The sequence below is a fragment of the Styela clava genome, chromosome 7 (assembly GCF_964204865.1).
Source record: "Styela clava chromosome 7, kaStyClav1.hap1.2, whole genome shotgun sequence".
NCBI classification, from domain to species: domain Eukaryota; kingdom Metazoa; phylum Chordata; class Ascidiacea; order Stolidobranchia; family Styelidae; genus Styela; species Styela clava.
The window spans coordinates 9,009,411-9,152,693 of NC_135256.1; the positions used below are offsets into that span (position 1 = coordinate 9,009,411).

General features: G+C 34.8%; 14 protein-coding genes and 1 long non-coding RNA gene across 16 annotated transcripts in view; 7 read left to right on the plus strand and 8 right to left on the minus strand.

Annotated features, from left to right (window-relative positions):
- Window positions 1-3,822: 3,822 nt before the first annotated feature.
- Window positions 3,823-8,039, minus strand: LOC144425118 (acrosin-like). Its single transcript, XM_078114466.1, has 6 exons — window positions 7,909-8,039; window positions 7,015-7,207; window positions 6,362-6,471; window positions 5,487-5,651; window positions 5,021-5,138; window positions 3,823-4,357 (listed from the first exon to the last, which is right to left on the minus strand). The coding sequence occupies exons 1-6, from the start codon at window positions 7,994-7,996 to the stop codon at window positions 4,024-4,026; spliced, it is 1,008 nt and encodes a 335-aa protein (XP_077970592.1). The 5' UTR covers window positions 7,997-8,039; the 3' UTR covers window positions 3,823-4,023.
- A 1,847-nt stretch (window positions 8,040-9,886) lies between these two features.
- LOC120327918 (serine protease 33-like) lies at window positions 9,887-14,827 on the minus strand. The gene is made up of 9 exons (XM_039394288.2): window positions 14,472-14,827; window positions 13,626-13,803; window positions 13,139-13,239; window positions 12,852-13,010; window positions 12,205-12,322; window positions 11,914-12,122; window positions 11,219-11,331; window positions 10,704-10,830; window positions 9,887-10,197 (listed from the first exon to the last, which is right to left on the minus strand). Exons 1-9 carry the CDS (start codon window positions 14,545-14,547, stop codon window positions 9,887-9,889), a joined length of 1,392 nt encoding a protein of 463 aa, XP_039250222.2. The 5' UTR covers window positions 14,548-14,827.
- Window positions 14,828-16,030: 1,203 nt separating this feature from the next.
- Window positions 16,031-19,900, minus strand: LOC120329097 (uncharacterized). Its single transcript, XM_039395718.2, has 3 exons — window positions 19,792-19,900; window positions 18,932-19,164; window positions 16,031-18,310 (listed from the first exon to the last, which is right to left on the minus strand). Exons 1-3 carry the CDS (start codon window positions 19,865-19,867, stop codon window positions 18,119-18,121), a joined length of 501 nt encoding a protein of 166 aa, XP_039251652.2. The 5' UTR covers window positions 19,868-19,900; the 3' UTR covers window positions 16,031-18,118.
- A 5,441-nt stretch (window positions 19,901-25,341) lies between these two features.
- Window positions 25,342-29,133, minus strand: LOC120329053 (nocturnin-like). Its single transcript, XM_039395666.2, has 6 exons — window positions 28,906-29,133; window positions 28,036-28,193; window positions 27,399-27,565; window positions 26,828-26,922; window positions 26,321-26,515; window positions 25,342-25,900 (listed from the first exon to the last, which is right to left on the minus strand). The coding sequence occupies exons 1-6, from the start codon at window positions 29,016-29,018 to the stop codon at window positions 25,495-25,497; spliced, it is 1,134 nt and encodes a 377-aa protein (XP_039251600.2). The 5' UTR covers window positions 29,019-29,133; the 3' UTR covers window positions 25,342-25,494.
- Window positions 29,134-29,256: 123 nt separating this feature from the next.
- On the plus strand, window positions 29,257-36,230 carry LOC120329036 (uncharacterized). The gene is made up of 8 exons (XM_039395645.2): window positions 29,257-29,585; window positions 30,470-30,669; window positions 31,002-31,235; window positions 31,854-32,006; window positions 32,769-32,946; window positions 33,607-33,871; window positions 34,577-34,728; window positions 34,970-36,230. The coding sequence occupies exons 1-8, from the start codon at window positions 29,409-29,411 to the stop codon at window positions 35,387-35,389; spliced, it is 1,779 nt and encodes a 592-aa protein (XP_039251579.2). The 5' UTR covers window positions 29,257-29,408; the 3' UTR covers window positions 35,390-36,230.
- A 438-nt stretch (window positions 36,231-36,668) lies between these two features.
- Window positions 36,669-77,623, minus strand: LOC120329023 (WD repeat-containing protein 11-like). The gene is made up of 26 exons (XM_078114656.1): window positions 77,399-77,623; window positions 76,345-76,456; window positions 75,758-75,911; window positions 74,894-75,073; window positions 73,472-73,544; window positions 72,688-72,807; window positions 51,357-51,522; window positions 50,677-50,782; window positions 49,738-49,945; window positions 49,315-49,450; window positions 48,891-49,046; window positions 48,621-48,682; window positions 47,797-47,976; window positions 47,204-47,312; window positions 46,649-46,700; window positions 44,993-45,086; window positions 43,452-43,586; window positions 42,857-43,007; window positions 42,185-42,402; window positions 41,657-41,788; window positions 40,803-41,034; window positions 40,303-40,471; window positions 39,311-39,477; window positions 38,656-38,732; window positions 38,196-38,276; window positions 36,669-37,656 (listed from the first exon to the last, which is right to left on the minus strand). The coding sequence occupies exons 1-26, from the start codon at window positions 77,479-77,481 to the stop codon at window positions 37,440-37,442; spliced, it is 3,570 nt and encodes a 1,189-aa protein (XP_077970782.1). The 5' UTR covers window positions 77,482-77,623; the 3' UTR covers window positions 36,669-37,439.
- Window positions 39,519-40,140, plus strand: LOC144425040 (uncharacterized). The gene is made up of 2 exons (XR_013477211.1): window positions 39,519-39,724; window positions 39,795-40,140. It is a non-coding gene; the product is annotated as an uncharacterized LOC144425040 (long non-coding RNA).
- LOC120329055 (uncharacterized) lies at window positions 52,394-58,755 on the plus strand. Its single transcript, XM_039395668.2, has 6 exons — window positions 52,394-53,126; window positions 54,813-54,944; window positions 56,280-56,400; window positions 56,539-56,674; window positions 57,168-57,376; window positions 58,038-58,755. Exons 1-6 carry the CDS (start codon window positions 52,920-52,922, stop codon window positions 58,355-58,357), a joined length of 1,125 nt encoding a protein of 374 aa, XP_039251602.2. The 5' UTR covers window positions 52,394-52,919; the 3' UTR covers window positions 58,358-58,755.
- Window positions 53,579-54,667, minus strand: LOC144425187 (uncharacterized). Its single transcript, XM_078114657.1, has 2 exons — window positions 54,078-54,667; window positions 53,579-53,812 (listed from the first exon to the last, which is right to left on the minus strand). Exons 1-2 carry the CDS (start codon window positions 54,258-54,260, stop codon window positions 53,663-53,665), a joined length of 333 nt encoding a protein of 110 aa, XP_077970783.1. The 5' UTR covers window positions 54,261-54,667; the 3' UTR covers window positions 53,579-53,662.
- On the plus strand, window positions 59,120-64,128 carry LOC120329029 (uncharacterized). 2 transcript variants are annotated; one of them, XM_039395638.2, is made up of 6 exons: window positions 59,120-59,701; window positions 60,057-60,194; window positions 60,347-60,790; window positions 60,937-61,077; window positions 61,185-61,422; window positions 61,772-64,128. In XM_039395638.2, exons 1-6 carry the CDS (start codon window positions 59,381-59,383, stop codon window positions 62,485-62,487), a joined length of 1,998 nt encoding a protein of 665 aa, XP_039251572.2. In that variant the 5' UTR covers window positions 59,120-59,380; the 3' UTR covers window positions 62,488-64,128. The 2 variants fall into 2 exon arrangements, with proteins under 2 accessions (XP_039251572.2, XP_039251573.2); XM_039395639.2 differs by having other exon boundaries at window positions 60,350-60,790.
- Window positions 66,445-71,852, plus strand: LOC120329028 (uncharacterized). Its single transcript, XM_039395635.2, has 5 exons — window positions 66,445-66,944; window positions 67,146-67,222; window positions 67,932-68,039; window positions 69,880-70,083; window positions 70,388-71,852. The coding sequence occupies exons 1-5, from the start codon at window positions 66,578-66,580 to the stop codon at window positions 71,687-71,689; spliced, it is 2,058 nt and encodes a 685-aa protein (XP_039251569.2). The 5' UTR covers window positions 66,445-66,577; the 3' UTR covers window positions 71,690-71,852.
- A 26,612-nt stretch (window positions 77,624-104,235) lies between the features above and the next one.
- On the minus strand, window positions 104,236-107,050 carry LOC120329073 (uncharacterized). The gene is made up of 4 exons (XM_039395689.2): window positions 106,683-107,050; window positions 106,438-106,551; window positions 106,097-106,344; window positions 104,236-105,738 (listed from the first exon to the last, which is right to left on the minus strand). Exons 1-4 carry the CDS (start codon window positions 106,948-106,950, stop codon window positions 105,538-105,540), a joined length of 831 nt encoding a protein of 276 aa, XP_039251623.2. The 5' UTR covers window positions 106,951-107,050; the 3' UTR covers window positions 104,236-105,537.
- Window positions 107,051-109,207: 2,157 nt separating this feature from the next.
- On the minus strand, window positions 109,208-111,426 carry LOC120329080 (GLIPR1-like protein 1). The gene is made up of 6 exons (XM_039395697.2): window positions 111,327-111,426; window positions 110,700-110,886; window positions 110,352-110,525; window positions 109,762-109,891; window positions 109,530-109,622; window positions 109,208-109,386 (listed from the first exon to the last, which is right to left on the minus strand). The coding sequence occupies exons 1-6, from the start codon at window positions 111,383-111,385 to the stop codon at window positions 109,241-109,243; spliced, it is 789 nt and encodes a 262-aa protein (XP_039251631.2). The 5' UTR covers window positions 111,386-111,426; the 3' UTR covers window positions 109,208-109,240.
- A 483-nt stretch (window positions 111,427-111,909) lies between these two features.
- Window positions 111,910-119,412, plus strand: LOC120329044 (uncharacterized). Its single transcript, XM_039395654.2, has 9 exons — window positions 111,910-112,085; window positions 115,032-115,221; window positions 115,685-115,864; window positions 116,546-116,678; window positions 117,052-117,144; window positions 117,452-117,505; window positions 117,766-117,881; window positions 118,739-118,859; window positions 118,940-119,412. Exons 1-9 carry the CDS (start codon window positions 112,003-112,005, stop codon window positions 119,371-119,373), a joined length of 1,404 nt encoding a protein of 467 aa, XP_039251588.2. The 5' UTR covers window positions 111,910-112,002; the 3' UTR covers window positions 119,374-119,412.
- Window positions 119,413-141,278: 21,866 nt separating this feature from the next.
- The window catches only part of LOC120329078 (transmembrane protein 127-like), a 3,210-nt gene continuing 1,205 nt past the window's right edge, over window positions 141,279-143,283 (plus strand). Inside the window, exons 1-2 of the mRNA XM_039395693.2 lie at window positions 141,279-141,659; window positions 142,930-143,115. Of these exons, the coding sequence (XP_039251627.2) occupies window positions 141,365-141,659; window positions 142,930-143,115 (481 nt within the window). The 5' untranslated portion in view covers window positions 141,279-141,364. The remainder of the gene's footprint in view (window positions 141,660-142,929; window positions 143,116-143,283) is intronic.

The window sequence follows — 143,283 nt, forward strand, 5'->3', positions numbered from 1 at the left end:
CGCCTCGCTCGGTGATCAAATGTTAGATACGTGTAAGAACACATCATTTTGGATATTATCATATTTTAAATAATTTTATTTGTCACGTCCGATTGCCGTTTGGGTCCGGACGTGTTTTCGTGGCACTGTATTACGGATGTTCAATCGGTTCGCTGCAGTATCTTCACTTCGTGCACTTTGGGCAAAAATACTGATGTTAATTGGATCAAGTGACTATTCTCTCCAACGATAACGCAATTGTCACCGCGCAATAGAATAGTTGACTGTAGGGATTGACATCAAATTTTACGGATGCAGATTCGGAATTGACAACGAAATGAATGGGCATCAAAAGTATAGATTGGTCTTGATCTTGCTCGTCTTCCAGGTCCTCTGCATTTTGTTTGTACGTCTAATGTTGTTTTGTTTTATACAAGAGGGACCAAAATAAAATTGACTGATTGATTGAATGATTACCTAGGTAATTAATAAATAATATTAACCTTACCGTTGTAATCTCCACCCTCACCTTGTCCATAAACATTTGGGTGTATACACATACATATCAATATTAAGAATAGTTTGCCAAGTTTCATAGTACATTTAATGACTTGTAAACTTAGAAATATGATTAGCCTAGTGCAGGGTGGTCCCAGGTTGTCGGCTCCGCCGACCACAAAATTATTTTCGCATTGTTCGCGGACCACAATAGTGCCAAGAATAGGTAAACAGTGCAATACAAAACAAATACTTTCCTTGTGCAAACACATTGATCAGTTTATGTCATTTATTAATCTAACCCATGCAAAAGCCACCAAAAAACTTACTAAAACATGCAAAACATTTCTCTACATATAATGTAAGATTTCAAACTCTTGATAACGAAAAAAGTGCTTCCGCAAATGAATTTTTTTTTTGTGAAATGCTCATTGCTCACAAGATGCTAAAATGCCGTTTACAATTCAATTCTTTTGTCATAGACACGAATTGTGACATTTTAAGCAAGCATTGTGGTATTTTTCATCTCACATACAGTTAAAATATGTTTGAATTCTTCAGCTTTCTCTTTAAACTCATGTTTACAAAATGGCTGCAGATTGATTGATTACCATAATATGTGAGGTACAGAATGGTAATTACTAAATTTTCTGACATATAGGCAGCATTTTGTGTAATACTGTTTAGGCTGGTTGCAAAAACACCCGGCATGAATCACATTGTTAGGCCACAACTTTTAATTATCAGGCATAGCCAACCTAGGCTCATAGAATCAACATTCGATTTTTAGTTTTCTATGACGGCAAAATTGTTAGCATATATTCCCGACCAAAACGACAGAAAGCCATATAACAATTTATACTGCCAAGCACATCATTCAATTCTGCTAGTTACCTCAGCGAGCCATAACACTAGTTACTTCAGTGAGATTAGTGATGTAACAATAAGTCAAGAAAATTTTCTGGTTAATTTTATGACAGAACAGCACGGAATGCGATTTTTTTATTACTCTTCGAATGCGAGGGGGTCATAGATAATGAAGCGGCGAGCCACATGTGGCCCGCGGGCCTGGGTTTGGACCACCTGGCCTAGTGTATTATTACAGAATAATGTACGAAAAAAATATGAATTTATACTTGAAAAAAAACGGCTAAGAAATGATTGACTATAACGTGACATATCGCGAATTGTTGTCCGGGTGCCATTCACTTCAGATTAGAACACACGTTTTTTGTATAATAATTCGGAAGTTATATGACAATAACAAGCTTTCGAGAACTGCAATTTAATCTCTAGGTTCATTTACATTGTGTCGGTAATCTATCAAGATCTGTATGGAAAATTTAAAGACATATCTATGCTACTACTACTACTGTATACTGACGTATCTACAATTAGACATAAACCTGCCGTTGATCTACCATTCTATCAAATTTATGATACGAACAAAATAATTTTTGGAGTATTTTTGGAGTAGACACCACTTGTGACACTACGCCACTATTATTTGAAATGAAGCGGCCTTTTCCCCCGAGTTCTATTGGAATTATACCATACCATGATTACAAAATTTCTTATAGCCCTAATAAACGAACTTGTATATCAGTTGGCACAATACTTCTGTAAAGTATGTTCATTCTCCATAAAAATCAGGAATAGTTTTACTGTGTCAATAATGATTTATTGGGGTATTCGTGGTGAAAGCATTATTGTAAATATTTGGAAACAAAAGAGCACATCCCGTGAAAGCATATTGTGCCACATGCTCCGTTTCAATAATTGTGAACCCTATATATGTTCAAGGTGGATGAATTACTTCAAAGAGACGTCAAATTTCTCCTTCATATGATTTTACATCTCGCATTCTTATTCCTGGGATATAAACATATTCAAATGTCGCCACTTTAAAATGGGGGTCGGGCGGATAAGGACAAACGTATAACACTGGCTTGAACCCGTTCATACTCGCCAATAAAACTAGTTACTCAATCAGTTCTCGAAAATACTAATCATAAACTTTTAATGTTTCACTGAATATAAAAGAGTGACCTCTAGGACACGAAGTAAATCAATAGATTGTTTTCAAAATTGTTGTTTGCAAATCTCCCAAAACTGAACCAATTTCAAATTTTAAGCATTTAAAATATACGAGTTTTCTCATGAAATACTGTATTGGAATTTATTTTGTAGTTCCCAATTTCTAATTAGTAATATAGTGCTCATACATAAATTTGATTTGGTGATATTTTGTGAGTTATTATAAATATAAAATGTTGTATAAACAGTGTAAGTAAGTATCAACAATTCGATTATCGATACGGTGGTTTGTGTGTTTTATATCTTCGTTCGTTCTGTTCCATTTTGCTTAGTTTGGATTGTGAGAAAATAAAAATCATTTAAATCAGGATTTATTAAGTCAAATACACAGCATTTAAAATAAGAAACAATAAAACATTTATACGAAATAGAATATGTAGAATATTCGATCCTATTTTGGGTTTGTTCAACACAATTCTGTTAATTTTCGCGTCGCAGTTAGCAACTCGCAGCGGCGCACCTTTTGGGAACCACCGTTGTATTAGGAAAAAAATAAGGAAAACAAATATTTTCAATTTTTAAACTCCTTCAATCTCTTATTCAAATACCATGGTAAAATTGGCTTCGAACTTCAGTTAGAAAACCGGTTTATCGCAACACGATTTGAATAGGTTCGATTCTGACTTATCGCTTCAACAGTTCTACAATCACAATATGGAAGAATCAGTTCTGCCCTGGCGATGCATTATATACTCGTACAATACGATCAAATTAAAAAATTTCTGTGATTCTTATAAGTTCAATCGCGATTTGCCGAGTTCAACTACAAATCATTCCTAGCCATAGAAAATAAGCTGTCAACTCAACTGCAGTGATTTCACATCCACCGTCGACGTCACTTATTTGATGTAGAGATTCCTTGTTATTCAGGTCGGGGAAGTAAATATTTTTGAATGGTTATGACAATGTAGCAGGATTCTAAAATGACTTCTCTATAGATTGTTACTCTCCGGCCGGCTTCAAAATTGATCGAACTATATCGTAACCCAATTTTAGCGGTAATCTCTTTTCTTTTATAGACGGTGATCACCAAAAATATTTTTTTTTTTTAATTTACAAAATGATTCGTCCTCATTTAAGAGGACCGTTTTGAAGTAAAGTCCTGTATATAAATATAAAAGATTTGCTGAAAATACTTTTCATATTAACGCTATTGGTTTGGTGGCCAAACGATCGTAAGTATCATAGATCACACGTATGTTTGTCTATTGTATTGAGTATTTGCGATCTAGCTCAATGGTCAAGAAATTCTTTTCAATTGTTTTCCTTTCGTTAATGTGATGTCTATTTCACACGTGTTCATAACGTAAAGTAACAACGATATCTGAGCAGACAAAGTCACAATAATACTTTTCGGCTTTTACTTGACATTGCTGGATGTAAAAATATATTATTGCATTTTTAGCACAAATATACAATGAACTTTTTCTACTAAATCAATGAAATAAATTAAACTAGACTTGGTATAAAAGTAAAAAACAATATGCATATAAATACGCCATTCGATTTCAATTTTACACCAGGAGACGTAGTTGATTCGGAAGTAGCAATACGAGTACTAGCATATTCAGTGGATGCTCCAGTTATTTCTTCTTCTTCGCCAATTTTTTCAATAATCCAATTCATATACGTTGCTACGTCAGTGTAAGCCCCTGGTCGTCGTTCCTTTGCACATTCTTCTCCGAAACTTGTTATCCCTCGTGCAACATAAACTGAAGATTCCATGCAAACTAAAGGCCCGCCACTATCTCCTTGGCAAGTGTCAATACCACCTTCTTCAAACCTAGACATTAAACTTCATTCAAGTCGAGATATAATTGATAATAATAGTTCACAATATCTTACAGCAACTAGAATCTAGATTCATCCATCGCGAAAAATTGAAACCGATGGGTTTTGAAGCTGATAAACCGAACAAAAAGGAATGGTTAGTATAGGAGGAAAATCAATACTTAATTTTACTAATATATTCAGGGCAGTACACAAACACATTTATAACATTCCCAATGTTATGGAAATAGGATAGAAATATCGAGATTTGTATTCGAGCACACACACATACGCTCCATATGTACGACATTACACATTTTGAAGCTTCTTTATTGTACGTTTTCCTAAGCGAAGTCATGATCCGTCATCGAAAAGTAATGAGATTATTGATAGACGGCAATTGATTGCAAGCGACAGACAAGTTCAATTTACGTCGTATATTCATTTTTTTATGTAAATGACAGTAGATACCTATTTATACAAGACTTCAAGCGCATCGAGTAATCACTGTCCAGTCCAGTGGTTTGATTCGATGTAGTTGCTACGGAGATGGGCTTGATTTTCAATTTGGATTTTAATGATGATATAACGAATTTTTGTGTGAGTCACGTATGCTTTCGTGCTTATATATCTCAGCAATGCTTTCCTGTTAATTGAGTAGAAGGCCTAAACTTACCCAGCGCAAAAGTGACCGTTGGGAATGGAGAGGGGCGATGTACGGTACCATTCATTGCATGTTTCTCGTGATATAATATCAACACCGGCATATTGAAGAATATTTTGATTACCAGTATCTGTTAGGTGTTGATGAGAAATTTATAGTATTGATCAATAACACCATAGACTCAAAAGAATCAAGATTCTAAGGGCCAAGATTCTGAATTACTTTGTGACTTTTATTCAGTCAAATAGTAACACATTGGTTGAGTTCCTAATGTGTTGGACTCATCTATGTTGCAATCGAGAAAAAATACTCGTTTTGAAAACCAATGAGAACCGTTGTGTTGTGCAGAGACGTGTAAAACTCCGCGCAAAAACTTCAATATTGAGTATATCCTGTTGTCAATTTAGATTTGATTGGTATATCCAGGTAACTTAGTTAGATAAACCAAAGTATACAGCCCAATATTAACTTAGCTTACTCTGAGTTTCACCAAATCCGGATATGAAACAGGTCTGTCCTACAGTAGCTTCAGAACCAAATGTAGGTAAACAAGCTGGGCGGACGTAATAATCATAAGTAACTTCAGTTGTTAGCCTTAAAAGAGCTATGTCAGCAAAGTAGCTTCCAATTGCATCATCGTAATCTAAAAATACAGCACAAAATAGCAGTTGCTGATACACCTGTAGATTAAACATGTACATAGTTTGGGTCACATCTGAAAATACAATAGGACCGTTTGTGACTATGGGGAATTATATATGAGAACGCCCCATGATTGGTATTTTATTAGGGTGCTTCATTAAATCAGACTTAGATAATTGTATTCAGACTGGTGAAGTGTCCTGTGGCGAAACGTGTGATTGTAAAACACTTGTGGTAACCTCACACTAGTAGCCAGTTCTCAACAGCAAGTTCTAAGAGATTAGTTTCGTTGTTTGAATGTTTGTATAACTGCTGATTTACAGGATAAACCATCGTGAAAACTTCATTAAATAATATGAAGTTTTCATGCAAGGTTTTTGTCGGCATTCAGTAACAGCATTTCCGTTTCGGTGAATTGTTTATGCTGGGTTTAGTTATTAAATATTTTATATCAAGATCTGTTATAGCCTTCAGGTTGGCGGAAGGAAGCAATTTGACAGTTGTAACGTTGGTACTTGGTATAACGTACCTTGAGGTGACCGTACATTTGAACCCATACATTTGCATCCGTATATCCGCGGGTTCAATCTATTTGAGGATGCTAAAATCCATGGGTTAGTATGGATTCAGATATCCGTAAATAAAAAAATTTCCATATGTGCAATAGTATGCAGGTTCAACTGTCGTGGGTTCAAATGTAATGGAACCTACCTTGATGCACAACATATTCTCCAACGTAATGATACTGCCTGCCTATTTCGTCCAAATTAGTTTGGTTTTGGGCTCCAAGAAGTATGATTATACTTTCAATTCGAAATGACCTAAAATGAGAAAAAATATTGTGCAGCGTAATCAGGAACGGATTTAGACATTTGTGAGGCCTCCATTTTTACAATGACGCCATACAGAACTCGTTATAGCGTCATGCTGGGACTTTCACCTCATCTAAAATGTATTGTGACGCTCTAAATAAATTTTAAACTGCTTGAAATACGGAATGTTACTGGCAAGATATCAATCAAATAGATTGGACAGAGAGTTGAATTAAAAAACATATATATAAAAACTCAAGGCTGTATGTAACTCAGAATTAAAGTGGTTCAGGATAAGAAATCGGCAAAATTTTTAGTATTTGATCTCTAAGAACAAGTCTTAGTCAAGATGAACAATATTAAATTAATTCGCCCTTCTCGGGTTGTTTAGCCTGCTTTCAATCTTTGAAAAAAGTATATTTTTTGAGCTTTGATGTATTTTAAAGTAGCTAATACAGTACAATACAAAATATAATATTCATATAGCACGAGACTAAGCTGTCTCCAACTACTTATCTCCAGCTTGCGTGAAAACTATATGAAGTCACTCACGTCTGCAAACAATGAGCCGCAGTCAGTATCCAGGTTGGCCTTATGAGAATCCCTCCGCAGTAAAATGCATGTAAAGACTGAATTATTGTTTTTACGTACATTGATGCTTGCCACGGCCATTGACCTGCTGTTGCGTCATTACCGTTTACCACTCTTCCGTTATTTCTGGTGATCCCCGCAACACCGCATTCTCCTATAAAACCGATACATGTAAATCTTATGAAATTTCCAGACTTCTTGTGTCATTTGGCAACAATGTAATCGCGTTTAATTTAGTGCAAAGTACTATGAGTTTTTAAAATTGAATGAATGAATTTAGACAAAAGCAAAGAGCGTACAATGATATCCATTATAAAGTATTTGTTTACATACACACGGCCTTGAATGTAGACAATTACGGCTGGGCATTGTCGAATACCTGATGATTTCAGAATCAAATCGAATATTTTTTTTATTCAAATTTTCGAATACTTGTAACCCACATAAATTACTTTGAACATAGAATCCATCACTCAGTCAGTCCGGTGGAACAAGCCACCTGGTCGCGAACATTTTTATCTGAAACAGGCTCCCAGTATTGGAATGCAATCAGTTACTTAACGTTTATCATTTCAACAATAATCCACGTTGTTGCTATAAACCATTATCAATAGAATTATCCGGTTCATCGAGAAATACTCGCCAAAGTATATAATTCTCATATGACTCATAGTAAGCAAATATAATTTTTTTGACAAAGTAATGATTCAATCATACAAGAAAAAATATTTGATGAACGCCTCGCCTGGTGATCAGGATTTTAGATATGTGTAAGAACACGTCATGTAGAATACTATCACATTTTAGATAGATATATAGATTAGTTAGGAAATAAATATATGATATTAATCTTACCGTTGTAATCTCCATCACCACTTTGTCCATAAACATTTGAGTGTATACACATACATATCAATATTAGGAATAGTTTGCCTAGTTTCATAATATATTTTTTGATTTGTAAACTTAAGAAATATGACTAGCCTGGAGTATTATTATAGACAAAAAGTATGAATTTAAACACGAGAGAATACAGTGGAAGAAATGGTTGATCAACGTGACAAACGCGAATTGTTGTCCGGGTGCCATTAACTTTAGGGTTAATAGTTAGTTTGAATGCACTGAATAATTGTTGATAAAACAGGACTTCGGTACAACCACAGCACAATGAGCGTCTCTCCAAACGTGTTACACCTATATAGTATTGTTAGATTAGAACACACGTTTTTCATATAATGTTTCGGAAATAATGTGGCAATAACAAGCTTTTGAGAACTGCGATTTAATCCTTAGGTTCGTTCACCTTGTGTCGGAAATCTGTTAAGATCTGTATAAAAAGACATATCTATGCACTACTACTGTATACTGACGCATCTACAATTAGACATAAACCTGGCGTTGATACATCAAATATATAATACGAACAAAATAATTTTCTGAGTAGGCACTACTCGTGACACTAAGTCACAATTATGTGAAATGAAAGCAGCCCTTTCTATTGTCTTCTATTTGTCTTATACCATACCGTGATTAGATTTCTTATAGCCCTTTATAAACGAACTTGTATAGCAGTTGTCATAATATGTCAGTTGAGTATGTTTACTCTCTATTGAAATCAGAAGTAGTTTTACTGTGTCAATAATGATTTATCGGGGAATTATATAAATGAAGGAGTGCCGGTTGTATAATAATTCCTATGTTTCGACGAATAGAATTCGCGGTAACAGCGTTATTACAAATATTTAGAAACATAGGATTACGGCACGTGAAAGCACATTGTGCCATATTATGCTCTTTCTCATAAATTGACTTCGCCTATTTTTCCTTATATATATATATTTTAGGTGGATGAATGACTTGATGATGAAAAAGGTCAAATTTTAACGAGGAACCGGGTAAAGAATTTTACAAATCTTTCACATGATTTTACATCTCGCATTCTTATTTTTGGGATATAAATATTTTCAAATGTCGCCTAATGCTACTTCATAATGGTGGTTGGGCGGATAAGGACAAACTTATAACAATGGCTTGAACCCGTCCATACTCGCCATCAATACTAGTTACTCGAACAATTCTCGAAAAAACTCGCCATAAATTTTTATTATTTCACTAAATATACAACAGTGACCTCTTGGACTCGAAGTGAATCAATAGATCGTTTTCTAAATTGTTAATTTATACGAATTCCTTAAAAACTTTACCAATTCCTTACATTTTTAGTAGTCAAGATAGATGAGTTTTCTAGGGGAATACTTGTATGTAAATTCGATTTGGTGATGTGTTGTGGGTTAGGATAAACATAAAACATTATGTAAACGGTTTGAGTAAGTATTAACCATGATAAGTTTATCGATACGGTGGTTTGTGTCCTCGTTCGTTCTGTTTAATTTTATTTAGTTTGGGTTTTGAGAAAATATAATTAAAATTAAATCTGGATTAGGTAGTTGGAGGTTTGGGAAACACTGGTTCGGTAATTATTTGTATAGCTACCTACCTACGTTTAAACGTTACTTTTTTCAGTAATATCAATACAAGGACGGCGAGTGCGTAACTTGAAAAATGTAATTAAAACTGTATTGAGAAAATATGTAGAGCAAATATTTTTCCTTTTCAAACTACTGTAACCTTTTATTTAAATACCATGATGAAAATCGCTTCAAACTTTAATTAGAAAACCGGTTTGAAAAACATTTATTTTTTTTTTCGTCATTTTTTTCCAATGAATATTTTTCAAAATTTAAACATTCTTCATTTTGTCTTAAAACCCTCGATATATAAGTGATGTGGTTCTCGATAATGTTCAACACAAATCCACAGAAAAAGGTTTCATTTATTTCACAACGACATAAATAACAATGAGGCAATAAATAAATATAGTAATATTTGAGTACGGAATTTTTATTGAAATGGAATCAGAGGTAGTCGCTCTGATAGTTTGTGATGCTTTCATAGTAGTAGTAACATCATAAGTTGTGTCGTGAATAGTGGAAATAGCAGTACTAGTTGACACCACAAATCGAATCTCCACAACAAATCCTGGGTATTCGTATGATTCGTCAGATTTGAACTGGAAAACCGCGGTGTTGTTCTCAACCATATGATCGTCGGGAAGTTTATTTCCACATAACATGATATCGTTACCTGTTGTGAGTAAAATATTCATAGCAGTTGTTACTTTAATATTAATCGCTACCAAGACTGTTCTCTCGCAAAGATGACTGGAGCATCGGGATAACATTTTTAACAAAACAAAGGCTATTGATTTTTCCCTAATATTTATTTGACACTCCATGTCGCAGATATCTCTAATCAGTAATGGGATTCAAAATTCTAAGATCAGGTTATCTTTTTAATCGAACACGTTTCTGCCATTTCAAACACCATGCCGAACTTATGGCCCTTCAACAATACAAAAACGTAACACGATAAGAACAACTTTAAGGTCATAAATGTCATCACCTAACCTAAATATGAACCATTACTTTAATAATATTTACGCTTTACATAAACGTCGAAAGAAAATTTGCTGAGGTCGCCTAACGTCCAAAACATAAAGACAAAACCGATTATCACGGCATTCCCTGAATCCAGCCACTGTTTATAACCAAGATAATTAGAATTAACCACTAAGATATACTGAACCTTACCGCCTGTTAAGTCTGATATGAGTATGTAGTCATTGCAACCTCTTCGGTAATGCGGCATCAAAAAATAACATTGGAATATAAATTGAATATGAAAACCTTCTGGTGCAACGATTCTCCACAAACAATTCTGAGATAAAAAAAAAATATACAGTTTACATGGCATTGATTGCGCAGCAGTTCGCTGACCAGATGTCCAGCGAAACATAATTCATAAAATATCTGGTTCTCAAGGACTTATTTTTAAAGTGTAATAGATTGAAGATAAACCGTGGGCCGAACTTTTGCTGTTTTATGGCAGGACTCATACTCCAGAATGAGATTGACTTGACGCCATAAAGCAATAGTTCTTGGACAGCAAATCTAACATGGCTGTAAAATTTCGGTTGAATGTAGCCTTTTGTCCTTATGTGCACTTGTTCCATTAACTCAGCCACAACAGTTCATGATGTTTAAATATGACTGATACTGATAACTGATTTAAATCATACATTGTGCAGTGGCATAACTTCACTTACGTAATTCGGTGGATATGTATAACTTTGAAGATCTGTTGGATTTCGGATGATTGTGCCACTGTTGTTCACGATTCCACCACAAATATTGCTTTGTATAGGCATGCATGAGTTACCTTCAGAATATTTATCAGAATAAATAGAAATGATATAATCTAAACTGCGGATGAACATTATCGCAGAGCTCACATGGGGGAATTAATGACGTTTTATTATTCATAATGATTGTTTGAATTTGCGTGTGCCCATGTTTCTGCATGTAAATGATTTCAAACTTTCAGTACTTAACGATGGAAGTCGCCAGAAGGGAGGTATTACATTTATTTTTTCTTCCTGGCCCTATCTTCGAGATCCAATATTTCACCCAAAATATTTCTATTTTAATTCATGAGAACACTCTACTTATTCCGTCAAGTGTGGCGCCTAATACTTCGCGACCGTCCTTCGTCTCGTTTTGCGAAGTCGGTGCTCAGCCATGTTTCAGTGTAACTGAAGTGGGCTACTGTTACTGAGGATAGTTATTAGATCTTTGTGTTCATATATTTAAGCATTGTATTTAGAATCTTTATCTCTTGCATTTCTCAGCCAAATAGACACCAAATTTTGCAGTCTACAGCAAGCCTCATCTAACAATATGATAATACCGGTATTAAGTGGGGTCAATAGTTATGTAAATCAAAATAGGTAAAATGGGATACCTGAATTTGCTCTTATATTTTCTTCAATCCATTCTAGATAATCCACCACCTTCACATAAACTCCTGGTCTTTCTTTTTCTGCGCAACCTTTTCCAAAGCTTGTCATTCCGCGCAGTACATAAGCAAATTGTCCTGACTGTGTAGATTCTTTGTAGAGCAAAGGCCCTCCACTGTCGCCTTGGCACGTGTCGGTACCCCCTTGTTTGTGTCTGTCAAAACATATATATTCCGGTAAATGTGTACTCTAAGAGATGGATAATAGGTACAGAAAAAAAATTAATAGTGTCTCACCCAGCGCATAAATGACTCTTTGGTATAACGGTGTTGATTTCACCATACCATGACCGACATTGCTCAGTGTCGAGTACAAACACTTCGGCTTGTCTTAGCAAATAATTACTTCCTGTTCCTAAAGAAGAATATTTCACATAGGATTTTATTGTAATAATGAATTTTATATGATCCGAGAATCAACATAAATATGTTTCGAGATCGATGCAATCTTATTAATTCAAAAATGCATATAATTGTGGATGGAATACCACGTCTTCCTACGATTCTTGGTTCCATGTAGTTATGTATACAGATGGCCTATTTGGGCGCAAAGATGCTTTATTACAACTTCAAAAGAACGAGACGACAGTTTTAGTGCGACAGCATCTAGCATCCTTAATAGATACAATACAAAAATGAAATCTGATATTTGAAAAAAAAAATCATTCTAAATCCGGCAAATATACGATATAGTTCTTTAAAAAATTTTATATTGAAAAACGGAAAAGAAAAAACGATGGGGTTCTACGTTCCCAGTTGTCGCGCCATCAGCCTGATCCTTCAAATATATAACACTTTGTTTCGTTAATCATCATCTTCAATATTTTTGTATGATAATCATGTTACCACAGATAAGTCGTTTACCAATTTGAGTCAAATATTACCTAAAGTTTCTCCCCATCCGGTAACAATGCAAGAACTTCCCACTTGCATGCTACTTCCACTGGTTGGCAAACACGCAGGAATAATATATTTACTGAAGGGCACAGACTCGGCCAATTTGATCAAACATATATCATCTTTGAAAGTTGATGAATCATAATCTAGAAAACACAAAATCAGAAATACATGCATTTCAAATCTTTTTTTCAATAGTTTTTTTTTTAATAGCACGACTATTTCCAGTTGTTTTCTAATATTTTAAGTAACAGAAATGTGTATTTACTGATACCTTGATGGCATATTAATGTATGAATTATGACTTCCATGGCGTTGGAATCAGATGCGTCTTTCCGCTGAGTGCCAACAAATATTCTTAGTGACTTCATGTCTCTAAAATATATTTGCATTAATAGATATATAATGGAAAAAGAAAGAGAAATTGAGAGACACCATTGTATCATTATATTTGGCATCATTGGAAATGACGCACATGTGAATGGACGATCAAGGGTAAATAATTATAACTCGGTAATAGGCAGAGACATAGCCAAGTCAAATTTTTTGACGTTTAAAAATACTCATTTGAATAATTTTATTGGAAAAATCTTCGAAGAACCTTGTTTACACAATAAAGAAAATGTTCGTCGTCTAAATGAGTAGTCGGAATAAATAACTGTTTAAATTTTGAATGAAGTTTTTAGGTTGTTCAAAGTTACACATTCAAAGTAATAATATCTCCATTAATTAATTTTTCAATAATGTTATTGTTGACTTACCCCACCATACAATGCGCTACTGTTAGAATCCATTCTTTGCTAATAAGCGTTCCTCCGCATACTTGATTACCATTTTCCAGTATAAGAACCATCCAAGGCCAATTTCCCTCATCTGCTACGCTTCCATTCACTATTCTTGCAGAGATTGATGGATTGACTTCAGGAATTCCACAAACCCCTGCCGTTCAGATATTGATCGTTGAAGTGATTTTGAATAAAATTTTGATTGTGGTGAAACGGCGTATTGCAAAATTGTACGTGTTTGGAAAGATGTACAGTATAATCAAAAGACTAGACCTTACTTGGGAATAGAAGATTCAATGATACGTCTCGATCTAGGTCTTGAATTTTATAATTTGAGGAGATTATGACCCGAGACTACGATGGAACTTGATGAGCAGGCGAATTATGATTTAGAGACTTGTACCAACACAAATAAATAATAGTACGCTTTAAGGATTATAAAAGCTATTATAAAAAGAGTTTGTTATTTCGATTTCGATGGGGATGGATTGGGGCCGTGTGAATTATATATACAAATGACCTTACTGTGAAACGTGTAATAATCAAATATCAAAAACTGTCAATCAACAACCAATTGACCTCGTCCTCACGAACAGCACATACTTTTTGCTAATATAAATAAAAATTAGCTTAAAATGCACGTGAATATATAGTAATTTAAAATAATTAATACGGTACTTAGGGGTAAGTTCCATTACAAAAATGCCAAAGCCAGCGTTTTAGCGATTGTACGTAAATTTCACATAGAGAGAACGAAAGCCAAACCGCAATATTTAGTAAATGAAAATTGACCATATCTAACCGTACACAAAAGTAACTTACCCGAATTAATATCAAACCCTGTTGTTGCCTTCATCAAAAATAAAAGTAGTTGAATATAAGTCCGCCATTCGACCATCGTCACATATCGCTCGTAAAAACTATTCCTAGTCTTACAAAAGTCGGTATAAAGCCATATTGAACTAGGTGTTGGTCTATATTCTTTGTGGTAACAAACCACAGCGTTACGGTTGGTAAAATCTTCATGGTACAACGAATATCGGACAATAAGATATTATTGACGTCATTCGAGGCTACCGTGCGATATTTTTCATTGGGTATATAATCAGTCCCAACTGACCTGAGTATAAATTTACCAAAAAAGAGGGAAACGAGTTCATTTCTAATTTTAACTGCTATTTTCATTTGTGATTCAGCCATTCTACTCTACGTCTTCCCAATAACGTTTATAACACCTAGTCACGATGGCGCCCTATTCTTGTTCTTTCGCTTTTTATTTTGTTTCACTTGTCGAATGGCACAAAGTAATAAATAGTTCATCGCGATGGGGATCGCTTGTATTTCTTCTGCTTTACTTTAAGTTTATTAATAGACAATTTGTTATAAAGTGAATTATGCGAAAGGTCCTAAGTGATTATTACACTGGCACTAAGCGTCGTTGTAGCGTGGCATAATTAATTGAAACAGCATTCAAATTAATCCTAGGATTATATTCGATTGACACACCTTGAAATTAATCACTTTCCAGTCTATTCGGGTTTACCTCTGCGTCAGTGAGTCTGAATCAAAACTTCTAAACCAGTGGTTCTCAACCTGTGATACGCGGAAGATGATCAAGTGGTACGCGAGCAGCTTTAACTTATTGCAACAATTAACTTTTGAGTTGGCCAATATATGCCAGTTGCGTTTCAAAAAAAATTTGTGGAATAAATATCTTAATTGTCATTATGTCTTCAAAGGAGCAATAATTTAATTGCTGTAATCAAAAATGAGTCTCGCAAATGATGCGATAGACTAATCTAAACTAAGCTACCTGTAAGCGGCACATGGTTGATTAATTTTAATAAAAATTCGGGTTTTCAAACACGTAAACCAGCTTATAAGCGCCAACACATCAAAACAATCTCGGATATAATAATTTTGCAATAGTAAAGTATAGGAAGAATTTCTCTGGGGTCAAGGGTCGGAGAAACGTCTTAACGCGCCAGTCCAGTCTTTAGAGATCGCCCTCGCCTGCTATTGTCCACAAAGGAATCGCGATGGGCATGTTTTCGTCCGTCTTGCGAATTATGTCACGGAGAATGTAGTGCCACATTATAAAATACTCCCATAGCGCGTGTCTTGTGCCATTGTTCCCCGCGCCAAAAAAGGGGGGCTTTTTTAGTGATACGCGGCCAGAGTAAAAAACAGTAAAGTGATACGCGGTTAGTAAAAGGTTGAGAACCACTGTTCTAAACGAAGCGGTTTGAAATTTTTGCATCGCAGTTTCACAGATAATCACCTGGTTAACACTAACTGCATTTTCATTCCATCCAGCATATACTATATATTAAGATTATAGTCATGAATAACAATACGATTAGTATATCAGAATACTCGAGAAATATGCATTTTATTTTTATTTTTCATGGATAACTGTATATTATCTAGCAAATTATTGGCTTGTATCTGGATATAATATCTTTTACATGTTCTGAAAAAAATATACATATATATACAGTAAATATATACGAAACACTGCTATAAAATGAGCGGGATTCGTTTTCATTTCTTAGGGGTTAAATGGATCATGCAAATAGAAATATGGCAATAACTGTTTCATTTCAAACAAACCTGAATGTGTAAATCTGATTATATAATTCTTCCATCTTTCTGGGAAAACCAAACTATGTTTACGACGCACTGCAAAAAAGGGTAAAATTGACGTGGAAGCAACCAACTTCCTTGACGCAAAAATGTGAAATAAGTTGTAACACAAACGCTAATCAGCACTCTTCATATGAATGATAAATGAAATTACACTGATGTTGCTAAAATGTACGCTGCAGATACATTTTACTCTTCTTTAACGAGTGTGACTACAAGAACAATTGCAAATCGTCATAACCACCACGTGACTTCACGTACGTTTAGGAGAATACATTCCAGGTGAATCATCCCAAATATAACTTCGCAGAAATATTTTAGGTCAAAAAAAAGAAGAAGATACGAAACATGGATATATTTAGTGTAGTCCAGATACGCCTGAATTGGCAGTCGCTCTCAGACGGCTCGTATGGTAAAATATTGCCCGAGTGTAAACGCCACAATTCAAATTTCACCCATGTCATTGGATAAAAAAATTTCAATAATACCGATGATTGAACATCTTTCGATGAGAGGTGAACAAACGGGGATTGGAAATGTATTCTCTTAAACATACGTAAAGTTACGTTCAGGGAAGTATAAGTCAATCATATTAGAAATACAAAAAGACTCATATACATAAAATCCTATTGATAAAAAATACAAACATTAAAAACGAATGAAGAAGTTCTGTGTAGGCCTACTGTTCTGGTACTGTAAGGAAATATGAACAAAGAAATATTGATTAATATAAAAATGTATATTCTATAGCACACTAAAATGGTTTTGGATTTATTTGTATGTAATAAATAGCCAAATATATTTATTGGGATCGGAAAAAAATTCCCAGTTGCTAATTATTTTTGAACGGGTGTTCAAAGGGTATATTTAAGAATTGTTGAAGCCCCTCGAGAAATTCTGCTGACAATATTCATATTTTTTTGGTTCAAATATTACCTTGTGTTGCGACCACATATTCAGTGCAATCACTTCTGTGTGAAGGGCTTATATAAAACAGACGTAATAGACGGTGTAAGGAAATGCTCGATTGACTCACTGTGTATTTCACTTTTTAACTTGTTTCCAAAACCACTTGTCATTCCTCAATCTCCATTAAGTTTTTAGAGCTAATGTTTCACAATAGACAAATTACATGAGTCATCGATGGAGACGCCGCATTGCTATCACAAATATGATTACTATGAATGATAGTATGTTGCTAATTCGTAAATATTCAGTTCAAAATCTGGTTTGAGTAGAATTTACGAAATTTAAGGGTATTAAGGCACTACAATAACTAGGGCTGGGCATTTTCGAATACCTGAAGATCTCAGAATCGAATCGAATATTTTTTCGAATCGAATCTCGAATACTTGGGGAGATATAAAATTGTATGTAACTTTTTATTGTATTAGGTCCTCAAGACGCATAAATTACTGAAAACATAAAATAAATTACTCAGGCAGATTGCTGAGCGTTCACACCCAATAAAAAACGTTTTCATCAATAACTCACTACAAAAAAGAGATATATGTCAGAATTCCGTTGAAAAAATATGACTTCCATAAAAAAAAATTGAGAAATTTACCTCGACCAGTGGCGGAAAGGGGAAAAAAAAAATTTGGCGGCGATTCGAAATTTTGCTCAAAACCGATTCGAAGAACTTACTATTCTATTCGAATATTCTATTCGAAAGGCCCAGCCCTAACAATAACCCATATCAGTTATATATATATATATATATATACATTCAAACTTGTTAAACGTTCAATGATTCAAATAATAGATTGATCTAGTGTCAATGTATGTGTGAAAGTATGACCACAAAAAAATAATAATGAAATCTAATTTTTCCTGCAAACGACTCCTCGAAGAGCAGTTCTTCCTTCTCTGTACAGCATCCCTTGATATTTGGAATTCTCCATACGTTTCACCTCTAAATAGATATGTGTAAACTTTGTGATCGCCCCCTTGTGGTCCCATGGAAGTCCGGGAAACCAGCTTATGTAGACATCAGGAGTTAGAACGTGGTTGAACTGAAAAATAAAGCATGTGAAACATGACAATTCATTGAGAGTATAAAACGTGGACGATTCTGGTGATTATTTCAATTACGCTTGCACGTACAGACAAAAATAATATACAAAAGGGGCCTTTAAAGCCACGTGGTTGAGCCTCTTTAACCTGGACTTTTTCTACAGTTTATTTACATATATATATATATTATATTTATAATTTGTTTTAAATCTTAGTGCCTTACAAGGTAATGTCTTTCTCTATGGATTTGTGTAAATTTATTGCATCCAGGTTAGTATTATGTAGAATCGCAACGTCGCAAAATTCAACTACCGGCATTCAAACTTATATAGGAGACAGAATCCACATGGACAAAAATTTCGACTTCGACGCTGACTTCTAACTCCGGTTCAAAATATTCACTCGGGATCATGCAGCTCCCGCGTCGAGGTAACTGAATCAGTGACAACAAAAGTTTGGAGTTATAACGTTTTATTACGACGTCGTTGGCACAGAGTCCCAGATTCTGAATTCAGCATTCGACTTCCAAAAGTTCAAAATTACGACTCCTAAGCCAATCAATAAAACGTCAAAATTCAAGCGTACAGCACTGATATTAGTGATGAAAGAAAACAACCTACAATTGAATTGATTTTCATTCCGGTCCAAACTACGGTCCAACTGCGATTAGGTGGAATTTTGCTTCTTATATTTGCCATTGTCTGATTGTAAGCCTCTTCAGTATGTATTGCAGCAACGACAGAACGATGGGTTTTGCATATGGTGGAAGCAACTGTATAATTTACGTCTCTAATTTCATGAACTTCTGTCCAATAACATTCATCGTCCACAAGTATTTCACATAGATTCCGCTCTGAGGAAGGAAAATATTTGACAATTTCAACTATTTAAAAATTAAACGAGGTATGATATACGACTATGTAAAATGAAAAGCTTCTAACATTAAACTGTCTGGAGAACTTTTTTATCGTCTTGTCACACCCATATGCTTTTTATACAGCAACATAGAGTATATCGTGTAAAGTATATATAGCCACAGTATCACTAAATTAGACACATTATAAGGTTAGATCTGCATAGACAAACCTAAAATTGATATAAGACATTACCTAGAATCGAAACTAAAACAGATACATCTTCGCCACACAGCCCAAAATATGGCCCTGTTCCACAATGGCAGAAGCTCAAAAAATTTCCATTCTTGAAAAATGTGACAAAGCTAAATTGGGTTTTACTGTGACGAAATATATCTTTTGAATCTTTTGACTTTTCTTTGGTTTATTTAATTTTAATTTTTTTAATTTATTTTTTATTTTTTTTTATATTTTTTAATATTATTTTATTTTATTTTTTTATCAGAAAAACGAGAAATTCAACAATGTGATAAAATATATTTAATATTTGAATCAGGAACTGAAAGATATTTTTAATGTAACGGATTAAAATTGGCGATTACCGTAGACTTACACAATGAACTCACCTTCTGCTGACCCAACCCCTCCTGCGGCTACCAGTCCCAGAAGTGCTAGTCCGATAAAGCATGTAAGATTATTCATATTTCAATGGATCCTTTTACATCCACTAATCCTATTTTAAATGAAATATAATAGAAGTGAATAATTATATTCTTATTCTAATTTAGAAATAAAATAAAAAACTTCTGCGATACAATGAGACGTCATTTTTCATTAAAAACCCGTCATGGAAATCAAATAACCTGTAGTTGTATTCAAGTAAACATTCATGTATTTGGTTTCTAGGGAATCTCGTCGCACTCAGTAATTATATTCGAAGTTGTTTGTAGTTGTATTCAAATGACTTTACGATTTAAATAGTAAACCACTTCATAGGATAAAATGTAATAACGTCTTTTCTCTAATCATAGTGTGTTCAGGATGTGTCGTATATGGATGTATGTAATATGTCACCACGGAACTTGCAGATGCGCAAATGTACAGATGCGACTTATAAAAGAGGTAAACATTCTATATTAATTTGTTAACTTTACGAAAGCATTAGTAGAGCACTCAACCAATGCAAAAATGTTATAAATCGCAGATTACAGAAGCCGGCTTTGCAAGCTGCTACGAACATGAAAGAAGTTGCAATGGGTAATTGACTTTCATTTTGACATATATGCATTCAAGCATTGTCAAGTATTCTTTTCAATTTTGGTTCCACTAGCTGCGCTCTAACCGTAAAAAAGTCTGAAAGTATAATATAACTAAGACTAACTAAAAATGTATCTTTTGACCTTGCTTTATAAAATAGATGTTCTAATACACTAAATACTGCACACAGCCTGTCATTGCTTGACTAGATGTATCTAGTATGTATTAATTAGTTTCTCATTCATTCATGAGTCGCTTCGATTTCGCAATTAATATACCTCACTGTGGGTGGATGAACTTAATTAATGATATATTGCGGGCTGATCGTAAATTAACCGATATTAATCACGTGAAATGATCGGGTAACTATTGAATTTGAGTATATTTAGCATATTTTATTTCGTAGGTTAACGAATGATTGCCGGCATATTTCAACTTACTCGTATAACGTTGTCGAGTGATATAAAATACCATACTAAGCAACCTTCTTGGAAAGCGATGAAAGGTGCCATACTCTCAAAGCATCGGTAGCGCGGAATAAATAAATCATACTATGCCCCTGAGAATTAACTCGATCAAAGATATATTGCGATTCCCTTTCCGTCCACAGGTATTTCACCATTCGACGACCCCTCCGTCGATATGCGAAATGAATATCACTTGACGTATGCAGCGACTCGAACTTGACAGATCATTTAGTTAGATTTAAAACATACATGTTTTATCTAATATCCACAATTCACAGCAATCACTCGGCTGCATGCTGACAATCGCTAAATTTCATATGTAAACTATAGACTGTGGACTTCATACTGATCTACACCACAAAATCAAGCATATCATATTTCCTAAGCTTCTTAGTCATGAACGAAAATCCAAGGATTACGATATTTCATCTCCTCAAATTAGCATGAACCGCATGTAGTGTATATAGCGCATAACGAACATCCATGAAATTAATGATAAAAGCATCTCCATTTATCTATGCATTGTGCTTGATTTGGAACGAAATTACAAGAAGCAGATAGCTCATGCATAGTTACTATATTTCACTGTTCTGGGAGTTAAACCCGGTTGCCGACTCAAGAAAACAATATATAGTTTGTGCTTCGTCTTATTCGCTGCCAATTAACTGATTATATTCAAGGAATTTAGCCTAAAAACAAGATCCATCGATTCGTTAGAATGATTACGTGGGCTTAGCTTCCAACCGCGGAACGCCACAGTAAATAGTCTATAATCGTTTTAGAAACAGTCCCAAAATCCATTTTCTAAAATGTAATCGGTTTGAAAATTTTATAAATTGTAAGTTACCGGTTGTTTATATAAAAATACGATGGAAAAAGATGTCTGGACTTTTTCAACATTTCAGGTTAGAATGTAATTAAAACCGCAAAAACGGTTTTGCCCGTCTTGCCCTGGAAATTTTAAACGCGAGTTTTTGCATTTCGTCCCGTCACTTAAAGCAATATTTAGATGTTCGCTTAGGAAGTAAAGTATTGCAGGTAACGCCGAAAAGGAAGCTTGAGTTCGTTAACCCAAGATCAAATTACCGTTTTTTTATCTATTAAAAGGTTAACGTTACTTTGCGACTTATCGAAAATGCATTTGTGGTGAACTGACGACCGAGTTCATAGAATAATGTTTTTTGTACGTCATTTGTTTCCCAGAGTCAAGTATCCGAAACGTTTTCAGTGATTATGAGTTCTTACTTGGATATTTCGGCAAAAATCAGTACAAAATATGGCGGCTCAAGCCAAGTTTTAAAACATATTTTCCAGTTCATTTTCAAATTTCAAATTACGATTAGAGATATGATATATGATTGATAAAATAGAGAAACACAAAAAACAAAATTGTGGGTTACGTTATGTGCGTAAGCAGTCAATGAAGTGGTAGGACTATATACCCATTCATATTATATGTTTATGCAACATTCTATGATGTAAACGAATAAATTTGGAAACTGCTGTTTGGGGACGGAATAAATTTCGGTTTCGATATTTCTGATATATAAGGATGATAAATATAGGAAAAGGATTTCTGCAAAACAATATATACCCGAAGTAAAATTTGTGAGGCAAATATTACTGTTTTTCATGCCTGTACAGGTTGCTTAATGCGAGAGATTAAATTTTTAAAATCCTACACATAGATGTGCGTCGAACATAGCATTATCCAGGCACCTAAAACTGTATAAATCATTCAAAATTTGATCTAATTGTTATTTAACTTCACCTTTCTTACCTTATGCAGTCTGAGAAAACTTTACACTAACACTATGCATATATAGATCGCGTTGAAATTCATATATCCCAAACAAATTAAAAAATACCCCTAAAATGTTGATAGATATAATATATCAAATATTTGTATCGATATGAAATCTTCAAGAAGCCAGAGAAACTACAGGCGTCAACTTTTTTCGTTACCAATGATATTCCTATTTCTTCTTTTAATAAAATTAACATTCTTCATTGAAAGGTCACGCGCACTGAATAAAAAGTAAAGAAAACTCATTGAGAAAATTCACTGGTGGCCTAAAGTATTCAAATAAATCACCCAACTAAAAGTGTCACTCACGAGTAATACTCATTCATTAACTTATTATATATATTATAAATTCAAAGTTCAATATAATTTCTCCGGTTAAGGTGAAAGATGCTATGTTCACACAGCAACAGTGCCGAAAGAACGAATCCGCGTTTTCTGGCGTTCGTATTACCCATGCTACGTTGCTAAAGCCAACTTCGTGACCTCGACGGCGTATTATATATTGTAAAAAGAACAGACCAATTTAGCCGACATCGTGACAAATATTTGAAGAAATGGAGTGTCTCAATTTTTAAAAGCAATGTGAATTACAGGAATATTTGTGCCCTTTAATAATACAATTCATCACACTGTTAAAAGTCGGAGAATGATATATGGCATTTTCGGTATTTGTTTCGTCGGTAATTTCTCAATGAGGAACATGCAGCATATTTAGTGTTTTACCACGCATGGTTAAATGATGGAACTGTTTTTAGAAGCATACAACTCGACTACAACAAACAATTTAAATCTTTGTTTCACGGTTTGAAAGAGTTCGCTGGTACAGCGCCGGATGTAATGTCTGTCTGAAACGTATTCATTGCAACAGGAAGCAGAGTACTTAAGTCAGACATTAGCTAGCTTTCAAATGGTACGAATACAAATTGGAAACGATATCAATTGTGATATTTCGGAGAACTCGCGCAAGTCATGTAAGTTGTGCCATTGTGAATGCCTAAAGTTGAGCAACAATGAATAAATTGCTGTCGCGTTTGGAAATCATGAAGATTTCGTATGCGTTGAGTCAAAATCATACCCAATTTGTTACTCCCGTAGTATGTGAACCAAGATGACGGACACCGGAACGTAGTGTATATGTGTACCAGGTTAGGGTCAGGCCATAATTTTAGTCCAATTTTCTTTATATTAGTTCTATTACGAGTTCGGGGACTAGCCAAGTGACTCCCGGAATATTTGTACCTGAAATTATGGCCTACCCTAACCTGGTTCACATACTACGTTTTGGTGTCCGCCATCTTGGTTCACATACTACGACAGTACCCCTAATTTATTCCAATGATAATATAATATTAATAAAGTACGTCGTTTGCAGTTTTCTTCAAATTTGTAGGTCTGCGCGGAATTGGACTAATGGGTGTCTGCAGACAATTTATTTAAATATGTGGATTCCATACTGTCCCATTGCCGCAAAGCTGTTTTATATCAATAACCACAGAAGTATTTATCTGCGGAACTTGAACTTCACATTTCATAGGTCGCGCACTTTGGTTTTTATCTTTTCCAGCTCAAAGAGATTTACTAATAATTTGAAAGATTGAATGATGGTGTTTTTATAGTGCGTCCTGAGTTTTCAAACAGAAAGCAAATATATAAACTTCAAAATAGTATATATCGGGAACGAATACGCATTCATCGGAAATACAGGCACTAATTTTGATTCTGTTATAGCGAACGTGCGTAAAGTGGGTATCCATTACATGCCATGCTGTTATGCTCTTTACCAGAGTAAATTTTCGATAATGTACGTTTCATTAAATCGGTGTAGGGGTCTTTTTGTTAATAAAGGAGTTTTATATTATACACGGGAGTTTTTGTTGCTTAGTTTGGTGATTTAATTATTAATACAAACATTCCACTCTTACTTGGTCTTCATTTATTCATTCTCGTGTATAACAACATCTATATATATATAATTTGTTGATCCCCAGAATTATTTATGAAGTTGTATAAGGGTAATTCTTATCTGAAACTCGCCCCGGGAAGCAGAAGTTTGGTACGCCCCTACATCAAAGAGATCCCACACGCTTTCACGACTGCGTCATCATGAGCACAAAGTAAGTTTATTTACCAGCGTCATCTTCTGGTATGATCTTTTTGCGATGTATCGAAGTCCGCATTAGACACAGAGGGATAGAGGAATTTTTGTCAACCATAAATACAGCCATCAATACATTAAATAGGTAACAGTAATAAAATTGTCTTGGTGGGGCCAGGAGGAAGCGATACGGCCCTGTGTATGTTCCCAAGGTCGAAATTTAACGACTTTTGATTCAAAACACCGTCGTGCTCTCAATTTGTTCTGTATTGAACTTCTTCTATTTACCAGACGTATTATTCTATGAAGGAAACTATCGAGCATCGGCCCACGGCTTTGGTCACGGCGTAATACGGCCTGAAGAAGATTCCGATTTGCCCGAACCACCCTATCGTTTTCATTTTCTATCGATTCAACTTCTAATACAAGGATGGCCAAAAAGCAGATACGTGAACCACTATTTATTGTTCTTTTCTATAGTGCTGCAAATGAACAGACGACCAAGTAAGTACCTCAACAATTCACAATAGATCCTTAAAGATCAAGGAGCTGCCACGTTACTTGTTTTGAAACCTTAAACAAATGTATTTGTGAGGAGCAGTATTGACCTTGAATATTGCATAGGTTGCATAGAGTTGAGCACAAAATACAAAACATCAGAATGAATAAATAAAATATTATATTCTCGGATCGGGTGCTGAGTTTACAGTGTTGTACACTTCTTTATAACATAGCGCAATGTCATATCACAAACTAAGGATAAATGATCAGAAGGATAGTTTAACGAAGGGAGTCTATTTGGACCAATCAATTCATCAGATGGTAATTCTAAAATACTGTTTATATTAAAATAGCATTTTGAATAAAATACATAATCTACAGTTTTGGGGTTTTCTCCACTAGGCCTGATGCACCAAGTTGTATAAGGTGGTTCACTATCATTGTAACCATTATTGGTAGTTTGAGGATTACTGAGTGAAGTATATGCACTGTTAAATGAGTTGTCATTATATTCTCTCATAACTTTGTAGACAGGCTCGTTTGGTGTTGCATTGAAGTCACCACACAGCACTATGGGAATATCAGACTTCAAATAAGGTTGGAGATATCTGTAAGTAATAATAGAAACTGAGTTGTAAATAAAAAAAATAGCGACTTTGAAAATCAAAATACGAACAACACAATAAATCAAGTCAAAATTGTAAATAATAATTTCAAAAAATCATTAAGTGTAAAATAAATCCAGATCAAGTTGAATCCAAAGAATAAAAAGCTATAAATTTCAGATACTAGACATCATTTGGATAAGGCAATGGATTATAAATGAATCAACAACATCTAACTTGGCTTAATTTGATAATGAGAGAGGGTAAAATTCAGACCTTTCACTGTATGATTCTAGTTGTAAAGGCATTATTCCCAAAAAAACTTACACTTATTAATAGAATAACCTGTTGGTTTAAAATTCTCAATTTGAACAAAGAAAATTAGTCTCAGTTAGTCAACAATACTAAAACAATAAAAGATACCTTAAAATATCATTTCCTTGAGATAAACGAAGATTTTCATATCCAGCTTTTGCTTTTAAATGAGTTGTGCCAACTAGAATTTGGTTTCCAGTTCGTTTGAACTTTAGCAGCTGGAACAAGGCAACATGATTCGTCCAAAATGTTAATGTTTTTAATGTTACTCCCTTGAAGTCTACCAGTTCAAATTTTTCAGGGCTGCAAAAAATATGTCAATATATAATACTCCATTAGGGATTTGTATACTTCAATATTATTTAATAAGTTCAGCAGTTCGTCAATAATAGTGATTTCAAAATCATAATCAGCCAAGGGATAGAGTAAAAAAATGTATTTACTGGGTAAAAAAAGTAAAAAGTTTTCAAGTAAATCTGCCCCAAGGCAAGATCACATACACTCACTCAGAAATAAAGAAGACTGATCTGCAAGCAAAGTTATGGGTGGCCACTGAAATGGCAAGAGCTGCTGAGACTATAAAAAATTAAAATGATGAATTACGCAATCACTTACTTGAAGAACATTGCACATCCATCAGGTCCACTATTATTCTGAACATCAAGACATGGTGACCAGGGTTTGGGTAAAAAAGCACCTTTGTATCCCGCCTGTAAATATATTGATAACCTGTAAACTATCAATAGCCATTAATCTGAGTATGAATTCTCAACATTCTTTTGAATGACTACCTTGGGCAATTAACATTTTGAAAGAGATGCTTAAGTTTTATTTTGAATAAATTTATCTCCGAAAATTGATGCCATGCATTGAAATTTGCATTAAAAAACTTTATGCTAATATTTTCCTTAAAACCAAGGATAATGACACAAATTGACAAAATTTCGGTTATTCTGAAACCCAGGGTGTCATCAAAGTAGGTCACAAATCGCTAGAATCTTCGAAAAAGACCAGAATATTTCCAGTCCTAAGTTGATCCACTCTGGGTGAGGTTGGTGGCAATTGGGTTCAAATCTTAAATTTTCTAACTTATTAAACCAGCCTAGATCTGACAATGCACTAGCCTCCAGAAATGACACCAGAAGTTTGTTCACACTATTTAAATGTGGATCATTATTTTAATTACCTTGCTCAATTGGATGTTGAAAAAATCATTGAAATGATCAACTTCTTGTAGACATATAATATCTGGTGAATATTTTAATATTTCTTCTAAAATTTTCATTTTTCGAAAATTCCAACATTTTGCATCTTGTGGACATTTAATAAAATTATCTTTGCCTTTGCAGAGAGCTGGTGAAGAAAACACAAAATGATTGAAAATATCTAGAAATAAGCAATATGTCCAAGATTGAAAGAGTTGGGAAAATTAGATAGTTGATCGAAAACTGGTAAATTAAACAATCATTTAATTTGGATTATAATGACTGTGTGAAAAATGCCATTAGAAACAGGCAAAACAAATTGAATAGGTATTCAAATACGTTCAAAATTTAATATACCAAGAGGTATTCGAAAAGTGAATTCTTGTTTAAAAAATATTTTTATTTGAAATATTTTGTATTGAACATTAACCTCCTACAGTCAAATTAAAGATAGAATTATTCATCTATTAAAAAAACTGGAAAATGGAATATTAGACAAAACTTAAACTGAAAATAGGATAGATACAATATTCCATATTCAAATACATTTTGAAGAATGCACTGTATACATAATAGTGAAATTCGTCATCTCCAATTATTTTTGAAAACTCCACATACCATCTGCAAGGATATTCCATTGCATAATTCTAAAAGATTGTCTTGTATCATTCTTTATCACTCTATCATCAATTTGCACAACATCAATAAACTTTCTTCCCAGAAGTTTGTGAGAGTCTACTATTGATTCATTGAACGAATCTATAAACTTCTTGATTCTAATGCATGGATAACAAGAATAACTAGTGAAACAGACAAACTCAATTATATGCTTTCCTTTAATCAATTTTTTTCCATGTATTGTTCTTCTTGCACAAATATTTATATTTTAACCCCTTAAAATAGTGTTTTTAAACATTAAATATTAATTAAGGTATGTCTATTAATAAGGTGAAAACGGTGTCTGGTGACTTCCTATGAAAAATAGTTTGTTTCATTGTGATCAATTAGTACGGAATACTGATATAGAAGAGTCGGCTCAGTTCAATCTTAATGGGTGATATCAAGTCAAGTAAGTTTATTTTTTCCAACCAGTAAAAAATAATCAGTTTTATACAAAGTACAAAAAAAAAAAAGGTAATCACACATTTTAACTGGGTAAGGGAAGCCGCGAGGAACCAAGGCTGGTTATCGAACACCGACGCCCAGGGATCTCATATCTAATTAAAAAAAAACAAAAAACTTAGATTCGGAACTACTGTTTTTGTCATGAGTATAATTCTTATACTGTACCGGTATAGAAAATTAACCAACTACTATATTTAGAGATAGATAAATATTTGCTTAACATAATCAAAAATCCCATAATGGAGTTAGGAGATTATGTCTGAATTACCAGATTCTGAGATTACCATAATACTATTACTATATTATTACAATAATAATAGATAAGTACAACAGATGGACATAGAATGAACTGTAAAATCATACTCATTTTTATGATTGCCATCTACGTTTGAACCATGGTCTTCCATTCCAACCACTCGATGATTTTCTTCTACTGGCGATTGCGGCAATACAAATCTTCCTATTATAGAGCCCATTACTAATATCCATACGAGTAATACTGTAATAGGAGGAAGTCAGCAAGCATTTATGATTTACAACCAGGCGGAGGTGGGGAAATCCCTGTCTCAAGTGAACATCAGTTCGTTCGTGACTGTATCAAACGAGCATTGGGGGCATAACAAATATATTGTCAAGTAAGCAATTTGCTACATTAAAAGATGAATTACTACAAAATAGTATTAAATGGATAAAATACAAATCAATTTACGGACATGGACATAAATATACGCAAATGATAAATCGACTCCGGATCTCTCAGGCGGACGTGTATCCATGACAACGTATGCGCGTCAATAAGGCTGGGCTCAAGAGTTGAGCCTGCTTCGCATTTCCGTGCAGTCCGAGCGGGATTATACTCAATAATCATGTCTTCTCGACAAGCTGGAGGAAGGCGAGATGGCGCACCACGTAGGAGAAGGCAATTAGTCATTAAAGAAAGAAATATTTCGGCTGATGAGTTTATGGCTGCCAGTATCGGTGATGTTGAATGGCTTGATCAAAGTTTAAGAGATGGAAGAAATCATTCAAGTTTCGACAAAAATGTAAGGCAATAATGCAATGTAACTGTGTTTCATAATCTTTTTTTACCATTTGGATAAGGGTTTTTTATCGTCTGATTGTTATATGTTCAAATAGAAAAGCGTGAGAAGCGAAGCATCAAAAATCTAATAAATATAATACCATATTCGAGATATGCAAGGGTTAAAGAATTCTGAATTTCTGTGTTTTAGTACCGTACTCACTTCAGTAAGGAACTTTTTAATATTGAATTAATTTGTTGTTTTGTTTCTAAACAGGTATGTGATCTGCCATCATTTTGTCTGGTTCCCCTGGATATCATGCTAGCGGCGGTGTGGCTCAACGGGCTAAGCGTTAGGAATACGCTCGCCACCGCACCTCTAATTACTCTGCGTGGGTTCGCAGGTTCGAATCCCATGCAGGGATGGTTATGTGCGAGAGGATTGCTGGACTCCTCGCCGTCGTTGGGTGGTTCACGTAACCGCTGGTCGGTTACGGCTTCCTCCACCACCAAGTCCATGCTTCCGAAAAACAAACAATACAGTAAAAACTAATCCCATACCCGACTTGGAATGGTAACCGGACGAGAGGCCGTGGTTCGCCATATGGATAAGCCGTCTTATCGGCTTTCCTCTCCCCCGGGGTAAATATGTAAATCCTATCCCTATCCCTGGTTCATATAGTGATTTTGAAAAATAGACAAAAAATTCACTCTTAACATTTGGTCTGGATATCTTATCCATAAATATTCAATAAGCAAATTTTTATATTCGAGTGATGTTTTATAAAATCAGCAAAAAAGAAAAAACAAAGTTAATGCTAAAATAATCAAGAATATATTTTTGATTTTAGGAGATTTTTAATATTTTCCTAATCGTATTAAACTCCTATTAATTTCCAATTTCAGGGTTTGGCACCAATTCACTTGGCAGCTTTACATGGTCGATTAAATTGCATTCAATTACTTGTGGAGAAGTATGAAGTTGATGTTAACCTTATTTCATCGACTGGATGGACTCCACTCCATCTCTGCATTAATCATGAAACAGGATCGAGGGCACTCAAATGTATGAATTACTTGATTGAAAACAACGCTGATGTAAATTGGTGAGATTGTTTGTTCAAATACTGTTGAAAAAGATCAATATGAAGGATTCTTGTGGTACATTTTGAATAAGGCTGTATACAGAAAGCCATTGATATGTAACAGGTTCCAATACATGTAAGTCCAACGCTATCACAAATTGAAGAATGTCCGGACAATTTTTCTATGAAATTAGATCATTTAACAAAACTGCTATTTAATGAAGATATGATAAATATTTAAAGAAATTAATAACCTTTATAAATTTCACTGATGTAGAATTTTCATTCAAATAATATTTAATCCAATATTTTTCTGATGAGATAAATTATAAGCAATCTTTAATTTCTTGTAGTCAAAATGATGATTGCGTAACACCTTCACATCAAGCTGCAAGTGAAGGACTGGTTGAATGTATGAAGTTATTGATTGAAAGAGAAGCTGAATTAAATGTTGCTGATGTCAGAGGGCATTTACCTCTTGATCTCGCAAGATTGTGGAGTCATAAAAATTGTGCAAGAATAATTAGAACTGAAATGTGGAAACGAGAAAAACAAGAAAAAGCAGAAGAAATGAAACAATTGAATATGTAAGGAAACCAGAAAAGTTGCTGTAATTGTAATAGTTGTAAATTGTACTTTCAAACCATGATATCGAATATGTAACAATAATAGTAAAATTACCTGAAATTATCAGACGAAACGCAAAGTATTCTTAAAAATCAGTGTTCTAAAATTTAGGTATTATAATATCATTTCGAAAAGCTCAGAAAGACAAATTAGTTATAATGATAACTTCCATACAGACAAAGTGCTTTAGAAGTGAAATGGACTGATTTAATATTAAGATGATTAATATGGAATTAAGTATTTTTAAAATACAGAAATGTTTTGTTGGATAATATAGAATCATAGCATCTGTGGCTTGTTATACTTTGCCAATTAACCCTTAATGAAGAATGTGTATGGATTAGTTTAGAAAATCTTCTTCTGTGATCAAAAAAAAAATTGGTCCAAATTATTTTTCTTAAAATTTAGTAATCAATCAAGTGTTCTTTTTAAGTTCCAAAATGAAAAGTGCAAGTTAATCAAGAATTCATATTAGGGCTTTAGAAACATTAAAAATTATTTTGCTACAATAAAACTGATGAAAAAAATTAGTGTTTAGGGAATCATTTTATGTAATAATTTATAATCTTGTGTTGCAGTGTGAAAACATACTATAAGGAATTGCAAAAGGAAGCTGTTCTTCAATTAAAAAATGAGCAAGAATTCTATGGAGGAGTTGCTTTTGGAAATTGGCTTGATGATAAAGGACTTCCAGAAAATTTAAAAAATAATTCCATTTTTCAACGAGAAAGGTAATGTAATTATAAACATGTTTTAAATAGTATTATGTTATGTTGATTGAAGTCGAAAAGTTGAATTCCATGGAATCGGAAATCAGATTTTCAGACCTTTAAATAGTAACAATCAAGTCAAAAATTTCTCCTGTAATCAAAATAATTAAGGCTTTGCAAAAGTCCTACATATGTTAGAGTTTTTATCATTGGAATGTGATTTCTATGAGAGTTCGGAGCTGAGTCGAATGTTCCATCAAACTGAAGTAGAATAATACAGATAAAACTAATCAGTGAGTATCATATGAATTAAATATAGTAGGATAGGATTTACATATTTATACTGGGGGAGAGGAAAGCCACTAAAAAGACCTAATCATAGGACGAACCCCGGTATCTCGTCCGGTTACCAGTCCATGTCGGGTATGGCATTAATTAGCCAGTTATTTTGTTTCAGATGCATGGACTTGGCTAGTACTTTGAATATTTCTGACAGATTTTTCTTTCGTTGAGGGGAAAAGGATTTATAGTGGAAGAATTCAAATCATACTTAACTACCATGTTTTAAAAATAACATAATTTGTTTTTAAACACTCATATTCAACAAGGCTTTATGCAAATTGTCACTAAGATTGGGAAAAACAGAATTTTCACTTATCTGATTACAACGGCTAATTTTATTCCTCATGGGAGTGACCAATGCTTAGGCATAGATTTAACCAACGGACACTTATGTTTGCACCTATGGTTGTAGTCAATCTCATTCCTTTTCATTCTGAACAGATACCCTGACACACCAACGGAAGGTCTATCAAAACGATTAAGAACGAGTGGTGGTTTGGATGATTGTGCTGAGAGAATGGAGAATTCAAATATAAGAAAAAAAGAAAAGAAACAAGTTGTTCAGTTTGCAAAATCAAGTCAACCTTCAGTTGAAAAAACGAGTAAAACAACCTCTAAAGTGAGTATGGTAGATATTGTGTATTTTGTGTTTGTTCCAAAACCCATTGCAATTATTTACTTCGGTAAAGCAATGACCTCATTTCACCTTTTTGGTGGTAGTGAGGAAACCAATTGGATAAAAATTTTGCATTTTTAATAAACAAACCAGAATTATATTATGAATAAACCTAATTTTAACAATCACTGTCACTCAAAACAATGCTATGTAGGTCTGGTATATTATTATTACTGCTATAAATAAGCCATTGCTAGACATCTGAATTTTTATATCCTTTTTCATCTTGACTTGCATTTTCTGTGACAGTTTTTAACTAATTATACTTATACTACATGCATATTGATGATATAGTGACTTTGTTTTATTGATATGTCTGTGTACTTAAAAATGAATACGAGTTGGATACAGATTCTTCTATTATCAAATCCATGCATCTGTAAAGAACAACTGGTTAACTACTTTATACCTAACATGGGTTGATAATCAAACGAGAAACCATATATGCTCCCATATTCCCTATGCTTGAGCTATCTTATTGGATTTCCTCTCCTCCAGAATAAATTAAAAAATTGTATTTTATATGATTATTTCATCTCGTCAACATACCTCTAGTGAGTATGAAGTACGAAAAATCCTGTCCTAATTTTTTTTTTTATTCAGGCCCCAAAAGTTGAAAGAGTGGAGCGCAAAACTACTGTAAAGCCTGGAAAAACTGTTCAACTACCAAATAAAATTAATCAAGTAAAACAGGTTGTCCGGGTAGAACAAGTCGATACAAGAGAAAGATATCCTGAACGCAAACAACAACAACATTATCCTGACAGAAAACAGCAATATTATCAAGATAGTCATCAACAACAACAAGAAAACATCTGGGAAGGAACAAAAACATTCACACCATATTCAGAGATAACTGCTGTGTCAGGTAAGCGTGCTTGGCTTTGAACTTGTTTCAGGTTGGGATGATGATGTTCGAACATAAACTTCATGATAGCTCATTAAACTGGCATGGCCAAAATAGTAATACAGGGTGACCCTAAAAAACAAAACCCATAAATTTTTTGATTACATTTACGGAAATTTATATAACGATGTAACATCTGTTTGAATGTGGTTGTATCCAGGTATCACTTATATTATATAGGCATCCGGAGCAATGGGTTAAAAAAGGTAATAAAACTCACTTTACCACAGTGATGCATACTTTTCTGGATTACAGATTTCTACATCAATAGAGTTTTGCATGTTAAAGACTTGATATTTATCTACAGCTTGGTAACAAACTAATTTTTATGTCGCAGAATCTGACTTCATAGGAATTACTACATCAAAAACTTGAAAGTTTAATTAGCAAAATTTTGAATTGATAGTATCAAATTCTGTTTTTCATGAGAATTTTCTCAAAGTAAAGTTATTGTCACTCACTCGAAAGTAAACGAGACTGATCTCTGGGTAAGGGAACGGGTAGCATTTAAAATCCAATGCTACTGAAAATATATACATTGGTGTTGGTGCATTGCGCACTTTTAAATGTTGATTCCGAGATAATCAACATTTCATTCATTGAAATAGTCGTATAGCTAAATATAGTTACCGTGGGAGGTTGTAAAATGTTTATATTTATCTTCAGAGCGACCAGGAAGAGGAACACCATGGAATTACAGCACAAATCTTGAAAGTGATCCAATAACTAATATCAAATGTAAAGATACCATAGCACTCAGTATTCATCCAGATGAAATGGAAAAACTTCTACCCCAACATGCAAATTTAACTGTAATGGTAGGTTGAAAGTTTTCCAATACTATATCTATATCTAAATGATTGGGAAGATATGAACTTGAAATTTAGGAAAATAATATGGGAATATCCCTATGGAAATAAATTTTTAATTAATTGAATATTTTTTGATATCCAACAGTCTGATTTTCAGTTCAGTAATGTTCCCACTTATCAACAAAATCTATGCATGTTCAAGGTTATGAAATGTGCAAATAAATGTTTTGCGTTCAAACAATTTCAGCTGGATATTGCCCGAAAACCAAAGATAAAGATGACTATGCCAGGTGGACGAATAAAGAGTGCTGAAATCAGGATGCCCCACCTTCCTTCTAATGTTATCAGTGATGAATTATCAGGAATTGCTTCGGACAGAATTCGGATCCCACAAGAATTCAAAGCTGTACATGTTTACGATCTCAAAAAGAAAAGACAGCCTGATAAACAACTACGACCGAAAAATGAAATTGGAATGCATTTAAGCGTTTTTGGAGATCCTCGAATTTTAAGAAAATCTATGTCGTCAAACGTTTATGATACCAGATCACCATCGTCAACAATATCTCTAAGGAATGATAATTTGCCAACTATTTCAATGAAGAATTACAATAGAACACTCGATGCCTTGCACAGGATGAATCCACCTCATGCATTTTTAGCTTAATATCGTCTTTCTGCTATGCACAATTCTTATTTCAAACAAAATTAAATATATTTTTTCACCAAAGTTTCCAGTTTCACCAAAGCTTCTCATCTTGCCTAAACGTGTTATCTAATAATTTAAATCAAGAAAAATATTTATTTGTGTTTTCATTGCCAATTTCGAGTTTGTTACAAAATTGTTTTAATTTGTTTCCAATCCACTTTAGTAAATTTCTCGGTCAGTTACTGTATTTGTGATGCATGCTTCCTAAAAATTCATCCACTCGTGTATTGCATGAAATGCCATAATCAGTGGTATTTTAATGTCCTGTAGCATATGAACTTGCTAGGCACAAGAAATTTGATTGCAGGCCTCGATTATCTGTCTGCTTTTTCTTACAGTATGAGGAAAAGCTTGATTTGCTAGTCTGTTAGATAAAAATACTTGAATGGTTCTTAGGCTACCAAGTAACAGCTTGAGGTAGATTTAAATAAGTCTTTCCAAATTTTGAATACCTACTGTTTAGTGTATTAGTAGTTATTCTGCAACATATAGAAAAAAAAAATAAAGACCAGACTGCTCCAAACTGTTCTGATATTACTAAAAGGCCAGCCCTAGCCTTAAATCTTCATTTTTTTACTAGCCTCCCATGACCATATTTTTATTGTGCTTTAGCAATTGCATGTTTTGCTTCAAATGTTTTATTATTGATAAATCTAACTTTTGTAAAAAATTATGAAGCTACTGTAGACCTTTGTTGTGTTTCCACTGTCAAAAAGTATTTTTGTTCTGTATTATATATATGGTGTGAAAGCTTTTGTGCTCTATTCAGATCTCGAAGATAAGGATATATGATGGAGATCTTTCAAATATTAGAGCCTTTCATACATTTGAAAAATTCAGTCCTAAAGGATGACAAAGGTCTGCCAAGATTGCAAAAGGATCGTCATCAATATCATAAAGGCATGGTATTCAGGTACATGGTTCGGCATTTAATATAGCCTTAGTTTCCTTTCTTCTTGCTGGGATAAATATGAGAATCTTGTTGAATTTTCTATGGCAGGTAGTCACACACAAAGAGCAGACATATACAAACAAATCCAAAACTGAAAACCAAAGTTTTTTAATGTGGCAAAATTTAGAACGTTGAATAGTACATTATACTTGTTTAGTCTGCAATTGCTGGTCAACCTGTATGACAGCCCACACAACAAGTCAACTTATCTTTAACTAAAATCCAAATTTCATATACTTGACAGTTGACAGATTAGATTTTGTAGAATTATATAAATCAAAAAAATTCAAAGTACCTTAATTTATTGAGAAAAGATTAACATTGCACAATAATAAGCAAAAATAATATTTACATAATTTGAAAGATGAGTCAGATGTAAAATGAATTATCATATGAGGCTAAATTTTTATGTTTGTTTTACACATTCTCAGCATATTATTATATAGTGTGGCCAATATTGATATCCTAACAAAAAAGCAATCATGGCAAATGATTCGAATAAAACTTAGTTAATGAATGATTAGTAGTGACTAGCGAGTATATTACATGGCCCCTTTTTCAAATATATTCTATAACAATAGTTTTTTTAACAAAAAATCGGCATCATCCACATTTCATAACAATAGGGTGTAGTGTTCAAATACATACTAGGGACTCAATGTCAGAAAATTTCCAGCTAAATCATACTGAATGTCATATGAAATTGTGCTCATAAATTACAAAAACACGCAAAATTTTGGCAGCAAAAAAAGTTATTATATCTTATCGAAAGTCTATATTCTATGCAACTCTATACAACTTATATTCAACATTAATCACACCCTATGTGTAACATGAGTAGGGCAAATTGAAAAGACTATCGATTCAATTATGTGATACCATTAACTATTTTCCTCTATACGTTTGCGCTTAGGAATCTGTATGCAAGAGTACTGTAACAAGAATAAAGATGACTATTTTATGTTGCAAGAGTTTTGATCCACACTACACAGATGCATTGCAGTCTGACAACTTTCATAGAACTTGAAAATACGTATTATCCCATCTTACACATGATCAACCAACTTTCTCATAGTCATCTGAATTACTACTTGGTGACGATATCATTACTCCACTTGAAGTGCTAGAGTTTGTGTCATCACTTGCTGCTTCATTCATTTCATTTTTATCAGTCTCTCCTGCTTGTGCAGAATGTATTGTAACCAACTCCCCTTCGCATCCAAGCTGTTGAAGGAATCGTGCATACTCAGAATGAATTGACTCAATTAGGGGTTGTGATGGTATTGTTAAGGACAATATTATTTCGCTAATTACATTCTTCAAGTGTAAATATTACGATTCCTGGTTAAAAAAAAAATTTACTATATTGATTATGAAAGACTTTACATAGTATGTTCAATTCCTCAGTTGCAGCCAATCGAAACCTGATCTCATTTTCAAGATCATTGAAGCAAAAATTCTAATTCTTTTGGCATAACAGGTCGTAAGACATTTTTGTACACATTCAGCAAAACACATCAGCAAAAAGACGCTTAATGATATATCGGCACACAACGTCAAAGGCAAGACCCCATAACCTAGCTTGTACTGAGCCTTACCATGAGTTAAAGGCATATAAATCGTCTCGTAATAAAAATAAAAAAAGAAAGAGGATCATGTGAACCCTCATGGTCATGATATGGTCATTGCTGCTTGATGCCATCTCGCATCATTTAAAGCTATGTATGGCATCAAATACTGCTATCAGTTACAGGAGATTGTAAACCATGTTTAATAATTTAAAAAAACAAAGCATTTAATTGAAAAAGGATATTGAGTTTCTCATCATCTTCGATTACATTGAGTTCATGACAAATTTGTGCAAACATTGCCGCTCTATCAAAATATCGCATTCTGTAAAACATAAAATCATTGATAAATTCAGGGCTGTAGAATTAGGGTCTGTGTTTGGCATGCTTTCATTGATATTGGAGTCGGGGTGGTTTCTTCAAGATTCCTAGGTTCATGAGTTGAATATTCTGTCTTCGAATTTTAGACAAAAAATGAAAAAGAATTAGGTTGACGGAGCATTATTACCGAATAATTAAAGATGGCTGGCATTTATGATCAAAATTTGGTTTTCTCAGAGTTGGGAGCCCGAGTTCTGTGTTGTTTTAGGAGTGGTTAGGTATTTTAATTCGGGTTTAGATGTTTCTACGACTCCACAGCCGCAGAGAGAATCATATAAATATGAGTGAAATTTATTGGTCTTGAATAAAACACATAAACTTACTGATAAAATGTTTCCAAAACCCTCGAAAACTTTCTCAGAGATAAATATACAAGGATTGCCTTTGACTTGTTGTTGACCTGAAACATAGTTAAAAATATAATATTTAGTGAACTACAAGCTATTTTACTCTCTCCACTTTATGTCCCTCTCTGAATTCATATTTATTCATTACTATTTATTAATTTATATATGGTCAATCATAACTCTGAAAAATGAATATAAAATCATATATTGATAGATGTTTACCAGGATGGGGTAATTGGCAACACCGTTAACTCTAATTTGGGTTTGATTTTACAAAAGCGTTCCTAGATATTCTAAGACTTGTCAAGTTGGGAAAATTTACACAAACCATCCTACATGGAGATTTGTACTCCACTCTTGCAAGTAATGACCCCCCACAGATTTCAGGGTACAACCTCTACATAGCATAATCAGAGGTTCACACATGCCTAATTAGCTAGGTAATGAAACTCTTGAGCCATAGGGCAGAGGTAATTCAAATTTCTACAACGGTAAAAACAACAAATTTCTGTGAATTGTTTTTATAAAAGAGTTATATAATAATAAAGATGTGTGTTATTCAATTCACAATACATCTACACAAAGAAGTTTGGTGCATCTTAAATATCTCATAAAAAAACACACAACTCACTCTGGGTGAACATAAATGATTTGCCCATCTGATCATAATTTCTTCGTATTCAGTTCCAGTCAATCGAATCTTTGCCAACCATACAGCTAGTTCCCATTGTCCATGACTAGCCAGATATCGACAAGCATCAAGCGATTTGTTTATCATGCATAGAAGCTCAACTCCCTCTAGAAATAAATGTTTATAATATCTTATATCTCCTGATTATTATCCAGGAGAAGACAAAAACTGATAAGAAAATTTAATTATATGATGAATCACATCTTCCCATCAAGTTGACAGCCTAGGAGTCAATGGTTAAAACAAATGAAATTTGAAAGATTTGGAACCAGTGCTGAGACCTACGATCACTGAAATAGAGCCATGATTGGATCGTTTGTGTGAGAATATGCAAGCACATCGGTCTCTTTAAAGGTATTGTCAATTCTAGTATTTTTTTTTCAAATTTTCTGTATTATTACATTTTACTTAATTTTTATTTTAGTTCCTGAGGGTCTCGAAAAAACTTGGCCGGAAGTTTGAATAATCTATAGTGTAATAATTAGACAGGCTATTCTAATTCACAAAGACTGCTGCCTTCACAATAACACAGTGACCACATGCTTATCTGAAAATATTAGCACGAAGACTACAGCTAACCAGATTCAAAAAATGATGAAGAAGGTCTGTCAGATGACTAGTTGTTAGATGAATTGCATTCAATTTTTTCCCAAAATCACTAGCGGTCAGAACTAGCCAAATTTTTTCAAAATTAATGCTAATATATAAGTGCGACTGATTCGAATATTCGATCGTGTTACTAGGTAAACATTAGGTAAATGTACACACATTATAAAATATTCTGTCATGATTTACCAACATGCTGTGATTTGTATTGAAGAAAGTATATGTGTTGAGAGTTTAAAAAATGCATGGAAGCTTTGATATATTCCGAACATAAAACCCTGAAAATAAATTGTTTTACTTCATTCAAAATGATGAAGTAAACTAACCTTGTAGCCTTCCGTTAGCAATCAGATTAGTAGAAACAAGCTTGACACTACTCTGTGATGACTCCGGATTACATTTTAATGAAGCAAGAAGACATGACTTCAAACAATCCTCATAATAACTACTGCTTGTAGGTTCCGTCTCCAAACTAAGATTAATCGCTTTGTCAACCTAATAGAGAATTTAATAGGTAGCAGGGAAACGTGAAAATTGATCACAATATTATCTTCAGATATTTGATATTCTCTAGTAAGCACTGTAAGTTGGCTAATTTGTACGGTGCTATCTGTCAATACCAGTAGTTTAAAAACTCTAAAATTACAAACTTTTTTAATTAGATGTTGCATGTCGCTGTTCCATAACCGGATTTGGTTCCCACCAACTTCCCTTCCCCCAGTAAAACTGTGTAAATATCATTTTCTCATAATTTGTGTTCAAGTGAATTTTTTACTGGTTGGAAAAAATGAACTTGACTTGGACCTGGACAAACATTGGTTCTTACCTGGCCAAACAGAACGAGATTCTCAATACATTTCTTTGTATGTCCTGGTGAATTTCTCAAAAGTCCATGTCTGTATGAACGTTGAAGTTCATTCAATCGAAATATTTCACAATCACATAAAGTGTCCAGATTTGTGTCAGTGACCATTGGTTTGTCAGGTTCAATGTTTTTGTTTGTTGCATAATATGAAAACGTTTCCCATAAATGTATCTCAGATTCATCTCCAAATATTCTTCAAAAAAAGACATGAAAAATTAAACAAGAGTACAATGCTCAAATATATGTGCATGAAAGTGGTCCTAAAAAAATTTTCCTGTTAATTTAAGAAAAGCAATATTTTTAAGTACTTAATATTCAAATAAATCTGTACATGAGCTGTGAGGATTTGGAAGAAATCTTTGTCTAATTATTGACTTGATAAGTGGGAGTTAAAAATAATCTCTTTGGCAAATACTCAGGAACAATCTATGAGCATAGCATCTATATATCAATTACAATGACAAGTTTTTGCCTTTTCAAAAATGTTCATCGAGCAAAATCGACATTTTATATATCACTACGTTTATTTAGAGAATAATTATTAAGTTAGAGCAATTGGAGTGTCAGTTATCTAATATCAGTGCTTGAACTATACCTAATTCACAAAAAACGTTTTGTTTCAGTTGAAAATATGGAAGACATTAGACATCAAATAATATTTGTCTAATTTGCAGTATCACTATATAAAAAGTACAATACTGCACATGGATATATCTTTATTTCAACTTTTTGTCAGAGAATATTGAACTGGTTTGTGGAGTTTTAAGATTAAAAGACAAATCTCCCAAAGTGATGCAGCTGGGTTTTGTATTCACCTGGCGACAGCTGTACATCTTGCTAGTGTGTTTTTGTTTTTCAAAATAAACTCTTTCATATTGGCAGGTAGAGCATTTATTGCATTTTGTATGACAGCTTTGTATCCAAAGTCATCACCCAATGATTCAACACTGAAAATGAATATAAAATCAAGAATAATTCAATTTTTTTTTATCAGAAAAAATTGACTTCTATGTGAACTTCACTGAACATGAACCCATTTTTGATATATTTCATATTCAAAAATTATATTTTGGTGTATTCAGAAGTTTATTCAGTTTTGAACATGACAAACACGTCATGCTTTTCAATTTAACCCACAATACCATAGGAATAGTCTGTATATACATGAAAACACCAGAAATGCAAATGAATACACTTGATTGCCCGATGTCTGAGTGGTTGAGAACAGTTAATTTAACTATGGTGACACTCCTTACTTAACAGTAGCTGCTAATAAAAAGCCAAGTTCGGAATGAAAATCCTGAAAAAATATGCAAAAAAAATCTTGTTTTGTTGCTACATACCTCAACTTTCCATGTTGTAATAAGGCTTTCATAATCAGCGCTGGCTTTGTTGGTAAAAGATAAGGACATGATAATGATTTCCAGTAATAAAGTTCTGCTGTTGGTAGGTTAGGTGGTGGTAGAGTCAGAGCAGAATCCATAATTAATATTTGTCCATTTTCACATGATAAAACTAGTTTATCCGATGCACACCAATCCACGTCTATGATTTTCGGCAACTAGAAATTTAGGAAAAATAAAAAAGAATAAAAAGACTGGATAAGAGATTTTTTTAAGGGAATACGATGAAAGCAAGGTCTTGCCCACTAACTCAAGACTCATTTCTGAGTAAAGTTATGGACAACCACTAAAATATCACATTCAGTTTACACTTTTTTTCCAATTTTGATCAAAAAGGGTGGAAGTTCTTCGTAGCATAACAACGAACCACCCCTAAAACTTAATTCTTTCTTTATTGATTGATTTCAGGCTAGGGCTAATGGCTGATGCATTGTACTATGAGTTTTGGGCATACTCACTAATGCAATGCCTTGTCATCTGCATAACAGATAGCTCAGATATGTGATGAGCTATTATTTTTGGAAAAAACATAGAATCTTTCTAGTTCAGCAACAATTACACTGTAATCAACACTATTACATTATATTATAGAACAGAATCATAAAGCAAAACCTGTTTTGGTGTCTTGACAGCACTGACTGCGATCCCATCATCAGCATCCCAGATTTCTAATCCATCTTCAAACAAAACAAGTGAATTTAAATTTCCTTTTCCTGGTCCAAACCTTACTTTTTTCACCCAACCCCTGTGTGTAGGTATTCCTCTGTGAGAAAAAGAATTTAAAGTCAATGATCCTTATCTACAAAGAAGTGTTTACCTTAAGCATGCGTTCACCTAAAATGTTCCACTATCTTTTTCGAGCAAGAATACGTTCGCTACCGCATCTCTGAGAACTATGTTGCATTGTGTGGGGGTTATTATGTGCGAGCGAATTGCTGGAATGCTCACCACCATAGGGTGGTTCACGTGCCACTGGTAGGTTACGGCTTCCTCCACCATCAAGTCCATGTATCTGAAACGAATAATCCCATGCCCGATGTGGACTGGTAATGGGAATAGAGGCTGTGGCCATTTATCCCCAGGAATGAATATGTGAATCCTATCCTAAAGTCTAATATTTATTTTTTAACAGGACATATTGTGATGACATGCCCTAATAGCTTGTCTTAAAATTAAATGATATATTTAGAAATAAATCTTTGCATACTTTGATAATTTAGTCTTCAGATTCCAAATACTAACTGTTCCATCTGTGTCTCCCATAAAAATATGATCATGCTTCCAAGATATACAAGTAGTTGTCGAATTTCTTTCACTTATATGTGGAATTCTGGATCCTTGCCTAAAAATAAAATTAAAGTTTAGTTCAAAAATACTAAATACGATTTACAAACAGAAAAGTTAATCAATTGCAATCACAAAGCTCATATTTAGAGATTAGAATACTCGGCTATCAAGTTTATTTTTTGATAATACTGAAAATACACACGGTACATACAGAACAAATTAAAAAAAAATGCATTACAAAGTGAAAGGAGACTGAATAAACGAGAATTCAAAAAGAAATCTTATTTATAGTATTTTATGTGGCATTCTTCAAACATTCACTCTGAACAAGGCTTAGTAGAAACAGTCACTAGAATGTGGTGTACTAGTAATTTTGGAAATATTGGAATCACTACCGTTCATAACTGCCCAATTTATCACACCCTGGATGAGGTTGTTTGTGGGGATAGGATTTGAACCGGAGAACTTCAGCTTGGGAACCTACCATACCTAGATCTAACGCTCTAACCAATAAACTATTGTTCTCTTAAGTTTTTTCATCACTACCCACTTAGCATGTCAAATTTTTTCCCAGGCCCCAGCATGAGGTAAATACACAAGAATAATACAGATAAGAACAGAAGAAAAAAAAATGTAATGTCACATACACCTTCTAAGAACTATATAAAAAATAAAAAAATTGCGACACAAATTATCACATACATACATGCCCAATCAAAAATTATGTTTCACCGAGCATGATATACACAAAATTCACAAAAATAAACATATATTGTTGACAAAATAACCTCGCAGGCCGCAGCAGAGATGATCGAAACTTAAATCAAAGTGATTGTTGCCTCTCAACAAACATATGAAGTAAAATTTAGTGAAAGGACTTCATTTGAATGTAAAAGGTCTAGAATGCTTCGCAATCTTTTCATACTTAGAGACGTGGAAAGTGGAGAAAATGGCTTTGAAACATGGTGTTTATGCATAAAATGGCATGTGAATGACGATATATTTACCCCCTTTCTTTGGGCAATGGTTGCAAAAGTATTTCATGTGAGAATTCAATGAAACCAGTTGCATACGAAGTTAGGGATAATTTTTGGTCACCATCTCTTGTGTCATCAAATGATTCAACACAATTGAAGTGTCCTCTATAAAGTATTGTTCGACAATTTTTGTTTAGCAGAACGCTTGCATTAGTATAAACTAAGAATTTTACACATACAGACATAATAATTTGTGTTGCAATCTTTGCTAATGCCTTATTTAGGGCTGTGCATTGGAATTTTAAGGTTAATTCGTTAACCAGGATTGTTTTATTATAATTCGTGCTTTATTTTTCATTTATTACATCTGTAGGGGCCAACAAACTTGCAATTTAAAATTTTTTTAGGACTTCTAAACACCCTGTATGAAAATAAATATGTTTTGAAAACATATAATGTATGTATAACCAACCGAACAACTTACTTGAAGGATGAACCTTCAGCAATACAATGATATAGTGTGGCAGCTGAATCAGTTAACACGAGATGTTCTTTTGTATGAATCATTTCTGACTCTCCTAAAAATTCAAGAAAATAAAAATATATTGAGTTGAAAAATATAAAATTTTATCTTTTTGTTATTTTACACCTGTTTATACAAACTGTGCTGCCTAAGTACAATAGCATATGATGCATTATTACATTTTAAACTCACATTACACTATATAAACTTTAAGCTTCGTCAAAGAAAAGTTTTATAACATACATTATACATACATTTAATTTTTGCTTTAGATGCGCTTGTTTATATGCACACAAAGGACTACAATATGCTAATGCTTATTGTAACAAGTTGTATTTTCTCTCAATGTTACCTTTGATAGATTTGCTCATTCTATGTCTAAATACTGATAGATTAGAAGTCATTTTTTGGTCTTAGGCAGGGGTGGCCAAAACGCAGATCGCGATCGATCGCCACGTCTCGAGTAGCAGATCGTGTCTGAGGTTGAATGAATTTGATAACATACCTCAAACAATTGCCTTTGACCAGTTTCATTCAGGGCATGTTGTGTGTTTTAAAACATGAGTAACAAACTATTGTGCATGCGCAAAATACGATATACCGAAATAGTATTAGAGTAAGGGCAAGACTGAAAGAGCATATTACTATGTAACAAATGCAGTTTTGCTGCCAAGGTTTAGAAATGAACTTGCCGAATAACATGTGTCTTGACTGACAAACGATCCTACAATAACTTTTGCAGTATGCAAAAATTATTATCTCAATCAAAGAGTAAATATGATAAATTTTTATTCGCAACGGTAGCAGTGGTATCGAAATGCCCATTTTTTTAATTCCAAGCGAACGAAGAATTGGACTAAGAGAAAATTGTAAATTAGATACTGAAGTTTGAGCAGTAATGTAACATTTATAGTTTGGGAATATTTATTATCAAATATTATTATCAAACGCCTGGATTGCACAATAATTTTGCGAACACCAGATGCACGCAAAGACCATGGACTCAACTTTTATGCAAAATGCACATACTTTGGCGTAAAAAATCAAAAGAAAAAAAAAATAAAGTCAGCAATTTTTTTCTTCAACTAGTGCGAATCTTGCTTTCGAATGTCATTGCTCAACTGTTTAATATCAAAGGGTAGTTTTGATACCGCACATGTAACTACCGTAACTGGCTTGTCAAATTTTCTTTCGTTAGCGTACATCTATGCTTTTCCAATATAAGACTTCATAAGGCATATTACGCATACATCGTTGTCTCACAACTCTTCCCAATCCTTTTGATTACTATTAAATAATCAAATTAACAAATTAAATGAAACATAAAAAATACATATTTTGTGGTTGAGAATGTGTCCAAGCCGAGCATATTGGCAGTGGCGAAATTTTTTAAATTAATGTGTGCGGCCGATTATCTGCATAATCAGTACTCATTCGTTTCTATGTATGACCTTATTATCGAACAGTCGATCGCGAGCTATTTTGACGATTTTAGTCAATCGCTGTCAAAATCAGGTTGGTCACCCCTGCAAGTTATCTTATTTAAGGTGGAACTATTGCTAAATAGCATTTTTCATAGAATATTTAAAAATGAGAGTTATTATAAAAAATGTCAACCTGCTTGTCCATCTTCTTGTTTTTTCTTCACAGTGTGAGCTGGTGCCCATTCCTAAAATCGGAATAACCACTGATTATTAAAATATAATGAATTTAAGTACATTTCCTGGGTCATAGGTCAGGGAAAGATCCATAAGACATGTACCTTTAATATTAAAAAGAAAAATAGAAAAAATTACCACTGTTAAAAAGTATCACTGATTTTTGCGATAAGGTCCTACTGATTTTGGACCATAATCTTTACAATTCAGTGCTGCCTATCCAATTTATCCAATTTACCCCAGATGAGGTGGTGCCATTGATATTTAAACCAGAGACCTATAACCTGTGAAACCGACATAGTTACTAGTTAGGTCTACCATATAACCATTGTGACCGCAATACACAATAAAACAGATTCAAAATTTGAATAATAGATTCAATTCGAACATCCCAGGTTCAATCGTTCGGCGACTTGCTAACCAATGGCCTACCTGATGTTTTATTTTTAAAAAGTTATCCACTGATATCTAATTGTGGTAAAGTACAGTTGAAATAATAATAAATTTGACTTACCACTGCATGAATTGTTGGAAAAGACTTTGGCAATTCTTTCAAAATACACAGTGTTCTGATATCCCACAATTCAATTGGTTTGTCATGAAAAACGATCATCAAATATTGTCTTTAAAAAAAGTTATGATATACTATCAATAAGTTTTCAGCCATAGGAAGAAGGCTTGGACATAATTAGGATGTAACTTGGTGATCAAAGGAGTCTACAGAACCACAAAGGTTAGGCATTCTGAAATCTCAAATCTTGCGAGGTGATAATTATGTGTGAGAGGATTGTCATTCATTACCCAATATTACCATTAACAATTCCGAACTATCTATCCACTATTATCACAAAATTTAGATTAGATATTTTTATAATAGGACTTTTCATATTTATCTTGAAAAGATAGCCACTGATAATCTGAGATGGCTTAATCATGTGGCTAACCGCGACTTCTCTTCTGGCTACCATTTTTGGTTAGAAATGGGGAAAGCTAACCAGTGGACTATGTAGACAAGTGGACTTGAGATTGGGAGGACTACCGTATATAAAATTTGTAAAGATTCATATCATCATTGGACTATTGATGAAAAAAAATAAAATCACTAACTTTTTGCTTGAGATCTTTATGAAGTTTATAGGAGATTCGTTGACTTTATCAGTACGGAATGGAACAGTCCTTCCACTTTGAAGATTAGTCGTTGATATTTCATTAATAACAGTTGAATTATTGCCTTGTGTTGGATAAGCAAATGATATTATGCTTCTTAATCCGCTCCACTCTATGCCCCTGGCAAAAGAAATTAGTCAGATAGGGGACTAGAATATCCAAAATCAGATGATTCTATCTTCAGGATATCCTAAAACATAATCCCAATTGATTATATGAGGAAATTTACACAGAGCTTATGATATAAAGCTGGCATGGGCAAAGTACGGCCCGCGGGCCAAATCCGGCCCATTGGGTAATTCAATCTGGCCCGCCTGATGCTGCCACAACCAAACTGAAATCAAATTTTGATGTTTTAGCAAAAACTAGCTCAAGGAATTTGTTGAGATCGCAGTTAAATTTAGTTTTGGCATGATGCATATTGCTTTCCACCTTTGCTTTGTAATACTATAAAATGTAACTTTTTACGTCACTTTCATGACCCGCCAGTCTAAGTGAGCAAAATTTTTTACCCCTGGTTTAAAAACCGTGCCCACCCCTGATATATAGGCAAAATTACTATTCTGAATGGTGATCATTTAATAACCAAAAAATCAATCACAACACAAAAAGAAATATTCATGATTCATCAATAACCAATTCCTCTTTTATTTCTATTCTGTGTTAATAAATACATTAAGACAACACTCAATGATTGAGAGTTGGTATTTGAGCAGTTTGAGTCAATATTAGGCTGGTACTGTCAAAAAATTAGAAAAACTTACTTTACTTCACATGTATGAACACCAAATTCATATGTTAGTTTTCCAGTGCCAAGGTCAAATACCTAAAAAATCGAAGAGAAATATTCGGAATTCAAAAACGATTTCCAATCTTACAGTTTATTTTTTTTTCAAAAATCAGGGCTAAACTAACAATTCCCTTACGCAACAAGAATTTGTAACCGAAAGAGAGACCATGGTTTAAATTTTTTGTAATTGTAAGAAAATTTCACAAAAAAAGTAACATAAAACTTGAAAGAAATATAAACAAACCAAAATGTTTCCGTTGACCAGTCCAACAGCCAATAAAGGACGATAATGTGGCCAATTTTTATGTGTGAGTGGTGGACACATTTTAATGCAGCTGACTTGTGATGATAATGAACTAAACAATCCAACCATTGTGAATTTTAAACTGATCTGATCTCCCTGAAATTGAAAATAAAAACACAACAGTCATGAGTCATTGCTGCATATTAAATTGATTTGAATGAAAGGGAATTTTTGAGTTTCTGTATATTTCGAATATTGCTGATATATGCATGAAATTCTGACACAGACATTCAAAATTGCAACTCTTACTCCGATAGTGAACTATTATTTGTTGGCATCCTTGATGATTACTGGTATTTATTTTTAGCTATCCGTGTCTATCCCCTACCTTAGAGTACATTGATGAAATCACATATAAACTTACCCAAACAAGATCATCCTTTTCCGAATTGAGTGGCAAAATATTTTGTGTGGGAGCTATAATACCAGATAACGTATGATTCCTCGGAATTGCAGGCGAAAAAAATCTTGGGGAATATATTGAAGAACTGTTTGTTGGTCTGAAAAAATGATATAAATTTATGAAAATTCATATAACAATAGAGCAATGCTCAAATATATGAATATGAAAGTCATGCATTAGAACTGGTAAAATGAGGCGTTGGAGCATTGAGTTTGTAAAAATAATCAGTAAAAAAGCAACAAGGAGGCAATCAAACAATGTGAAATGAAAAACTTCGCTTTAATTAAAATAAAACAACGAATATTCTAGCTTTCTGTAGCAAAATCTTTAAAAAAAAAAGTCATTCAAAAATATCATTCAAAATATTCTAATAATACCACTTACTTTTCTCTCTTTTTGGAGCTAGACAATTTCCAGATAAATATCCTACCATCACTGACTAAAACTGCGGCTTGTCGTTCAGTCACAGGACATAACGCAGCTGCCATGGGTCGAATACGATTTGTTACACGAAATGGCTCACTATGACATGCAGTGTCAAAATTCAAATCCACTTTTGACGATAAAGACTCTGTTACGCTGCCATCTTCCTCTAAACATGAAATCAAAAATTTAGCAAGATTACCTACTATAGAACAGAGTGGTCCAATGTTGCGAGGTTGAAAGGCTGCAAAAACTTTTGAGGAGGTCTCACGGGCCGCAGTCAGAGAAAACGCAAAAGTAATCAAAACATCACGAGTTTACTCACTTTAAGCAGTTTTAAGGATTAGAGTTTATCGTTCTAACTAAGAAAACTATATAAAGCCTTTAGTTATTTTAATGTTGCTTTTCGAGAAATATTGTGGTATTTTCGGTATCTTTCCTCGTGTTTGGTTTTGTAATGTCGCTTAAAATTATATTTATTTGTGGCAGATATTACTTGAAAACTCATATAAGACACTGTGATATAACGTTGTTGTGGGTTAGGAAATATGCACATCTCATTGGTTTGGTCCTGTCTGCCCAAGACAATTCATTCTCCTTTTACCGATCACAGGACGTCATTCCCATAAAGCCACCGTCTTGACGTTCATAGATACAACAATGAAATTCCGTGATTTTAACAAACATCAATCTCGACATCAGGATCAGGAAAAGGACTATTCCCAGTTGAAATATTTTAATTGTTCTTCTAATAAATACAAATATTCTCCAATGGTTTAGTAGTGTACGTTAAAATTGTTCTGCAGGTCGCACAGAATGTGTCGGCGGGGCGCATGCGGCCTGCGGACCGCAGTTAGGACCACCCTGCTATAGAATAACACGACTGAAATAAATTCTTACCTGATAAGCTTTCTTCATTCAATCTCATAAACCGTCTGAGTCGAAATGAAAAAGAACCATTTTCATGAGCACAAAACAAGGCAGCTCTTTGACGAACAGGTAGCACCTATCGAAGAAAAGGTAACAGGTGAGCAGAGCACTTCATCGAATACTGCAACTGCCAGAGTATTATATATCGGAATATTCTAACCCAGAACATATGATGAATCCCATGAATACTTGAACCATTTTCCCAGCAATATTAATTTAACATAACCCTAACTCAGAACAGTGGAATGAGTGGGACAAATGTGGAACAAAGTGGACAAGTGTGCTGAAAGACATTATAGATCTGACATGGGTAAGCTATGACCCGCGGGCCAAATCTGGCCCATCAGGTAACTTAATCTGGCCTGCCTGATGCTGCCACAACCAAACTAAACCCAAATTTTGATGTCGTGGCTTGAAAATTAGTTGAGTTTGATATTAAAATTAGTTTTAGCACGAGGCTTATTGTTTTCCACTCTTGCTTTTGTAACACTGTAAATATTGCTTATGAAATGTAACTTTTTACGTCCCACTTGCATGGCCCACCAATCTGGGTGGGCAAAATTTTTGGCCCCTGGTTCAGAAACCTTGCCCACTCCCGTTATAGAGCTCGTAAGTTGGTAAGATTGAAATGAATAAAAAGCTATACAAACCTGCATGAAAGGGGATCCATTCCTTTCTAAAGGTATTGAGGCAACAGCTTGTAGAACGCTGACATCTAAGATCAATATTTCTCGTGGAAAAACAGCGGCTAGATGATGTCGCATGGATGGTAAAAATGAAAGCTGACGACAGTCTGTGAGTGTGAGCTCATTGCTTCTGAAAACAGAATAAATTGAAATGTAAAAATGTAATTTATTATATCAATGAATGAAGAAAAATCAATCAAGCTACATGAATTATCATAATTAAAGATAGGATTTACATATTTAACCTGGTGGGAGAGAAAAGTCGATAAGGTGGCTTGAACATATGGTGAACCACAGACTCTATCAATCATATTTGAATCCATTAAATATTTTATAACCAAATTAAGTTTGAAATTGCAACGATATTCTTAGTATTACTTTCTATACTAGGATATTTTTCTTCCTGACGAATTAGTCCTCTGTTCAAAATTGCCAGTAAAATGTCTCACATCCTATGGTGATATTATTTCTCAATGTTTGTGACCAAAATGACAGATTAATCACCAGCAACTGTAAAATTAGGAAATTCCATCACCTCATTAATTAGTCGTCTGCTCAAAGCTGCCACTCTCCCAGCATAACAGTAAAATGTCTCACATCCTATGCATTTTTTTTTTAAACCCCAGTGCCAAAGAAGCTACCTCATCTCACAACATTAGTCACAAATACTCCCATAGGGTCCTGCCACGTTTTCACTAACATGTAATCGCCCATGAACTTTCTGACTGCACAAAAGATAAATAACAAATTTTTGTCTCCTTTTTATCCTATTGGCCATTTGAATGCTTTATCGTTCATTTTACTCCCACATACGATTTGTTACATATTACAATTTTTTTTTCTGTTTTCATATGTCATGACATCAACTACTCTTTGCAAATCACTTTCTGTACTGTATCGGCAAATTTGATGAACAACCGGTGATCAGGAATTTTTAATTATTTTTTTGCAAAAAGTTTAGAAACAATTCCATGAAAGTTTGAATTATGAATGCAAAAATGAAAATCAGGCAGCAAATATTGGTTAGACTTATGTCATAGACTGTGCCAGACCAGTTCCAGGTTGACTTATTCATGACCAATCATCGTCATGGAAATATTACAGGACATTCGTATTATTAATCAGATAAGATGATTTCATTTAATAAAACGGATACATTGATCGACATTTTGAACGGCGTCATTAGGCGGTTATGTATTTTACTTTTAAACATTCAGTCATAAGGCGTTAACGTTGTAAGGTTATACTGCAAGTACGATTTTAAATTAGACTAAGGGAAGTTTAGTCAATGTAACACGTGGTCATAGAATATATTTAATGAATGAGGTAACATGGATGAATATTTTTGGGTACTCCCAAAGTATGTGAACCAAGATGGCCGACATCGGAACCTAGTATGTGTACCAGGTTAGGCCTAACCCGGTGTCCACCATTTTTGTATATTTGCTATACAGATTTAGGCACTAACTCTATCTTTTTCCGGCGTGTTTTTATTGGCGTGTTCAAGACACTGGGAGATATGCGGAAATGGGTTCCAAACAACAAGTCAAAGAAACATTGAAGGAAATAAAATTTTTTATTATTGCCATTTCTATCGTGGTAGTGTTAGCTGTGGTCGTCGTTCTGGCAATTGAATTCAACCCAAATTGGAACGATAACAAAGATGTGAACGGGAATAGCAACGAGAAACTGTCAAAAACGGAATATTGCAACAATGAAAAGGGGGCATCTGAGGTAAGTGTGGAGGTAAAGAACAATGGCATAAGTATATTTGGTGTGATGGCGATGCGACACAAATAGAAAAGTAATCGCGACGGCCGGCTTTATAGAAACGCAATTAGAAGCCTATTTAGGATTGTATTCGAACTACACGAGATATCATAAATACAAATGGAAGACACCACGGATTTCTGATAAAACACAACAGTTATTCGCTGCCGCTATTCAAAGAAATGGACGAATCCACGTTTTAATATTTCTAACCGTCTATTCCCCAATACGGAAAACAGTAGAACTAGATCAACCGATATCAGTCCGAAAGTTTGCGTGATTCGCAGATTTTATATTTCAATCGTCTAATAACCCTTATTATTACTTATACTCGTGAGCCAAGACCACCATCGTAATACTAAAGCTATACTATGTTTCTTACAAGACAATAAATGAATTTGAACGCAAAATGAATTGGTTCTATTACAAAAGTATCAGTTTATTTCAGTTTCACAAAATTTCAAATAATAAGTAAAACAATATAGCACGAGTAATTTTCGTCATGTCGTCCATAATTCATTCGCGAGACCAAAAAGTAAAGAGCATCCTCCTAATAAAATTCTAACTGGGGCTGCATACGATTCAAACGCCGACAGAACTCCTTGCGTCATTATGTTAGCACCCATGTTGCATCCTCCAACAAGATTCATCTAAATACAAAAAATATTGTTGAAGAAAATATACAACATACATAGGAATAACATAAAATCTCGCCATCTCGTCAAGCATCCTTGTGGTAGGTAACGTCACTATACGAATCCGAAAAAGAGAGGACCTGCAATTTAATATACAATATCCTAGTACTTCGGTATCGACATTTAACATACATTTATGAAATCCTTTCACTTTTAGTAGTTATCCCTAATTGGTCGGGACAATTTCTGAATTAGTAGTCAAGTCTATTTCATTACGTACCTCAGAAACTGAAATATCTCGCAGACGACAATCCGTACATATCCATCTACTGATAATCGGCAATCCTTCACACACGGTTGAATACTTATATTGTTGGTCAATGCTCTTCGTGTTGTGTTGAAAACCTTGGCAATCTAAACTCCCTTCTTTTTGACAAATGAGGCATTCGCTTTTTCCAACCATGTTGTTATGAATTTGTTCGAGATATGGGACTAATTTGCGAATAACACGCAGGGTCTTTTATAGGATAGGCAGCAATGGAATGCAAATAACTAACGCAAAAGGCGGTCACTGTCCCAACTTGTTCTGACACCTTTTACGCTGCCAATATGAATAGATCATGTTTACTTATGAATAAATCCATGCGGGATATCTTAAATGCAAACAAATTGACCAATACTGAAGGCGACATTTCTGAACCGCCGATACAAAACTTGTGCGAGCGCTACAGACTGAAGAATAACAAATTCCTGTGACTCGAGGTAGGGTTGCGGCGGAACTTGCTCATATCAATAATACTCATCAATAATACAACCAGAATTTCATTGGAGGCATTATTAAATTCCGCTTCTCATGTCATCCGACGAGCATACTTCTTGTGTTGTAGTGTTGTAGGTTGGCCTCATATTGTTTTCCGTTTTGCAGGTTTACTCGATTGTCTATGTGTATATATGTTATAAATACTTAATTTTTATAGGAAACTTAATTATAGTTATCTATTCTTTGGTTTCCCAGATATGTGATGGAATAAAGGATTGCAGCAACGGGAACGACGAAACAAACTGCCCAGTGAAAAATGGAGGTGTATGCTCTGAATTTCGGTGCAATGAAAACGATGGCGAAAACCAATGCTTAAGTCGAAAGAAGGCACGGCTCTTATTCTAATTGCGCTAGAATTTACTTATTAAATGTTTTTTAAACAAAAACTAAAAATAGTAATCTGGAACGTCTAAATCAGGGGTCGGCAAACTTTTGTCGTTCGCGGGCCAAAATTAAAGGTTGCAAGTCATTGGCGGGCCGCATATATTTTTAGAAAGTTAAAAACCGTGGGAATGGCCAATGAATCACATTTTTTCACACAGATTTCAGGTAAATTTTAAGCATCGCTCGGAGACATTTGAATACTTTCTGCGCCATTAAACCATTTGCACCCAGCATCAACTTTTTCACGTTCTGTTGCCATATGTCTAATATAATCATTTTATAGGCTCATTAAACGAGTAATTGTGAATCATACACTTTTAGGTTATAATATAATTTAGTGACTCAAAACAAATTCTGTTACGTAAAAAATATAATCGTCAATACAGTTGTTTTATTAATATAATTCAGTGAAGCGTCGCGGGTCTGATTATATTGTTCCGCGGGCCGGGTCGTAGTTTGCCGACCCCTGGGCCTGGTCTGAATAATTGAATACGTTACAAAAAAGCTACCGTGTTTTCCCGAAAATAAGACTTAGTCGATAGAAATAAGTCCCTCCTACACCTTTCAAATGACTTATCTAAAACGTGTGAGAGAGGAAAAGGTTCAATGACCTGAGGCAACGTGAAGATCACGCCACATTCATATTTTGTATATTTAAAAATCTCGTAATTTTTTACTTTGTAATTTTGTTTTTGATGAATCAAAATAAAAGACATCCCCCCAAAATAAGCCCTAGTTTTATTTTTCAAAAGAGAATTGAAATAAAACCCTGTCTCATTTTCGGGGAAACATGTTGAGGCCCTATCGAATTATTCAAAAATTCAAGTTAAAGCAGGGCACAAGTGAATTTATTTGAATATTCGCGTTTTATATGTAGAGCATGATAACTTTGTAATAAAATCGTGTGAATCACTTGGATATATTTTTGTTGTATAAGACAAAAGATTCCATTAGCAATGGTCTAATATTTAACAAAACGAACGTTTTACAAGCAAACTCAGACATGTTAGAAGATGCTAATCTGTGTGGGTCAACAAAAAAAAACGAAAATGTGTTATCAAGTGTAAGATGAACAATTCGACTGTATTAGGCTCAATCAATCACTTTTATTCCATTTACATTACATTTACATTACATGCAGACACATCTTACGCAGTTTTATTGATGCAAATCTGTTAACATTCACCGTTTGGGTATTTGCATTACTTTTATAAATACTAGGCCGGCTATGATGGAAACAGATTTTCTTTATACATTCTCTCACATAATCTACTTTAGGTATGCGATGGATGGAAAGATTGTATAGATGGATCAGACGAAATAAACTGTAATTCTACGTGTGAGAGATATGAGTATCACTGCCCTATATCTGGCTTGAGCAATGATACCCAATGCATAGGTGAGGAAATATTAATTTTTGACAGAAATTGGAATTTAACATCGAATATTATTAACTAACTAACTACCTTGTCGTAATCGTAATGCTATCATTAAAAATTTTAATTTGTATCTTTTATAAAAAGCGTAATTTTTACAGATAGCAATTTAGTCTGTGATAACGTCCATGATTGTCCTGACGGAGCAGACGAATATCCATGTGCGGAATGGTTGGAATGGAGTGAATGGTGTAGGCTTCAGAAAGGAAACGAAAGCAATTCATGTACTCTCATAAGGTGCTGATATATTATACTTCTAAGTATCGTCTTAATTATATTAGAGAACATTTCTTTACTATTACTTTTTTGTAACTAGTCATCTCTTCAATAACATGTTCATACCCTATTCTTAAGTTAAAATCTCCCGCAAGGTATTCAATAAAACGAAGAATGTCACCACATGGCAAAAGCCTTTAAAATTTCATAGATTACGTTATTTTGTGTTGTTCCGTGGGTTTAGTTTCAAGATAGCCAATGTGATACGATTGCGCAAAACATCTTTTTTCATCGAAAGTTGGTTTAAAATTGTCAGTTAATGGTATTCGCTACTATCGATGTAACACACATTCCCAAAATGCCGGTTAGTAAATACGTTGTGCAAGGGAAATGAGAGCTCCACATTGTATCAAAACAAGGTTTGTACAGCGCTTAAATAGCTTTCCTATTTATAATCCTGCTCACTATTTAAATAAGTGGACATTTGTCTTGATTCATGATTCCTTACCATCAGATCTAAAAAGTGTCGACATCTAGTAAAGGAGATAGCAGAAGAAGATATCGGAGCGTGCGCTCTTTTCGGGCTCGATGTGAATATTTTCGACTTTATGAAATCGTGTAATGACGTCAACGACTTCGATGCTTATGCGACTGAATTATGTCCAGCTATTTCAACGAACCAGACAACGAATGAATCTCTCCCATCATTGGGTGAAATACAAGGTTCGGCCTATCAATAAGTAGCAATAATACAACAATTTGATTAAATCTTTGTTATAAACTACATATTTGCTTTGCCAATCCTGAAAAGCACGATCATACATCTCTCACAGCGCCAACTATTACATGAGAAAATTTCTGTTAAAAAATGAGTTTGATTAAAGTTTGCTCTGCCTGTATAGGGTGACCCAAAAAACAGAACCCAAGCCATCAGGAATATATTCTAGCTAAAGAGAACATGACTTTTGTGCAAACGTCCTAGATTGCTAAAGCTCGGTACTCCCGTGGTATGTGAACCAAGATGGCGGACACCGGAACGTAGTATGTGAACCAGGTTAGGGTTAGGCGATAATTTCAGGTACAAATACTAAGGAAGTCACTTGGCTAGTCTCTGAACTCGTAATATAACTAAAATAGGGGAAATTGGAATAAAATTATGGCCTAACCCTAACCTGGTACACATACTAAGTTCCGGTGTCCGCCATCTTGGTTCGCATACTACAGGAGTGCTGAAGCTTTTGGGTACAATAACACAAACAGGTGCTAAATCAATTTTCTTCATTCTCGTACAAGTAATTGAGAAATTTGTGGATTCTGTTTTTGGAGTCGACCTGTATGCGTGTAACGGAGTCGATACCTAATTATATTTATATATACTTTCTAGATTTTATTGGGATGCTGGAAGATAATAATCCCCATCAAGCGAAACAAAATATGTCCTTGAGTTCCCAAAATCACGAAAATGTCACAACACAAAGTTCCAAGCACGTATACTCTGCGATAGTAGGAATCTTCGCACTTACGGTGTGTGTTATACTGTCGATTAGCGCTTATTGTACTACTAAACATGAGCATCAAGAATCCTACAATGTTTCTGTGCACGAAAGCAAAGAAGCGTCGCTAAACACACCGGACGATGATTTTAATGGCGTTGATTTGATACTGGAACATCCTGACAGCATAGCAAGAAGTATATCAGTGTGAAATCGGACTTGATTGAGGACATTCGGAAAACTGTAACACATGAACATTATATGAGTCCTTTCTTAATAATATTGCCATAAGAAGCACTGTGACTGTATTTTATCGGTAGAGTTTTCAAGTTATTATGAAATACGAATTATTTGTACTATGTATAGACTAATGTGGGCACTACATGGTAGTTATGAATAAAAAAAATATTAATTTATATACTATCTTTATATACCCGTATGTGAATTTTTTCGCATGGCACCACAAACAATCTGCCCACCGCTATAAAAGGGAAAACATATCACTACTGAAAAAAAATCTGATGTGTCCTATAACGGGCGCACCCGAAGACTATCGCCACTGGTCAAAATCCTATTACCTAATAGAAAACTGGAAATGATACTCAGACTATTAATTATTTATATCAACAAGTATTTGGCAATATGAAAACCTATCATCGTTTAATGCGATCAACATACCCAAATCACGTGATGTTAAATCTGCAACTGATGAAAAAATGTTTCCATAAAAGGAAAAATTTGAAAACCAATGACGATGTTACAGAGTGTGTTTGGGATCAGCAAGCGGTCTAGCACCTTAAGTATCTTAGCACAATGAAAATGACTAAATCATTCCAATCTTTACTTAAAAGCTAATTAGCATTTTCGAATTTATTCGGGATTTTCCTACAACTTTTACGTATTGCCGTAACCCGGCAATGTAAGGGCGTTAAAGTTTGTCAGACTTACATAAAAGGGCCCAAAGTACAGATTCACGATGTCGTTTCCTGCAATTCAATAGGAAACATGTTTCAAATAGGCAAATGAATGGGTTACACAGCATATAATTTGAAAATATCAACATATATATGCTTTCGGTTTTATTCATGGACTATGAATGTATCCAAAACGTTGCAGTCCAGATTATTAATCGTGAATTCCTAATAAAATTTACATATCAAATATAATTAGAAATTTCTATAGGAAAGGGAAGCAAAGTACAGTCTGCAGATTGCACCACGGTAAACGACTAGAAATGTATATCAGAAAAAAAATGAAAGTGATATACACGTTAATAATTACGATTGCGCTAATTGTTGAAGGTATTAATGGGCGGAAGACTTCAGGTAAGAAAGGAAAAAAGAAAGAGAAGAACGGCGGAATATTCTCTGTTGACACTCAGAAGGACGAAATACCAGGATGGCCGAGCATGGACGTAATTTTTGAAGCAGTGAGTCCCAGAGACTATGGTATACCGAGACAATGCAGTGAAAGTGAATTGAAAACAATATTGAAAAGATGTGTTATTATTTGGCAAAGTTATTGCAAGTGCAAGCATTGTGAAAGTTGTGAACAGGTAAGAAATACTTATGCAATAAATGTCGTAATCTCCGTCAGAACGAATGGCCCTATAGAAGCTGACAAATTTCGCACCAATATTAAGACACTTAAGTCAATTGAATGTTTTCAGAAAATTTATACTTTTGCCCATCAATTGTTATTGAAAATAGCACTTTTCAATTCTATAATGTACGATCTTTTTTCTATCAAAGAAGATTGTTATCAAGTACTACAAACTACATCGTTCTGAATTTAGATGGAAAGTCATAGAAGTATAACACAAAGTCACTGATTGTTTTTTGTTTTGTTTTATATCACCAAAAATTGTGTTATTCAACGCAACTTCAGTTTTTTTTATGGTCTTCTCACAGAAATGGCCTCCCACCGAAACAAAAAACTGGAACAATGGTCGCAATCATATTGGATGGGAACAGTTAGACGAATCGTGGAAATGGGTTGGAAAATGTGCTTACAATGCTACAAACCTATGGCGGATTTGGTGTGGCGAGGTAAATATATCTGCACTGAAAGTTGAAACTATTGCCGGAGCCTTCTGTATTATTACATCGGAGTAGTGTTGTTGCGATCCAGATACAAATTTTACATTCATTGTATAAGCGCATAAAATTGAGAATAATATTAATTTATTAATTTTTCCAAGCAGGGTGAAATAACTAACAGGAACACTTCCCAAAAAGAGGAATATAAATACTGGTTTCTTCTAAACATTGATGCAAATTTTGGCGAAGAAAAGATCACACAGTTGTGTATTGAACATGAATGTCCAGAGAAACCCACTTCAGAAGAAACGAAAACCAAAATGGGAGAAGAAAACGCAAAGTATTCAACAACATCGCCATCGAATGCAGTAACGTATCCGGGACCATATGGCAATGAAAATTTTGTAACGATGGACATCCGTGTTGAGTTAGGTAGAAATGGCCAGGACAAGGACAACCAAGATATATCAGACGCGTTGGGCACTTCCCAGCTTGTGTTTTCTGAAAATTGCGACAATGACGAACTAAATGAGATTTTGAAAAGATGTATTATTATTTGGCAGGAATATTGCAGATGTGCGGGGTGTGATAATACATGTGGAGAAGTGAGTGGTATATTAGCAATATATGGAACTATTAATAAAAATTATTTACCGTTTATAGTACGAGGTATATGCACAAAATGATTTCACAAGACGAAAATCTGCAGTGCTGTAGGTCGTTAATTCTTTTTGAACGCGTTATTTTTCAGGAAGAATGGCCTCCGAAAGCCACAGATGCTTGGAGAGTTCATGACCGAAAAATTGGTTGGGAAGAATTAGATGGTGCGTGGAAATGGGCCGCAAAATGTGCCCATAACGCAACAGAATTATGGAGGTTCTGGTGCTATGACGTGAGATATTTTTTGGCATTCCAGTATAGTGAAAACAGTGAGATTATGTGTTTTGTCTTTCATTGGTTATCCTTGAAAATAATATCTAAGTAATTTCGTTTGTGCAGTGGGCACCAGGGATCAACGAGGAATTAACCGAGAGTGAGCACGAACACTGGTTTTTAACGCAACTAGGAATGAACACACATCCAAAAATAGTGCATGGATTATGTCAAAGTTATGAATGCCAAAAATTCAACCTCAAATTGGGATCAACTACAACTGAAGAATTGGAACCATATACGAGAGTAGTATCAAAAAACATCGAAGTTACTACATATACAAAGATCACCGGGAAACAAACTAGTACGTTTATAAATAACGATGAAATATCACAATTATAATGAGAGAAAAGACTGAAAGACGGCTTAATCATACCGCGAACTACGATCTCTCATCCGGTTACCAGTCCACGGGAATAGTTAACCAGATACGTGGACTAAAACTAGCAATTTCGTTAAATTCTACGACAACGAAACCCCAGAAATCTTCTCGCAGATAATTATCCCTCAGGTGTTTCGAACCTTGCGAGCCCGCGCAGGTAATCAGAAGTGCGATAGCAAGCGTGTTCTTAATTAACACTTAGCGCGATGCGCCAACCACTAAGCCTAATGTACTACCAGACGGTAAAACTAATACGAATTCTATTTTCCAGACGCTGCTGTTACGAACGATGGTGCAACTTTGGGGAGTTCAAATGGGACAACGGTTCCAAAGTGGGCTTACATAATAATCGCAGTGTTGGGTGCAATAGTGATTATTTTCTTCGTGTTATGCTGCATGTTCTTATATTATCGCGGGCGATATAAAAAAGAGAGAAGCGATCCGCAGATCGTGTTCGATGGTCGACGAGGAGAAACAAGTGCAACAGACAGTAGTACAAATTGGCAGCATCAAACAAGTTTCACGTTCTTCGGTGAACGAGCTCTGCCGGGAATAGACGAGAGTATTTACCACACCATCACAGATGCACCTGCCCCACCAGCAAGTCCAACTTTCGCCATGGCTTCGTTCTCGCCTCCCAAAAAAACAACCCAACGTAGCAATGCTGGGCAATCGGTTACGAATGTCTTATACCATGATACAATACCAAAATATGCAGCCGCCAGTGATCCTAAGTCTTCCAACACGAACAGAAGCGATCAGCTTGCGGAGTCTCATACATACGAAGACACAGGCAATATTCTTTCAATAACCAGTCCAGGAAATTTTGAAAGCGCTAATACGCCCCCTTACTTTGTTCCCACCAGTGCAGTGAGTATGAACGAATACGACACTCTTGGCTTGGATGATGAACAACATAATGAGCGACAGAAAGACGAACCCGAAGTTGTCCGAAGACAAAACTATGACCATATTCAGCTTCTTTGAAAATAGTGAAAATGAATTAAAAGAATGATTTGAAAGGAACTCCGCTTCTGATGAAACTTTGTCTGCTAATCATTACTTCTATTTCAATATGGTAAAGCAATAGAATTGTTATTTTTAGAAGGCTCTGTATATTATCTTGATGCAAATACTCAATAATAATCAGTAGTTCAATGAGATAAGATATATTCTACAATTCCTGTTGAGGCGCGCATACAACTATCACGCGGTCTGGCCAGAAAAGGGATGGCAAAATATTAAATATATAGCGGCAGCAAACATAAGTAGCGTTTGTTTCATCCAGAAATTATATTTCTGCTTGACAATACCGCCTACTTCAATTACTTCATCAGCCTATAATAAATGAGTAAACATTAAATCTTAAATTGTTAGCGCCTGCATGTATGAGACATAGGAATTTTTAATACGCTAGGAGACAGTATTGGCGTCGAGAGATGACTCAAAATTACGTAAATTTACGTCAAAACGTACGTTTACCATTGATAGGCCAGGCCAATGCGATAAATGAATTATAGTTATGGCAGGTTATTATAACATGAGTGTGTATATGTTGCGCTGCTCGTGTTTGTGATTGATACAAACTAACGGTGTGTGCGTTAGCCCGCATTTCCGCTTTGCGTATTCTGCATGCGTACGCCACTGCATCAGCGCATCAACGGAAGTCGCACGAAGACAAGTATTGGTGGTAGTTGCATTGAGGTGACGCATACCAAAATCGGTCGAGAAAGAAGTCACTGTATTAGTAGCAGAAGAAACGCAACCGCGATGGTCATCGGCAAGCTAGTAACCACAGATTGTCCGCAAAATTGTGTGAGTTTTACATAACGACATATGTGAGTTACGTAAGTCCGCGGTAGAGAAAAAAAATAAGGGCATAGGATGATATAATCTCGTTAATTGCACAGACTATAATCCAGCCAAGTTGGGTAAAGGCCATAGATTTAAATGAATACAACAGTGTCAATAGTATATATAGTATTACCAAGTTATCATTAAGTTATAGAAATGGTGTTTTCTGACTAAACGCAACAAAATTAAATGGTGTATACCGAGCGAAGAATATTTATTATAGGGACGAATTATCAAACACTAAATAGAGAACCGTCTTAATAATATCAAGCGACCGGGCAATAGTATAAATACAGGCATTTTTCTTATCCACAGTGAATTAACGTTAGTTTCATTCACGAGAAATAAAATTCTCATTACTCCACGAAATTAGATTAAATTAAATATAAATGAGTACAAAAACTACATAATCTGATTTAGAATTTAATTGAACGGAAACGAGACCCGAAAGAAAACAGCAAACGACTGCTGAAATTCTTGTTAAGATTTTTCCAGCGTAATTTACGCGTCTTGGAAACACTAGAGTAGAAAAAGTGGAAGTGAACCGTGGATAACCAGAATAATTAGTCAGTGTCAGAGTACGAGTTGGTCCTAAAAATTAATACTAGTAACACTTGGAAGTCCAATTCGGAAATAAAAAAGAAAAATCAAAGTAAATTCGTCAGCGGAAAGTCACCGATGGGAATCCCATTTGATTGCAAAATTGTGATTTTCTCTAGAATGAATAAAGTTTGCTTGAAATTCCGAATAGGTTTCCAAATTGGTTACTGTTACCAAACTGTTACTGTTACCAAACTGTTAGTTTGCCTGAATAGGCTGAATGAAGGCAAGAATACTAAGCAAACTAAGATGATTATGTGGCAATTGGAAAAAGGCTGGTCAGAGTCACAATAAAAGAATGGTAAAAAATCCAAGATGGAACAAATATGAATTAAAAAAACGTCGAGAAATTTACTAGCATTACAAAATTACCATTGTCAAAAGAAAATTGATTTATTTGAATTCAAACAGAGGGTCAAAGGTTCGTAAATGGGTGGTATGATAGTCATATATGGATAGTTGAAGGTTTCTACTAATGTGTCCGCTTCATCCTGACAACGACTGAGAGCTCACGTTGTCGTTTTAGGGAAACTAATTTCCATCCTACATTCAGTCGTTTACGGGACGCGATTAACCTAACAAGAGACTTGGTAGATAGTCATTTGGAAATTATTTCGTGTCATGTCTATTGTAAAATGTCCCCTATGACTAGGCTATCTATGCTAAGATTCATAAAACTGTTTTAGTGTATCAACGGCCCATACTTGATCGGCAATAAATAATAATTCGTTTTTAGTTAGATATAGTCCAGCATGATTGCAGTTTAAATCTCTATGAACCGCTGAATATTGGATACTTATTATTCAATAAAACAAAAATAACTGTAATCTCGAATTATGCCTCATTGGTAGCTAACGAAAATCCATAAGAATGGAAATGAATTAGACGGGCGAGCACGAATTGGAAGTGTGCTTGGTTTATTGATCGAATTGTCTAGTCGAAACATATAGCGCACGGTCTAGGTTGAGCATCTGTCCCGTTTTGAACTGTTTTATATTAGTCCCGGCGATGTTTGTTACTGGATAGATTCAGATTGGACACAGAGAATGTATATAGTGTTTTATACTGATCAATAGGGTATTGACATATGCGTAGCATGCCAAAGTAGTTAATGAAGTAATGGAGCAGAATGATGAAATATTGTCCTAAACAAACAAGGCATTGCAAGGCAATGAATTGTAAGGCAGACTAAAGGCTGTATCAGCATATACAGAACAGTTCAACCACCCAGTATAGTGTTACAACGGCCCGTCTAAAATTTTCGCAAGTTGTTGATTATGAAATCATATGCAAGGAGGTGGTATCGATTAATGTGTAAACATTATCGATTATATAGTTCCGTCATAAAACTTGAGGCAGTGTCACATGTAGAAGAGATATGTTTTAACAACATTTAAAAGTAATATAAGTTATTTTATATATAGAGCTTTCAAAAATTTTCAATGAAAAGTTTCTTTGACGTAATGGATGGTCATTCATAGCCTAAACGTGTGTATACTGAAATAGCACAAATAATTTTGTGGTTGTTGGTTGGCTTGTTGCCACACAAGACATAGTAATATTGAAGTAATAAAACACCAAGATATTACAGAGGTATATTAATTACAGACTTGGTGTCAGACTAACTCGTCCAATACGATATGCTTTTCCAGTAAACAACAGACAGAAAGTCAGTAAGTTGTCAATGTATCCGACACCCAGTCAGGTAGAAAGTAGAAAGGCAGTTTGTCATCGAATACGGAAATATTTCAGAAATCTTGGAACTTTGTATTTTATATTGATTATGACAATCGCCTTAATATTGAAAATTGGGAACGATGGAGGCTTACATTAAAATATTAAATGATAATTAAATTAAAAATAGAATCTACGGCGATAAGTTGCTAGGATGAAGGTATCGACTGGTATCGATCTGATATACGTGTCGACATGAGTTAAACTCTCATAAAAATTCATTTTCATATAAGGAAGTCGGCAGGCGTAAGGCAAGAAATGAACAGGAAATTAAGACAATGTCATTTACACTTCGCCTATAGATAGGATTTGACAGTCTAACCCTAACAAACGTTAGCATCGAATTTATCCAAGGACTTCAATACTTCTATAGACTTATCTATTTAAGTAGGTTGTCAACTTGGAATTACTGCAGTAATACGACTGTTGGTAAACTTTAAGTGGTATTGCTGGCTCCCCAGTAGTTGCTTACTTGTTCATAGTGTTATGTTTGAACCGCAGCCCGTATTCAAGGACAACCTAACCATTTCCATTTTCACACACATGGTGTAAGGAGTTACCTAGGTTTTGGTGACTCGAAAGTTGGAAGTTAGACCCCAAGTGTGGACGTATTTTGCTAAATTGGCATGTGATGAACGTTGCAACTTTATTATGTTAGATGTTGGAAAAGAGTTACAGTGAGCAAAGTAAAAAATCTTGTTTTTTGCTGAAATCAATTGATTGCATGCAACTCACGGCGGCGTACAAACGCAGGTCAATATTTGAATTATATTTTAACTTTTTAGGACATTCGATAAATACATAATTCAAGTCTATAGGGAATTGTACTCCTGCCGAAATCATCACATGGAAATAATAGAAGACTTTGACTGTCAAAATTTTCCTGACTATGAAATTCCGTCTAATCAAGTTTTTATTATCAATATGCGTGATTCTGCAAGAATTTGTACACTGTGGGAAAACTCTACGAGCAGATTCAGAGGAAAACATAAGCAAAAAAATATGCGAATTTCCACAGTTCAGAAAATTAACCAAAAAAATCATTTATAACAACAAGACACATTTTTGTCAAGGATGTAAAACGTTCAGAACGCTTTTTCTCAAAGCCGATGCAAAAAAATTAAATTTGAAAAACGTGGATATGTGTACGAAGAAATGTGACGGGGTTCTATGCAGTGGCCTAAAACTGGAATGTGTGCAATCGAAAGTAGCTGGTGAAACAGCAGAGAAAACGTGCGAAAAAATCGGCGGACGAGGTGAGGCACAGATACCGTAATAACAAACCAAAAGATGCTATGATAGTCGTGATGACAGACATGTAACACGTAAAACAATTTGCCTGACTGCATGGCGATTACTATTTTACATGATATATTGAAAAATTTCCGTTCAACCAATGTCGTTAGACCTATAATATATATATATATATATAATTTTATTTTTTTCAATATTTGCAGCAGTTAACCCATGGCATGGTGGCAGCGAAGAGGGAGGAAACAATAACGCCGAAGATGGCAGGAATGCCAGCGGACAGGTATTTCATAGAGACGTGAATAAAATATGTATAAGGACTATAGCCTGAACCTTAAAATCATAGCGTACCGCTAGTAGATATCATTACAATGGAAAAAAATTTGCCTAAGCAATATATAAGTAAGCCGATGCCCTCTAAGTAATACGATAAACGCTTGCACTTGTGGACTCGCCTGTTCTATCGCGCACAATGAAAAGTAACAAACGTGTTAACCGTGGAGAATATTGTTGCCATCAGGCCCGTTATATTCGCGGAATAATATTTTAGTATCAAAGCCTCTGTTAGCTCTATTTATTATTTATAGGTAACAGAGTTTGCAGCATTATTATCGCTGTAAGACGAATTATTTTTAGCTAACAGACATTCAGACTAATACTAATGACATACAAACGATAGAATCTATTGGTGAGGGTGAAACATAATTACAGTAAATAATCGATTGACAAAAACCTGAATTCCAACAGCATAGGCTCGTTATAAAAAATATTTTAGAAACAATATGTTTTCTAAAAAGTATTTAACACAACACCACTACGCCATGTTTTCAATTCTTCATGGTATTCTCAAAAATACAAAGATTCGTGGCATTGTCGAATTCTCTCGGGGAACATATGTTCTTCGCTCACCATACGCTTCAAATTTGTTAATCTCTACATAATTCAAGGTTGTATGCTTATCAAATATGCGTAACACAAATTTTCCGCTTCAGATTCCTCTCATTGTCGGCTTCACTGTTGGAGGAATATTGTTGGCGATCGTTGTAGCTGGAATCTTTCTGGGAAGAAATCAAAAAAACGACGACGGGGACGGCAGTGAGGTGGGCAATGACTGCATATTTCTAATATAACATGAAACATAGATCACTATGATACGAAACAAAAATAACCAGGTCATGCTAAGTTTTTAATGCATTACACTGTGACTCACTCACAGTGACTTGGATTAATCATACGACTTCCGGCACGCGGGATTCAGTAATTCATATGACGTAGTACACTGATTTGGCAAACGGGGAGCTCTATATACAATTGTATTGCGCGGAAGTCCAATTACAGCCAAAATCCAAATGGAAGTCCTTAACGTTACCTCCCTCGTGCGTTTACACGGGAATTGAATCATTATAAATATATGAAACATTATGAATATATGCAAACGATTTTGGCATTGATGTTTTATTTTAGTAACGTTCATGTGGTGAAAATATTTAAAAAGAGTATATTTGAAATTGCGGACAAACAATCGGTAAATCACCTAAACGAATACACTATAAAATTAGAGTACATTTTCAACGTTCATACATACTTAAACATGATTAAGGTCAAAATGATGGGTTCCCGTTGAATTTTTACACTACAACAAAATTTGTTGCTTGAAGATCGCATCACCAAATGATACTCATACTAAGGCTAAAACGGACAATTCAAATTGGCTTATCATGATTTCAAAACACTTCGTTCTCCAATAATTGGCATATTTCGTTAGCAGAAATGATAAAATGGCGGCGATTTGCGAATAGTTTAATGTCTTATGTGATAAATTCCACAGCTAAATCTCACTTAGTTTTTCACCTACAATGCCGAGATTACTGGGGAGACGGTTCTCCTTGTGTTCTATTTGACAGCCACTCGAAGCAAATACCAAGTTTCTCTCGATTCGATGACAAAAAGGGCACTATTTTTCAATACTAAATTGAGAGGATATGAGCAATGAGAAAATGACAAGACACGAGAAAATGAAAATAGTTGATAGAACAACGACACGCTCTGCTATTTTTTTCAACGTATTGATTTGTTAATTCAAAAACCTAGTTATTTTTGGAAACGGGAACAACGTTATTAGGGTTAGCCATAACAAGGTTTAACAAATTTGAAATCAATAGAACGATAAGCTGTAGCTTCGACGCTTCGTCACGACCTGGGATATATTATAGTAGAGGTTGGCAAGATTTGAAACGAAATAATATATATGTCTTGTTTTATTTCATATGTGCCTATAATATGAATTTGATTAAGCAATATTCCAGTTCCCTCTCTTGTGATGGTTTTTCTCCGTATTCCTGCTGCTTATTCATATGAACGCCAACAAAAAAATACAAGCTTCATGATACTACACCATTCGCTATTTATCTTTAAAGCACTTAAATTTTTACTTTCCTATTGAATTTATAAAACAACATTTATATGAATAAAAATATTCATGTGACTTTGTTTAAAGCTCATACGTTGTTTCGTTATGTTAATAGATAACTTTTGGCGAATAATTCGTTGGTGATATGTTACGCGTGTTCACTTGTACACATGTCAGCAATCCACAAAAATAGGTTTTTCATCGTGGTACAGAGAGAACGGGCATAAGTGAATTAAAACAAATGATTTGGGAGGAACAGGGCAGACGCGAAAACTGAAATGAAAACACTATCTACTGGTATAGTCGAATGTCTATTTTCAGTCAAGTCACCCTTAGAGTACCACAAGCAAATAATTGCCTTTACTCGGTGCCATTTGCGATGACACCATAAATTTAAAGTAAACTGACTGTAATTTGTTTGAACATTTGACCGTTATGCATTTATTTTTGGCGTTTCGTTATTGAATGTCTGTACTTATGAAAAGTGTGCCCTCAAAATATCGCGATTCTACATGTATATTTTGTACCAGATGATGACAACTCCCGTCTCGTTATCTAACTCTGAGTGGCATTCTAACGGTGTTTCAAACATTGCAAGGAGGAATCAAGAAAATCTACGAGTTCAGGAAGCCAGCACAGAAGATTTGACGACAGTACCTATGTACGAAATTCGAAACGACAACAAAGTGTACAGGCAAGACGAGAATGGAAATGAATATTTATTAAAAAACGAGGTAGAATCCAACGACATAAATATTTAGGACATAGAATAGACTGATGTTTCTCCATCTGGGATCTTAGTTACTGTTATATGACTTGGCCCCAGAAAAATTGAAATATACCAGTGATTCCACTGCCAAATTGTTTCAAACTCCCTAAATCACCTTAAAAAATCGAACTATTTCAATCAAGCTCAAAAGAACCTGTGAACAACTATGGATTTACCATATTCTAATATTTCAAATTATAATAAATTGAATGAAATGTTACAAGACTGAAAATTAAAGCACCCCAAATTAAGATTTATTTCTATTTCAGGATGAGTGCAGTACAATGAGCAGAACTTCTTACAACGGCAGCGACCTTTTTCCGTATTTTGCTCAGATGAACAGCAGTCCAATGCGAAGCAACAGGTCTTCTGATGTAGTATTGGAGGACGGATATGTTACGGGAGGAAATTTCATAGGGAGTGCAGATCCACAAATTAGAGAATTTTTGAGGCAAAACACACATACTTCGAAAGAAGGAAATGAGACTTTTGTAAATGATAAATCAGAGCTTGAACAAAATTATTACATGACAGAACAATTAAATGCCACAAACGAAGCTCTTTCAATGTCGCTCACTCATTCTGTGGGTTGTGACGGTGTGGAGTATGTGATTGAAGACCAAGATCTTGTCTCCTTTAACACTCCTGTATCTTTTTCCAGACAAAAAAGAACCCCACAATCGCAGAGAATGCGGCGAATAAACGAAAATCATGACATTATGCAAATAACTTTACAACCTGGTGATCTTGACAGTGACTTTGAAGATAACTCCCGCCCAGACTCTGCTGTTAAATCGGACAAAAGCGAAGTATTCTTTTCCCCCACTACGCAGTCGTTGCAAGCAGGAGAAAATTCCGCTTTCAAAACAGATAATTCATTTGTAGAGTCACCCTGTTCAGAGAGTGGCATTGAGGGCAGTTATAACAGCAAGGAATCATGTGAAATCTTGTTAAATAATGATGACCCGCCAATTCATTCATGGAATGAAAATGGCAAAGGGAGATCGAGCGAGCGACTTGTTGAAAAGACCCGAACTCCGAAAATAAATAGATATCTAGCGAATGGCGGTAATAGAGCAAAAAGTTGTACATGGAAATCACCAGCTGCCCCCACACATTCGTCCTCCAGAAAATTATCCGTACCAATCCACTGTCCGTCATCTGTGCCAACACACCCGAAACCCCATGCTACAAATCTTACACATGTCTTCGTTGATGTGCACAGAAATATGGCGAGTTCTGATGAAGACTTATTGGGGCATACCTCCATAAATAACAAGTCATGTGAAAGACCTTTTAGAGCAAACCTACAATCAAGCTCCTCAACTGAAATGATATTTGGCGCACTGCAAAATACGCCTGACCACATGCCTTTTGATGCCTATACTTCTCAAAATAACGAACAACAAGATGGGCTGAAAATTAACAGACAAAGACGAAATAAGTCCATGTATTTGCTCAGAAATGGAGGTATCCATAAAACTCCTGACTGGGCGCCGCCACGCACAGTGCGATTTAGCTCAAGTGGTAGTGGTGAATACGCTATACCTTTTGGATCACTCGTACCATGACATGCGAATGCAATCAACAAACATATATTTTTATTTTTAAATCTAATTACTTTTGTTCCATTTTATACTGCTATGTGCCCAAGGCCTGTAATAAATGCACAGCTACAAAAAATAGAGAATTTAACCTCATTAAACACATGATTTGGGAAAGCAAACACAAAAAGGTGTTAACAAAACAGTTGATCTTTCCTTAAGTATAGCACTACTTCATTATATATTTCTGGTTCTCAAAGTTCTCTAGACTTGTAAACATGTATAAAAACTGAGAATCCTGGCTCTGGTATTTAACTAAACATTGACTCTATCTCGAGTTACCCAAGAAAAAGCAAGCGAGGTGCAGTAGAATACTTAGGCCTGACACATTTCAGCACTTTGTCCATCATCCTGAAGAGAGCAACACTGAACCTAATCACTTCAGAATGGTATTTTGTATTCTATTTGCATTTGTGTATTTGAGTTCAAAATCAACTTCCCATTGACAGACTATTATCAGTATAAAGTTTATACTGATACATACTTATACTATAAACCCATTCCTTACGACATAAAATTACAATAGAGGTTTTTAAATTTCAAAGCATCTATGTGAAGTTAAGCAACTCATTTCTCTCTAATGTGGAGTGAGACAAATGCACATTCTAACTGAAATTATTTTGCAATAGTTATGTTAATATCTGCAGTACAGGAATTGATACCAATAAGTTGCTTTGGTAGCCGAATCAGCATTAAGTTATACAACCAGTTTATGTGCTGCATTTTCTAATTAGGCTCATCCAGAGTCAATCACCTACCTCACATTGCTGACAAACTGAATGAACTGATGTGATATTGATAGGTCATGTTAAATCTGTGAAATTGATGTCCCTGCAAATCCAGTCATAAAAAAAAGAAGCTCACTGACTTAGTCATGGTTACTGACCATTCAGTAATTCGTGATTTCTTTTAAAAATCCAGAAAAAAGTAACTGCTCATGAAAATTATAATTAAAAAAAACTTACTTTGGTTTTTCATCCCCTATGAGAAGTCGGATACCAGAAATAGCTGCACGTCCCATTGCAGTTAAATTCACTCTTGTTGGTGTAACATTTTTCTGTGCCTTATCGACAGACATGTAAAACCTTTATTAAAAGGAGAATTTTCAAATTGGACATAGATGGTTGGCTAGTCAAACAAAAAAACTATTATAAAAAAGAATGCGAAGTTTGATTTATGCGAAGAATATTTAGTTTAATATTTTTCGCAGAGAGAGGAATCTACTCACTACCTTCTGGTTACCAGAGTACTTTCAGAATATGAATATCTAACCAATTTATCATTCCAGGTGCAAGGACTAAGGTGATGTATTAGCCATAGCAACTATGTTAGATCAGCTACACTAAAATACTAAAGAGTCCAGCAATTCTGTGACAAATCATCCAACAACAGGAGTCTAATTTGAGATCCTATATAGAGTAATTAGGGCTTAGACAGTATGCCAATTGTTCATACAACATTGGAATATTGTTGATTTTTAATCTATTGAAAATTATTTCAGAAGACACTGCCATAGAGATTTGAAATTAAATAATTTCTTCCTCTCTGATATAAACTTGAAAATCATGTTTTACAGTATGCTTCAATTTTAGGATGCAATCAAACAATTGCAACTGTAGTCTACATGTAGGCATATACTGTGAACAGCAGGAGATTTTTACTGCTTACTTTTAGCTTTTACTTCCTATGTTAAAAGTTCCCGGAACCCCTCCAACTGCTCCAAGTATGAATTTTACCATAAATACTTACTTCTTGCCATCAGATGTGGGTTGTCTGCTTATACTGAAATCATTCACAAATAGTATGCAGTCGGAACCAAGGGCTGGAAATTAAATGAACTAAAATTATGCATAATAATAAAGGTTAAATAATAAGGTCCAGGATAATTTAAAGTTAATAACAATGATGAATAGGCTATACTATTCAAAAATATCTGTTCATTCAAATTGTAGTTCTCTACTTGCTGTATGTCAGATGTCCAAAATCAATGGATGGTGTAAAAATATCTAATAAAAATTAAATGTGCAATACAAAAAAATTGTGACTTTGTTTTATTGAGAATTAATATTTGCTATTGAATAAAAAAGTGCTTTAATATAATATAACAACATTAACTGGAATGTCAGCCGCCGAAACGATCGCGGTGACAAAAAATTTACTACATCCTTCGATTATGACAAAGTTATGAAATAAAAAACGCCGCATTGTTACAGAGTTTTCGGTGTTCTAGTGAAATCTGAAAAAAAAGGGTTGTCACGGGCGCACGACGATCGTTTCGGCGGCCAACATCCCAATTAATGTTGTTCAAAATGACAATACTCATTATTCGGTGTTCGTTGAAAATATTCGAATAACTCGATTATGAAAATACAGTTTTACCCGCCACTAATCACGGCGCATGTAAATATTAATTGAATGGCAATAAAAACCAACTTCATTAACAATAAATTCCAAGTAATAGTTTCACATTTCATGCCTTTGATCGGCGCTACATGCGAGCGTGTTTTTGTACATATAAACCATTATGACGCTACTAACATTTGTGAGTTAATAATTCTCTCTAAAATTAATTTTCGCGATTTTTGATGTTTTATTTTTAAATGCGGGGCCTGCTGACTACGGATTAATGGTCGATGTTTGAAATAGGACCTGCAAAATATTCACCAAACACCGTCAGGCAAAGAGAGGCGGGCTACACGTAGGTGACGTAACTGTAGAATTTCGCTGGGAACAGCGCATACATTTTAGTTTATTAAACGCACTACATCGCCGTGAATTGCACTTTTATTGCAATGTTTTAATTTCACCGTAACCCCCCGTTGGGAAAATCCTGGCTGCGCCCCTGCAAACAATATAAGGTCAAAGCAGAGAGCGTTGTAAACATTCCCAACTACTGTTATCAGTTTTATTTAGATTCTAAATATAAATAGATTTTAGAAATTAGATTATATATTAAATTTTTTTTAACCATGGAATATCCCAAGAAACGTAAAGTTGACAGAGAGTGTCCAGCCAGCATTTAACAAAGATTGGATACCAAAGTATTTTTAGTAACAATCCGGCCCACCGAGGATTTCATTTTCCCACATCTGGCCCGCCGACTAGAGAAGTTGCCCACCCCTGCAGGCCTGCACTATACGATTAAATCAGTTAAAAACTAAAGCATGTTACCAGCAAATCGGGTAGGCTCAAATGGATCAATGGTGATGCTGTGCAGAGTGGGAACATTATCATATGTCTTTCTCCATAACTTTGTACCAGTATCTGCATTCCATAATGCAAGCATATTTGGAGAATGTATTGCAACAAGTAAATCATGTGAAGCATCTTGACAATTTAACCATTCCAGATCTACAAACAAAATTTTTATTATGTGATTTATGAAAAGCTATATCATTAATTTTTTCCTTGACATAATCAATATTTCATAGCGGCAATTCCAGCAAAGATAAATTTTTATTAACCTAATCAATCTAATGAAAAAGTAGAATACCTTTACTGAGTATGACAATAAAACCAAATTACTCTTCATCTACCGGTAATTATATTGAATGTTGGGGGCTCCCGAAGTATGCGAACCAAGATGGCGGACATCGGAACGTAACATGGGTAACAGGTTAGGGTTGGGCAATAATTTTTGTTCCAATTTTCCTTATTTTAGTCGTATTATCAGTTCGAAGACTAGCCAAGAGCCTCTCGTAGTATTTATACCTAAAATTATGGCCTAACCCTAACCTAGTACACATATTACATTGCGATGTCCGCCATCTTGGTTCGCATACTTCGGGAGCACCGAATGTTGAGAGTATAACATGCAGTCATTAATCATTAGTTTTTTTTAAAAATCAGCCTATAAAATAAAATGTCATTTTACAAAGAGATTTTTATCTTACTTGATAACCAAGAAAATATCAGACCAATGGTTTCCATGTCTCAGCTGAACCTATTGGTCACCATAACCCCAGCCCACATTATGACTTATGGACTCAAGAAATATTAAATGCATCATATATCAATTACATCAAGGTAACAAACCAGTAAGAGTTTTCCCATTTTCAATAAATTCAGCTCGTTCATTCCCTTGTGCAACATCCCAAACAACTACTCGACCACTGGTATCAACTGAGGCAACTCTGAGTGAGTACGGAGAAGCAACATCATGATGATAGTTTTCCGTAGCCCACTTGACCTACAGCACAATGGAGAATATTAATGAAGCCTTCAAAGACTTGACGTACAAAGCAGAATAATATGTGGGGAATTTTTTTACTAATATTCATGCACCATGGTCAGTACTCGGGCCACAAGAAGTATCAAAGAGATGGTTGGTGCTTCATTACATTACGACTACACTTATCACCGAACTCTTGATCATCCACAATCCGTAATTTTGGGAGATGATTATGTGCAACAGAAAACAGATTCCTTCAAAACCACACATCGGGAACTCTTAACTGGTTAGCTAGCTGTCAATTCCTTTGCCCAAATTGGTTATAGACTATTTTTTAGAATAAATCAGATGACAATCAAAATCAGTAACAATTAACAATTTTACACTTCTTAACATATAATATATTTAAAATATGCAGATGTTTTTCATGAGGAATTTAATAACTTTATACCTTGTTAACAGGATAACGATGTTTAACCAATGTCTGTACTACTTGCAATGTATTTGGGTCAATGATGAGAACAGTTTTCTGACTTCCACATGCTATGAGTCCTTGCCATCCCCTGAACAAAGTTTCAGTAGATATTTCAATGCTTAAAATACAGGGAATCATATTTATTAGCCTGGCAGTTAGGCATGACTAATTTCAACAGAATCACTTCACTATGCCTTTTAAACAGAAATTCATATAAATTAAGATGAGAAAAAGTCAATAACCCCACCAACAATGGATAGAATTTACATATTTAACCTGTGGGTGAGGAAAGGTGATAACACGACTTAATCATCAGGCGAACCACGGCCTCTTGTGCGGTTATCAGTCCAAGTTGGGTATGGGAATAGTTAGCCAGGTATTTTGTTTTCAGATGCATGGATGCACTTGATGGTGGAGGAAGCCGTAATTGACCAGCGGTTACGTGAACCACCTTGCAAATAAATGCAACTCCACAATTATTGAATATCGACTTGTGCAAAACAATTCATTATTTTAACAAGGTAGCAATGAGAACTAACTAGCGGCAATAACACAATACAATGTAAAGGATCAGTCAATTTGCAAGTGAATTTCACATGATGTACAAAACCTGAAACAAAAACCAGGGACTTCAAAATAATTTTACAGAACATGAATATAATATTTCAGCTTGTAGTGGGTTTCATTTTCATATGTGCAGCAAGATATCATCATACATTACATCCGATTTTCAAAAACAAAAATACATCAAAAGTTGATATGCTCAAATATGGATGCAAATAAATGATAATGTAATTGCTTATGCCACAGAACCAGAATAGTACTTGAAGACTGGTATTAACTTTTTGTATAATTGGATAGTATCCTCAGGATTCAAAAGATCATATAACTAGCCTCATATCGAATTTATTATCTAAAAATTTTCAATGATGCCAGGTTAGGTTCAGTAGTTTCAGAAGTGATTTAATAAACTCATGCATATCAAACTAGACTCCGGGAATAATGTTCTAATATACCTGTATCAACTTACCAATGAAAAGCTTTTTCGTTTTGAGGCGATAATACTCCAGGAATAATCCGCTGAGGAATAATAGCAGGATTTCTTCCCTCCATTCTTCAAAATTAGACCATGAAGATTTGAATATGGACGAATGTAGTAAGCTCACGAAAAGAAACGGAATAGTCTACTAATTGTTTATGAATTTGTCCAATCCTAAACTCAATACTACGAGCATTAATTAATTATTCTGGCAAACCTGAAAATTGGAATATATCATTTTCACCTACTGAAACTTCATTTGCAGTATCAAAATTTTGAAACGATTCAGTTACGTAAATGCTACTACAGTATTACAATCACAATCCAACCAACCAACCCTGAGCTGTTGTAAGAATAGGATAGGATTTACATATTTATCCGGGAAGAGAGGAAAGTCGACGACTTAATCATATGACGAACCACGGTCTCTCGTCCGGTTACCATTCCATGTCGGGTATTGGATTAGTTAGTTACTTGTATTTCGAAAGCATGAACTTGATGGTGGAAGAAGCCGTAACCCAGTAACCGACTAGCGGCTACAAGAACCACCCAACGACGGCGGGGAGTCCAGCAATCCTCTCGCACATACGGTAACCATCCCACATGGGATTCGAACCTGCGAACCCACGCAGAGTAATTAGAGGTGCGGGGGCGAGCGTATTCCTAACGCTTAGCTCGATAAGCCACACCGCCGCGCCTAGAATGCAAATCAATCAACCAATTCACACTAGTCTACTACAAATAATATTATGCAAATATATTATACATACAGACCTATCCTACACAATATCAAGAAATTACAATATATACTAAAATATTAGGACTTGCATCATGTTGTCCTGTCACTGTGTTATGTAACCATGTAACACAAAAGTTATCATAATATACTGTCATAATTTAAGATAGGATGGGATTTTACATATTTCTGTATTTAGAAGTAAGAATAAGTAATAGAAATTGCTGCACATCATCTTTTCTACAACTCAGTAGTTAGTCTGTTAGTACCTTTTTTTTTTTTTTTTGTGCCAAATAAATTCCAATGCCAAACGGAATTTTCGTATTAATATTTTGGTATCAAATCATTTTATTATAAATATATAAATAGATATTTTTTTTTTTGTTACCATGTTTTTGTTTATCATTTTTTAATTTAATCCCATTCCCCCCAATACATATGAATAGTAAAAATCAAAATTCATACCATTACCATGATGTCATTAATTTAATATGATTCAATATATGTCCAAAAAAGGTGAGTTAATCCACATGTAATCCACTCAGCAGTTAGTTGAATATAATTTTAATTTACAGGTAATCAGTTTTTATTTTAATTTTTTAGTTAGCATGAAAAATACAAGAATACAAAAATTAGACAGAGAATATGGAAAAATCCACGCTTTCATATTGGGTTTTTCCCATTCGCCATCTATGTTTCATAGTCGATACATCTTTCTCTTATGAAAATGATGTACAGATAACATACTTTCAATAATTTTCAGAGTATGGTGTTGCATATAAACTTACATCATGATTGACCTATGTAAAAGATCATCCATGTGCTCATATAACAATAATTCATTTCTTTCGCTTGCTTTTTAGTACCGTACCGGTACCGTACAGTCTGACAGAAGTACGGCAATTTCAATCGGGTTCTTTCGAAATGCTAGTTAACAAGGGTGCCCAACCCGCGGCCCGCCCAATAAATTTTGCAAGCAGACTTTTCAAATTTTCACTATGTTATATATAGGCTTAAATATGTTCCGTGAATTTGCGTGAACAACACACGTACCGGTACCCCACGCGAAGGGGTCAGCAACAGCAAACTCGGTATGATTGCGAAAACGATGGGTCTGGAGACCACTGTGAAGCTAGTAGCAAACCTTCTTCTAATTTTGCGCAGCGGTGCGTATAATCTCGTTTTTGTGCTCATTGAAGGGTGATATGACAGTTTTGTGCTTATTGAAGGGTGATGGCGTAAAACATGGGCGAGTCCTAAATTCCACACAGAGAACAATGATTAAGTTTGTAGACAAGCTGTGGAAGAAATACATCACGATAAGCAGTAAATTCAAATATATTTGACGGCAACTTAGGACACAGAGTGGAGAGCATCCCGGCGGTTTAACTGCCTATGCAGTTTCATTTGTCATAGTACGTTGTCGAAATTAAATATACTCGGCTGATAAAATTGATCAGGACAAATATTTTGACAAAAAATGTTAGATTACGTATTCATATAAGCTTGAAAATATAACGAAACGAGTGTTCCATGTCACCTGCATAGGTTTCGGTAATAACTGCTAATTAAAAGCTAAGTTATGTTCAATTTATGTGACATTTTTTGGAAATACTTCTCATGCCTGAAAACATTTATACAGAAGTGCAAGATGGTACGCGCACTAAGAGAAATAAGCAATATCAACCGAGCCATTGAGTTGAGGTCCAAATCGTCTGACCAACTCGATTTACATTATTAAACACTGTGATACCGATAAAAATTTATATGGTGCCCATTCCGTGATGCTTTATGCGCGCTGCTTATTTTGCTAAAGTGTTAATTCAACCAAGAGCCCCGAGCATTTTTGTATAACTTTAAAAATATTTCAAAACCAGCCTACTAAATTACAACATTTCGTAGCCGTAAAAGTGCTTTACTTCGTTTCAAACTGTGTATTGTATTACGTAACAAACGTTAAACTTCATTACAATATGTCTTAGTAATTTAAGAAGTTTCAAATGCATTTTGTAGTATAAAGCAAATTCTTCAACACATGCAATAAACAGAACGTAAAAATTGTTTTGTTTCAATATGTCTCACTGGCGCTGAAATCAGAAGTCAGGTTATTATATGTCGTACATTATCGTTATATCGTAATTTGGATATTTTGAAAATCAGCATAACGTCTCTTCTATATTGGTGGCGCGAAATATTAATTTTTTATTCAAGAGATGACAAATTTCCAGAATTATGTGCAATCGTGTCATTAATACACGATAATTTTATAAAAATGGTACAAACAAAATTATGCAATTTACAAAAGTCAAAAAAGCTAATTTTGGCAACTTTCAAATCCCTGCAGCACATTCTCCGCACAAGAGGCATTCGATTTGATTATTTTATGTTAAAGAAGTTTATCTGAAGTTTGCCACACAACTAGAACCTAAGCCTTTTTTATTTTAGAATCTGGGGTATTCTCATAGCGAAAATGGCCTTATTTGGGAAAATTACGTATAGCGAAAAAAGCTAATTTAGTCAAATTTTAAAGCCTAGCAGCACACCCTTCCGCACAAGAGGAATTCGATTTGATTCTTTTATGTTAAAGAAGTTTACCTGAAGTTTGCCACACAACTAGAAGCTAAGCCTTTTTTATTTTAGAATCTACGTTATTCTTATGGCGAAAATGGCCTTATTTTGAAAAATTACGTATAGCGAAAAAAGCTAATTTAGTCAATTTTCAAAGCCTAGCATCACACCCTTCCGCACAAGACGCATTCGATTTGATTATTTCATGTTAAAGAGGTTTACCTGATGTTTGCCACACAACTAGAACCTAAGCCTTTTTTATTTTAGAATCTGGGGTATTCTCATAGCGAAAATGACCTTATTTGGAAAATTACGTATAGCGAAAAAAGCTAATTTAGTCAATTTTCAAAGCCTAGCAGCACACCCTTCCGCACGAGAGGCATGCGATTTGATTCTTTTATGTTGAAGAAGTTAACCTGAAGTTTCCCACACAACTAGAACCTAAGCCTTTTTTATTTTAGAATCTGGGGTATTCTCGTAGCGAAAATGGCCTTATTTGGAAAAATTACGTATAGCGAAAAAAGCTAATTTAGTCAATTTTCAAAGCCTAGCAGCACACCCTTCCGCATAAGAGGCATTCGATTTGATTATTTCACGTTAAAGAGGTTTACCTGAAGTTTTTCCTACAACTAGAACCTAAGCCTTTTTTATTTTATAATCTACGTTATTCTTATGGCGAAAATGGCCTTAATTGGAAAAACTACGTATAGCGAAAAAAGAAAATTTAGTCATTTTTCAAAGCCTAGCAGCACACTCATCCGCACAAGAGGCATTCAATTTGATTCTTTTATGTTAAAGAAGTTTACCTGATGTTTGCCACACAACGAGAACCTAAGCCTTTTTTATTTTAGAATCTGGGGTATTCTCATAGCGAAAATGACCTTATTTGGAAAATTACGTATAGCGAAAAAAGCTAATTTAGTCAATTTTCAAAGCCTAGCAGCACACCCTTCCGCACTAGAGGCATTCGATTTGATTCTTTTATGTTGAAGAAGTTAACCTGAAGTTTTCCACACAACTAGAACCTAAGCCTTTTTTATTTTAGAATCTGGGGTATTCTCGTAGCGAAAATGGCCTTATTTGGAAAAATTACGTATAGCGAAAAAAGCTAATTTAATCAATTTTCAAAGCCTAGCAGCACACCCTTCCGCACAAGAGGCATTCGATTTGATTCTTTTATGTTAAAGAAGTTTACCTGAAGTTTGCCACACAACTAGAACCTAAGCCTTTTTTATTTTAGAATCTGGGGTATTCTCGTAGCGAAAATGGCCTTATTTTGAAAAATTACGTATAGCGAAATAAGCTTATTTAGTCAATTTTCAAAGCCTAGCAGCACACCCTTCCGCACAAGAGGCATTCGATTTGATTATTTCACGTTAAAGAGGTTTACCTGAAGTTTTTCCTACAACTAGAACCTAAGCCTTTTTTATTTTAGAATCTACGTTATTCTTATGGCGAAAATGGCCTTATTTTGAAAAATTACGTATAGCGAAAAAAGCTAATTTAGTCAATTTCCAAAGCCTAGCATCACACCCCTCCGCACAAGACGCATTCGATTTGATTATTTCATGTTAAAGAGGTTTACCTGAAGTTTGCCACACAACTAGAAGCTAAGCCTTTTTTATTTTAGAATCTGGGGTATTCTCATAGCGAAAATGGCCTTATTTGGAAAAATTACATTACAATTACGCACTAAGAGAAATAAGCAATATCAACCGAGCCATTGAGTTGAGGTCCAAATCGTCTGACCAACTCGATTTACATTATTAAACACTGTGATACCGATAAAAATTTATATGGTGCCCATTCCGTGATGCTTTATGCGCGCTGCTTATTTTGCTAAAGTGTTAATTCAACCAAGAGCCCCGAGCATTTTTGTATAACTTTAAAAATATTTCAAAACCAGCCTACTAAATTACAACATTTCGTAGCCGTAAAAGTGCTTTACTTCGTTTCAAACTGTGTATTGTATTACGTAACAAACGTTAAACTTCATTACAATATGTCTTAGTAATTTAAGAAGTTTCAAATGCATTTTGTAGTATAAAGCAAATTCTTCAACACATGCAATAAACAGAACGTAAAAATTGTTTTGTTTCAATTGGTCTCACTGGCGCTGAAATCAGAAGTCAGGTTATTATATGTCGTACATTATCGTTATATCGTAATTTGGATATTTTGAAAATCAGCATAACGTCTCTTCTATATTGGTGGCGCGAAATATTAATTTTTTATTCAAGAGATGACAAATTTCCAGAATTATGTGCAATCGTGTCATTAATACACGATAATTTTATAAAAATGGTACAAACAAAATTATGCAATTTACAAAAGTCAAAAAAGCTAATTTTGGCAACTTTCAAATCCCTGCAGCACATTCTCCGCACAAGAGGCATTCGATTTGATTATTTTATGTTAAAGAAGTTTATCTGAAGTTTGCCACACAACTAGAACCTAAGCCTTTTTATTTTAGAATCTGGGGTATTCTCATAGCGAAAATGGCCTTATTTGGGAAAATTACGTATAGCGAAAAAAGCTAATTTAGTCAAATTTTAAAGCCTAGCAGCACACCCTTCCGCACAAGAGGAATTCGATTTGATTCTTTTATGTTAAAGAAGTTTACCTGAAGTTTGCCACACAACTAGAAGCTAAGCCTTTTTTATTTTAGAATCTACGTTATTCTTATGGCGAAAATGGCCTTATTTTGAAAAATTACGTATAGCGAAAAAAGCTAATTTAGTCAATTTTCAAAGCCTAGCATCACACCCTTCCGCACAAGACGCATTCGATTTGATTATTTCATGTTAAAGAGGTTTACCTGATGTTTGCCACACAACTAGAACCTAAGCCTTTTTTATTTTAGAATCTGGGGTATTCTCATAGCGAAAATGACCTTATTTGGAAAATTACGTATAGCGAAAAAAGCTAATTTAGTCAATTTTCAAAGCCTAGCAGCACACCCTTCCGCACGAGAGGCATGCGATTTGATTCTTTTATGTTGAAGAAGTTAACCTGAAGTTTCCCACACAACTAGAACCTAAGCCTTTTTTATTTTAGAATCTGGGGTATTCTCGTAGCGAAAATGGCCTTATTTGGAAAAATTACGTATAGCGAAAAAAGCTAATTTAGTCAATTTTCAAAGCCTAGCAGCACACCCTTCCGCATAAGAGGCATTCGATTTGATTATTTCACGTTAAAGAGGTTTACCTGAAGTTTTTCCTACAACTAGAACCTAAGCCTTTTTTATTTTATAATCTACGTTATTCTTATGGCGAAAATGGCCTTAATTGGAAAAACTACGTATAGCGAAAAAAGAAAATTTAGTCATTTTTCAAAGCCTAGCAGCACACTCATCCGCACAAGAGGCATTCAATTTGATTCTTTTATGTTAAAGAAGTTTACCTGATGTTTGCCACACAACGAGAACCTAAGCCTTTTTTATTTTAGAATCTGGGGTATTCTCATAGCGAAAATGACCTTATTTGGAAAATTACGTATAGCGAAAAAAGCTAATTTAGTCAATTTTCAAAGCCTAGCAGCACACCCTTCCGCACTAGAGGCATTCGATTTGATTCTTTTATGTTGAAGAAGTTAACCTGAAGTTTTCCACACAACTAGAACCTAAGCCTTTTTTATTTTAGAATCTGGGGTATTCTCGTAGCGAAAATGGCCTTATTTGGAAAAATTACGTATAGCGAAAAAAGCTAATTTAATCAATTTTCAAAGCCTAGCAGCACACCCTTCCGCACAAGAGGCATTCGATTTGATTCTTTTATGTTAAAGAAGTTTACCTGAAGTTTGCCACACAACTAGAACCTAAGCCTTTTTTATTTTAGAATCTGGGGTATTCTCGTAGCGAAAATGGCCTTATTTTGAAAAATTACGTATAGCGAAATAAGCTTATTTAGTCAATTTTCAAAGCCTAGCAGCACACCCTTCCGCACAAGAGGCATTCGATTTGATTATTTCACGTTAAAGAGGTTTACCTGAAGTTTTTCCTACAACTAGAACCTAAGCCTTTTTTATTTTAGAATCTACGTTATTCTTATGGCGAAAATGGCCTTATTTTGAAAAATTACGTATAGCGAAAAAAGCTAATTTAGTCAATTTCCAAAGCCTAGCATCACACCCCTCCGCACAAGACGCATTCGATTTGATTATTTCATGTTAAAGAGGTTTACCTGAAGTTTGCCACACAACTAGAAGCTAAGCCTTTTTTATTTTAGAATCTGGGGTATTCTCATAGCGAAAATGGCCTTATTTGGAAAAATTACATTACAATTACGCACTAAGAGAAATAAGCAATATCAACCGAGCCATTGAGTTGAGGTCCAAATCGTCTGACCAACTCGATTTACATTATTAAACACTGTGATACCGATAAAAATTTATATGGTGCCCATTCCGTGATGCTTTATGCGCGCTGCTTATTTTGCTAAAGTGTTAATTCAACCAAGAGCCCCGAGCATTTTTGTATAACTTTAAAAATATTTCAAAACCAGCCTACTAAATTACAACATTTCGTAGCCGTAAAAGTGCTTTACTTCGTTTCAAACTGTGTATTGTATTACGTAACAAACGTTAAACTTCATTACAATATGTCTTAGTAATTTAAGAAGTTTCAAATGCATTTTGTAGTATAAAGCAAATTCTTCAACACATGCAATAAACAGAACGTAAAAATTGTTTTGTTTCAATATGTCTCACTGGCGCTGAAATCAGAAGTCAGGTTATTATATGTCGTACATTATCGTTATATCGTAATTTGGATATTTTGAAAATCAGCATAACGTCTCTTCTATATTGGTGGCGCGAAATATTAATTTTTTATTCAAGAGATGACAAATTTCCAGAATTATGTGCAATCGTGTCATTAATACACGATAATTTTATAAAAATGGTACAAACAAAATTATGCAATTTACAAAAGTCAAAAAAGCTAATTTTGGCAACTTTCAAATCCCTGCAGCACATTCTCCGCACAAGAGGCATTCGATTTGATTATTTTATGTTAAAGAAGTTTATCTGAAGTTTGCCACACAACTAGAACCTAAGCCTTTTTTATTTTAGAATCTGGGGTATTCTCATAGCGAAAATGGCCTTATTTGGGAAAATTACGTATAGCGAAAAAAGCTAATTTAGTCAAATTTTAAAGCCTAGCAGCACACCCTTCCGCACAAGAGGAATTCGATTTGATTCTTTTATGTTAAAGAAGTTTACCTGAAGTTTGCCACACAACTAGAAGCTAAGCCTTTTTTATTTTAGAATCTACGTTATTCTTATGGCGAAAATGGCCTTATTTTGAAAAATTACGTATAGCGAAAAAAGCTAATTTAGTCAATTTTCAAAGCCTAGCATCACACCCTTCCGCACAAGACGCATTCGATTTGATTATTTCATGTTAAAGAGGTTTACCTGATGTTTGCCACACAACTAGAACCTAAGCCTTTTTTATTTTAGAATCTGGGGTATTCTCATAGCGAAAATGACCTTATTTGGAAAATTACGTATAGCGAAAAAAGCTAATTTAGTCAATTTTCAAAGCCTAGCAGCACACCCTTCCGCACGAGAGGCATGCGATTTGATTCTTTTATGTTGAAGAAGTTAACCTGAAGTTTCCCACACAACTAGAACCTAAGCCTTTTTTATTTTAGAATCTGGGGTATTCTCGTAGCGAAAATGGCCTTATTTGGAAAAATTACGTATAGCGAAAAAAGCTAATTTAGTCAATTTTCAAAGCCTAGCAGCACACCCTTCCGCATAAGAGGCATTCGATTTGATTATTTCACGTTAAAGAGGTTTACCTGAAGTTTTTCCTACAACTAGAACCTAAGCCTTTTTTATTTTATAATCTACGTTATTCTTATGGCGAAAATGGCCTTAATTGGAAAAACTACGTATAGCGAAAAAAGAAAATTTAGTCATTTTTCAAAGCCTAGCAGCACACTCATCCGCACAAGAGGCATTCAATTTGATTCTTTTATGTTAAAGAAGTTTACCTGATGTTTGCCACACAACGAGAACCTAAGCCTTTTTTATTTTAGAATCTGGGGTATTCTCATAGCGAAAATGACCTTATTTGGAAAATTACGTATAGCGAAAAAAGCTAATTTAGTCAATTTTCAAAGCCTAGCAGCACACCCTTCCGCACTAGAGGCATTCGATTTGATTCTTTTATGTTGAAGAAGTTAACCTGAAGTTTTCCACACAACTAGAACCTAAGCCTTTTTTATTTTAGAATCTGGGGTATTCTCGTAGCGAAAATGGCCTTATTTGGAAAAATTACGTATAGCGAAAAAAGCTAATTTAATCAATTTTCAAAGCCTAGCAGCACACCCTTCCGCACAAGAGGCATTCGATTTGATTCTTTTATGTTAAAGAAGTTTACCTGAAGTTTGCCACACAACTAGAACCTAAGCCTTTTTTATTTTAGAATCTGGGGTATTCTCGTAGCGAAAATGGCCTTATTTTGAAAAATTACGTATAGCGAAATAAGCTTATTTAGTCAATTTTCAAAGCCTAGCAGCACACCCTTCCGCACAAGAGGCATTCGATTTGATTATTTCACGTTAAAGAGGTTTACCTGAAGTTTTTCCTACAACTAGAACCTAAGCCTTTTTTATTTTAGAATCTACGTTATTCTTATGGCGAAAATGGCCTTATTTTGAAAAATTACGTATAGCGAAAAAAGCTAATTTAGTCAATTTCCAAAGCCTAGCAGCACACCCTTCCGCACAAGACGCATTCGATTTGATTATTTTATGTTAAAGAGGTTTACCTGAAGTTTGCCACACAACTAGAAGCTAAGCCTTTTTTATTTTAGAATCTGGGGTATTCTCATAGCGAAAATGGCCTTATTTGGAAAAATTACATATAGCGAAATAAGCTTATTTAGTCAATTTTCAAAGCCTAACAGCACACTCTTCCGCACAAGAGGCATTCGATTTGATTATTTCACGTTAAAGAAGTTTACCTGAAGTTTTTCCTACAACTAGAACCTAAGCCTTTTTTATTTTAGAATCTACGTTATTCTTATGGCGAAAATGGCCTTATTTTGAAAAATTACGTATAGCGAAATAAGCTTATTTAGTCAATTTTCAAAGCCTAGCAGCACACCCTTCCGCACAAGACGCATTCGATTTGATTATTTCACGTTAAAGAGGTTCACCTGAAGTTTTTCCTACAACTAGAACCTAAGCCTTTTTTATTTTAGAATCTACGTTATTCTTATGGCGAAAATGGCCTTATTTTGAAAAATTACGTATAGCGAAAAAAGCTAATTTAGTCAATTTCCAAAGCCTAGCAGCACACCCTTCCGCACAAGACGCATTCGATTTGATTATTTCATGTTAAAGAGGTTTACCTGAAATTTTTCCTACAACTAGAACCTAAGCCTTTTTTTATTTAGAATCTACGTTATTCTTATGGCGAAAATGGCCTTTTTTGAAAAATTACGTATAGCGAAAAAAGCTAATTTAGTCAATTTCCAAAGCCTAGCAGCACACCTTTCCGCACAAGACGCATTCGATTTGATTATTTTATGTTAAAGAGGTTTACCTGAAGTTTGCCACACAACTAGAAGCTAAGCCTTTTTTATTTTAGAATCTGGGGTATTCTCATAGCGAAAATGGCCTTATTTGGAAAAATTACATATAGCGAAATAAGCTTATTTAGTCAATTTTCAAAGCCTAGCAGCACACTCTTCCGCACAAGAGGCATTCGATTTGATTATTTCACGTTAAAGAAGTTCACCTGAAGTTTTTCCTACAACTAGAACCTAAGCCTTTTTTATTTTAGAATCTACGTTATTCTTATGGCGAAAATGGCCTTATTTTGAAAAATTACGTATAGCGAAAAAAGCTAATTTAGTCAATTTCCAAAGCCTATCAGCACACCCTTCCGCACAAGACGCATTCGATTTGATTATTTTATGTTAAAGAGGTTTACCTGAAGTTTGCCACACAACTAGAAGCTAAGCCTTTTTTATTTTAGAATCTGGGGTATTCTCATAGCGAAAATGGCCTTATTTGGAAAAATTACATATAGCGAAATAAGCTTATTTAGTCAATTTTCAAAGCCTAGCAGCACACTCTTCCGCACAAAAGGCATTCGATTTGATTATTTCACGTTAAAGAAGTTTACCTGAAGTTTTTCCTACAACTAGAACCTAAGCCTTTTTTATTTTAGAATCTACGTTATTCTTATGGCGAAAATGGCCTTATTTTGAAAAATTACGTATAGCGAAATAAGCTTATTTAGTCAATTTTCAAAGCCTAGCAGCACACCCTTCCGCACAAGACGCATTCGATTTGATTATTTCATGTTAAAGAGGTTTACCTGAAGTTTTTCCTACAACTAGAACCTAAGCCTTTTTTATTTAGAATCTACGTTATTCTTATGGCGAAAATGGCCTTTTTTGAAAAATTACGTATAGCGAAAAAAGCTAATTTAGTCAATTTCCAAAGCCTAGCAGCACACCTTTCCGCACAAGACGCATTCGATTTGATTATTTTATGTTAAAGAGGTTTACCTGAAGTTTGCCACACAACTAGAAGCTAAGCCTTTTTTATTTTAGAATCTGGGGTATTCTCATAGCGAAAATGGCCTTATTTGGAAAAATTACAAATAGCGAAATAAGCTTATTTAGTCAATTTTCAAAGCCTAGCAGCACACTCTTCCGCACAAGAGGCATTCGATTTGATTATTTCACGTTAAAGAAGTTTACCTGAAGTTTTTCCTACAACTAGAACCTAAGCCTTTTTTATTTTAGAATCTACGTTATTCTTATGGCGAAAATGGCCTTATTTTGAAAAATTACGTATAGCGAAAAAAGCTAATTTAGTCAATTTCCAAAGCCTAGCAGCACACCCTTCCGCACAAGACGCATTCGATTTGATTATTTTATGTTAAAGAGGTTTACCTGAAGTTTGCCACACAACTAGAAGCTAAGCCTTTTTTATTTTAGAATCTGGGGTATTCTCATAGCGAAAATGGCCTTATTTGGAAAAATTACATATAGCGAAATAAGCCTATTTAGTCAATTTTCAAAGCCTAGCAGCACACTCTTCCGCACAAGAGGCATTCGATTTGATTCTTTTCACGTTAAAGAAGTTTACCTGAAGTTTTTCCTACAACTAGAACCTAAGCCTTTTTTATTTTAGAATCTACGTTATTCTTATGGCGAAAATGGCCTTATTTTGAAAAATTACGTATAGCGAAATAAGCTTATTTAGTCAATTTTCAAAGCCTAGCAGCACACCCTTCCGCACAAGAGGCATTCGATTTGATTATTTCACGTTAAAGAGGTTCACCTGAAGTTTTTGCTACAACTAGAACCTAAGCCTTTTTTATTTTAGAATCTACGTTATTCTTATGGCGAAAATGGCCTTATTTTGAATAATTACGTATAGCGAAAAAAGCTAATTTAGTCAATGTCCAAAGCCTAGCAGCACACCCTTCCGCACAAGACGCATTCGATTTGATTATTTCATGTTAAAGAGGTTTACCTGAAGTTTGCCACACAACTAGAACCTAAGCCTTTTTTATTTTAGAATCTGGGGTATTCTCATAGCGAAAATGGCCTTATTTGGGAAAATTACGTATAGCGAAAAAAGCTAATTTAGTCAAATTTCAAAGCCTAGAGCAGGGGTTCTCAAACTTTTGGTGTTGCGGAGCCCTTGAAAAGGTTGACTATTATTCACGGAGCCCCAAAATAAATGTTAAAATTGTTACTTTCGGATTAATATTCCTGAGCAAGTTAAAAGTACTTTACTCAATTTAAATGCTGAATCTTTTTTGAAAGGGTTAATACAAGTCATAAAAAAATCTAAATTTCAAACATAAATTATATATACTAAAGCTGTAAATTTGACACTTGACAAACATGGTCGAATCTTTTCCCTTTTGACATGTTTGGAAGACTTAGAAGGCCGCTAATAATGTGCGCGATTGCATTTTGTTACAATCGCCGATTTTTCCTCAGCATGGCGTGTTTTTGAACCTTTAAACATCTTCACGCCGGTGTTTATTCTCCCTGATTCAAATTTCCCCCTGCATATACATGTATTGTTACACAATGACGACATTAATGGCTTTTGTGTTTTCGTGGGGAATTATGAGTTCAATGTGAAAAACATGTTACCATATTATAGTCATCGGCGACGAAATGATAAAAATAATAATTAATAAAGAGATAAATCTGCAACTCAAATTTCTTGATTAAAAAGCGGCATTCTGAAATATTAAAACTAAAACTTAAAATGGAAGATCACACGTTTGGTTTCAGCAGACTCACCTAGGATTGAAAACGCTTTTATAGACATTGCAAATCACAAAATTTGGTGTTATGTTAGGTTTTCATTGTAGTAACTGCGAAATCGAAACACAAGTACAATTGTGCGCGCGATGTAGGCCTACCTTTTTTCCCATTTTGAAACTACCGACGGAGCCGCACGCAATCAATTGTGCGCGCGATCCGCGATGTACCTTTTTTCATTCTGAAACTACCGACGGAGCCGAATGCAATAAAATAAATTTCAATTGTTCGTATTTTGCCCAGACATTGTGTTTTTTTAAAGGGCGATATCTTGCTTAAAAATAATCTCAAGTGCGAAAGAACAAATCAAGTTTGACAAATCCCAATATCGCAAAAATACGACTCCAATTTATGGATAGTTGGCAGTTTATCACATATTTTATGTTATTTCAGAATAATATTCTTTCATTTTAGTAATCCTAACAGTAATCTCGAATCAAACGTGAGTAACGATGAGCACAACTACATTATACCGACGAGACACGTCAATTGCTCCATCGGTCTTGGATTGAATATTTTACGCAACAGAAATCTCGTTATCCGTTTTTTTAATCGCGAAAAATGTTGCGCGGAAATTTCCGATTCCAATTTTGAACCACCTCCCTCTTAAGAATCCTGGCTGCGCTACTGCTCATAAATAATGTAATTTTTTAATTCCGGCCCTTTACCATATTTCGAGGCTATATTGTTGTCAGATGTTATCAAAGCTGTTATTGCTTCTTTGAACAGTTACAAAATTTTGAGTCAGTATTTTGAAGAGTAATCGAATAGCTCGCGGAGCCCCTGGGTTTCTCTCGCGGAGCCCTGGGGCTCCGTACGGAGCACTTTGAGAACCTATGGCCTAGAGCACACCCTTCCGAACAAGAAGCATTCAATTTGAATATTTAATATTAAAAAGGTTTACCTGAAGTTTTTCACACAACTAGAACCTAAGCCTTTTTATCTAAGGTATTCTCATAGCGAAAATGGCCCTATTTGGAAAAAATTAAGCATATCGAAAGAATTTAATTTATTCATTCAATTTTCAAGATTAAGCAATAAACATGAAATTTCACACTTTTCAAATCCCAAAACTATGTCAAGGAGAGTGAGGCATAATTGTTTAATATTAATAAGGTGTAATATATACATTACGCTTCATAATGATTGAATTGCTGGCAAAAATTGCTCCTATGTGTGCTCAATTGCTGTGAATACCATATTCGAAGTTCAATAGTTTAAATCAGGGGTCGGCAATCTACGGCCCGCGTGAAGGATCCGGCCCGCGTAGTAATATAATCCGTACCGCGACGCTTAACTGAATTATAGTAACAAAACAGATGTTTTGACGATAGACGACAGAATTTATTGTGAGACACGTGTAGACTAAAGTATATTATAACCTAACACCGACACGCGTAGACTAAATTATATTTCAACCTAACAAGTATATAATTCACAATTACTTTAATGAGTCTATAAGGTAATCATATTTAGTTATATGGTAACAAAACGCAGAAAAGTTTATGTTAAGTGCAAAGTGTTCAATGGCGCAGAGAAAAAAATCAAATGGCATTTTTTGAAATGCAATGCATTGAGGAAATAAATCTATATTCTATTCGAGAGATGTATCACTGCTTGATTTTTATTATAAGTAGTTCCATCCGTTCGGTTTTTAAATTTCCAAAAATGTGTGCGCCTCGCCAATGACTTGCAACCCTTAATTTTGGCCCGCGAGCGACAAAAGATTGCCGACCCCTGGTTTAAATGGTATTATAAAATTGAAATATGTTTGATTCTGAACATATCAAAGCATTTGATAATTATGCAATATTACAACACTGCAATATAAAACACATAAAATAACACAGTCTTGAAAGAATTCTCCAGACTTCATGTTGCAACATTCAACTGTTACCCCAGTTTGGGAGGTTTAGGGGGTGCTGTCACTTACCCAAGGTGAGCCCCCGGGCTAGTGGAGGGATGGAGGTGCCTTAAGACTCCATTCTCTACTGGCACCTCAAGCAACAGTAAAGCCACGACCCATTCCTGACGTTGACTCGATTTCTAAAAATAATTATCTTGTGAAAGGTTCAGTAATTCAAATACAAAAATTATCTGGTGGACTAATATTGTCAAGGGTATGCAACTGACCAGGATTTTTATCCATATATTTCTGTTAATTAAAGGGAAATCAAAATTCATACCTCATGTATTGGGATTTTGGTGAAAAACTGACTGGGCGTGCCAAATACTCTCCACATACACCTCTAATTTTGTAACAATAATAACTTTCAAATCAAGTCTAGCAGCCTGATATTGTTAATATTACCTACTATAACCAACCAGTAAAGGCTTACAACGATAATAGGTAAGACATCAGCAGGGGTACACAATAGCATTAAGTTTTCAAATTCAAAAATGTTTTCCAAACTGAATTAAGTTAGTAAAACATACAATACTTACATCAGTAAAAAGATGACTTCTGGGATAATCTGATGACAAATAATGCTTCTGAATAATGACGAATAACAAGCTTGATGAAAAAATATCCTTCCTTAAAAAAATTATAGCATTTTTATTTTGTACTAACATAAACCCTCCATAATACGAGTAGGGAGGGTTGATGCCTTCAAACTTTCACTCATTATTTAGTCACAATATTTCAAATTTGATTATAGAAGTGGTGAATTCAAAGTTTTAAAAATCTTTGACAAGAAATCACAGGGGTGTAATTCATAGGAACTTCTCCACCTATCTACCCCAAAAAGTAAATGGACAATTTCCTCAATTCTATCACGGGAAGAAGCAAACATTTTGAAAGTATAGATTTGTATAGTTTTTCTTATAAGCTAGAATAGTGAGTTGTTCAGGAAAGAGTATATTTTGGCTGTTGAATAAAAACTCACTAAAGTTTATGAAATTATTCAAATTTAGCACAAGTTCAATATAGAAAGTCTCAGCATTGTTCTTGAATTTTGGGGTAAAAGCATACGATACGAAATTGTCAAATATTTTGAACATTGGTGATAACATATTCCAGGTTTGTGCATTAGTTTTCTCAGTAAAATTTAAGACCTAAATTTAAATTTACACGCAAATATAAAAATCACTCACAATCGTCATACAAAATTGCCGAAAATTGCCATGCAAACTTCCCTAATTCTTTTAAAAGTATGCTATTGATGCCTGCGCTGATGTATAATTAACCTGTTTAAAATGGCGTTATAATGCTGACAGATCTAATGTGACTATTCAATACATAATATGACCGGTATTTGTTCTTTAATATTAAGTTGCAATGTGTCAAGGTTCTTGCACAGTGTATCCTACTCTTCTCCACAAATTCCCAAGCTGACGATTTGAGAAAGTTCATAGAGAGGCTAGTCATCGCAGCGTGAATATCCTGAGTGGGTACGATCAGATCGCATTTGGTGGGATATAATTATGTGCAAGATTATTGATGGGATGTTTAATATAAATGCTTATCAATTACTAATTTTTCAACGATAAAAGTTCGTGCATTGCAAAGAAACGGGTTGGTTATTCCATTACTCATTACCAAATTTGAACAAGCTACAGCCCGAAACAGTGAAACACAGTGAATACATGATTTAGCGTATTATCTGCTACCTCACACAGGATATATATAAAAATCCTTAGTCCTATTATTTTAGCATAAGAAGATTGAATAAATGACATAGCCAAAGATAAAGTGAAAAATAACAGAAAATAGATGAATGAAAGTTCAGTTTTATGATTGAATTTATAGGAATAAAAAGGCGTTTGTACAAAATGAAAGCCAATATGTAAGTGAAGTAAGTGCAAATTATACAAATTACTGTCTATTTAACCAATGTGAGTTTAAGCATCAGTATAAATAGCCCATCTCACTGGGATCGACTCATTTTCATAAATTTTGGGGATGTGCTTCTCATTCGAATCTGTCATCAGGTTCGATGTCTTTGATTGATCCGTTCGAGAATTGCTGGATTTTGGGACATTCAACCTGATTGTTTACTTCGCCCGTAAATACTTCTATGCATCTGGAACTTTTAAATCTATTACTTGAACCCATACTCCATAAACTATTGTTAGACTATAGAACTAAAATAGTGTACAGTAAACAGGGAAATTAAGTCTAGGTTTGTTTATTCGCTCCCTAGTGGTTTGTCATATCCAACCCAAACTAGTAACTTGATGAAAATATGTGGAACCCATATAATACTATATAGCCTATTATTACTAGAGACAACGATAGAAAATCTACATTCCGAACTGTTAAATAAATAACATCAAGAATAAAGTACATAAATGAAGGCATATTGAGGAACAGAAAAATTTTGCATAAGGTCAATAATAAGAAGGATATAATATAAATGATACATTCAATTCCATATTTCATTAAAGTTCAAAAAAAACTATCAAACGTGTAACAAACATTCAGGTCTTTACTTGTTGTCAAATAATCATCATTGTTTTTCATGTTACGATAATAAATGAGTGCTTCGTGAACAAGAACTTGCTTTATATATTTATGTATGTGTTGTTTACCAGATTGTAAAAGCAGCAAAATATCGGATTTAGGTTCAAAACAGTCAGTTTTATACACTAATGATTTTGGAGGAGAGGGATGTGTTCTCGTTGCACTTGGCCATATGGTAATTTTCATTTCACAAAACTTTGATTGCCAGTATTTATCAAAATTTATTAAAAATGTTGCCTCATTAGCACTCATCTTAATTTGCGAATTAATTGAAGCCAATTGTCTATTAAAACATTTCAGAAATAGAGAATGCCGAAATCCAGAGTGAAGACGTTTTGATTCTGCGAATGAGCGGTTCATAATTTTTTTTAAATTGTACATATTGATTCTAATGTAGAAATTTCAATAGAATTCCAATATTTATCTTCAATTTCATAATCAGGACTGATTTGCTTTCTTTTACTGCCAATTTTTGGTAAATTTGCCAAAAAAGGTGTTACTAACTTACGCTTTCGTTTGACAATTTTCATGTGAACAGGTGCATGGCAATTTGTTTGCTCCTTGGGACTGCTATATGAAACCTTGGCATACAATAAAAGAACACAGTTTTCCCTAATTAATTTGCTGCACTCATCACGAGAAATTACATCTATCGCTGAATCATCGAATAAAATAGCAGAAGAATTGGATATGAATGTGTAGGCTACAAAATGGCCACTTTCGAATCTGGGTCCCAAATGAACAACACAACTGGTTAATTCATATTCATAATTGATATCCAATGATTTATCGTACAGGGTAATATGTTCATCCAAAACAATAGGTTGCATTGATTTACTTGACTCTGTATTTCTAATGACATTGAAAATCAGCAGCTGTGGAGTAAATACAAGTTCGCTCTGATACTGTATTGTGCCACAGCAGGTTCTGCATTTATGGTTTTGGGGTTTTATTTGGTTATTTAGGTAATCTTGCAAAGAAATATTATTTCCCTGCTGTACTGGAATTTGAAAAAAAATTTCGTCATTGTTGAATTGCACAGAATGGTCACAATCGTTACACTTAGATGAGTTGGAATAAACACAACTTGTTGTTATTCCAAACTCTTCTAATATACCTCGCTGTACGAGTAATATTGCAAACTCTGCTGCATCTTGATGCTCACCTAATTTTAAATTAAATTCGGCACACACAATGTTTAACACCAAATTCAAAAAGGCTTTTTCCAAGTTGTAGCAAAAACTTCAGGTGAACCTCTTTAACGTGAAATAATCAAATCGAATGCCTCTTGTGCGGAAGGGTGTGCTGCTAGGCTTTGAAAATTGACTAAATAAGCTTATTTCGCTATACGTAATTTTTCAAAATAAGGCCATTTTCGCCATAAGAATAACGTAGATTCTAAAATAAAAAAGGCTTAGGTTCTAGTTGTGTGGCAAACTTCAGGTAAACCTCTTTAACATGAGATAATCAAATCGAATGCCTCTTGTGCGGAAGGGTGTGCTGCTAGACTTTGAAAATTGACTAAATTAGCTTTTTTCGCTATACGTAATTTTTCAAAATAAGGCCATTTTCGCCGTAAGAATAACGTAGATTCTGAAACAAAAAAGGCTTAGGTTCTAGTTGTGTGGAACACTTCAGGTAATCTTCTTTAATGGGAAATAATCAAATCGAATGCCTCTTGTGCGGAAGGGTGTGCTGCTAGGCTTTCAAAATTGACTAAATTACCTTTTTTCGCAATGCGTAATTTTTCTAATTAGGGCCATTTTCGCCATGAGAAAACCGTAGATTCTAAAATAAAAAAGGCTTAGGTTCTAGTTGTGTGGAAAACTTCAGGTAAACCTCTTTAACATGAAATAATCAAATCGAATGCCTCTTGTGCGGAAGGGTGTGCTGCTAGGCTTTGAAAATTGACTAAATAAGCTTATTTCGCTATATGTTATTTTTCCAAATAAGGCCATTTTCGCCATGAGAAAACCGTAGATTCTAAAATAAAAAAGGCTTAGGTTCTAGTTGTGTGGCAAACTTCAGGTGAACCAATTTAACATGAAATATTCAAATCGAATGCCTCTTGTGCGGAAGGGTGTGCTGCTAGGCTTTGAAAATTGACTAAATTAGCTTTTTTCGCTATGCGTAATTTTTCAAAATAAGGCCATTTTCGCCATAAGAATAACGTAGATTCTAAAATAAAAAAGGCTTAGGTTTTATTTGTGTGGCAAACTTCAGGTAAACCTTTTTAACATGAAATAATCAAATCGAATGCCTCTTGTGCGGAAGGGTGTGCTGCTAGGCTTTGAAAATTGACTAAATTAGCTTTTTTCGCTATACGTAATTTTTCAAAATAAGGCCATTTTCGCCGTAAGAATAACGTAGATTCTGAAACAAAAAAGGCTTAGGTTCTAGTTGTGTGGAACACTTCAGGTAATCTTCTTTAATGGGAAATAATCAAATCGAATGCCTCTTGTGCGGAAGGGTATGCTGCTAGGCTTTCAAAATTGACTAAATTAGCTTTTTTCGCTATACGTAATTTTTCAAAATAAGGCCATTTTCGCCGTAAGAATAACGTAGATTCTGAAACAAAAAAGGCTTAGGTTCTAGTTGTGTGGAACACTTCAGGTAATCTTCTTTAACATGAAATAATCAAATCGAATGCCTCTTGTGCGGAAGGGTGTGCTGCTAGGCTTTCAAAATTGACTAAATTAGCTTTTTTCGCTATACGTAATTTTTCAAAATAAGGCCATTTTCGCCGTAAGAATAACGTAGATTCTGAAAAAAAAAAGGCTTAGCTTCTAGTTGTGTGGAACACTTCAGGTAATCTTCTTTAATGGGAAATAATCAAATCGAATGCCTCTTGTGCGGAAGGGTGTGCTGCTAGGCTTTGAAAATTGACTAAATTAGCTTTTTTCGCTATGCGTAATTTTTCAAAATAAGGCCATTTTCGCCATAAGAATAACGTAGATTCTAAAATAAAAAAGGCTTAGGTTTTATTTGTGTGGCAAACTTCAGGTAAACCTTTTTAACATGAAATAATCAAATCGAATGCCTCTTGTGCGGAAGGGTGTGCTGCTAGGCTTTGAAAATTGACTAAATAAGCTTATTTCGCTATATGTTATTTTTCCAAATAAGGTCATTTTCGCCATGAGAAAAACGTAGATTCTAAAATAAAAAAGGCTTAGCTTCTAGTTGTGTGGCAAACTTCAGGTAAACCTCTTTAACATGAAATAATCAAATCGAATGCCTCTTGTGCGGAAGGGTGTGCTGCTAGGCTTTGAAAATTGACTAAATTAGAATTAGGGCCATTTTTGCCATGAGAAAAACGTAGATTCTAAAATAAAAAAGGCTTAGCTTCTAGTTGTGTGGCAAACTTCAGGTAAACCTCTTTAACATGAAATAATCAAATCGAATGCCTCTTGTGCGGAAGGGTGTGCTGCTAGGCTGTGAAAATTGACTAAATTAGCTTTTTTCGCTATACGTAATTTTTCAAAATAAGGCCATTTTCGCCATAAGAATAACGTAGATTCTAAAATAAAAAAGGCTTAGCTTCTAGTTGTGTGGCAAACTTCAGGTAAACCTCTTTAACATGAAATAATCAAATCGAATGCCTCTTGTGCGGAAGGGTGTGCTGCTAGGCTTTGAAAATTGACTAAATTAGAATTAGGGCCATTTTTGCCATGAGAAAAACGTAGATTCTAAAATAAAAAAGGCTTAGCTTCTAGTTGTGTGGCAAACTTCAGGTAAACCTCTTTAACATGAAATAATCAAATCGAATGCCTCTTGTGCGGAAGGGTGTGCTGCTAGGCTGTGAAAATTGACTAAATTAGCTTTTTTCGCTATACGTAATTTTTCAAAATAAGGCCATTTTTGCCAAAAGAAAAACGTAGATTCTAAAATAAAAAAGGCTTAGCTTCTAGTTGTGTGGCAAACTTCAGGTAAACCTCTTTAACATGAAATAATCAAATCGAATGCCTCTTGTGCGGAAGGGTGTGCTGCTAGGCTTTCAAAATTGACTAAATTAGCTTTTTTCGCTATGCGTAATTTTTTCAATTAGGGCCATTTTTGCCATGAGAAAAACGTATATTCTAAAATAAAAAAGGCTTAGCTTCTAGTTGTGTGGCAAACTTCATGTAAACCTCTTTAACATGAAATAATCAAATCGAATGCCTCTTGTGCGGAAGGGTGTGCTGCTAGGCTTTGAAAATTGACTAAATAAGCTTATTTCGCTATATGTTATTTTTCCAAATAAAGCCATTTTCGCTATGAGAATACCCCAGATTCTAAAAAAAAAAGGGTTAGCTTCTAGTTGTGTGGCAAACTTCAGGTAAACCTCTTTAACATGAAATAATCAAATCGAATGCCTCTTGTGCGGAAGGGTGTGCTGCTAGGCTTTGGAAATTGACTAAATTAGCTTTTTTCGCTATACGTAATTTTTCAAAATAAGACCATTTTCGCCGTAAGAATAACGTAGATTCTAAAACAAAAAAGGCTTAGGTTCTAGTTGTGTGGAAAACTTCAGGTAATCTTCTTTAATATGAAATAATCAAATCGAATGCCTCTTGTGCGGAAGGGTGTGCTGCTAGGCTTTCAAAATTGACTAAATTAGCTTTTTTCGCTATGCGTAATTTTTCTTATTAGGGCCATTTTCGCCATGAGAAAAACGTAGATTCTAAAATGAAAAAGGCTTAGGTTTTATTTGTGTGGCAAACTTCAGGTAAACCTCTTTAACATGAAATAATCAAATCGAATGCCTCTTGTGCGGAAGGGTGTGCTGCTAGGCTTTGAAAATTGACTAAATTAGCTTTTTTCGCTACACGTAATTTTTCAGAATAAGGCCATTTTCGCCGTAAGAATAACGTAGATTCTGAAACAAAAAATGCTTAGGTTCTAGTTGTGTGGAAAACTTCAGGTAATCTTCTTTAATGGGAAATAATCAAATCGAATGCCTCTTGTGCGGAAGGGTGTGCTGCTAGGCTTTCAAAATTGACTAAATTAGCTTTTTTCGCTATGCGTAATTTTTCGAATTAGGGCCATTTTCGCCTTGAGAAAAACGTAGATTCTAAAATAAAAAAGGCTTAGGTTCTAGTTGTGTGGAAAACTTCAGGTAAACCTCTTTAACATGAAATAATCAAATCAAATGCCTCTTGTGCGGAAGGGTTTGCTGCTAGGCTTTGAAAATTGACTAAATTAGCTTTTTTCGCTATACGTAATTTTTCAAAATAAGGCCATTTTCGCCATAAGAATAACGTAGATTCTAAAATGAAAAAGGCTTAGGTTTTATTTGTGTGGCAAACTTCAGGTAAACCTTTTTAACATGAAATAATCAAATCGAATGCCTCTTGTGCGGAAGGGTGTGCTGCTAGGCTTTGAAAATTGACTAAATAAGCTTATTTCGCTATATGTTTTTTTCCAAATAAGGCCATTTTCGCTATGAGAATACCCCAGATTCTAAAATAAAAAGGCTTAGCTTCTAGTTGTGTGGCAAACTTCAGGTAAACCTCTTTAACACGAAATAATCAAATCGAATGCCTCTTGTGCGGAAGGGTGTGCTGATAGGCTTTGAAAATTGACTAAATTAGCTTTTTTCGCTATACGTAATTTTTCAAAATAAGGCCATTTTCGCCATAAGAATAACGTAGATTCTAGAATAAAAAAGGCTTAGGTTCTAGTTGTGTGAAAAACTTCAGATAAATCTCTTTAACGTGAAATAATCAAATTGAATGCCTCTTGGGCGGAAGAGTGTGCTGCTAGGCTTTGAAAATGGACTACATTAGCTTTTTTCGCTATACCTAATTTTTCCAAATAAGGCCATTTTCGCTATGAGAATACCCCAGATTCTAAAATAAAAAAGGCTTAGGTTCTAGTTGTGTGAAAAACTTCTGGTAATCTTATTTAATGGGAAATAATCAAACCGAATGCCTCTTGTGGGGAAGGGTGTGCAGCTGGGCTTTGAAAATTGACTAAATTATCTTTTGTCGATATACGTATTTTTTTCAAACAAGGCCATATTCGCTATGAGAATACCCTTGATTTTAAAATGAAAAAGGCTTAGGTTCTAGTTGAGTGAAAAACTTTAGGTAAACCTCTTTAATAACAAATAATGAAATCGAATGTCTTTTGTGCAGAAGGGTGTGTTGCTGGACTTTGAAAATTGACTAGATTTAACTTTTTTCGTTATACGTAATTTTCCCAAATAAGGTCATTTTCGCTATGAAAAAAAGGTAGATTCTGAAATAAAAAAAAAGACTTAGGTTCTAGTTGTGGGAAAAAATTAACCTCTTTATTAATAAATAATGAAATCGAATGCCTCTCCCGCGGAAGGGCTTTTTGCTTGGATTTGAAATTATCTGGCTTATTTGCTTTTTCGAAGGAAGTTAAAGAAAATTCGTTTCCCCTTTTTTTTGTTTTTTCATTCCTTTTCAAGCTTTTATTATTTATTTTTTGCTATACAATTGTTATTTTTCCTAAATTATAAACATATTTCCCATAATAGTATGCTAATTTCGTTTATCTTCATTTTTTCGGGTGTAGATTTTGACACGCCTCCATTTCTGCCATAAATATTAACCTTTCCGCTTCGCCGCACACAAAGGTCAAATTGCTACTAGCTTCACAGTGGTGGTCTGGAGTGAGCGAATATTAAATTGCCGAGACATAATTTTCCCTGTATGCAGGCTCGTGAAGGGACTTATTTATGTGCGAAATGCGAATGTACCTCTGCGAGAATTCCGCTTGAAAAATACACGTTTGCGAGAATGAACGGTACAAAAATATAGTTTTGCAAGAACATAATTGCGAAAATGTAGTAACAAGAATAGCATTTTGCACTAACAAAGTAAGGTCAGAATGATGTTTGTTTATGAGTTCATTTGCTGGTATGTCGATTGGCGGTAACAAGGTTTTTCCACGCTTTCATTTCGGGTTCAACTAGCCCTTCAAACGTTTTTTTTTTAATTACGAAGAATTCCACTGGTTTTCCGTGTAGTTAGTTAGAGCAATGAGCATACAGTATATGAGTGTATATACAATGAGTGGATATGCTTATTGGTTAGAGAGAGTATCACTAATATTTCCGACTCTGCAATAAGTAATATTCTAATCGCTGCTTTTTTATTCATTCCTCGTGGACTTATTGACTTTTGTTATTAGCTGCTTTTTTTCGTCTATCATTTCCTTCCCCCTGATTGTAGCTTGGTACTTCCACTCCCAGTTTTTTACATTCTCCATCTCAGTTAATAAGTAGATGTTGTTAGTTAGTTATTTCAGGCTATGCAATAAGTATTATTCTTTAATTTTCAGCCTTCTATTATTTTTATTGTGACACTTGCTTGCGGATCGCTGGCTTTTTTATTCAGTTTGGTTGGTAATTTCATTCCCAGTTTTTTTCATCTTAATTTCTACCTCATTCTTTTTATTTGTCTGCTTGCGGAGGGCTTTTGCTATTTTTTAATCCTGGAATGCTTGGTAATTTTGTGCTCTTTTTTAATTTATTCAATTTATTATTTTTAACTTTCATCTTTTTTATTGTGCTGGACTCTATTTATTTTTTCTGCTTGTATTTATTGTATTGTCAGGTATTTATTTATTTTTTCTGCTTGTTGATTGCTGCTCAGGTATTGTGCTGTCTATATATTTTTTCTGCTTGTTGATTGCTGCTCAGGTAAGCTAGCTGGTCTCGATGGTGTGTGTCATTTTCACTCATTTTAACCCTGACTGGCCCCGCGGGCTTGCTTACATTTCCTGATCGCTGACTTCCCTGAACCAACTGATTGGACTCCCAGTTTTTAAATTTTTTCTTCTGCTCAGCTGGTCTCGATGGTGTGTGTCATTTTCACATCCTGACTGGCCCCGCTGGCTTGCTTACATTTCCAATCGCTGACTTCCTTGTACGAGCTGATTGACCTGATTTGGCTCCCAGTTTTTCACATTTTTCTTCTTAATTTCTTCCACTTATACCTCAATCTTTTTTATTGTCTGCTTGCGGAGGGCTTTTGCTATTTATTAATCCTGGAATGCTTGTGGTAACTTTGTTTCTCTTTTTTAATTTATCGAATTTAATATTTTTAGCTTTCTTCAATCACCTTTTTTATTGGTGCTGGACTCTAAATCTTACTTAATCAACGACGTCACGCTTGGCCGTCCACGACGAGGCTAATTACCCTCAAAAAATTACATTAAATACTGCGTTGATTCGAAGCAGGTGTATTGATGCCTCAATTGAAAGCGTTCATCTGGGACTATCGTGTACGCTGCTTTAACTATTGAATTTTTGAATATCCCGTTTACATCGTGGTTCATTTTAGTTTACTTTTTGCAAGAAAAATGTATTATTATGCAATCATCGTGACAGGGCGCATAAGATAATTCAAAGAGTGAATCGGCTCCCTTCTGTTTCTTCTGCTAACTGGCCGTCTTATCTCTGGTTCACTGTTTCTAAACTTATAAAACATATCAGGTTAAAATTGGCGCGGCGTTATTCTTTTTGTTCAGATTAAAACTATATCATACACACTATAAATAGGACGAAAAACACCGTCACTTTTGATTTTAAACCCCGCATGCGATGTAGGCCTACCTTCTCATTCATTCTGATACTAGGTCGAGGTCACACGTCATATTTCCCCGGATTCCAATGTAAAGTAGGATATGAAAAGTAGACTGTCTTTTTCTACTAGTAGTTGATAGCTTGGGAACTGGCAGTAACAAAATTGTCTATCTATAGCAGGAGTGGCCAACCAGTGAGAGACCAAGAGCCACATTTTGTACTTTATTATCGCGAAGAGGCACATTATAAACAAGAACACACATGAACATCAAATATACCCATATTCAGTTCTGCTAGAATGCTAGTTTGTTGTAAATGTCACAAACCAACATGCATATGACTGAAATTTACAAGTCATTTATTGTTATACAGGCTTCTTAGTACAACTATGTCCAACACGTAAAGTCAATGAAGGCGGTCATGTGTTTTCTACGTAAAAAAAGAATGCTCGGTGATCCATAATATGTTCAATCGAAACAACGTAAATTCAATGGAAAAACGTACTTTGCAAGTTATGTTTTTTTAATTATAATAACCAAGGCGAAAAAGGCCGCATAAAACCGGCGCAAGAGCCGCATGGGGCTCGCGAGCCGCTGGTTGGCTACCCCTGATCTAAGTCAAATAAAATTTATATTTTTCAAGTCAGAATAGAGGCGAAAGAAATTAATATCATTACATCACATTTCCATGTAGGCTATATTTAAAATTTAACCCAACTGCAGTACTAGAATTTTTCATATAATTTATGTTCGGTGAAACGAATGGGTAGAAAAGTTTTAAAAAATATCTGTTGTGGAATGGGCAAAGTAATCGAGTGAAAGGTCTTCTGTGAAATTGGTTTGCTATGATTTATTGTATACTGGTGTAGTTCATTCCTAAACCTATGGAATGACACGAAATTTAATGATCTATTCGCTTTTATTCACTTGAATCAGCTTATTCTTGTAAACGTTACCTAGAAAGCGATTCCTTATAAAGCGGGTTCACGCGAACTTGGTTTTGGAGTGTCGTGATAACTAACGATAATTTTTGTTTTAGACGCTAGATGACCACACCAGTTGGGTGGCGTGCACTTATAGCTAAAGACTAGCGCTAATTTTGCAGTTTCGAAATTAATGTATCAGATATATATATATATATATAAATAAATAAAGCGTGCCATGTTAATGTAGCATACGTAATAGGCTACATGCATTTCCTGGAGTGATGGAACCTGCTGTTCGAGAGCTCGATACAAATGAGAACCTGTTGCTAAAATTGATGTGGACATTTCTAAAATTCCAACAAATGTCCTTTTATTAAATTATTGCCGAGAGAGCATCAGTGTGCGGTGAAATAGAGTGATGTAGATTTCATCTATCAAATAAAAATTATAAATGTACTAAAATATTATATCTAATAGAATTTAATTGCCAAAACAAATGCCACACAAGATTTACAAACTCAAAATCCCATTTAATATGAGGATCAAAATAGAGGATTTAGTATATATGATTGCATTGCTCGACTGTTAATAGGACTGACACAATGCCCCGTGATACGTCCAGCTTTCCCATATTGCTCCAAAACCTTGATCATCAGATTCGGGATTTCGATCTACTTTCAGATGAACTTTTGACCGACTATTTGATCCTGTTAACCACAAAGTTGGACTAGGTATGAGCTTTTTATAATTCGCTACATGCCCAGTTGACAAAAGTGCGTCGTTTGTCTGGAAAAAAATACAAAATTATTCAACAAGCCCTAATTTTATTAACATTATTGTTATTCATATCACGCTCAATTAATACTCTCTAGGCAATATTGGCAAGTTAGAAAAGATAAACGTGACGAACAAGATTTTTCATTGCGCACATTCCAATCCGCTTTTTTTTATCACTCCCTTTATAAAATTCATTTCTCCAGATAGAAAATATGAGCCGAATTTTGACCGAGCAAATATCGCGCCATAGTTATACTTATACACCATTCATGCATACATATGGATGGGATACATATATCGATCCCATGACACGAACAAAATAAAATCTGCTTGAATGCATTAGTTATTGTACACAAAAAGTACTTGCCTTGTAATCTCGTTTCATTCCTGTCCACAAAATGACATAAGATCTCGACTGATTCTTCGGAATTTTACTTCTCACGTAATCAGTAACTTTATTATAATGCCTCTCACTATAAATATTTGCCAAACTTGAGTCTTTTGTATTGCAAATGCTTGCGGCTTTACTGAGATTTGTATCGAAATTTGAATGAATTTCAACCCAGAAGCAGACTCCGCCGTATCCAAACCCATCGTATTCATCTTTACAAAATCCTGAAGTTGTGACAAATCAGACAATATGTATATATATATATATCTTTCATACAATACTCATTGTAGGTATTTAGGTATACATATTCTACTCACTTTCTGTGACCTGGTTCATCTCCGTAAAAGCTGCTGTTATTTCTAGTGCCACCTTTTGTAGCCTTACAATCTCTCTTTCCATCCGCGCCATTCGCAAATGCATCTGTTCAGTTTCTGCGGAATGACGAAAAAATTAGAATCGAATTGAGAGCGATTAAATGTTTTGTACGTGTAAGTCTTGCATTTAGAAAAAATAGGGAACGATTTATAAATTTATCTTCCCTCCAACATATGAAGGGATTTACCTTTTTCAAATTTTTTATCTCGATCATCAGAGAGAGAATCAAGCAATCTGAAATAAGCATCAGACCCTGTTGTGTCTTCGCATACCATGGGAAATTCGTCCCTCTTTGTAAATTCAACCGAGCTGAATCCTTGCTGTCCCGAAGAGTCTGGTACTGATTCACAATGGCTCGCATTGCAACCGACTTTAATGCGGCAATTCAGGTCTTTAGCAAATACAATTCGAATTAAACAGATACATGCGCAGATTTGAAAGATGAGCCGGATCATTTTTATCAATTGTAAGATTGATATACTAAACTTTACTATAAAAGTAATAATGTTGAAAAAAAAATCGAAAATAATTTTAATTAGCAGAAAATTAGGCGGTGAACCAGTGGCGTATCTATTACAAATGCGCCCCTTTGATCGTTGACTCACAATTTGTAACGACTGTTGGTGAATTGAGATATTTGTACGTTATTATTTGAGTAAAATACGAGTTATTTATTTCCTACTTGAAATTATTTTATTGAACATTTTACGATTACAATATTTCACCTTTTTAGCGCCCCAATTCAAACGAGGCCCACGTGACGAGCCATGGCTGCCATACCTAGTTACGTTACTGCGTTGGACCTTTTTCAACCTTCCGTCCTTTTAACTATGTACAAGAGAGTATAGCATGCGCGCGGCGGAAGGACTGTATTTTTGGATTTCAGAATAAACGTTAGAGTTTAGATTAAAATTTTCAGCATTCGATGTCAAAATTGAAAAATTCTCGAAGTTGGCGGCACAGGCTCATATTTCATGCAGAATCGGGATTGGGATTTTCTTCCACCGTCCAAAGCCCTTTTCACTATTCCAGCTATCTGTTTGCAGAGTAAATTCGACAGTCTACGCTAATCTCCACTTGGCCACTATTCTTATATTCCACAGATATAATTTTTTTTCCAATAATCAATGATAATAATAAAACACGCGAACACAAAGACAGCAAAAGCACCTTATGAATCATCATACCCGAGGCAACATGTGGTAGAACGAATCGTATTTTTTTGAATTCGTTTATCGGCGTTATATTTTGTTTAGGTCATTTACAATATCTTGTTTTTTTATATCAATAGGTTTTTTATATCTAATCTTTTATTTGTAAAATCAACACACGAACGGGCCCTTGTTAATAATTAGGGATAAAACGACATAGCTCAATTATTATTGTACATTATCACGTAATGATATTCTTCCTTTTATTGTGTTAATTATTTTTTGTTACACAATTTTCATGTATCTGGATATAAATTTTTGAACATGTTTCATTTTTGTTTAAAGGTATCTACTGCAACAAATATTTATATATATGTTAATTTTTGATGAATCGCAAGGTTCTAATCTAACAAAAGAAAAATAGCAGAAATTCTCTCCGAATAATTGCAATATAGGCTACATATAAAATTTTATTCTACCCTACTTGATACAAGCACTGGAGTTGGACGAAGAAAGGATATGATTCTTATCGAATCGTTAATTAACGGATGATTTACATCAAATTTTTGAAATGGTGATATAGCCTCTTATATCGTAGCTTCTAGATTTTTTACAATATTTTTTTGGGCATTGTAAGTAGTGTCAAATTAAAAATGAATCGGTAGATACAAGTAGATTATTCACAATCCGAGTAATTGTCACAGTTTTCTTGATTGCAAAACTTAAGACAATACCGATTATAAGATCGATATAATATAGATTAATTTTGTCATCAGTCAACGTAATTTAGATAACGTCATCATGTCACAAACCAAGTCATGAGTACATAAAATAAATACAAGGCGGATTATCTCAACAACTCGAGACAAAAATGTCATATAAAAAATCCCTTCAAAAAAAAGAGACTGCGGTTAGATAAAGTAATTTGTCGTGGAAGTTATTCACAAACAATATCATGCCATCGCCCAAGTCTTAAGTACATGAAATAACTACGAGACGGATTAGATCATTATCTCAATAACTCGAAGCAAAAACGTCATGTAAAAACACTTAAAAAAAACCCGTTACTGAGACTGCAGTTTTGTAGCAAGTAGACATTCCGGTATGGCCATAAGCTACACTCTGACCTTTGGCTATTGTTTCTGGCATTTAATAATTAGGGATACGAAGGGTTCCGCGTTAATAGCCATATGAAAAAAAAACGTTATTATAAACCCTAAATAACTACGCCATTAGGTAAGTAAGATTTAATAAACTCCAGGTAGGCGTTACGTGAAGCACATCAATATACGTTTGCAACTTATATCTTCAATTGTCCAGCGTTCGAGGTACATGTGTCCATCTTACCTTTTGAATGCAAATGCTCAAAATATTTCCTGCCTCGTTGAATTCACTTGCATAAATGTACGAAATCCGGCCATACTCTATCCATAATTCTATATTGATTTTTGATGAAATTAGCCAAATTCACTAAAAAACTCAAAATGCCCATAGTTTTTGTCTATATGGACCAGGGCATCCAAATGCATTATTTATAACCAAACAGAAACGGCACGGTGCCAATGTTGCACTTTTATATTTATTCATCTATATTTTAAAGCCCATTATAGAAAAGCAAGAGTACAGCAAATGACAGTAAGTTGAAGAATCCCAAAGATGGCCTGCAACTTGAACTGTCGCCAGTTTTATCAGGAGCTGATTCTCCGACTATTTTCAACCATTCGGCATAGTCTGCGTTACCTGTAAGATTAATTACAACAGTATATTATTTCCGTAACTAGTGAATCAATATTGTACTTTCCATCACAAATTATATTTTATTCGTGTTATCTTATCAAGTTTATGTAAATATTCTCAACGTGGGTCAAAATTATTTCACATACCATCCCTCTCTTGATTCGCACACGAATTCAGTATACACTGTTCATCAACGTCGCAATCGAAGCACGGTTCTCCAGTCTCGTATGGCGCTCGTCCTATAATTAGAAATATTAAAAAACTACGTTTTCTAAGAACAAAACATAAAAGTCATTGACGAATCTCTTTTTCATAAACTACAATCAGTAAATACATATATATTTCCTTTGACCTATCTGCGTGCAGTTAAATACACACCTATAACATTTCCAGCTGGTGCATATCTACAGAACATCAAAGACGCATCAGTAAACTTTTTGCTTCCGACATCTATTTCTTGACACACTGTCAGTCCGCATCCAACTTTGTTAGATTTCGCCCAAACAACCTGCAATGTTTTATACGAATTACAAATAAAGGAATAGCTGTGTATATGCTTACATAATGTTTTTATATGTGTCAATCATCCAATAAATCATTTCATGCGTTTTCGGCCCGCTTGAGTATACCAAAAAACTTAGAAATTCTATAGAAATAAAAAAAAATTGACTCATTTATACACTAGAAATTGGAATGGGATATTTGAAGGAAAATTTATGACTAAAAAGAAGAATATTTGCTTGATGTGGAATTTTCTTTGTAATTCCTCGTATTGGTCAATTTACCGGATTGGTATGATGGAAGCATATTATCAGTTGCCAAGTAAAAGACAATTTGGTAAGATATATAATATATATATATATATATATATATCGCCTTATAATAATTTTACTAATACATTTAGTGGAAGTAAACGGGGTGTTCAGTCGCACTTCGTCTCATTAATATGCATATAGTACGACAAATACCTGTGTATAGTGTCCACAAACTGCAGAAGAAGCACAGGAGTTTGAATCGAAGTCGAAATTTTCCTTTTCACTTTCCCACATCTGAACTGCACCTTCCATTAATGATTCGTCCGCTGTCATTCCGCTTGCAAGAAAAATATTTTCACCAACGAATGGATATTTGTCCGATTTCAACTAAAAAGACATCGGAAGATTATTTTTTTAAACAAAATCACTTGGCATGTCGGTAGTTGGTGGGAGGTTGCGCTGAAGGTACTAAAATCGGAAAAGGTTTCGCTGTTTTCTAACGTCTAATTGATTCTATGTATTTATTTTGTGGCATAGTCTCGAATACAGATTAATGTTTACCTGGCTATGTTCGTAAATGCACTGCCTTGATATCTGTTCAGATTCTTCTGCGAGGGTATTATCCCAGGTCATGAAGAGCATGTCAGATGGTGCAGGTTTGGCATCTCTTCGTGCCCGAAGATGCTCCCTGACTAAAACATGTTTTTCTCCTTCAGTTAGTTCGTGAGCTTCCTTGACATTTGAAATCCTGAATAATACAACAGAACAATTCGCGGAAATGTAGAAGAATGAAACAAACATAGCTTTATATTTCGATCTTTGTAGATTTTTATATAATGGTGATTTTGATATTTTGGAACTGGATATTCGTATGATCTTGTTGAGAACCTGGTCTTGAATCAACTAAAAAAACACTTACCCTGCTAAAAGGTGAAACAAGTATGAATCCGCCACTTGAAACGTAAGGGACCCGTAAACAGCACAGACAAATTTTAACGTTGTTAAAAGCAATATTCTTTTAGAAGGCACTTTCTTTTCAAAGCGTTAAAATCGATTGGCCGGGTGGTTGAAGAAAAATGCGAGTAGCCTAATTGTCATAATCGGAAAATTGACTTTAAATATTGACAAGCTGGCGTAATGTGCGTTTGATACGCTAATTCACAAATGTATATATATATATATACTTACTGAGCTCCAATTTGCAGCGTAAATAGCACTAAACATATAACTTTCATTGACGAAAACATCTTGCTCTATGAGTTATTAGAACTAAATAAATTCCATTTTGATCAACAATGTTGCATATCGTTTGTGACGTCATATTGATTATGAAAGTAGGATAGACGCTGGCCAAATGTCAGCTTCTGCGACACAAAAATATATGGAAGGAAACATAAACTCATAAGAAGTTGTGAAAGTTTATCAACATCGGCAGTACGTAAGTAAAAGTGATAACGATTTGCACCAATATTAAGATCATGATACCGAAGTAATAACACTGAATCTTCATTGAGCATTACAAAGTACAAACGACGGGGTCTGCTTAGATTCTACTTTTAAGAAAAAGAAAATTTGAATTCTTTAACATGAAATTATTATTAAATGACCAAAAATAGAATCCAGTTAGGGTATTTCGGATATTGACGAACCCCATCTACTGGCCCCTAGTCATACGTGGAAATACCCCTGTGTGTTGGGAATTTTGCCAACGTATTCCACACTATGATGTCATAAGCAAAAATGCTTATTGAATAACATTTAAAAATGCGGATCAGAAAGGGACTTTCTGTTACTGCTTGCGCAAAAAGGGAGGTGGAATATTAAATCTGTATGACAAGTAGGATCGCACTCTGGTAAAACCGCTATGTATTGCTATAAATACTATTGGCCATTTGTTTTCATTCAGTTGATTATATTGATTTTGCAAGAAAAGGCCACTCCTGTGAGGTGAGTGATGTACGACACAATTTATTCTTAGACGAAACTAGCCTAGATTACGTTTAGCATGTGGATCTTTTAGTAAACACTAAATAGGAGTTTTGTCCTGTCACGCCGCCTCTTACATACCACAGGCGTATAATGAATGCATGCTTGTGGTGACACCAGTAGACTATCACAAGGAAAATGCCGGATGCAATCAATCAAGTCCGTGCATCTGAAACAAATATCGGGCTATCAAATTCCTAACCCGACATGGACTGGTAACCGGGCCAGTGGCCGTGGTTCGATATATGATTGCGCCGTCTTATCTGCGCAGAGGCGCGTCCATAAACGAAAGAAAAACGAATTTACCGTAATTATTCTAGTCAACTAGTATAACGCGCAAAATTCTGTACTGATTTTCAAGTTTGCTATATTTTGAGGCTTACGGATGAGGATTTCCGTTTGAATTCATTTGCGTATTTGGAATGGTTTTGTTGGTTGAAATAACTTAAAAGATATACTGAGGCATTAGGATAAAGTAGGGAGTCGTCTCTTCGTCGGTATTATAAGTTATCAAAGTGGAGTAGGGGCAGAGTAATTCTGCTGTTCCGTGATTGCATTTATTGGATGGTAATTAAAGGTTTACACCAGAATTATAGCACAAAAGTAAGAATTCAGATATTCCGAAGTATGGGCGATATAGAATACCAAATCCGGAGGATTTGAATCCTTAGGGCTCGGTTTCCGCCTCTTCGGCGCCGTGCGTCAATTTTTGTATTTCGAATTTATTAATCAGGGACGAGCGTTATTCTCTGCGACAAAATCTGTCTCGCGTGATTAAACTTGTGTTTTCTCGCAAAGAGCCAGCAAACATGTTTGCGGCAGATATCAAACACCGTAATCCTAGTTTGAATATTCGGAACGTGTGGACGGCGTTATTGCACCATTTTATTTAGTATCATTGGTGCCGACTGTCATCTTACAGGCGATTTTCCGATTGAAACAATCTTAATTTCTTGGAATAGTGAAACATTTTTTATTTTATATTAAACGACTGCTCGAGTTCTCCCGGAAATGATGAGTACCCGACGTTAGATGATAAAACATTATTTGCGATTAATTTAGATCAAATTTTACTTTTCACGACACCCGGTTTCCGAAAATACAAAGTTATAACGCAAAACAATGCGTTTTGATACATTTATTTTAGGCTCCTAATAAAATACATATATCTTAGATTTCGAGTCGCTGACGAATCTGTTTCTATCACCCTAGCGCGACACACGCCTGGTCGAGTGTCGGGTGGTATTTTAGTCGACGATAAATTAAAAAAAGTTGCGATGATAACTGGAAGTTAAAATTTGGTAACAGAAATGAATTTGTCTCAAGATGGTATTTTATGAGTTTTGCTCTGAGATGCAATCGTTTTCTGTCAAAGGCACAAGACATTCAAACAATATATAACGATATCACACCAGTCCGATAACTTAAATCCTCTTTAGACATCAGCTACAGCCAGATAGCTGAGGACTACACGTGCCACAATATCGCGTTGAGAGAATACCATGACGCATCACTCAAGCGTAACGAGAGAACTGTGTAAGATAAATAAACAAAGACGAAAAAAGCGTGAGCGAACTATATTAAGTCAAAGTCGCTTATAACGTTACCAATGCATGTCCTCACTTGGTTTATAGTCACTTTGTATTAAGTTAACCATGGTTATTCCTTGTGCGCTTTTTACTGTGAGCGTGCCTCTGGTGGCGCTCTGCTGATTAAAGCTGCTTTAGCAAATACTACAAAAATTAAGTTGAGAATTGTGCTTCCCAAAATTTGTTTTTCTGCCGTGTTTCCCCGAAAATAAGACCTAGCCTGAATTTTAAATATGATTTTAATATAAGCCCTCCCCTTGAAATCAGACCTAGTCAAAAACGCGAATTTTTTTTGACCTAGTCGATAGCAAGAAATCTCTTCTACACGTGAATGGTCGATGAGTGATTGAGTGGCGTTTAGAGTCCGTTAAGCTCCGTTCTCTGGGCGGGAAAGCGTTTGCCCGAGTATTTGAATTTTTTTAAGTGGCATTGGGATGGGAGCAGTACCTCCGCCCCGTCAGTGGTGAGAAAACGTGTGGAAAGCCACGCCCACTTGTTAGGTTACCTAACCTAAAAAGTCGCTTTTCTTTTTCATTACTGGACCAATTGCTCTAAAATTTTCAGTGCTCAAAGATAAAATTTTTCTTTAAGAGGCTATTACTTTCATTCACTTCAGACGTGTCCATATGTTTTAGCATAGCTCTCTTGTTTTGAATAAAACGTGTTATTTATAAGTAAATGCATATCGGTTTCCATATTTTGTATATTTATAAATCTCGCAATTCTCTACTTTGTAATTTTGTTTTGGAAAAATGAATATATAGGACAGGGGTCGGCAACCTTTTGTCGCTCGCAAGCCGAAATTAAGGTTGCAAGTCATTGGCGGGCCGCTTAGAAAGTTGAAAAACCTAACGGATGGTACTTTTTATAATAAAAATCAAGCAGTGATACACCTCTCGAATAGAATATAGATTTATTTCCTCATTGCATCTCATAAAATTCCATTCGAATATTTTCAGCGCCATTGAACCCTCTGCACTTAGCATCAACTTTTCTGCGTTTTGTTGCCATTTGCCTAATTATAATTAAATTATATGTTCATTAAACGAGTAATTGTGAAATATATAATTGTTAGGTTATAATATAATTTAGTCTAAAGAATATATCCGTCAAAACGGATGTTTTGTTACTATAATTTAGTGAAGCGTCGCGGGCCGGATTATAGTTCTCCGCGGGCCGTATGTTGCCGACCCCTGATATAGGACATCACCCGAAAATAAGCCTAGCGTTATTTCTCGGAAGAAAAGTGTCTTATTTTCGGGGAAACACGGTAGGAACAACTGTGCATTCTCTGATTTCACACCTAACCTTTTCATAGTTCTGATTCAAACATCAAAGTTGCTTACAATTTGACGGAGGCACAAAAGGCAATTTTGCTCTACGATCATGTTGATGACCGGAATAATGTGGATCCTCCGGCTGCTAACATGAGATTAATGACATGGAATGAGGATCTTGCTCAGGAATCTCTAGAAATATCAAGAAGATGCTTATATACCCACAGCGGGGTAGGATAAGCTTGTTTGAAGTCCGATTATAAATTACTGTATTATTGTCATATTTACCAAATATATAGTATATATATATATTTTAGTTAGACGGGTTTTGAGCATGTCAATAATAATTTTCATAAGGAAGACACATCTCATCGGACGACCCTCCGATGAGATGTGTCTTCCTTATGAAATGATGTGAAAGTGAAAAATGAAAAAAAAAATTATTGAATCGATCGAATTCATTATATCTCCATTAATATTAGGCTATGGCATACGACAACCAATTGGCATTTTTATTAATAAATTAAATTGTTCATCCAAAATAAATTCTTAATTTCTAGCCGCTAAAGACTTCTCATTCATGCCAAGGCAAACAAAACTCATTTCGTGGGCTTGGTCAGATACATTGGTTTACAGAATGTACCTTTTCATCACTATAACACAATCGCTGATTTCAAATATTTGGAATTTATAGGAAAACTCACCGACCCTGGGTAGTGTTGGAGAAAATATTTTCATGTCAAGCACAGCAACAGAACGGATTGATAACAGCTTGTTCGAAACCAGCGTTTATATGTGGGATTACGAAAAAAACCATTACGACTATGAAACTCGACGCTGTGATCCGGGGATGGTATGCGGTCACTATACCGCCGTGAGTAATGTCTAAATATTATAATTCCACAAATCTCAAACAGAATTGTAAATAGGTTTGCTGTCTGATTTTAGCTTGCTCCACAGACAAAATTCTGTAAGGTTACTATCCAAGTTGCCACTCATTGTTCATTTTCTGGCCAAGAGTAGAAGAATCGCGTTAAACTATAACTTGGCAAAGGTAAGAAGTATGCCAGGCTAAAAGCGATCTAGGCTAGTCATTTTGGAAACAATAAATACTAGTTTATTAGTTGCTGTTTGCCTGGTCATTATAATACTAAAGATAGAATCCATTCAAAGAGGATATATTTGATGAAATTATATTTTATAAATATTACCGTTACCAAAGATATTGGATCTTCAAGTATGGTACAATGATCATGAACTAATAATACCTTGTTGAATTGGATTGAAATACGCTGCATTTTAAGAACTCTATATCAGCAATCAGCTTTTTCATCATCACAATTTACACTATAACTGTCTGTCGCTTACTGAAGTAATAAACGATAAATGGAAATAATAAAATGTACGGAAATAGGTTTTAAAATCTGTATACGATATATTTTAAAATCATTAATGCGATAAAATGTAATGGGCAAAGTAATAACTTGGCTTTAACAATAACAGTTATATCCATATCTACTTTACCTAGAAATATGATACAACTCTTAATTTCCAGATGGTTTGGGCAGATACATATGAAGTTGGATGTGCTATGACAGTATGTCATTCAGTTAATGTACATGGACGTTCACCATTCTCTCCAGGGAATTTAGTATTCTGTAGATACCATACCGCACCGAATATAGTAGGTACGTGAAGAATGATTCATCAAATACAAACTAGTGCTCAATTTTTATAGCAATTTATAGCAAAAAATTATTTGTCAACAGTATTACATATATATATATATACCCAACAAGAGGCTGCAATTGCCTCACTTGTTTTGCCCAAATTTCAACTATTTATTTCGCAAAGTTACAGTTACAGTAAATAAAGAATTTTCAATTCTGTACTTCATCAAGTTAAAACTGTATCCGAAATGTGACCAGCAAATTGTGTACTACGACATCACAAGTGGCAAATCTTGGGATATTATCGCATATTACTAGTTACGATAAATACATATTTCAACAAACGTTCATAGTTTGCTGCTATAATAGTGAATAATCTTCTTGGCAACAGGTAGACATCCATATATAAGTGGTGATAAATGTTCTTCTTGCCCATCAACGGATCTTTGTATAAACGGAATGTGTGCGAATCCTGATAGAGACGGTATGTATAAATTTGACGAAATCAGCCACAAGAGGTTTACGAAGAGGTTTACGCGATTTAATATTGATCAATTTATCTAAAGGTACAAGTTGTAGTTTAGCGAGTGGGCTTATTCTCTTCATCTCTGTAATATATATATATATGGTCGTGAGTTTATGAAACTTTTTTGTATATTTCCATAAACAAACTTGAGGCAATGTGGCATATATATCATATATATAATTGGCGATATCATCATATATATAATATTTTATCTTGTATCGACTTAGTTTTTACAAATTGCTAAATAGTTTTATACTTCGTTTAGGCATCACTGATTATACTTCGTACGGAGGACCTGCTTCAGTAGAAAGATATGAAGGTTGGTTGCGCTGAGAGTGGGTACAAAATAGGTGCATATGATGTTTACGCTTTTCTTCAATCAGTTCCTAAGTTCAAGCTCTATATTTTATTTTCCTAGCCTCATCGTATTAGTCGTTTATATTTTTCTTATAATGTGATACCTTGTCCGTTATTGACACAAATGTAGTTTTGGAGAGAGATCGGCAGCTGCTGTCAGAACTGGCCTATACATTCATTGTAAAAAAACGTACTAAAAGAAAAACTTTGTTTTGGTTACAGATAATTGTGACTATAATAACGCGATTGTTCTGACCAGTGGAGGCAACCTACATGAAAGCGGGACATTTATCAGATCGGTGGCGGCAGTATGGACAGGGCATTACCCAGAAGATCAGGTTAGTATGTATCCAATTAGTTGTTATGTAACTGAAAAACTACACCAAATTGACCCAATTCGTGAGAAAGCTATGAAAAACAGAATTAATAATTCTCACAATTGCAATTATAAATTTCTCGAAATCCAATTACAAGTTTTATTTGCCTTTTTGTGCCATTTCATGTAAAAACAAATTTCATTTCCAGTAAAATTCCAATAACGTAAATTCGAAACATCCTGCTGGTATAGTCTAATTCTCCACTTGGAGCAACTTTTTAATTCGCATAATTGGAGTCAGTACGTGACCAGAAACACGTTTCCATCATTACGCCCTGACAATAACAAGTTAATTGCTAGTAATGGGTTTTAAGAAAACACTTTGAATAAAGTTTGATTGTAAAAAACCGAAAATTGCCCAGAAACCGGAATGACGCGTTATTTTTTCATTGTTAATGTAAAAATCTGTTTCTTGATTATATTTTAATTGCTTTGTAGAAACCTATATATTCTGCTAAATTTTTAATGTTAGCCAGATTTAATCCAATTGTGTGTGCATTGTATTCTGTGTATATTGTCGGAATTGCAATATATAAAACTCATAAGATGTTTCAATCGTCCATTCACGACTGCCGGTGTCTATCGTCAGGTTGACAAACTTGGGACAAAACTGTTTTCAGTCAAAATTTGTGTAAGATGCATTCATTCAAACCAGTCAACAAACAATTGATGTGTAGTGGTAACTAATCCCTACAAGTATAATATGTAATAGATTATTTGCCTATTGAAACATAAACTATGTGAACCGAGTTTACGTGGTATTTTATGTTCATTTTCCTCGTGTAGTTATTGACCTCAAACCTCATTTAATTTTTGTAGGATATAACTTGGGACATAACTGCTCCCAGCGACAAGTACATAAGATTGGACTTCGAATGCCACTTCAACTTGCAAGGAACAAACGAAAGTTGTATCGATTTTCTCAACGTCACGAGTGATGGTGAAAAATATGCTTTTTCTGTATATGTATTGCGAATTTTTTAAAATTACAAGCCTAACATACATTCCATATATCACCAGGATTCCAGCAAATTTTCTGTGGATCCACTATGCCAGAGTCAGTTGTTATAAACAGCTCAGCATTGAATGTAAAATTTCATTCCGATTCAACTATCCAAGATTTGGGTTTTGCAATACTGGTGACATTCTACGATATTCCGACAACTACGGCAGCAACTACAGAAGCAATGACAACTATATTACCTCCATTAACCACCGATGCTCCTGCTGATGAATCCACAGCGGAATGGGAAAGTACTCTCGAAACAGATACAGAGGAAATCCCCATCGATATTTACTTTGACGATGCCAAGGTGGAGCCTGAGGTGGTGCAGGACCAGGAACCGACCACGACCGTAACAACCACAACAGCGGGAGCAACTAGACCGCGATTGGTTTCAAGCACGTTTTTATTCAGTTTAGGTTGTGTTATCACATATATATGTAGCAACTAATTATATATTGTTTTATAAATATATAGAAATCAGCCAATGCGAAGTAATTCTTTAAATAGAATATCGGTCAGGGACCGAAGACTTATCGATCGAAAGTTAAGGTAAACAGGAAATGCGGTTTCGATTCATTCGCTTTGACATAGTGACACGGCGTGTCCAATCACTAATTAGTCAATACCTCGCTTATTATACGACATAATCCATCCAAATCAAAAGGCTTCTGGTCCGAGATATGATAAATGCACATGCAAGATCGATAAGTACTAAAGTCATACAAATTCACCCATTATCGGGGCTGAATCATGGTCTTTGAAAAGACCCTGAGCACTTCAAATCTTTGCTTCTCATATATATATATATATATATATGAAAAAAATGATAGGAATGTAACTAGTGTTCCGTGTTATCTGAAATTGGATAAGTGGGTTTCAGTATTCATTACTGACTAAAGGTAAAATTATGATTAATTTACATGATATTTTTTGTAAATAATTTTCATAACTACAAACATTTATGATGTTAAGATGATAGTTGAGGAAGAAAAACTATCGAAATCGCCTGACCAATCATTCCATTAGGCACTGTGGCTCTATTGAAAACTCGGTTATGAAAATTATCGTGTTCACTATTAGCGCAGTTTTTCGCGAGACTGCATTTTCTAGAATCTAGAGACTGCTCAATCGCCTTTTCTGATTTTTAAAGAAAAATTGCAAAATATTTGCATGCGAGTATAAAATTGACGAATAAGTTGCCTATGAGTAATTTGTAACCGACATTCGCTTTACACGGCGGTATTTTGGAAAATTATAAGCTATGTGCAATTTGGGAGATGAGTTATCCTAAATTTTGCAGTAACGAGAAAATTCTTGTTTATAATATCATGTTTTATACAAGCATTCGGATTTCACTTCTCCCGCAAAAACGGCTGACGCCATCGACCAGATGTTGGAATGCGACGCTGCACATTTCTATGAACAAGAGTGGTCATGTGACCAAAGTGCACGATTTGCTAGTGCAAAAATATTTAACTGAAAATATATTAATTGGAAGCGAAAGTTTTTCGGTTCCTCGTTTCTTTTAACAGCGTTTAACAGATTTTCAAAATTGCCCAATTCACACAAAATAACAGAAATAAATGGGGTTCCGTCACATTAACAGACTTTTTATTGCAACCAGGAATGTTAAAGCCAGTAATCAACCAGGCATGACTCTTCAACCGTAATCCTGCAACCTAAAACTCCCCTTTTTTTATGTTTTTGTCCGGTATCGAGTACACTTTGATTGCTTCATATGTTTTAAATAAACTATTATCCTATGGGTGAGCATTATTTTCTACTTGAATATGAGCAAATTTAATGTAGCCTACTATTAACGTACAAAATAATAATTTACTTTAATGTGGGATATTTTAGAAAATTGCAACTGATTTGCTTAGAAACAAGGTTTTCGTGATTTTTCGTCAAATATATTTTACAGCAGGGGTGTCAAACTCGTGGGTTTACGAGGGCAGCATTGCATTTTGGGTATTGTGCAAAGGGCCGCAAACAGTTTTTGATGTATTTTGATAATGCATACTTGAAGCATAGGCTACTTTAGATAGGTGTAGTTTGTGACATATATTGTGATACAATAAACAGCCGAATGAAGATTTGTTATTTTCTTAAATTTAAAATGTCATTTACATATTAATTTTTGCATTTCAATTTGCTGTTATTATTATTTAAAATCATAAATTTGTATATGCAACTATCCAAAACATTTCTGAACAAAGGTTTGATATGGGAAGAATAATGCATACAATAAAATGATTTAATCTAAATATATAGACCAAAGATTGACAAAAATAATACAGAATAGAAAAAATGTTTTTTTTACATATGTTCTGACGCTTGGCATCTCTTTTGTTCCACCAGTTTACTAATATCAGGCTGGATATGATTTTACAGCATCAACTCTAATTAACGAGGTCACATGATCATCGGTTAATCTGGATCGTTGAGAATGTTTGATTAATTTCGGTAATGCAGAAATATTACATGTAGTCTATCATTTCATATAAGGATCAATAGACAACAAATGACTGACTTTTCGGACTAGACGTTTCCCGCGACATTTCCTACCATTACGTGGCATAGAACCGCTTGAGTTATGGTTGATATTGATTTTTAGTAACCTGGTAGATGTATAATTATATAAACATACAAACACAAAAATATTTCTGTTCGGAGTTTATCTTTAAATATTTCATATTGACTGCTGAGCTTCTTCCGATAATGTCTTCTTCAGTGGTTCTCAACCTTTTTTCTTTCATGGCCCACTTTCGTTGCAAAAAAATTCTTTGGCCCACTAACAAGGGAAAAACTACAAGAAAATCGAGAATCTTTCTGCAAAAATTTAATTTCAATTTAATAATAATTAGAATAAAAATCGGCAGCATCGTTCATTGCTACTACAATAAAAATTTGATTATAGGGACACAAATGAAACTAAACTTTTCGATAACTACAGTAGGAATTTAAATATGCTTTTAATAATCAATTTCAATTTAAAAAATTTGAAAAATGTATTACATTTGGATAAAAAACAAACTTGCAAAATATTACAATTATTGTTGAGCGTTCGAGGGCCGCATTGGAAGTTCTCCGGGGCCGCGAGTTTGACACCACTGTTCTACAGCACACCATTTGCATAATACCATAACAACCAAAATCAATGCGCGATTTTCTGCCTTCTTCAATCAATCATTTATTTCGGTATTCTGACATAAAAACAACACAAAAACTGGACAAACAAATAAAATGCAGAGATACCTGGAAGGCGAGCATAACTTAAAATAAAGTTAAAAAACGTATAAAAGTACGCGCCCGCCCACCAAAAAATAAATAAAAAATATTATGACAAGAATACAAAAAACACGATTCAGAATCGGGCAATGCCTTTTAAGAGATCTGTGGACAACTTACACAAAATATAACAAAATTTAGGTAGATAAATTAAATGTAATAGACTCCTGACGACCTCTTCCGTCCAATTATGGTAATCACCAGAATTTACCCCACATATCATATATATTATATATAAATGAAGTTGATTTTAAATATTTGAATGCAACAAACTCTGGGTATAGAATTCTAGATTGTGTATTGATAAATAAGTAAATAGCTGTAGGAAACATCTTGCTTTCAAATACATAAAAAAATCACCAATAATTTATCAAATGTAACCTACAAACCAGATAAAAAAAAATGCATGCATGAAAGGCATCATGAAGTTTTGAACATTGGAGATAAAGTGTACAAAACTTGATTAAAAATAATTTACTGTAATTTTACTTTATGTTGAATCAGAGACAATGCATAACATGTTATGTAAAATCTATGGTTGAAATAACAAGAAATTCAACTCGTGGGGTTTCATATTTTAAAATACTGCAATTCCATTCACGTAGATGCTCATTTTCTATAAAAATCATCGATATTGTTTTATACTGTTTTTCATTGTTTTTATTATAGTCTAACTCTATAAAAATTATCGATATTATTTAGTATTGTTTTTTCATTGTTTGTGGAAATAAATCTCTCTCTCTCTTTATGATTTTTCTGTGGATATCAGCCTTTTTGCTTTGAATCATTTGAAGTAATTTGGATGCGTATTTTCAGTAGTACTGTAATTAAATTTAATTCATCCTGGTATAAAGTAACGGAATTCCCTTCCGTAGTGATCAATTTGAATTTTGTCCCTATGAACTCTGACATATTTCGCTATAATGAACCTTGATATTTTACTAATTTTTATAGAAACACAGCCTGAGTAATGAACAAAAGATTCTGTCGGAAGATTCTGTCATTATTCGCTGTTTGATTAAGGTACTCGCTGACTAGTTAACTTAACTCATTTATGTAAATTGGTAAAAATGACTTCTAAAGCGAATGTAGAAAAAGAAATGATGGAACAGTTACTGGCAAAAATGGAGCAGATGGAGTCAAAGATAACAAAAAATCTAAAGTTGTCTCTAAAAGCCATTGTGAATGAAACGATTGAAGACCTCATGTCTGAGAGAAGTTTTTCAAGCCAAGCCGAGAAATCATTTTCTAGTAATTTTCAAATAGTGACGGAGAGACTGGACAAGGTCGTGGCAAGCACCGAAATTGTGTGCTGTGACGTAAAGTCAATGAAATGCGATGTGGGGAAACTTGGAACTCGTCTGGATGAAATTTTCGATAAAACTCAGGTCTTGGCAAGAACTGTAGATGAAATACAAGTTAGCCAAGATATGATTAATGAGAAGTTTGAAGAGAATAAGAAAAAAGTAGAATGGCTTGAAGAAATGGTCATCAACATGAGGGCACAAATAGTTTCTCTGCAGAAACTGTCCGGTACTCTTGTTGAAAGGATGAACATCAATGAGTATGATATTGAGGAATTGAATCAATACAATCGCACTGAAAATCTAGAGTTCCACGATGTTCCGGTTCCTCATGATGGTAGGGAAAATACGGATGAAACTATTGTTAAAATCGGGAAGTTATTGGGCATCAAGGTAGGAAAACAAGATATTTCCATCTCACATAGGTTACCTTCACAAACCAGGAAAATACCTCCAATACTTGTGAGGTTCACTTCTCGCAACAAAAGAAATGAGTTTCTTGTAGCTAAAAAAAAACTTGCAGATATTCAAGATTTTGGAATTCCTAAAATGACGAACCTGTACATCAATGAGCATTTGACTAAACAACGAAAAGATTTGTTCTACGCTGCACGCACTGTGAAAAGGGAAAACAAGTATGAATATTTATGGACTGCAAATGGCAAGGTATTTATGAAAAAAAGTAATGTCCATGCTAGAATTGCAATCAAGTCCATGAGTGACCTTGAAAAACTGAAGTAACTGATATAAGATAGGATGATATAAATAGTTTATTATTTTTTAAAATGTCATCCTATCCTTGCTCAGTTTGTAGGCAACCTTGCCAATGGGACCAAGCAGCAATTTGTTGTGATATATGTGATCAGTGGGTACATTTTAAATGTTCTTTAATGGACATTGCTGCATTTGAAACATTGACAAATACTGAGCTTAATTATTACTGCTTTCCTTGTGTTAAATCTATTCTTCCATTTGATGTATATCAATGTAGCCTTGAGCATGGGGTCCCACAAGAAGTCAGTACTAATCTACCAAAACTTGAGCTCTCTGAATTTGATTTTGAAAATATTCAGGATTGTTGCACTTTGAACATGGATAAATTGTCTGTATCTAAATTCATGCCACAATATAGTAAACATATGCCTTTCTTGCTCATACATTTCAACATTAGATCCATACAAAAAAATTATGAGGATTTGGTGACGTTGCTACATGATATTAACCCATATCCTTCTGTTATCTGTCTTTCTGAAACTAAATTACAACAAGATCCTATAAAAAATATTTCTATCGAAGGATATACTTTTTTACATAGTCCATCAAAAAAAAAAATCTGGGGGTGTGGGGTTATATATAGTGAATGGACTTTGTCCCAAGGTGATTGAGGTATATAATTTAATGGATGCTGGGTGTGAAGAGTTGTGGGTGGAATTACCTTTAAAAATTAGCCAGCATTCCTCACTTGTTATTGGTGTCATTTATCGCCACCCTAACTCTAACACCAATTCTTTCCTAGACAATCTTAGTGATTCACTGTATAAGTTGTCTCATGATAAAAAAAAAATTTTCATCGTGGGAGATATGAATGTGAATCTCTTATCTCAGTCTAAATATATTTTAAATTATATCAGCATGCTCAAATCTCACTCCACGGTTCCCTTGATAACGCATCCAACCAGAGTGACTCCTGGCTCTTCCACTCTCTTGGATCACATTTATACTAATTTAGAAGACGTCGCATTACAACCAATTGTGCTACAAAATGATCTCACAGATCATTTTCCTGTTCTCTGCCAAATTTCTCATAAAACATCAGACTGTCCAAATCGTAAAAAATTAAAACGTGATATGTCGAATTTTAATGTTGATCTGTTTATAAGTGATGCAGAAAATTGTTTCCCTAACTATGCCCTACAGAATATTACAAAGGATAATTTTAATAATGTTTTTAGTAAGTTTGTCCAAGACTTGAAATTTATCATAGAAAAGCATGCACCTTTGAAGGAAATGTCTAGGAAAGAATTGCGTTTGCAAAGAAAACCCTGGATTTCTACCGGCATATTGAAGTCCATCAAAACAAGAGATAGAATGCATAAATCATTGTATTTGAAAGGTTCTATTTTGGAAAAAAGGCAATACAAAACATATGCTAACAAGTTGTGCCATATCAAATATGCGGCCAAAAAATTGTTCTTTTCAAAATCTTTTTTACAAAACAAAAACGATGCAAAAAAAACGTGGAATAATATAAAATTGATTGTTAATTTGAAGTCAAAATGTAGTCAAGTTTTCAGAGAAATAATTGATGACTCTACAGGTATATCATCAAATGACCCTGATAAAATAACTGGTATTTTCAATCATTATTTTTCTCAAATTGGGCCTAGGTTAGCCTCCACGTTTATGACAGATGACTCAGGATACTTGAAATATATGGGCAAACGGCACCAATCCTCTATGTTCCTAAAACCGTCCACGGTTCAAGAAATAAAACTTGTGGTTAATTCACTGAAAAATGGAAAAGCAGAAGGCCATGATCGTGTACCTGTGTATCTAATTAAAATGCTAGATGAAATAATATCTCAGATACTGAATGTTTTCTTTAATCATAGTCTTAATTTTGGTATTTTTCCTGAATGTCTAAAAATTGCTCGAATTGTACCAGTATATAAATCTGGCAGCAAAAGCTCAGTATCCAATTACAGGCCTATATCAATACTATCCTGTTTGTCAATAATTTTTGAAAAATTAATTCATGTAAGATTAAAAAACTATCTTGATAGATTCTCTATCATTACCAGTAGTCAATTTGGGTTTAGAGATGATTATTGCACCACATATTCCATTTTGGATATTTTGTCAAATTATCATGAAATTATATCGAAGAAATATTTTGGCTGCAGTGTATTCTTAGATTTGAAAAAAGCTTTCGATACTGTAGACCACAAGATACTACTTGCAAAATTGAATCATTATGGCATACGCGGTGTGGCCAATAATCTTTTTATGTCATATCTAAGTAATAGATTGCAATTCGTCAGCATTGATGCCTCAAATTCAAGTCTTGCTCCCATACTATGTGGCGTTCCACAAGGTTCTGTCCTTGGTCCAACTTTGTTTTTAACTTTCATTAATGACATAGTAAATGTTTCAAAATCTTTTCTGCGACTTTTCGCTGATGACACCAGTGGGACAGCTTCTTCCAAAACTCTGGCACATTTGGAGAATGTCATGAATTTAGATCTCCAGCATATTCAAAACTGGATGTCGTGTAATAAGTTATCTGTTAATCCAAATAAATCTAAAGTTCTTATTCTAAGCCCTGGAAACAAAGAAAATAAAAACTTTGGTAATGTTGAATTATTTCTTAGTGGAACTCGTTTATCAGTGTGTACCTCTGTTAAGTATCTTGGTATTTTTATTGACCATGGTGTGACATGGCAAGAACATCTCAATCATTTATCTAGTAAGCTGTCAAGGGCTGTTGGTATTTTAATCAGGCTCAAAAATTATGTGCCATTAAGTGTTTTACGAACTGTTTATTTTGCAATTTTTCATTCTTCAATTCAATATGGTATTGTCCTATGGGGTTCGGCATCAAAAACTTATTTAAAGCCAATTGGTGTTCTCCAAAACCGCGCTGTCAGGACTATATCTAATGTGCCGTTGCAAACTAGACTTAGTCCACTATACAAAAAATTGAATATTTTGAAACTGAATGACTTATTTCACTATGAAATAGGGAAAATTATGCATAAATTCTCCTCAGGGAGTTTACCTGAATCGTTTGCGTCATATTTCACCGATTGTAGTAGCCAATATTCGTATAATACACGATCCTCTTCAAAAAATTCATATTTTATTCCAAGAGCTGACACAAAATTCTCTCAAAAATCAATCAAGTTCACTGGTCCAAAAATTTGGAATCAAATTCCTGAATCTATTAGATTGGCTTCCTACGTGAAATTTAAGAAAAGTTACCTAAATTTTTTGGTTAAGAACTACTAGAGTATACCGGTAGTTACAATAATCAATAATGATAAAAATATGTAACTGCCCATCATATAATTGTCACATAGCCACTGTTTGCTTACAATATTTCAATTTTCAAATCTATTTCGAATATTTTCTACAATTCACCTATTTTTTCTGGTACCTCTTATTTCTTACATTATTTTTTTCATAGTGAGAGTATACTTCATTTAAATATTTGGTAGTTAACTAGTCGACGATTACTTTATATTTATTTTTCTCGATAATTATTTGGCTGGAATGGGTGGTGGCTGACTTTGATGACCTTTGGTCGTATCGCCATCTCCCAGTCTATACCAAAATAAATGCTGTTTAATTTATTATACTAAAATTTATTTTTTATTTGGTTGACAAAAATAATAAACTCTCTCTCTCTCTCTCTCTATCGCTAAACAGTGGACAACACTAAAAGGCTGAAGGAAGAAACGGATGAAGTGGAGGGAAAACGGAAGTTGAAGTGTTCCCAAAGGTGAAAAATTAAAAAACACTAAGAGGCTGAACACTAAAAGGAAGAAGTGGATGAAATTTCTTCCGACGGGTAGTTAGGTGGCTGAAGTCACTAAAAAGCTGAACACTAAAAGGAAGAAGTGGATGAAATTTCTTCCGACGAATAATGAGGTGGTTGAAGTCACTAAAAAGCTGAACACTAAAAGGAAGAAGTGGATGAAATTTCTTCCGACGAATAATGAGGTGGTTGAAGTCACTAAAAAGCTGAACACTAAAAGGAAGAAGTGGATGAAATTTCTTCCGACGAATAATGAGGTGGTTGAAGTCACTAAAAAGCTGAACACTAAAAGGAAGAAGTGGATGAAATTTCTTCCGACGAATAATGAGGTGGTTGAAGTCACTAAAAGGCTGAACACTAAAAGGAAGAAGTGGATGAAATTTCTTCCGACGAATAATGAGGTGGTTGAAGTCACTAAAAAGCTGAACACTAAAAGGAAGAAGTGGATGAAATTTTTTCCGACGAATAATGAGGTGGTTGAAGTCACTAAAAAGCTGAACACTAAAAGGAAGAAGTGGATGAAATTTCTTCCGACGAATAATGATGTGGTTGAAGTCACTAAAAAGCTGAACACTAAAAGGAAGAAGTGGATGAAATTTCTTCCGACGAATAATGAGGTGGTTGAAGTCACTAAAAAGCTGAACACTAAAAGGAAGAAGTGGATGAAATTTCTTCCGACGAATAATGAGGGGGTTAAAGTCACTAAAAAGCTGAACACTAAAAGGAAGAAGTGGATGAAATTTCTTCCGACGAATAATGAGGTGGGTGAAGTCACTAAAAAGCTGAACACTAAAAGGAAGAAGTGGATGAAATTTCTTCCGACGAATAATCAGGTGGTTGAAGTCACTAAAAAGCTGAACACTAAAAAGAATAGGTGGATGAAATTTTTTCCGACGAATAATGAGGTGGTTGAAGTCACTAAAAAGCTGAACACTAAAAGGAAGAAGTGGATGAAATTTCTTCCGACGAATAATGATGTGGTTGAAGTCACTAAAAAGCTGAACACTAAAAGGAAGAAGTGGATGAAATTTCTTCCGACGAATAATGAGGTGGTTGAAGTCACTAAAAAGCTGAACACTAAAAGGAAGAAGTGGATGAAATTTCTTCCGACGAATAATGAGGTGGTTGAAGTCACTAAAAAGCTGAACACTAAAAAGAATAGGTGGATGAAATTTTTTCCGACGAATAATGAGGTGGTTGAAGTCACTAAAAAGCTGAACACTAAAAAGAATAGGTGGATGAAATTTTTTCCGACGAATAATGAGGTGGTTGAAGTCACTAAAAAGCTGAACACTAAAAGGAAGAAGTGGATGAAATTTCTTCCGACGAATAATGAGGTGGTTGAAGTCACTAAAAAGCTGAACACTAAAAAGAATAGGTGGATGAAATTTTTTCCGACGAATAATGAGGTGGTTGAAGTCACTAAAAAGCTGAACACTAAAAAGAATAGGTGGATGAAATTTTTTCCGACGAATAATGAGGTGGTTGAAGTCACTAAAAAGCTGAACACTAAAAGGAAGAAGTGGATGAAATTTCTTCCGACGAATAATGAGGTGGTTGAAGTCACTAAAAAGCTGAACACTAAAAAGAATAGGTGGATGAAATTTCTTCCGACGAATAATGAGGTGGTTGAAGTCACTAAAAAGCTGAACACTAAAAAGAATAGGTGGATGAAATTTTTTCCGACGAATAATGAGGTGGTTGAAGTCACTAAAAAGCTGAACACTAAAAAGGAAGAAGTGGATGAAATTTCTTCCGACGAATAATGAGGTGGTTGAAGTCACTAAAAAGCTGAACACTAAAAGGAAGAAGTGGATGAAATTTCTTCCGACGAATAATGAGGTGGTTGAAGTCACTAAAAAGCTGAACACTAAAAAGAAGAAGTGGATGAAATTACCTTCCGACGAATAATGAGGTGGTTGAAGTCACTAAAAAGCTGAACACTAAAAGGAAGAAGTGGATGAAATTTCTTCCGACGAATAATGAGGTGGTTGAAGTCACTAAAAAGTTGAACACTAAAAGGAAGAAGTGGATGAAATTTCTTCCGACGAATAATGAGGTGGTTAAAGTCACTAAAAAGTTGAACACTAAAAGGAAGAAGTGGAGGAAATTTATTCCGACGAATAATGAGGTAGTTGAAGTCACTGAAATGATGAACACTAAAAGGGAGAAGTGGATGAAATTTCTTCCGACGGCTGGTGAGGTGGATGAAGTCACAAAAAAAATGAACACTAAAAGGAAGAAGTGGATGGAATTACTTCCGACGAATAATGAGGTGGTTGAAGTCACTAAAAAGCTGAACACTAAAAAGAATAGGTGGATGAAATTTTTTCCGACGAATAATGAGGTGGTTGAAGTCACTAAAAAGCTGAACACTAAAAAGAATAGGTGGATGAAATTTTTTCCGACGAATAATGAGGTGGTTGAAGTCACTAAAAAGCTGAACACTAAAAGGAAGAAGTGGATGAAATTTCTTCCGACGAATAATGATGTGGTTGAAGTCACTAAAAAGCTGAACACTAAAAGGAAGAAGTGGATGAAATTTCTTCCGACGAATAATGAGGTGGTTGAAGTCACTAAAAAGCTGAACACTAAAAGGAAGAAGTGGATGAAATTTCTTCCGACGAATAATGAGGTGGTTGAAGTCACTAAAAAGCTGAACACTAAAAAGAATAGGTGGATGAAATTTTTTCCGACGAATAATGAGGTGGTTGAAGTCACTAAAAAGCTGAACACTAAAAAGAATAGGTGGATGAAATTTTTTCCGACGAATAATGAGGTGGTTGAAGTCACTAAAAAGCTGTACACTAAAAGGAAGAAGTGGATGAAATTTCTTCCGACGAATAATGAGGTGGTTGAAGTCACTAAAAAGCTGAACACTAAAAAGAATAGGTGGATGAAATTTCTTCCGACGAATAATGAGGTGGTTGAAGTCACTAAAAAGCTGAACACTAAAAAGAATAGGTGGATGAAATTTTTTCCGACGAATAATGAGGTGGTTGAAGTCACTAAAAAGCTGAACACTAAAAAGGAAGAAGTGGATGAAATTTCTTCCGACGAATAATGAGGTGGTTGAAGTCACTAAAAAGCTGAACACTAAAAGGAAGAAGTGGATGAAATTTCTTCCGACGAATAATGAGGTGGTTGAAGTCACTAAAAAGCTGAACACTAAAAAGAAGAAGTGGATGAAATTACCTTCCGACGAATAATGAGGTGGTTGAAGTCACTAAAAAGCTGAACACTAAAAGGAAGAAGTGGATGAAATTACCTTCCGACGAATAATGAGGTGGTTGAAGTCACTAAAAAGCTGAACACTAAAAGGAAGAAGTGGATGAAATTACCTTCCGACGAATAATGAGGTGGTTGAAGTCACTAAAAAGCTGAACACTAAAAGGAAGAAGTGGATGAAATTACCTTCCGACGAATAATGAGGTGGTTGAAGTCACTAAAAAGCTGAACACTAAAAAGAAGAAGTGGATGAAATTACCTTCCGACGAATAATGAGGTGGTTGAAGTCACTAAAAAGCTGAACACTAAAAAGAAGAAGTGGATGAAATTACCTTCCGACGAATAATGAGGTGGTTGAAGTCACTAAAAAGCTGAACACTAAAAGGAAGAAGTGGATGAAATTTCTTCCGACGAATAATGAGGTGGTTGAAGTCACTAAAAAGCTGAACACTAAAAAGAAGAAGTGGATGAAATTACCTTCCGACGAATAATGAGGTGGTTGAAGTCACTAAAAAGCTGAACACTAAAAGGAAGAAGTGGATGAAATTACCTTCCGACGAATAATGAGGTGGTTGAAGTCACTAAAAAGCTGAACACTAAAAGGAAGAAGTGGATGAAATTACCTTCCGACGAATAATGAGGTGGTTGAAGTCACTAAAAAGCTGAACACTAAAAGGAAGAAGTGGATGAAATTACCTTCCGACGAATAATGAGGTGGTTGAAGTCACTAAAAAGCTGAACACTAAAAAGAAGAAGTGGATGAAATTACCTTCCGACGAATAATGAGGTGGTTGAAGTCACTAAAAAGCTGAACACTAAAAGGAAGAAGTGGATGAAATTTCTTCCGACGAATAATGAGGTGGTTAAAGTCACTAAAAAGTTGAACACTAAAAGGAAGAAGTGGAGGAAATTTATTCCGACGAATAATGAGGTAGTTGAAGTCATTGAAATGATGAACACTAAAAGGGAGAAGTGGATGAAATTTCTTCCGACGGCTGGTGAGGTGGATGAAGTCACAAAAAAATGAACACTAAAAGGAAGAAGTGGATGGAATTTCTTCCGACGAATAATGAGGTGGTTGAAGTCACTAGAAAGCTGAACACTAAAAGGGAGAAGTGGATAAAAAAATTTCCGACGAATAATGAGGTGGTTGAAGTCACTAAAAATACTAAAAGGAAGAAGTGGATGAAATTTCTTCCGACGGGTAGTTAGGTGGCTGAAGTCACTAAAAAGCTGAACACTAAAAGGAAGAGGTGAATGAAATTTTTTCCGACGAATAATGAGGTGGTTGAAGTCACTAAAAAGCTGAACACTAAAAGGAAAAAGTGGATGAAATTTCTTCCGACGAATAATGAGGTGGTTGTGAAGTCACTATAAAGCTGAACACTAAAAGGAAGAAGTGGATGAAATTTTTTCCGACGAATAATAAGGTGATTGACGTCACTAAAAAGCTGAACACTAAAAGGAAGGAGTGGATGAAATTTTTTTCGACGAATAATGAGGTGGTCAAAGTCACTAAAAAGCTGAACACTAAAAAGAAGAAGTGGATAAAATTTATTCCGACGATTGATGAGGTGGTTGAAGTCACTAAAAAGCTGAACACTAAAAGGGAGAAGTGGATAAAAAAATTTCCGACGAATAATGAGGTGGTTGAAGTCACTAAAAACTGTACACTAAAAGGAAGAAGTGAATAAAGTTTCTTCCGACGAATAATGAGGTGGTTGAAGTCACTAAAAAGATGAACAGTAAAAGGAAGAAGTGAATGAAATTTCTTCCGGCGAATAATGAGGTGGTTGAAGTCACTAAAAAGATGAACACTAAAAGGAAGAAGTGGATGAAATTTCTTCCGATGGATAGTGAGGAATACTTGAAAATTTAATATATTAGGAATTGGGTAATTTAATGTTTGTTCTGTTCGTATTTATGAGACAATGTCCACGTGGATTCGTTTTTTGTTAATTTTTTATATGTTATGCTCAGTTCGAGCCTGGCGAATTGAAGGCCATGACATTCTCGTTATATTCTTTTTAATTTTGATGTAATGTGCAAACAAATTAATATATATATATTTTCATATCTAGCTGTTCTAGATCAACAAACCTTGGAATTTATAATATGTTTGTGGCCCACCTCAAAATGCCTCTGAGGCTTACCAGTGGCCCATGGCCCATTGGTTGAGAACCAGTGGTCTAACAGGACTTCGATTTGACTAATACATCATTATTCAAAGTCTTCGTGCGTGAACTGCTTGCAAAATTTATAAAAACAGATATTAAGTTCAAGGAATGAAATACGGAATCAAAAATAAATTATATTCAGGCACAATATCACGGCAATCTAATATTGATCACGGCAATTATTATTAATTTTTGATTCCTATTTTCGTATTTACAAAATACAACGGCGATCCATGGACTTAAAATGTGTGGTAAACTGCCCGATTATAATTAATTCTTGATACATATTTTCGTATTTATAAAATAATAAAAGATATATATGCGGACATTGAAGTGCCCGAATATAAAAAAAATCCATTCGTATTTACGTACTCACGAAAAAATTGTCCCAAGTCAGAAATATAATTTATACTTTATCCCGCTTTTTGGCAAATAATTTGGATAATGGTTGGTATTTAAAAGTATGGACTTTTACTAGGATAATTTTGTGTTGCGCAAAATGTTCAAATCTATGACCGATAGCACTATTTTAAATGCTTGCCGTATTAATTTAATTCTGATAACGTAACTCATGGTATATAAAAATATATCGCAGTAATCTGCAAACATGAAATGCATGGTAATATAGTCATGTTGTAGATAACAGTTATTCCATTGTTTATTGTATGCAAATTCCTTCATATACTATAGATCAGTAGTCGGCAACCACCGGGCCGCGGCCCATCGCCGGTCTGCGGAAAGGTCACTACCGGTCCGCAGAAAGGTGACATGAAAACGTACAATGCCATTGTTATCTTCATGTGAGGTTGGGTTTTAAAATGGCAATTACAAAAACGAAAGATCGAAGTGGGTTTAACGTAAGAAATAGTATCACCTTCGTTTTTGAATGTATTGTCAACATACATTTTCTAACGCATATTATTTATTACATTAGATTAGTTCGTTTGTATAAAGGTGGTCCGCCAAAATTTTGGTCAGGCTTTACCGGTCCGTTACTGAAAAAAGGTTGCCGGCCACTGCTATAGAATTATAGATCATTGATTTTCAACCGGTGTTCCGCGGAACACCGGTGTTCCGCGAGAGACCTCCGGGTGTTCCGCAGAAAATTGCTTTTTTGCAGTATTATGACGTCATAACTGATATTTAACCGTCCGATGGATTTATATAAATTTCACAAAGCGCGGTTCACAACCGCTTCCAATCTTGCTATCATTTTCCACTACCTATCTTTGCGAAATGAGTTTTTAAGCATGGCCGGTCTAGGGCTGTGCAAAATATTCGAATAGCGAATACAATATTAAAATATTCGAATGCCATTTTACTATTCGTATGTACAATACCACATAATCTGTACCGCTTTGCCTGGGCACGGAATTCACGCCGGTAAATCGATCGCTTGGATTACGCGAGAATTCACCCTCGGCTTCCACTGTTATTATGTAAAAAGCGTGCCGACTAGGGATGGGCAATGTAGAATAATTTACTATTCTAGAATAGTTAAATCGAATACCGAATCCTATTCTATTTTCATACTTATTCAAATAGTGGGAATTTTCCTGATTGCTGGATTTAGGAAAATTGTAAATGTATTACTATAAATGTATTATTTATTTGGAAATGTCCTTAACATTGGATTTGATTTGATACTAAACAGGCTTATCCCAGGACAATGAAATCTAAGAATATTACAATATTTTTGCTTTCAAATATTCCAAATGTATGTAATCTCTAAATACTTATATGCTAAATTACGCTTCAAACACTTTATTAGTAAGCGGTTAAATACAAAAATAGATATGAAACGTCAATAAATCATCATTAATGTTAGAGTGTCGAGTGTACTAAAACACACCCGCTGAGAATTATTTAGATGCAGGACCAGCGTGTGGCCACTGCAACTTATGCGACCGGTGTAAAATATTAAATTTAACCACTATCAATTAAAATCAACTTATTATTCTGTGCGATCAAGACGTGCAAAACATGGTTCCCGTACGCGATTTCGTAGTTAGTTATTAGTTAACATCATCTAAAGACGAATTCAATTTGTATTATTATCGTTACATATCATTATCTACCCAGACTTGGCCCTACTCAAACTCAATACGTAACTATTTTCGCCAGATGTGGCATCTTTTTTTTAAGTTTATCGGCGAATAAAATTACTACAGCCACTCGATCAAACGTGCGTCTATCTTGAACGATAGAAACGGACCGTCGGTATATATTATCTTTTGGGAGTGAAATTTAAATGCGACAGATCGTCGTGTTATGCGATGTAACTTTGTATTTCGGAAACTGGTGTAATAAAATTATTCCAAAATAATATTTGATTTAAATTAATCGCAAGTAATGTCATAACATTTTATGCCTGGCTTTTGATTTACATGCATCATTTTCTGGGGAAAACTCGCCGGTCGCGGAAAATCATTTACAGTAATGTAAAATGAAGCAAGACACGCCTGTAAACAATTGAAGATTGTTGCAATCAGATTATCGGAAGTCGGCACAAATAAATATTATTATTAAACCCTCGCTAGATAGCAAAGCCGGAAAACGCAAAAAATGGTGCAATAACGAGTCTTCGTCGTAAGGTGTACTTCACGACTTCTTGTCCAGAATACGCCGATTGAGATTACTGTGTTTGATGTTTATCGATTTTACGGGTTCTTTGCGATTAGGCAAGTTTAATTAAACGAGAGAAATTTCCACGCGAGAAAGAACGCTCGTCTTTAATTGATAAATTAGAAATCCGAAATACAAAAATTGACGCCCGGCGAAAACGCAAAATGGTGCAATAAGAGTCTTCGCCACGAGATGTACTTCGCCGACTTCCTGTCCAGAATACGCCGATTGAGATTACAGTGTTTGAAGTTTACCGATTTTACGGGTTCTTTCCGAGCAGACGCAAGTCTAGTTAAACGAGAGAGATTTCCACGCGAGAAAAACGCTCGTCTTTAATTGTATTTAGAAACCCGAAATGCAAAAATCGACGCATGGCGCCGGAGAGGCGGAAACCGAATCCTGTTATCGGATCCTGTTGGATTCGAATACTTTGGGATTCGAATCCTCCGGATTCGGTATTCTATATTGCCCATCCCTAGTGCCGACACTAGTCCGTAAATGTAGAAACGTCAACCCAAATAAGATATCTAAAATAAAGTTACCAGATTTTAAAGATGTTATTAGCCTCCGCATGCATGACCCGAATAAAAAATCATTTTCGGAAATTAAGAGTTACAAAGACGTTTTTTTTGGAGTGTTGAATTTGCAAATTCCGTAAATAAAATTATGAATTTCCCGGTAACGATATTAGCTATGATATTGGTCGGGGTATTGATTTGTTGTAAAATAAATGGTGACTTGAGGTGATTAATTATAATTAGCATCTTCCCTTCTACTAGGTACGAAAAGCACTTGGGCACAAAATTGTTTACAATTTTTTTGGTATCAGGTCGCGTATATAAAATAACGTTCAAGAGTGCTGCCAAACGACAACGTAGAAATGCCTTTATTTCAGATTTTAAATCAACATTCTTTATTCACGCAATCACAGCTTCACAGATTTATCTAATCACAGTATCAAATTGATTTATTTCGAAAATAACACTGAGCCTAAGAAAGTCAATTGTCGTCTTAATAATAAATGTGTGCATCCCGTTGACGATAATGATAATATTATTTGCTTAAAACTGGGACATTTAATTTGCAAACGGCGATAAGTTAGATCAGAGTCGGCGCAAAAGATAAATATCAGAATACAATTAATTTGGCTTTGAAATCACTCCTCAATGTCATTAAAATCTGTCGCTGGTGTGAACTCATAGTTATATCAATAATATGAAACTTCGATCTCCGCCGACCCACGGGAATTAATAGTTGCGCAAAAGAACAAATGGCGGGATTTTAAAAACGTTCAGGGGGACAAAATATCAGCGCATATGACGAAATTAACCAGTAAAAATCGCTTTGTTGCCGATTTTCAATGTTTCTATTAATTTCCAAATCTACCTCCGACGTTCTGGACCCTGCTGCGTATAAAAAATATTCGGTATTGGACTATTCGGTATTTGTTAAGAATATTCGAATTATTTGATTCGAAAAAAATATTCGATTTTGCCCACCCTTTTCTTGGCCGCCATAAGAGTATAAAAACACGAAAAATTGAGAGTCGTCGAGAAAGAGCTGCGTGTTTGTCTCTCTCAATTAAATTCCAGCCAGAATAAAAAATTGAAACTCATCGAAACAGGCCCAGATATTACATTAAAATACCATTTATGTTCCTAGCTCATCGGTAGCTCTGAATCGGAATATGTGTAACGTCTTTTCCAGCTGAAGTTGACAAGCTAATATTAAATCTCGTTAATTAATTTTTTTCCGAAATGATCGATGTCAGTTAATTGCATAATATAGTTTATTTCCAAAAATCTCATTTGGTGTTCCGTCACAATTTTAGAATAAAAAAAGTGTTCCGCGATACAAAAAAGGTTGAAAATCACTGGTGTACGAGGTTAGGGATCAGGTTGTGTACTTTCGGGTATACGATCCATTTAAATTTGCGTGTGATAGAAACTTAGGTCAGTCACCCAACTGACAGATTGGAGGAAATTATTTACCCACACAGCACGTCAGCATCTCGAGTGATGATCAGGGTGTGTTGCGCTGAACATGAAAATGAATGAAGGCAGATCAATAAAAGTAAATAACGAAAAATTCATTTACATTCCCGTCTGGCAATTGGTGTTATTTGGAGTGTTTGTTTTTCTTCGCTAAACGGCTCTCTTTCTTTCGAATCGCGTAAATCAGATTCGAAAAAAATTGCGATTTGAATCGATTCAATTCATAAATCTAAAAGGGGCATGTCTACTCATCAGTCCGCTTTCAGGGTCTTCATCCAATCTCACTTCCGTCGGGATATGTTTTGGCTATTTAACTCTCCCAATGTTCGGTATTTTAGTGACTTCAACCACCTCAAAATTGATAGGACAAAATATCATCTAACCCTAACGTACTTCTTCCTTATAGTGATTAGATTTTTAGTGACCTCAGCCACCTCACCACCCGTCGGAAGAAATTCCATCCACTTCTTTCTGTTAGTGTTCAGCTTTTCAATGACCTCCGCCACCTCATTATCCGTCGGAAGAAATTTCATCCATTTCTTCCTTTTAGTGTTCAGCTTATTAGTGACTTCAACCACCTCATTATTCGCCGGAAGAAATTTCATCAACTTCTTCCTTTTACTGTTCAGCTTTTTAGTGACTTCAACCACCTCATTATTCGTCGGAAGAAATTTCATCAACTTCTTCCTTTTAGTGTTCAGCTTTTTAGTGACTTCAACCACCTCATTATTCGTCGGAAGAAATTTCATCCACTTCTTCTTTTTAGTGTTCAGCTTTTTAGTAATTTCAACCACCTCATTATTCGTCGGAAGAAATTTCATCAACTTCTTCCTTTTAGTGTTCAGCTTTTTAGTGACTTCAACCACCTCATTATTCGTCGGAAGAAATTTCATCAACTTCTTCCTTTTAGTGTTCAGCTTTTTAGTGACTTCAACCACCTCATTATTCGTCGGAAGAAATTTCATCAACTTCTTCCTTTTAGTGTTCAGCTTTTTAGTGACTTCAACCAGTGACTCCGACCACCTCATTATTCTTCGGAAAAAATTTCATCCACTTCTTCCTTTTAGTGTTCAGCTTCTTAGTGACGTCAATCACCTTATTATTCGTCGGAAAATATTTCATCCACCTCTTCCTTTTAGTGTTCAGCTTTTTAGTGACTTCAGCCACCTAACTACCCGTCGGAAGAAATTTCATCCACTTCTTCCTTTTAGTGTTCAGCTTTTAAGTGACTTCAACCACCTCATTATTCGTCGGAAGAAATTTCATCCACTTCTTCTTTTTAGTGTTCAGCTTTTTAGTGACTTCAACCATCTCATTATTCGTCGGAAGAAATTTCATCCACTTCTTCCTTTTAGTGTTCAGCTTTTTAGTGACTTCAACCACCTCATTATTCGTCGGAAAATATTTCATCCACCTCTTCCTTTTAGTGTTCAGCTTTTTAGTGACTTCAGCCACCTAACTACCCGTCGGAAGAAATTTCATCCACCTCTTCCTTTTAGTGTTCAGCTTTTTAGTGACTTCAGCCACCTAACTACCCGTCGGAAGAAATTTCATCCACCTCTTCCTTTTAGTGTTCAGCTTTTTAGTGACTTCAGCCACCTAACTACCGGTCGGAAGAAATTTCATCCACTTCTTCCTTTTAGTGTTCAGCCTTTTAGTGTTTTTTAATTTTTCACCTTTGGGAACACTTCAACTTCCGTTTTCCCTCCACTTCATCCGTTTCTTCCTTCAGCCTTTTAGTGTTGTCCCTAAACAGTTATCAGGCTATAGGATTATGATGGCGTCTGAGACGACCTGCGACCATATTTTTGTGCTTTTTTTTGTAGTTCAAGAGAAGAAGATTGAACAAGACAATATCAGGCATAAGAACAACAATACCAGTGATACGAAATACCGGTATTAATCAATATTTGCTGAATTGCACATCTCTACGGTTCCGGTACCCGTACCCCAGATACCGGTACCGGTACCGGTACGTACAGATAGCCCCGGCACCACGCACCAGCATGTCAGTGACGGTGCCTCAGTCAGTCAGTACCGGTACGGTACCTAGTATAAAAGTTTTGGGTCTAGTGAAGTTAACGTCCTAACTCAGTACCGGTACGGCACACTATACAAATCCTGAAATTGGGTGACACTGTCCCGTTTCAGAGAAGCCCATTTTACAGATAATCAGACACCCCTCCTTTGGAAGATGTGTCAGTACCGGTACCGTAACTGCTTAATAAATAACACCTAACAAAATTGTGATGTCGAGTTGTCTGCCGTAATCGCTCAAATAACATCCAACAAAAATGTGATGCTGTGATGTGAAATTTTAATACCGGTATAAATAGATCAAAATTACACCCGTATTATCCTAGAACAGAGGCGGGCAACTTCTCTAGTCGGCGAGCCAGATGTGGAAAATGGAGTCCTCGGTGCGCCGGATTATTAAAAAAATACTCCGGTACCGGTATCCAATCTTTGTTAAATAGGCCTACTCTACATTTTCTGTCAACTTCACTGTATAAGGTTTCAGCTTTCTTCCACTGATCGTCAGATTGGGTTGTTTGTAATGCTGCTGTTTCACTTTATTTGCTATTGTGCAACTAACTGACTATGGTAATCAAAATCTGAAATATACACTTTCTTCCTGCCTTTCCCCTATTGCAATCATTGTGTTGTAACTTGTAACGGTGCCTTTCAGCCTTTATTGGCGATTTTAGAGGACTGACGGCCTTAAACGAAGGAAATTCAGTCATTTTTAATAGCTCTCTAAAAGCATGGAGTTCTAATTATGCATTGTTACAGTCAGTTAGCTTGTTCACTATATACTGATATATTACCAAGATGATTAGATTAGCTACTATTTTTTTACTTCAATTGCTCTTGCTGTACAGCTGTATTGTACAACTAATCAAAATATGCGAGTTCTTCCAAAACTTATTGGCAACCTTTGATTTGAAGCATGGGAATTTTCTGCGATTCTGTTAATCACAATTTCGAGAATATAAAATACCTCTTCTGTCCTTTGATTTGTCTTTTGCAGTAATTTGTTATCATGAACAATTGAGTATGAACCTGATTGCTGTTATGGATTTGTTCACATTCAGACATTGGAGATACAGAAATTTATCTTACGGTATTTTGTCCCTTCAGTAACGACAGTACTAGAAATTACTGTGCCAAGTCATACTTACTGTACTTTGCATTTTTTAAATTATTTAGATTTTGTATAATTACTTACATACTGACATATGCTATAGCTTTATTCTGGGGTAGGTAGCTACTGAGCTAGGAAATGTTTTCGAATCGCCATTCAGGGCATAATCGTAACAGAAGAAATGATAGGACAAACACATTTGGTGATAACCTTGGAAGAAGATTAGGTGGAAAGCACAAAAACATGAACATAATATCTGCAATACTAGGAACAGCAACATTAGTAATGCTTTGTGCGAGCCTCGTAGAACCTAAATGGTTTGCTTTAGAAGGAGGTGAATGTTGTCTTTCATATTTGGGAATTAGTCTGTTTTTTGGGAAATTCAGCATGGAAGATGCTCAATCTATACCGCTTGATGAATCCTGCAAGGAAGGTATATCATTTTTTTATAAAATTCTTTATATTCAGAGTTTACTCACAAAATTCAAATACTGCAACATTTAATTAACAGATTGATTTTATCACATGCCAGAATGTTGGGTTAGGTTTGTAATGTTCTAATCAGACCTGGGCAACTCGTTTGGAATTAGTTGTCAATTTTTTTTTATCTCGGAGTTGGTCCATGGTCATTGATGTTTTTGTGGTACCATGAATTATTGGCATGATTTTGTGGCTGTGGTACTCGAAACCATAACAAAAGGGTTTCAAATTTCAAAGTTAAACTCTAGAAATTAAATACAATAAAATAAAAGCTGAAATGATGGGAATTGATATTTTGTAATATGTAAATACTATAACTCAAGCCAGGTTTTCGACAACTTCCAATAAATACAAATAGCAGAATTTTTAATCGACCAGCTATCATGTTAATTGATAAAGTGTAAATGTCATAATTATCAAAGTTTGCCAGAGCAGCAGTATGACAGTAAGCACATTACCAATAGCTATATAAGTTCATACTATGATGTGGCACCATGGCATGATATACATATATATGTGACCTTATTTCACTGCTAGACTAAGCCTATTTCATCATTGCCGATTTTCGCACATTGGTGAGAGTATTTTTGTTAAAGAAGATATTATGTGACTGATAAGGCTCAATCTCGAATTGGAATAAAAAATCCCAGAATTCCCAGTTTTTCTGTCTAGACTGACAATTGATTATTACATCATAGATAGTTATGTAGAGGTCTGAAAAACATTTGTATTGTTTTTAACATAAATGATGTTAAGACAGTTGTCCTGTTCTAAATAAAGTGATTCAGTCCTTTGCACCCATCATATCTGATCAGATAAAATAATGCTGTCACTAGCACCAGTTTGTAATTTTTTGTTTATCAATTACCTGTAATTCAAATTAGGTAGAATATATTTCTCAATTCACAAACTGCCCTCTGCAAGTATTTTCGAAATGTCTAGGTAGCTGTATTTAGTTGAGTGTTGACTGTGGCAACTGATCTACCAACTATAAATTTAATTCCATACTCAAAACTCGCTCGGGCTCTTTACTATATAAAACAATATTTGCAATTATGACAGTTGACAGAGAGCTCGAATTGTTTGCCACAGACAGATTCTCGATTCGAAAAAGTAAGGCATGATTGAATATTAAAAAATCAATGATGCACATAACTTATAGGTTTATCTTGCCCCTGGCTAATATAAAATCAAATTTCTGACACTCACTTTTTATATTTCAGGGTCATCGGTGGATATGGCAATGTGTGTTAATTCAAAAGCTTTAATGCTAATTCACGTTATCATTGCTTTTTGTTTATTTGCAATTATTTCAAGTTTATTTTCTTTTGTATTGGATGTTCTCTCACCAAGGAAAAATCCATTATGGAAAGCGTTAAAAAGATATGCAATTGGATACATATTTTGCGGTAAGAAATTATGCTTAATATAATATATTGTATGATGCTTTACCCAATTCGAACATGGTCAATGGAAAGCTATTAGGAGTGCAAAACTTCTATTGATAACATGTATACTGTTATACAAATTTCTCCATATTGTTACTACCATATGTTTATATAATATTATTTTCCATT

What these genes read in the sequence shown, in the direction of transcription:
- LOC144425118 (XM_078114466.1), bottom strand. Translation starts at nt 7,996, where the DNA reads ATGAAACTAGGCAAACTATTCCTAATATTGATATGTATGTGTATACAC. An exon ending in GCGGCTCATTGTTTGCAGAC is followed by an intron (nt 6,472 to 7,014) that starts GTGAGTGACTTC and finishes TTCTCATTTTAG; the next exon opens with GTCATTTCGAATTGAAAGTA. An exon ending in CGGATTTGGTGAAACTCAGA is followed by an intron (nt 5,139 to 5,486) that starts GTAAGCTAAGTT and finishes AACACCTAACAG; the next exon opens with ATACTGGTAATCAAAATATT.
- LOC120327918 (XM_039394288.2), bottom strand. Translation starts at nt 14,547, where the DNA reads ATGGTCGAATGGCGGACTTATATTCAACTACTTTTATTTTTGATGAAG. An exon ending in TACATTAATATGCCATCAAG is followed by an intron (nt 13,011 to 13,138) that starts GTATCAGTAAAT and finishes TGTGTTTTCTAG; the next exon opens with ATTATGATTCATCAACTTTC. An exon ending in CATATCAGACTTAACAGGCG is followed by an intron (nt 10,198 to 10,703) that starts GTAAGGTTCAGT and finishes TACTCACAACAG; the next exon opens with GTAACGATATCATGTTATGT.
- LOC120329097 (XM_039395718.2), bottom strand. Translation starts at nt 19,867, where the DNA reads ATGAATAATCTTACATGCTTTATCGGACTAGCACTTCTGGGACTGGTA. An exon ending in AGGGGTTGGGTCAGCAGAAG is followed by an intron (nt 19,165 to 19,791) that starts GTGAGTTCATTG and finishes TTCCTTCCTCAG; the next exon opens with AGCGGAATCTATGTGAAATA. An exon ending in GAATGAAAATCAATTCAATT is followed by an intron (nt 18,311 to 18,931) that starts GTAGGTTGTTTT and finishes TTTATTTTTCAG; the next exon opens with TTCAACCACGTTCTAACTCC.
- LOC120329053 (XM_039395666.2), bottom strand. Translation starts at nt 29,018, where the DNA reads ATGGGCTCTATAATAGGAAGATTTGTATTGCCGCAATCGCCAGTAGAA. An exon ending in ATGGAATATCCTTGCAGATG is followed by an intron (nt 27,566 to 28,035) that starts GTATGTGGAGTT and finishes TTTCTTCACCAG; the next exon opens with CTCTCTGCAAAGGCAAAGAT. An exon ending in CAAGGAAATGATATTTTAAG is followed by an intron (nt 25,901 to 26,320) that starts GTATCTTTTATT and finishes TATTACTTACAG; the next exon opens with ATATCTCCAACCTTATTTGA.
- LOC120329036 (XM_039395645.2), top strand. Translation starts at nt 29,409, where the DNA reads ATGTCTTCTCGACAAGCTGGAGGAAGGCGAGATGGCGCACCACGTAGG. An exon ending in GAAATGAAACAATTGAATAT is followed by an intron (nt 31,236 to 31,853) that starts GTAAGGAAACCA and finishes CTTGTGTTGCAG; the next exon opens with TGTGAAAACATACTATAAGG. An exon ending in TCCATTTTTCAACGAGAAAG is followed by an intron (nt 32,007 to 32,768) that starts GTAATGTAATTA and finishes CATTCTGAACAG; the next exon opens with ATACCCTGACACACCAACGG.
- LOC120329055 (XM_039395668.2), top strand. Translation starts at nt 52,920, where the DNA reads ATGGGTTCCAAACAACAAGTCAAAGAAACATTGAAGGAAATAAAATTT. An exon ending in CAATGATACCCAATGCATAG is followed by an intron (nt 56,401 to 56,538) that starts GTGAGGAAATAT and finishes TAATTTTTACAG; the next exon opens with ATAGCAATTTAGTCTGTGAT. An exon ending in AATTCATGTACTCTCATAAG is followed by an intron (nt 56,675 to 57,167) that starts GTGCTGATATAT and finishes CCTTACCATCAG; the next exon opens with ATCTAAAAAGTGTCGACATC.
- LOC144425187 (XM_078114657.1), bottom strand. Translation starts at nt 54,260, where the DNA reads ATGGTTGGAAAAAGCGAATGCCTCATTTGTCAAAAAGAAGGGAGTTTA. An exon ending in GAGATATTTCAGTTTCTGAG is followed by an intron (nt 53,813 to 54,077) that starts GTACGTAATGAA and finishes TTTTGTATTTAG; the next exon opens with ATGAATCTTGTTGGAGGATG.
- LOC120329029 (XM_039395638.2), top strand. Translation starts at nt 59,381, where the DNA reads ATGTATATCAGAAAAAAAATGAAAGTGATATACACGTTAATAATTACG. An exon ending in GGCGGATTTGGTGTGGCGAG is followed by an intron (nt 60,195 to 60,346) that starts GTAAATATATCT and finishes AATTTTTCCAAG; the next exon opens with CAGGGTGAAATAACTAACAG. An exon ending in GGAGGTTCTGGTGCTATGAC is followed by an intron (nt 61,078 to 61,184) that starts GTGAGATATTTT and finishes TCGTTTGTGCAG; the next exon opens with TGGGCACCAGGGATCAACGA.
- LOC120329028 (XM_039395635.2), top strand. Translation starts at nt 66,578, where the DNA reads ATGAAATTCCGTCTAATCAAGTTTTTATTATCAATATGCGTGATTCTG. An exon ending in CGAAAAAATCGGCGGACGAG is followed by an intron (nt 66,945 to 67,145) that starts GTGAGGCACAGA and finishes CAATATTTGCAG; the next exon opens with CAGTTAACCCATGGCATGGT. An exon ending in AATATTTATTAAAAAACGAG is followed by an intron (nt 70,084 to 70,387) that starts GTAGAATCCAAC and finishes TTTCTATTTCAG; the next exon opens with GATGAGTGCAGTACAATGAG.
- LOC120329023 (XM_078114656.1), bottom strand. Translation starts at nt 77,481, where the DNA reads ATGGAGGGAAGAAATCCTGCTATTATTCCTCAGCGGATTATTCCTGGA. An exon ending in ATCGTTATCCTGTTAACAAG is followed by an intron (nt 75,912 to 76,344) that starts GTATAAAGTTAT and finishes ATTGTGCTGTAG; the next exon opens with GTCAAGTGGGCTACGGAAAA. An exon ending in TGGTCAACGGAAACATTTTG is followed by an intron (nt 48,683 to 48,890) that starts GTTTGTTTATAT and finishes TCGATTTTTTAG; the next exon opens with GTATTTGACCTTGGCACTGG.
- LOC120329073 (XM_039395689.2), bottom strand. Translation starts at nt 106,950, where the DNA reads ATGATCCGGCTCATCTTTCAAATCTGCGCATGTATCTGTTTAATTCGA. An exon ending in GATGAACCAGGTCACAGAAA is followed by an intron (nt 106,345 to 106,437) that starts GTGAGTAGAATA and finishes TCACAACTTCAG; the next exon opens with GATTTTGTAAAGATGAATAC. An exon ending in GAATGAAACGAGATTACAAG is followed by an intron (nt 105,739 to 106,096) that starts GCAAGTACTTTT and finishes ATTTTTTTCCAG; the next exon opens with ACAAACGACGCACTTTTGTC.
- LOC120329080 (XM_039395697.2), bottom strand. Translation starts at nt 111,385, where the DNA reads ATGTTTTCGTCAATGAAAGTTATATGTTTAGTGCTATTTACGCTGCAA. An exon ending in ACGCTGCAAATTGGAGCTCA is followed by an intron (nt 110,887 to 111,326) that starts GTAAGTATATAT and finishes TGTATTATTCAG; the next exon opens with GATTTCAAATGTCAAGGAAG. An exon ending in GCATTTACGAACATAGCCAG is followed by an intron (nt 110,526 to 110,699) that starts GTAAACATTAAT and finishes ATGTCTTTTTAG; the next exon opens with TTGAAATCGGACAAATATCC.
- LOC120329044 (XM_039395654.2), top strand. Translation starts at nt 112,003, where the DNA reads ATGTATTGCTATAAATACTATTGGCCATTTGTTTTCATTCAGTTGATT. An exon ending in TACCGCACCGAATATAGTAG is followed by an intron (nt 116,679 to 117,051) that starts GTACGTGAAGAA and finishes TCTTGGCAACAG; the next exon opens with GTAGACATCCATATATAAGT. An exon ending in TTCAGTAGAAAGATATGAAG is followed by an intron (nt 117,506 to 117,765) that starts GTTGGTTGCGCT and finishes TTTTGGTTACAG; the next exon opens with ATAATTGTGACTATAATAAC.